The sequence below is a fragment of the Tripterygium wilfordii genome, chromosome 22 (assembly GCF_013401445.1).
Source record: "Tripterygium wilfordii isolate XIE 37 chromosome 22, ASM1340144v1, whole genome shotgun sequence".
NCBI classification, from domain to species: domain Eukaryota; kingdom Viridiplantae; phylum Streptophyta; class Magnoliopsida; order Celastrales; family Celastraceae; genus Tripterygium; species Tripterygium wilfordii.
In genome coordinates, this window is record NC_052253.1 from 8910235 (window position 1) to 9046135 (window position 135901).

Below are 135901 nucleotides of genomic sequence, written 5' to 3' on the forward strand. Positions count from 1 at the left end.
TTGCAACAAGACTGGCAAGATCTTTATGATCGGTTAGAACTTCTATCTAGACTGTAGATTTCTGTAGATCCTGTTTAGTTTTGGTATCGGAGCCAGTAGCTCTTTTCTGTTGGGGAGGAGAGTGGTATCAATAGAGAGTCGTAACTGAGTAATCCCTAGTTTTGGTAGTGGAAGCCAAATTGCTTTTCCCTGTTGGGAAGGAGAGCAGTGTCAATAGAGAGTCGTAACTGAGTAATCCCTAGTCGCGTGGCCCATTGAAGCCATGGATAGGCGTTGTTGTGGCATAAATCATTGACAGAAAGGTTATTGACATACCTGGAGATATCATGAACCTTCTTAGTAGGAATAGGGAGTCTAGCTCGAGTACTAATGCTAATAAGAATAAAGAAATAATTAGATATGATAATATAGAAGAAAAACTGCAAAATTGGAGTTTACCTCCAGTCTCTGCACAAAAAATATATAAGTCTGTTGGGTCTTTTATATTTAAGTGTGATTACATAGTAAAAACTGTAGAAGAAACCATCTCTTTGAACGAAGGAGATGATACTTTCCAACTATTATCAGAAACTCTGATAAATGAGCATAAAGAGGCTTATAAATATGTCCATTTGGGGATGGTGCAAATTGCACTAAAACCTTTAACCCGACTAGGGTTAAATATTTCTGCACTAATATGTGTAAGGGATAAAAGACCTAATAAATTTCAAGATTCCTTACTGGGATGTGTAGAAACTACACTATGTGATGGCCCGACATACTTTGCATGTTTTCCAAATTTCAGTGTATCATTAACTAATACAAATATACTGAAATCCTTGGAACTGAATATCCAGCTAAATGGACTGGATATGCAAGCAGGATCTGAGCCCATGGCTCTGATCTATAGGGTGTATTACAAAGCTATGAGCACTATAGCACCTCAGGTGAGGCCATTAACAAACACTCTCTCTAATAGAAAGGGTGAAACCACTTTGTTCATAACTGATGTAGCAAAATCCAATAAGGTTGTTCCAAAAACAATTTCATGGGGCGAAGTAAAACTTCCTGACACTTGGAAATTAGAATCTGCAGTGGCACCTCCTAAAAAGGACAACAAAATTCTAGAAAAAATAAAAGAAAATGATGATGGAAGCGTGGAGATAAAATTATCTAAAAATCGGTCTGTTAAGTTAAATCTGGGAAATCTTAAAAAAGAATTCTTAGATTCATGACCATCAACATCATCTATGGTAAGAACTCCTAAAATAGAGGGAGTGGTGACATCTGAAGAAAACATTAGTCACCCTACATATAAGCGGGTTTCTTCTCCAACTCCATCTGACATGGGGTATATTGATGAAAATAGCTTAAATGTGATTGAAAAGGGAGAATCCTCAAAAGAAGTTCTTGAAGAAATTCCAATATTTGATCCTCCGCTAACGCATGAGGAAAAGGTCCAAATTGGACAAAACCTTATTGGGTTTACAAATACTGAAATTGTGATATTACAGTATTCTTTTAAAAAGAATATATATACCCAACGCTGGTTTTTTCGTCGTACGCCTGAAAGGATACGAGGGGAATGGTTAAGTATGTATATTGCCCTGATATATAGGCACAAATTAAGAGGATTAAATCCTCCGACCTTTTTGATGTTTTATCGGGAAGTTCATAAGAAGGTAGGTTTTCGTGAAAGAGAAGAAATCATACCACAGTGGCGCGAAGACTCCTAAGCCATTCTCAACGTCACCTTTGGATGAAGAAAATTTTCGAGAAGTAATGATCATAGAGACAAAATTTGTCACTACCCAAGGTAGAGAAATGGTGGCGGTACATCCACCCCCAATAAATTTAGTAATAAAAAAGGATACTCAGGATATTCCTGCAACTCCGTTTAAATTACAAGGAGATATAAAAAGTGTTTTGAATCAAAACAATTATACAAATTATTTTCTATAAACTGTAGGAAAACAATTGACTAGAATAGAAAGATCTATACAAAGAGATAAAGATCAAGTAATACTTGAATCAACCTCTAAAGGAACTCAAGTACCTCAGCTAAGATATGACTACCAGATAAAACTGGAACCATATAAGGATCTGATTGAGGAAATAATGAGTAATATTAAGAGCGGGGATGAAGGCAACTCTTCATCTAAAAATCCTGAGATAGCGGTGTTGAGTTCGATTATATCCGAAACTTCCAGAACGAATGAAGCAATAAAAGATGTTGAAAACATGATCCAAAATTTGGAAATCAATAAGATCGAAAAGGGATCAAGTTCAAAACCATATTACCCTCGTCCCTCGCCGATGGACCTGCTACATGAAGAACCAGTAAAGGATTAGGTAACCTTTGATTACTAAGTCTTTTACTGATAGGGGAGATTACTAAGTCTTCTGAAATGAAAAGAAAAATAGGGGAGATTACTAAGTCTTTTACTGATAAAGTATGCTCATAAATCCTGAATGCTTTCTGGGATAGAAAGAGTTATGTAGTAAAACTACCCTATGAAAAGGATTTCGATGAAAGGAAAATTCCTACTAAGGCAAGGCCAATTGCTATGAACGAGAGGCATATGGAGCTCTGTAAAACAGAGATTGCTGAATTGGAAGAGAAAAAATTAATTAGGAAAAGTTCTAGTCCTTGGAGTTGTCCAGCATTTTATGTTGAAAATGTTTCTGAATTAGAAAGAGGAGTACCAAGATTAGTAATAAACTATAAGCCCTTAAATAAGGCGCTTCAATGGATTAGGTACCCGATTCCTAATAAAAGAGATGTTAAACAGACTTTATGACACCATTATATTTTCAAAATTTGATATGAAGTCAGGATATTGACAAATCCAGATTGACGAAAAGGATTGTTATAAGACTGCATTCACAGTACCTTTTGGGCACTATGAGTGGAATGTAATGCCATTTGGATTAAAAAATGCTCCTTCAGAATTTCGAAGGATTATGAATGAGATATTTAATCCTTATTCAACTTTCACAATTGTGTATATTGACGATGTTTTAGTATTTTTTAAATCTTTAGACCAGCATGTAAAACATCTGGCAAATTTCCTCAAAATTATTAAGAAAGCTAGACTGGTAATTTCAGCCAGAAAAATGAAGTTATTCCAAACCAGAATTTGGTTTTTAGGACATAATATAACTTATGGCTTAATTAAACCTATCGAGAGAGCTATAAGTTTTTCAGAAAAATTTCCAGATGAAATAAAAGACAAGAAACAACTTCAAAGGTTTCTTGGAAGTCTTAACTATCTTTCAGATTTTTACAAAGACTTAGCAAGTGATGCTAAGATATTATTCGAGAGATTAAGGAAGAAAAATCGTCCGGATTGGACAGAAGCTCATACTAGAGTAGTGCAAAAAATAAGAGTAAAACTAAGGAAATTCCTTGTCTTGCATTACCAGATCCGAATGCCTACAAAATTGTAGAGACAAATGCCCCTGATAAAGGCTATGGAGGAATCTTAAAGCAAAAATGCGGAAGCAAAGAAAATCTTGTTAGGTTTACTTCAGGAATTTGGTCAGGAGGTAGAATAAATTATTCTACTATTAAAAAGGAAGTATTAGCAATAGTTTTATGTATTCAAAAATTTGAGTCAGATTTAATAAATCAAAAGTTTCTATTAAGAATAGATTGCAGCGCAGCTAAGGATATCTTAACTAAAGACGTTAAAAATCTAGCTTCTAAACAGATATTCGCTAGATGGCAGGGAATTCTGTCTGTGTTTGATTTTGATATTGAATACATAAAGGGAGAGTTAAACTCTTTGTCTGATTTTCTAACCAGAGAATTTTTGCAGGGATAGGAAACCCAAAGGAGTAATGAAATCACCTAATTTAAAGAAAATGAGAAATTCTCCCCTGAGAGAGGCAACTTCGTCATCTGCAAGTCTAACAGACTGGTTGAAGAAGCCTACAAATTCACTGCTCCAGCGGCTTCCAATAAAGAGTTTATCTACCCGTTTATCCAAATTACTTCCAAACAAATAGTTTCTGTGGAGGTAAATCATATGAATCTTAACCCTCTTGAAATAGCCAAGCTTTATCTCTTTTGGGATATCCATCCTGCAAATCATCCCAAAGATGTGTTTTTCTACCAACAGGTTCTAATAGAATCTGGTTCTGTTATCTTTGAACCTACTGTTAAAGGTGCGGAATGGGCTTATTAAAAATTAATTATCAAGAAAATCTTGACTCTTGAAGATTGGGGTTTAGCAAGCCCTTTATCTTTCAGGCAACTACGCCACTTTGGTTACTTACCAAAGCAATACAATTACTTCGATTATATCGAGGCCTGGAACAATGCTTTATATTACAATAATAAAGCTAGAAAATTTAGCTGGTGGATACAATTCCAGTTGGAAAAGGATCTGGCTCATTATAAATTCCCAAATTGGTTTTATCGCTGGTTTTGGGATTAGGGTTTAATTCCTTTATGTCTGCCCCAGAACGTTTCTCAAGTGCAAGAAAAATTCTGTAAGTTTAATCAAGGTATAAATAACCTTAACCTCCTTTTTGTGGCCTGCTACCAGACCCCTTGGATTGTGAAATGGGATTACGATGTGTATCCCTACTCTCTCAAAAAATTTCATCAAGAAGAATCTTTTACTTATCTTAACCGTAGAATTTATGTAAAATGGTGGGATAAGTATCAGTTTTTTGATCAAAAGGGTATCTATGAAGCTAGGGGTGTAATAACCCTACCGGAAGTACTACTTCTGTTAACCATGAAAAGAATAGTAATCTAATAGATTTGTTCAAAGATATCCTAAAAGGAAATTTTCGTGAAGAGCTTAAAAGGAAATTGTTTGAAGTTTTAGACTCTTATGGCTCATCAACATCATCTCCTATCAAGATTCTATCAGACGATCCAGAACATGCCGACAATATTGACTCCGACAACGATGTGGACACTTTACTAGGACGTGAAGGGTAATCATTGCAAAACAAACAATCTGTGTACAGTTCTTTTTGTCTGCTGACAAAACTCTCCTAAAAGTGAAGATGCTGGAACAGTCACTTTTGTCTGCCGACAGAAATTTCGTTAAAGTTTAGTACTTCAGATAAACTTGGAGGATTTTGTGGTAATTTGGCGATGGGGCCTGAAGCGTACCCGTAATTACCCTTTTATCCTTGTATTTTCTTTATAAGGCGCATCTCTGGGTGTTGAAACATTATTGTAAAAATTCTGTAAGAAAATTACTCTATGTGTATCTCTCCCCCTCCTTGTATACAATTCTCATCTGGAACTGGTTTTCCAACTTCAACTGTATCACTCACTCATGTAAGATACTTTCTTATTAATGATAGATGTTTGTTTGTGCTTATCTTCTTTCATGATTTATTGCTTGAATGTCTATACCATTAGCTAGAGAATTAAGGTGTCATCAAAATATATTAGAAAGACAAATTAGGAGATATGAAAGAGTGTTTGAAAGATTAGAAGATTTAATCGCTCTTAGTACACCAGTAACTTATCTAGGTTTAAGAGCACGACTTAATGCAGTAGATGATAGAATAGATGCTCTTTGGTCTGAATGGAAAGATCTAGCAGATCATATGGAAGTACTATCACGCGGTTAAGTTAATCCCTTCCTATTTAAGTCCTGTTTACTTAATTTCTGTATCCTGGTTAGTTTTGGAATCGGAGCCAAGTTGCCTTTTCCTGTTGGGAAGGAGAGTGGTGTCAATAGAGAGTCGTAACTGAGTAATCCCTAGTCGCGTGGCCCGTTGAAGCCGTTGAAAAGCACGTCTATGGAGAGAGTTGAGCAATTCCAAAGCATCTGAGTGGACTGTTGTACTCTATTTAGTGCATTTAGAATTATAACTCACTAGTTTTTCTGCCGTACAACATTTCGTAATGAAATGATGCCAATAGACCAAGTTATGTTTGAAATTGTACAAAAACGTGAAAAGCTCGTCTATGGAGAGAGTTGAGCAATTTCAAAGCATCAAAGTGGACCGTTGTACTCTATTTAATATTCCAAAAATCAGAGTGGATTGTTGTACTCTATTTAGTGTTTTTAGAATTATAACTCACTAGTTTTTCTGTCGTACAACATTTCGTAATGAAAAGATGCCAATAGACCAAGTTAAGTTTGAAATTGCACCAAAACGTGAAAAGCTCGTCTATGGAGAGAGTTGAGCAATTTCTGTACAATTTTTCGCAAGGTAAAGATGTCAATAGACCAAGTTATGTTCCAAATTGCACGAAAACGTGATAACTCATCTATTGAGAGAGTTGAGCAATTCCAAAGCATAAAATTAGATCGTGTTACTCTATTTAGTGTTCTTATATGTCTAACTTACTAGTTTAGCTTTCGCACAACATTTCGTAACCAAAAGATGCCAATAGACCATGTGATGTTTGAAATTACACAAAACATGAAAATTTTGTCTATGGAGAGAGTTGAGCAATTCCAAAGCATCAAAGTGGATCGTTGTACTCTATTTAGTGTTCTTTGAAGTCTAACTTGCTAGTTTCACTTTCGTGCAACATTTCGTAAGGTAAAGATGTCTATAGACCAAGTTATGTTCAAAATTGCACAAAAATGTGAAAAACTCGTCTGTGGAGAGAGTTGAGCAATTCTAGAGTATCAAAGTGGACCGTTGTATTCTATTTAATGTTCTAAGCAGTCTAACTTGCTATTTTAGCTTTCGTAGAATGTTTCATATGGTAAAGATGCGAATAGACCAATTTATGCTTCAAATTACACAAAAACATGAAAAGCTCTTCTATAAGAGAGTTTGATCAATCTCAGAGTATCAAAGTGGACCATTGTACTCTATTTATTATTCTAAGAAGTCGAACTTGCTAGTTTAGCTTTCATACAATGTTTCGTAAGATAAAGATGCAAATAGACCAACTTACGTTTCACATTCCATAAACACATGAAAAGCTTGTGTATGGAGAAAGTTGAGCAATTCTAAAGCATCAAAGTGGACCGTTGAATGCTATTTAGTGTTGTCAGAAGTCTAACTAGCTATTTTAGCTTTCGTACAACCTTTCGTAAGGTAAAGATACGAATAGACCAACTTATGTTTTAAATTGCACAAAAACGTGAAAAACTCATCTATAGAGAGCGTTGAGCAATTCCAAAGCATCAAAGTGGACTGTTGTACTCTATTTAGTGTTCTTAGAACTCTAACTTGCTAGTTTAGCTTTCGTATAACATTTTATAACCTAAAGATGCCTATTGACCAAGTTTATCTTCAAAATTGCACAAAAAGGTGAAAAACTCACCTATGGAGAGAGTTGAGCAATTACGAAACATCAAAGTGGACCGTTGTACTCTATTTAGTTTTCCTAGAAGTCAAACTCACTAGTTTGGCTTTCATACAACATTTCCTAAGGCGAAGATTCCAATAGACCAAGTTATATTTGAAACTGCACAAAATAATGAAAAGCTCATCTTTAGAGAGACTTAGGCAATTCCAAAGCATTAAAATTGACCGTTGTACTTTATTTAGTGTTCTTAGAAGTCTAACTTGCCAGTTTAACTTTCTTTCAATGGTTCGTATGGTAAAGATACAAATGGACAAAGTCATGTTTGAAATTACACAAAAAAACACGAAAGGCTCGTCTTTGGAAAGAGTTTAGCAATTCTAAAGTATCAAAGTGGACCATTGTTGTAACAGCCCGACCCACTAAAGCCCAATTACCCCACCAACCATCGAACTTGGCCCATACCAAGCCCAACCTGGCAGTTCCCAATCACCACCAGCCCATACTGGCAGCAATTGGACAATAGTTTAAGGTCCGCAACTTGTTATATTCTGCACCCAAGATCCATCCCTGGCCGATGTGGTATTTTCATCCAGAACAGTAACCCCCACACCTCGCCTCATATGACGCAGAGCAGGGCATTACAGTCCACCCCCCTTAGGAGCCCACGTCCCCGTGGGTCACGCCAGACACGGGCACCGCGCCCCGGCTAGACGTGAGGGCGAAAGCCACATACCCACCAGGTCGGCTCCGATACCAACTGTAACAGCCCGACCCACTAAAGCCCAATTACCCCACCAACCATCTAACTTGGCCCATACCAAGCCCAACCTGGCAGTTCCCAATCACCACCAGCCCATACTGGCAGCAATTGGACAATAGTTTAAGGTCCGCAACTTGTTATATTCTGCACCCAAGATCCATCCCTGGCCGATGTGGTATTTTCATCCAGAACAGTAACCCCCACACCTCGCCTCATATGACGCAGAGCAGGGCATTACAATTGTATTCTTTTTAGTGTTCTTAGAAGTCTAACTTGCTAGTTTAGCTTTCGTACAACATTTCATAACCAAAAGATGCCAATAGACCAATTTATGTTTGAAATTGCACAAAAGCGTTAAAAGCTCGTCTATGGAGAATGTTGAGCAATTCCAAAGCAACAAAGTCGACCGTTGTACTCTATTTAGTATTTTTAGAAGTCTAACTTGTTAGTTTAGCATTCGTACAATGTTTCATAAGGTAACAATACGAATAGACCAAGTTATAATTGAAATTGTACAAAAACGTGAAAAGCTCATCCATGGAAAGCATTGAGCAATTCCAAAGCATCAAAGTGCACTGTTGTACTCTATTTAGTGTTCTTAGAATTCTATCTTGCTACTTTAGCTTTCGTAAAAAATTTCGTAAGGTAAAGATGCCAATAAACCAAGTTATGTTCAAAATTGCACAAAAACGTGATAACTCATCTATGGAGAGAGTTGAGCAATTTCAAAGCATAAAAGTGGACTGTTGTACTCTATTTAGTGTTTTTAGAAGTCTAATTGCTAGTTTAGCTTTCATACAACATTTCGTAGCCAAAAGATGCAGATAGACCAAGTTATGCTTGAAATTGCATAGAAACATGAAACGCTCGTCTAAGGAGAGAGTTGAGCAATTCCAAAGCATAAAAGTGGACTTTTATACTCTATTTAGTGTTCTTTTAAGTCTAACTTGCTAGTTTAGCTTTCGTGCAATATTTTGTCAGTAAAGATGCTAATAGAACAAGTTATGATCAAATTTGCACAAAAACGAGTAAAGCTCATCAATGGAGAGAGCTAATCAATTCTTTTGTTTCAAAGTGGACCGTTGTACTCTATTTAATGTTCTAAGAAATTTAACTTGCTAGTTTAGATTTCGTACAATTTTTAGTAACATAAAGATCCAAATAGACCACGTTATGTTTGAAATTGCACAAAAACATAAAAAGCTTGTCTATGACAGAGTTGAGCAATTCCAAAGTATCAAAGTGGACCATTGTACACTACTTAATATTCTAAGAAGTCTAACTTGCTAGTTTAGCTTTCGTAAAACGTTTCATAAGGTAAAGATGGGAATAGACCAGGTTATGTTTGAAATTGCACAAAAACATGAAAAGCTCATCTATGAAGAAAGTTGAGCAATTCCAAAGCATCAAAGTGGTCCATGTACTTTATTTAGTGTTCTCAAAAGCTTAACTAGCTATTTTAGCTTTCGTGCGGTGTTTGAAATTACGCATTACACAAAAACATGAACGATTCATCAATGGAGAGCGTTGAGATGCAAAGCATCAAAGTGGACTGTTGTACTCTATTTAGTGTTCTTAAAATTCTAACTTGCTAGTTTAGCTTTCGTACAACGTTTAGTAAGGTAAAGATGCGGATAGACCAAATTGTGTTTGAAATTACACAAAAATGTGAAAAGCTCGTCTATGGAAAGAGTTGAGCAATTCCAAAGCATCAAAGTGGACCGTTGTACTCTATTTAGTGCTCTTTGAAGTCTAACTTGCTAGTTTTACTTTCGTGCAATATTTCGTAAAGTAAATATGCCTACATACCAAGTTTTGTTCAAAATTGCACAAAAACATGAACAGCTCATGCATGGAGAAAGTTGAGCAATTCCAAAGCATCAAACTGAAATGTTGTATTCTACTTAGTGTTCTTAGAAGTCTAACTTGCTAGTTTAGCTTTCGTACAAGATTTCGTAACCAAAAGATGTCAATAAACCAAGTTATGTTTGAAATTGCACAAAAAAGTGAAAAGATAGTCTATGGAGAGAGTTGAGCAATTTCAAAGTATCAAAGTGGACCGTTGTACTCTATTTAGTATTCTTAGAAGTCTAACTTGGTAGTTTAGCCTTTGTACAACGTTTCAAAAGGTAAAGATACGAATAGTCCAAGTTATGTTTGAAATTTCACAAAAACATGAAAAGCACGTCTATGAGAGAGTTGAGCAAATCCAGAGTATCAAAGTGGACCGTTATACTCTATTTAGTGTTCTTAGAAGTCTAACTTGATAGTTTAGCCTTTGTACAATGTTCCATAAGGTAATGATGCGGATAGACCAAGTTGTGTTTGAAATTGCACAAAAACGTGAAAAACTCATCTATGGAAAGTGTTGAGCAATTTCAAAGCATCAAAGTGGACCGTTGTACTCTATTTAGTGTTCTTTGAAGTCTAACTTGCTAGTTTTGCTTTCATGCAATATCTCTGAAGGTAAAGATGCCTACAGACCAAGTTTTGTTCAAAATTGCATAAAAACTTGAACAACTCATGTATGGAGAAAGTTGAGTAGTTCCAAAGCATCAAAGTGGAATGTTGTACTCTACTTAGTGTTCTTAGAAGTATAACTTGCTATTTTAGCTTTCGTACAAGATTTCATAACCAAAAGATGTCGATAGACCAATTTATGTTTGAAATTGCACAAAAAAGTGAAAAGCTCGTCAATGGAGAGAGTTGAACAATTCCAAAGCATCAAAGTGGACTATTGTATGCCATTTAGTGTTCTTAAAAGTCTAACTTGCGTTTAGCTTAGGTACAACATTTCGTAAGCAAAAGACGCCATTAGACCAAGCATAAAAATGTAAAAAACTCATCTATGGAGAGAGTTATGCAATTCAAAAGCATCAAAGTGGACCGTTGGTACTCTATTTAGTGTTCTTAAAAGTCTAACATGCTAGTTTAGCTTTTACAATATTTTGCAACCGAAAGATGCCAATAGACCAAGTTATGCTCAAAATTACACAAAAATGTGAAAACCTTGTCTATGGAGAGAGTTGAGCAGTTCCAAAGCGTCAAAGTTGACCGTTGTGCTCTATTTAGTGTTCTTAGAAGTCTAACTCGTTAGTTTAGTTTTCGTATAATGTTTCCTAAGGTGAAGGTGTCAATAGACCAAGTTATGTTTGAAATAGCAGAAAATCGTGAAAAGCTCATCTATATAGAGAGTTAGGCAATTCCAAAGCATCAAAGTTGACTATTGTACTCTATTTAGTGTTCTTAAAAGTCTAACTAGTCGATTTAGCTTTCGTACAACATTTCATATGATAAAGATACAAATGGAAAAATTTATGTCTAAAATCGTAAAAAAATGTGAAAAGCTTGTCTATGGAGAGAGTTAGCAATTCCAAAGGGTCAAAGTGCCCGGTTGTACTCTAGTTAGTGTTCTTAGAGGTCTAATTTTCTAGTTTAGCTTTCGTACAACATTTCGTAAACAAAAGAAGTCAATAGACCAAGTTATGTTTGAAATTGCATAGAAACTTGAAAAGCTCATTTATGGAGAGCGTTGAGCAATTCCAAAGCATCAAAGTGGACTTTTTTGCTCTATTTAGTGTTCTTAAAAGTCTAACTTGCTTGTTTAGCTTTCGTGCAACATTACGCAAGGTAAAGATGCCAATAAATCAAGTTATGTTCAAAATTACACAAAACCGTGATAACTCATCTATGGAGAGAGTTGAGCTATTCCAAACCATAAAGGTGAACCGTTGTACTCTATTTAGTGTTCTTAGAACTCTAACTTGCTAGTTTAGCTTTTGTACAATGTTTCATAAGGTAAAGATGTCAATAGACCAAGTTATGTTTGAAATTACACAAAAACATCAAATGCTCGTCTATAGAGAGAGTTGAGCAATTCCAGAGTATAAAACTCTACGGTTGTACTCTATTTAATATTCTAAGAACTCTAACTTGCTAGTTTTGCTTTCGTAAAATGTTTCGTAAGGTAAAGATGCGAATAGACCAAGTTATGTTCGAAAGTGCACAAAAACGTCAAATGCTCGTCTATGGAGAGAGTTGAGCAATTCCAAAGCATCAGAGTGAACCGTTGTACTCTATTTAGTGTTCTTAGAATTAGAACTCACTAGTTTTGCTTTCGTACAACATTTTGTAACCAAAAAATGCCAATAGATCAAGTTATTTTCAAAATTGTACAAAAATGTGAAAAGCTCTCCATGGAGATTGTTGAGCAATTCTAAATCATCAAAATTGACCGTTGTACTCTATTTAGTGTTCTTAGAAGTCTAACTTCCTATTTTAGCATTCGTACAACGTTTTGTAAGGTAAAGATGCGAATACACCAAGTTATGTTTGAAATTACACAAAACGTGAAAAGCTCGTATATGGTGAGAGTTGAGCAATTCCAAAGTATCAAAGTGGACCATTGTACTCTATTTCATGTTCTTAGAATTCTAACTTGCTAGTTTAGCTTTCGCACAACATTTGACAAGGTAAAGATGTCAATAGACGAAGTTATGTTTGAAATTGCACGCAATAATGAAAAGCTATTGAATGGAGAGAGTTGCGCAATTGCAAAGCATCAAAGTGAACTATTTTACTCTATTTAGTGTTCTTAGAAGTCTAACTTGCTAGTTCAGCTTTCGTACAATATTTCGTAACCAAAAGATGACAATAGACCAAGTTATGTTTAAAATTACACAAAAAGGTGAAAACCTCGTAAATGGAGAGAGTTGAGCAATTCCAAAGCATCAAATTGGACCGTTGTACTCTATTGAGTATTCTTAGAAGTCTAACTTGCTAGATTAGTTTTCGTACATTGTTTCCTAAGGTGAAGATGCCAATAGACCAAGTGATGTTTGCAAAGCAGAAAGTCGTGAAAAGGTCATCTATATAGAGAGTTAGACAATTCCAAAGCATCAAAGTTGACTGTTGTACTCTATTTAGTGTTCCTAGAAGTCTAACTAGTCAGTTTAGCTTTCGTACAACGTTTCGTTATGGTAAAGATACCAATGGAAAAAGTTATGTCTGAATTGTAAAAAAACGTGAAAAGCTTGTTTATGGAGAGAGTTGAGCAATTCCAAAGCATCAAAGTGCACCGTTGTACTCTATTTAGTGTTTTTAGAAGTCTAACTTACTAGTTTAGCTTTCGTACAATATTTCGTAAACAAAAGATGCCAATAGACCAAGTTATGTTTGAAATTGCACAAAAACTTGAAAAGCTCGTTTATGGAGAGCGTTGAGCAATTCCAAACCATAAAAGTGAACCATTGTACTCTATTTAGTGTTCTTAAAACTCTAACTTGCTAGTTTAGCTTTCATACAATGTTTCGTAAGGTAAAGATGTCAAGAGACCAAGTTATGTTTGAAATTACACAAAAACTCACACGCTCGTGTATAGAGAGAGTTGGACAATTCCAGAGTTTCAAAGTGGACCATTGAGCTCTATTTAATATTCTAATAAGTCTAGCTTGCTAGTTTTTCTTTCGTAAAATGTTTTGTAAGGTAAAGATGCGAATAGACCAAGTTATGTTCGAAATTGCACAAAAACATGAAAAGGTTGTTTATGGAAAGAGTTAAGCAATTCCAAAGCATCAGAGGGGACCAATGTACTCTATTTAGTGTTCTTGGAATTATAACTCACTACTTTTGCTTTCATAAACATTTCATAACCAAAAGATGCCAATAGATCAAGTTATTTTCAAAATTGCACAAAAACGTGAAAAGCTCTCTATGAAGATTGTTGAGCAATTCCAAATCATCGAAATTGACCGTTGTACTCTATTTAGTGTTCTTAGAAGTCTAACCTCCTATTTTAGCATTCGTACAACATTTCGTAAGATAAAGATGCGAATACACCAAGTTATGTTTGAAACTACACAAAATGTGAAAAGCTCGTTTATGGAGAGAGTTGAGCAATTCCAAAGTATCAAAGTGGACCATTGTACTCTATTTCATGTTCTTAGAATTCTAACTCGCTAGTTTAGATTTTGTACAACATTTCACAATGGAAAGATGCCAATAGACGAAGTTATGTTTGAAATTGCACATAATAATGAAAAGCTATTCAATGGAGAGAGTTGAGCAATTGCAAAGCATCAAAGTGAACTATTGTACTCTATTTAGTGTTCTTAGAAGTCTAACTTGCTAGTTTAGCTTTCGTACAAAATTTCGTGACCAAAAGATGCCAATGGACCAAGTTATGTTCAATATTACACAAAAACTAAAAACCTCGTATATGGAGAGAGTTGAGCATTTCCAAACCATCAAAGTGGACCGTTGTACTGTATTTAGTATTCTTAGAAGTCTAACTCGTTAGTTTAGTTAGTTTAGTTTTCGTACATTGTTTCCTAAGGTGAAGATGCCAATAGACCAAGTGATGTTTGAAATAGCATAAAATCGTGAAAAGGTCATCTATATAAAGAGTTAGGAAATTCCAAAGTATCAAAGTTGATTGTTGTACTCTATTTAGTGTTCCTAGAAGTCTAACTAGTCAATTTAGCTCTTGTACAACGTTTCGTGTGGTAAAGATATGAATGGAAAAACTTATGTTTGCATTGTAAAAACACTTGAAAAGCTTGTCTATGGAGAGAGTTGAGCAATTCTAAAGCGTCAAAGTACACCGTTGTACTCTATTTAGTGCTTTTAGAAGTCTAACTTACTAGTTTCGCTTTCGTACAACATTTCGTAAACAAAAGATGCTAGTAGACCAAGTTATGTTTGAAATTGCATAAAAGCTTGAAAAGCTCGTTTATGGAGAGCGTTGAGCAATTTGAAAGCATCAAAGTGGACTGTGTGCTCTATTTAGTGTTCTTAAAAGTCTAACTTGCTAGTTTAGCTTTCGTACAACATTACGCAAAGTAAAGATGCCAATAAATCAAGTTATGTTCAAAATTGCGTAAAATCGTGATAACTCATCTATGGAGAGAGTTGAGCTATTCCAAACCATAGAAGTGAACCATTGCACTCTATTTAGTATTCTTAGAAATCTAACTTCCTAGTTTAGCTTTCGTACAATGTTTCATAAGGTAAAGATGCCAAGAGACCAAGTTATGTTTGAAATTACACAAAAACTCACACGCTAGTGTATGGAAAGAGTTGAGCAATTCTAGAGTATCAAAGTGAACCGTTGTACTCTATTTAATATTCTAAGATGTGTAACTTGCTAGTTTTGCTTTTGTCAAATGTTTCGTTAGGTAAAGATGTGAATAGACCATGTTATGTTCGAAATTACACAAAAACATGAAAAGCTCGTCTATGGAGAGAGTGAAGCAATTCCAAAGCATTAGAGTGGACCATTGTACTCTATTTAGTGTTCTTAGAATTGTAACTCTCTAGTTTTGCTTTCTTACAACATTTCATAGCGAAAAGATGTCAATAGATCAAGTTATGTTCAAAATTACACAAAAACGTGAAAAGCTCTCTATGGAGATTGTTGAGCAATTAGAAATCGTCAAAGTTGACTGTTGTACTCTATTTAGTGTTCTTAGAAGTCTAACTTCCTATTTTAGCATTTGTACAATGTTTCGTAAGGTAAAGATGCGAATACACCAAGTTATGTTTGAAATTACACAAAACGTGAAAAGCTTGTATAGAGAGAGAGTTGAGCAATTCCAAAGTATCAAAGTGGACCATTGTACCCAATTTCGTGTTCTTAGAATTCTAACTTACTAGTTTAGCTTTCGTATAACATTTCTTAAGGTAAAGATGTCAATAGACAAAGTTATATTTGAAATTGCATGTTATAATGAAAAGCTCTTCAATGGAGAGAGTTGAGCAATTGCAAAGCATCAAAGTGGACTATTGTACTCTATTTAGTGTTCTTAGAAGTCTAACTTGCTAGTTTAGCTTTCGTACAATATTTCATAACCAAAAGATGCTAATAGACTAAGTTATGTTCATAATTGCACAAAAACGTGAATAGCTCGTCAATAGAGAGAGTTATGCAATTCCAAAGCATCAAAGTGGACCGTTGTACTCGATTTAGTATTCTCAGAAGTCTAACTTGGTAGTTTTGCTTTCGTACAACATTTTGTAGGGTAAAGAGTCGAATAGACCATGTTATGTTTGAAATTGCACAAAATCATGAAAAGTTCATCTAGAGAGAGAATTGGGCAATTCCAAAGCAACAAAGTTTACTATTGTACTCTATTTCATGTTCTTAGAAGTCTAACTTGCTGGATTAGCTTTCGTACAACGTTTCGAAGGGTAAAGATATGAATGGACAAAGTTATGTTTGAAATTGCGCAAAAATGTGAAAAGCTCATCCATGGAGAGAGTTGAGTAATTCCAAAGCATCAAAACTGATCGTTGTACACTATTTAGTGTTCTTAGAAGTCTAACTTTCCAGTTTAGCTTTAGTGCAATATTTCATAAGGTAAAGATGCAAATAGACCAAGTTATATTTGAAATTGTATAGAAATGTGAAAAGCTCGTCTATGGAGAGAGTTGAGCAATTCCAAAGCGTCAAAGTGGACTATTGTACTCTATTTAGTGTTCTTTGAAGTCTAACTTCCAAGTATAACTTTCGTACAACATTTTAGAACCAAAAGATGTCAATACACCAAGTTATGTTTGAAATTGCACAAAAACTTGAAAAGCTCGTCCATGGAGAGAGTTGAGCAATTTCAAATAATCGAAGTGGACTATTATACTCTATTTAGTGTTCTTAGAAGTCTAACTAGCTAAATCAGCTTTTGTAGAACATTCATAACCAAAAGATTCCAAGAGACCAAGTCATTTTTGAAATTACATTAAAACGTGAAAAGCTTATCTACGGAGTGAATTGTTGTACTCTATTTAGTGTTCTTTGATGTCTAACTTGCTACCTTAGCTTTTGTACAACATTTCTTAAGGTAAAGATGCGAATAGACCAAGTTATGTTTGAACTGCACAAAAAAGTGAAAAGGTCATCTATGGAGAGCATTGAACAATTCCAAAACATCAAAGTGGATTGTTGTACTCTATTTAGTGTTGTTAAAAGTTTAACTTGTTAGTTTAGCTTTCGTACAACATTTCGTAAGGTAAAGTTGTCAATAGACCAAGTTATGTTCCAAATTGCACGAAAATGTAATGACTCATCTTTAGAGAGAGCTGAGCAGTTCCAAAGCATAAAATTACACCGTGTTACCCTATTTAGTGTTCTTAGAAGTCTAACTTACTAGTTTAGTTTTCGTACAACATTTGGTAACCAAAAGATGCCAATAGACCAAGTGAAGTTTGAAATTACACAAAAACGTGAGAAGTTCATCTATGGAGAGAGTTGTGCAATTCCAAACATCAAAGTGGCTTGTTGTACTCTATTTACTGTTCCTAGAAGTCTAACTTGCTAGTTTAGCCTTCGTACAATGTTTCATACGGTAAAGATACGAATAGACCAAGTTATAATTAAAATTGTACAAAAACGTGCAAAGCTCGTCCATGGAAAGCATTGAGCAATTCCAAAGCATCAAAGTGCACTGTTGTACTCTATTTAGTGTTTTTAGAAGTCAAACTTGCTAGTTTAGCTTTCGTAAAAACTTTTGTAAGGTGAAGATGCCAATAAACCAAGTTATGTTCAAAATTGCACAAAAACGTGATAACTCATCTATGGAGAGAGTTGAGCAATTCCAAAGCATAAAAGTGGACCGTTATACTCTATTTAGTGTTCCTAGAAGCCTAACTTGCTAGTTTAGCTTTCGTACAATATTTCATAAACAAAAGATGCCAATAGACCAAGTTATGTTTGAAATTTCACAAAAACATGAAATGCTCGTCTATGGAGAGAGTTGAGCGATTCCAAAGCATCAAAGTGGACTTTTGTACTCTATTTAGTGTTGTTTAAAGTCTAACTTGCTAGTTTAGCTTTTGTGCAACATTTCGTATGGTAAAGATGCCTATAGACCAAGTTATGTTCAAAATTGCACAAAAATGAGAAAAGTTCATCGATGGAGAGAGTTGAGCAATTCTTGAGTATCAAAGTGGACCGTTGTACTCTATTTAATATTCTAAGTAGTCTAATTTGCTAGTTTAGATTACTTACAATGTTTAGTAACGTAAAGATGCAATAGACCATGTTAGTTTGAAATTGCACAAAAATATGAAAAGCTCGTCTATAATGGAGTTGAGCAATTCCAGAGTATCAAAGTGGACCATTGTACTCTATTTAATATTCTAAAAAGTCTAACTTGCTAGTTTAGCTTTCTAAAATGTTTCGTAGGGTAAAGATGCGAATAGACCAGGTTATGTTTGAAATTACACAAAAACATGAACAGCTCGTATATGGAGAAAGTTGAGCAATTTCAAAGCATCAAAGTGGACCATTGTACTTTATTTAGTGTTCTCAAAAGTCTAACTAGCTATTTTAGCTTTCATACAACCTTTCTTACAGTAAAGATGTAAATAGACCAACTTATGTTTGAAATTACATAAAAATGTGAAAAAGTCGTCTATGGAGAGCGTTGAGCAATTTCAAAGCAGCAAAGTGGATTGTTTTACTCTCTTTAGTGTTTTTAAAATTCTAACTCACTAGCTTATCTTTTGTACAATATATCTTAAGGTAAAGATGCCAATACACCGACTGCTATTCAAAATTGCATAAAAACGTGATAACTCATCTATGGTGAGAGTTGAGCAATTGCAAAGCATCAAAGTGGACCATTGTACTCTATTTAGTGTTCTTGGAAGTCTAACTTGGTAGTTTAGCTTTCGTACAATGTTTCGTACCATAAAGATGTGGATAGACCAAGTTGTGTTTGAAATTGCACAAAAATGTGAAAAGCTCATCTATGGAAAGAGTTGAGCAATTGCAAAGCATCAAAGTGGACCGTTGTACTCTATTTAGTATTGTTTGAAGTCTAACTTGCTAGTTTTTCTTTCGTGCAATATTTTGTAAGGTAAATATGCCTACAGTCCAAGTTTTGTTCAAAATTGCACAAAAACATGAATAGCTCATGTATGGAGAAAATTGAGCAATTCCAAAACATCAAAGTGAAATGTTGTACTCTACTTAGTGTTCTTAGAAGTCTAACTTTCTAGTTTAGCTTTCGTACAAGATTTCGTAATCAAAAGATGTCAATAGATCAAGTTATGTTTGAAATCGCACAAAAAAGTGAAAAACTAGTCTATGGAGAGAGTTGAGCAATTCCAAAGCAGCAAAGTGGACCGTTGTACTCTATTTAGTGTTCTTAGAAGTCTAGCTTGATAGTTTAACCTTCGTACAATGTTTCATAAGGTAAAGATACGAATAGTTCAAGTTATGTTTGAAATTATACAAAAACTTGAAGAGCTCGTCTATGAGAGAGTTAAGCAATTCCAGAGCATCAAAGTAGACCGTTGTACTCTATTTAGTGTTCTTAAAAGTATAACGTGCTAGTTTACCTGTCATACAATATTTCGTAAGGTAAAGATGCCAATAGACCGAGTGATGTTCAAAATTGCACAAAAAGGCGAAAACTCATCTATGGAGAGAGTTGAGCAATTCCAAAGAATTAAAGTGGACCATTATACTCTATTTAGTGTTTTTAGAAGTCTAACTTGGTAGTTTAACTTTCATACAACGTTCCATAAGGTAATGATACGGATAGACCAAGTTGTGTTTGAAATTGCATGAAAACGTGAAAAGCTCGTCTATGGAAGGAGTTGAGCAATTCAAAGCATCAAAGTGGACCGTTGTACTCTATCTAGTGTTCTTTGAAGTCTAACTTGCTAGTTTTGCTTTCATGCAATATTTCGTAAGGTAAAGATGCCTACATACCAAGTTTTGTTCAAAATTGCATAAGAACATGAACAACTCATGTATGGAGAAAGTTGAGCAATTCCAAAGCATCAAAGTGGATTGTTGTCCTCTACTTAGTGTTCTTAGAAGTCTAACATGTTATTTTAGCTTTCCTTCAAGATTTTGTAACCAAAAGATATCGATAGACCAAGTTATGTTTGAAATTGCACAAAAAGTGAAAAGCTCGTCAATGGAGAGAGTTGAACAATTCCAAAGTATCAAAGTGGACTATTGTACGCTATTTAGTGTTCTTAGAAGTCTAACTTGCGTTTTGCTTACGTACAACATTTCGTAAAGAAAAAATTTCAGTAGACCAAGTTATGTTCAAAATTGCATAAAAACGTAAAAAGCTCGTCTATGGAGAGAGTTGTGCAATGTAAAAGCATCAAAGTGGACCGTTATATTCTATTTGGTGCTCTCAAAAGTCTAACTTGCTAGTTTAGCTTTCGTACAACATTTTACAACCAAAAGATGCCAATAGACCAAGTTATGTTGAAAATTACACAAAAACGTGAAAATCTCGCCGATGGAGAGAGTTGACCAATTCTAAAGCATCAAAGTGGACTGTTGTACTCTATTTAGTGTTCTTAGAAGTCTAACTCGCTAGTTTAGTTTTCATACAATGTTTCCTGAGATGAATATGTCAATAGACCAAGTTATGCTTGAAATAGTACAAAATCATGAAAAGCTCATCTGTAGAGAGAATTAGACAATTCAAAACCATCAAAGTTGATCGTTGTATGCTATTTACTGTTCTTAGAAATTTAACTTGTCAGTCTAGCTTTCATACAACGTTTCGTATGGTAAAGATACGAATGGAAAAAGTTATGTCTGAAATTGCAAAAAAAATGAAAAGCTCATCTATGGAGAGAGTTGAGCAATTCCAAAGCGTCAAAGTGCATCATTGTACTCTATCTAGTGTTCTAAGTAGTCTGACTTACTAGTTTAGCTATTGTACAACATTTCGTAATAAAAGATGCCAATAAACCAAGCTACGTTAAAAAATAAACAAAAATGTGAAAAGCTCGACTATGGAGAGAGTTGAGTAATTCCAACGCATAAAAGTGGACCCTTGTACTCTATTTAGTGTTCTTACAAATCTAACTTGCTAGTTTAGCTTTCGTACAACATTTCTTATCCAAAACATGCCAATAGACCCAGTTATGTTCGAAATTGCATAAAAACGTGAAACGGTCGTCTATGGAGAGAGTTGAGCATTTCCAAAGCATCAATGTGGACTTTTGTCCTCTATTTAGTGTTCTTTGAAATTGTACAAAAAACGTGAAAAGCTCATCTATAGAGAGCATTGAGAAATTCCAAAGAACCAAAGTGGACTCTTGTACTCTATTTAGTGTTGTTAAAAGTGTAACTTGCTAGTTTAGCATTCATACAACATTTCGTAAGGTAATGATGCCCATAGACCAAGTTAAGTTCAAAATTGCACAAAAACGTGATAACTCATCTATGGAGAGAGTTGAGCAATTCCAAAGCATAAAATTGGACCGTGTTACTCTATTTAGTGTTCTTAGAAGTTTAACTTACTTGTTTAGCTTTCGTACAATATTTCGTAACCAAAAAGATGTCAATAGACTAAGTTATGTTTGAAATTGCATAAAGACATGAAAAGTTCATCTTTGGAGAGCTTTGAGCATTTCCAAAGGATCAAAGTGGATTGTTTTACTCTATTTAGTGTTCTTTGAAGTCAAACTTGCTAGTTTAGCTTTCGTGCAACATTTCGTAAGGTAAAGACGCCTATAAACCAAGTTATGTTCAAAATTGCACAAAAATGTGAATTGCTCGTCAATGGAGAGAGTTGAGCAAGTCGAGAATATTAAAGTAGACCGTTGTATTTTATTGAATGTTCTAAGAAGTCTAACTTGCTAGTTTAGCTTTCGTATAATGTTTCATATGGTAAAGATGCGAATAGATCAACTTATGTTTGAAATTACACAAAAATGTGAAAAGCTTATCTATGGAGAGAAGTAAGCAATTCCAAAGCATCAAAGTGGACCGTTGTACTCTATTTAGTGTTCTTAAAAGTCTAACTTGCTAGCTTAGCTTTCATACAATATTTTATAACCAAAAGATGCCAATAGACCAACTTATGTTTGAAATTGCACAAAAACGTGAAAAGCTCATCTATGGAGAAGGTTGAGCAACTCCAAAGTATCAAAGTGACAGTTGTACTGTATTTAATATTCTAGCAAGTCTAACTTGCTAGTTTAGCTTTCGTACATTGTTTTGTAAGGTAAAGACACGAATACTTCAAGTTATATTTAAAATTGCACAAAAACGCGAAAAGCTCGTCTATGGAGAGAGTTGAGCAATTCCAAAGTATTAAAGTGGTCGTTGTACTCTATTTAGTGTTCTTAGAAGTCTAAGTTGCCAGTGTAGCTTTCATACAACATTTCGTAACCAAAAGATGTCAATAGACCAAGTTATGTTCAAAATTACAAAAAAATGTGAAAAGCTCATCTATGAAGAGAGTTGAGCAATTTCAAAGCATCAAAGTGGACCGTTGTACTCTATTTATTGTTCTTAGAAGTCAAACTTGGTAGTTTAGCCTCTGTACAATGTTTCATGAGGTAAAGATGCGAATATACCAAGTTATATTAGAAATTGTAGAAAAAATGTGTAAAGCTCGTCTATGGAGAGCATTGAGCAATTCCAAAGAATCAAAGTGGACTCTTGTACTCTATTTAGTGTTGTTAAACGTGTAACTTGCTAGTTTAGCTTTCGTACAACATTTCGTAAGGTAATCATAGACCAAATTATATTCAAAATTGCATAAAAACGTGATAACTCATCTATGGAGAGAGTTGAGCAATTCCAAAGCATAAAATTGGACCGTGTTACTCTATTTACTGTTCTTAGAAGTTTAACTTACTTGTTTAGCTTTCGTACAACATTTCGTAACCAAAAAGATGCCAATAGACCAAGTTATGTCTGAAATTGTACAAAGACATGAAAAGTTCGTCTTTGGAGAGATTTGAGCATTTCCAAAGGATCAAATTGGACTGTTTTACTCTATTTAATGTTCTTTGAAGTCAAACTCGCTAGTTTAGCTTTCGTGCAATATTTCATAGGGTAAAGACGCCTATAGACCAAGTTATGTTTGAAATTACACAAAAACATGAATAGCTCGTCAATGGAGAGAGTTGAGCAAGTTGAGAGTATTAAAGTAGACCATTGTATTCTATTGAATGTTCGAAGAAGTCTAACTTACTAGTTTAGCTTTCGTAGAATGTTTCATATGGTAAAGATACGAATAGACCAACTTATGTTTGAAATTACAAAAAAACGTGAAAAGCTCGTCTATGAAGAGAGTTAAGCAATTCCAAAGCATCAAAGTGGATCGTTGTGCTCTATTTAGTGTTCTTAAAAGTCTAACTTGCTAGTTTAGCTTTCGTACAACATTTTATAACCAAAAGATACAAATAGACCAACTTATGTTTGAAATTACACAAAAACGTGAAAAGCTCGTCTATGAAGAGAGTTGAGCAATTTCAAAACATCAAAGTGGACCATTGTACTCTATTTAATGTTCTTAAAAGTCTAAGTTGCTAGTTTAGCTTTCGTACAATGTTTCGTAAGGTAAAGATGTGAATAGACCAAGTTATGTTTGAAATTGCACAAAAATGTGAAAAGCTGGTCTATGGAGAGAGTTGAGCAATTTCAAAGCATCAAAGTGGACTTTTGTACTCTATTTAGTGTTATGAGAAGTCTAGCTTGCTATTTTAGCTTTCATACAACGTTTCGTAACCAATAGATGCTGATAGACCAAGTTATGTTTGAAATGGTACAAAGATGTTAAAAGCTCGTCTATAGAGAGAGTTGAGCAATTCCAAAGCATCAAAGTCGACTGTTGTACTCTATTTAGTGTTCTTAGAAGTCTAACTTGCGAGTTTAGCTTTCGTACAACATTTCATAACCAAAAGATTCAAATAGATCAAGTTATGTTTGAAATTGCACAAAAACGTGAAAAGCTCGTCTATTTTGTACAAAAATGATTCTAACATACCAAGTTCTTTCGAAAATACAAAGAAACATGAAATGTTCGTTTATGGAGAGAGTTGAGCAATTCAAAAATATCAAATGGGACCGTTGTACTCTTTTATTTTTCTTAGATATCTAACTTGTTATTTTAGCTTCCATAGAACGTTTTCGAACAAAAACGATTTCAAAAGACCAAGTTTTGATCGAAATTGAACAAAAAAAAAAGAAAAGTTCATCAATGGAGCGATTTGAGCAATTCCAATCCATCGATGGGGACCCTTGTACTCTATTTATTATTCTTAGGTGTCTAAATTACTAGTTTAGGCTCCATAGAATAATTCGTATGAAAACAATTCCAAAAAACCATGTTTTGTCCGAAATTGAACAAAAATGTGAAAAGTCTATCCATGGAGAGAGTTGAGCAATTCCAAACCATCGCAAGGGACCATTGTACTCTATTTATTATTCTTAGACATCCAACTTTCTATTTTAGCTTCCATAGAATATTTCGTACAAAAATAATGTCAAAAGACCAAGTTGAGTTTGAAATTGGACAAAAACGTGAAAATTTCATCCATGGAGAGAATTAAGCAATTCAAATCCATCAAAATGGACCATTATTTATTGTTCTTAAATGTCTAAGTTTCTAGTTTTTGCTTCAATGAACGTTTCATATGAAAATGATTCCAAAAGATAGAGTTTTGTTCGAAACTACACAAAAATGTAAAGTTCAACCATGGAGAGAGTTTAGCAATTAAAAATCATCAATTGTGACCGTTGTACGCTATTTATTATTCTTAAATGTCTAACTTGCTCGCTTAGGCTCCGTAAAATATTTTGTACAAAAATGATTGCAAAAGATCAAGTTTGGTTTGAAGTTGGACAAAAATTTGAAAAGTTCGCTCATGGAGAGAGTTGACCAAATCCAAACCATCAAAGTTGACATTTATACTAGTACTATTTATTATTTTTAGATGTTTAAATTCATAGTTTAGGCTCTGGAGAACATCTTGTACAAAAATGATTCCAAAAGACCAAGTTTTGTTTGAAATTATAGAAAAACATGAAAAGTTAGTCCATGGAGAGAGTTGAGCAATTCAAAATCATCAAATGGGACCATTGTAATGTATTTGTTATTCTTAAATATCTAACTTGCTATTTTAGCTTTCAGAGAAAGTTTCGTACTGTCAAAAGATCAAGTTTTGTTCAAAATTGGATAAAAATATGAAAAGTTCATCCATAGGGAGAGTTGAACAATTTCAAACCATCAAAGTAGACCGTTGTACTCTATTTACTGTTCTTAGATATCAAACTTACTAGTAGGCTCCATAGAAAGTTTCGTACGAAAAAGTCTCCAAAAGACCAAGTTTTGTTCGAAATTGAACAAAAATGTGAAAAGTTCGTCCATAGAAAGAGTTGAGAAATTCCAAATCTTCAAAGTTTACCTTAATACTCTATTTATTGTTCTTAGATGTCTAACTTTCTAAAGACCAAGTTTGGAATGAAAATGATTCCAAAAGACCAAGTTTTGTTCGAAATTGGACAAAAACGTATAAAGTTCGTCCATGGAGAGAAATGAGCAATTTCAAACACCAAAATGAATCATTTTACTCTATTCTATTTATTGTTCTTAAATTTTTAACTTTATAGTTTAGGATTTGTAGAACGTTTCTTACAAAAATGATGTCAATAGACTAAGTTTTATTCGAAATTGGACAAAAATGTGAAAAGTTCGTCCATGGAGAGAGTTGAACAATTCAAAACCATCAAAGTGGACTGTTGTACTATATTTATTATTCTTAGATGTCTAAATTTCTATTTTAGGCTCCATAGAATGCTTGTTATGAAAATGATGTCATAAGACCAAGTTTTGCTTGAAATTGGATAAAAACGTGAGAAATTTATTAATGGAGAAAGTTGTGCAATTCCAAACTACCAAAGTGGACCATTGTTCTCTTTATTTTTCTCAGATGTCTAACTTACTAATTTAAAATCCATAGAACATTTCGTACGAAAATGAATCCAAAAGATCAAATTTTGTTCGAAATTGGACAAAAACGTGAAAAATTCATTCATGGAGAGAGTTGAGCAATTCTAAACCATCAAAGGGGATCATTGTTTTCTTTATTGTTCTTAGATGTCTAACGTACTATTTTAGCTTTTGTAGAACATTTCGCACAAAAATAATATCAAAAGATCAAGTAGTGTTTGAAATTGTTCAAAAATGTGAAAAGTTCGTACATGGGAAGAATTGGGCAATTCCAAACCACCAAAGTGGATGTTGCGCTCTATTTATTGTTCTTAAATATATAAATTTTTAGTTCGGGCTCCGTTGAATATTTTGTAAGAAATTTATTCCAGAAACTAAGTTTTGTTCGAAATTGAACAAGAACATGAAAAGTTCATCCATAGAGAGAGTTGAGCAATTCCAAACCATCAAATGGAACCGTTGTACTCTATTTATTGTTCTTAGATTTCTAACTTGCTATTTTTGCTTCCATATATAGAATGTTTCGTACAAAAATGATGTCAAAAGACCAAGCATTGTTTGTAAATTGGACAAAAACATAAAAAGTTCATCCATTGAGAGAGTTGAGCAATTTCAAACCATCAAAGTGGATCATTTTTCTCTATTTATTTTTCTTAGATGTCTAACTTACTAGTTTAGGCTCCGCAGATTTTCCATACGAAAATAATTCTGAAAGACCAAGTTTTGTTCGAAATTGCACAAAAAAAATGAAAATTTCGTCCATGGAGAGAGTTGAGCAATTAAAACCCATCAAATGGGATAATTGTACGCTATTTATTTTTCCTAGATGTCTAACTTGCTAGTTTAGCTTATGTAAAACGTTTTGTGTAAAATGATGCCAAAAGACCAATTTTGATTTGAAATTGGATAAAAACATAAAAAGTTCATCCATGGAGAGATATGAGCATTTCAAAACTATCAAAGGGTACCGTTGTAACAAATTTATTGTTCTTATATGTCTAACATACTAGTTTAGGTTTCATCGAATGTTTCGTATGAAAATGATTGAAAAAGACCAAGCTTTGTTCGAAATTGCACAAAAATGTGAAAAGTTCATCAATGGAGAGAGTTGAGTATTCCAAACCATCAAAGGGACTGTTGTACCCTATTTATTGTATTTAGATGTCTAACTTAATAGTTTAGGCTCCATAGAATGGTTCATATAAAAATGATTCCAAAAGACCAAGTTTTGTTCGAATTTAGACAAAAATGTGAAAAGTTTGTCCATGAAGAATGTTGAGTAATTCCAAACCATCAAAGTAGACTGTTATATTCTATTTATTGTTTTTAGATGTCTAACTTACTAATTTAGGTTCTGTAGAATATTTTGTACGAAAATGGCTCTAACAGACCAAGTTTTGTTTGAAATTACACAAAAACATGAAAAATTTGTTCATGGAGAGAGTTGAGCAATTCAAAAATCAAATGGCTGACGGTGGTGTGCGAGCATCTTGGAACCTTGAAGTGGGCAAGCATCTTGACATTGTGCACCTCAGGTGACAGTGGTGTTAGCTGGTTGTCTCAAACTGCATCTAGCATTGCTCGCCCTTGTATGGCTACAATCCTTTGGTTCATCATCTCCTATATCTACCTTCCTACGTCATCAGCGAAGGTCCGTTGTGGTGGAGGTTCTCTAGTGCTCCTAACAGAACACCTACCTCGATAGTTGTGTCTTAGTTTACCCGAGCTAGAACGTTTGTCCTCCTTATTCTAGAGAGGAACTAAGTTTTTCTACTAAGTGTATTGAGATGCGTTAATCTTTTTAGTTAAGGCTTCCACCGGTTGCAAAAGCTGAGTGAATTGCTCTTAATGACCGAAACATTCGGTTGCTCGGGGTTGTTACCCTGAGGAGCACTCGCCCGCAAGTTGATGCCAGTTTGTTGTTGACCTTTAGTCCTGACCATTGTAATTTACTTCAAGAAGTTTCTTTTTCCCACAGACGCCACCGATCTAATGACATTTAAAAATCTCATTGGCATTCCTTTTGTAATTAGATTCGAACTCCTTTAGAACTCTCAATTCCCCTTGGTGTTTGGTCACCAAGTTTTCAGACGTTATGCTACTCGAATTGGTATCAAGATGTCTTCTCGGCTCATCCACATATCTCGGGTGTCGTTTGCTCGACTTATCTCCTCGACTCTTCGTGCCACGTGTCCTACCCTTGTGCAACATATCATTATTCCAATGAAGGGTAATTTTATCATCATCATTCTCCAAAACCTTATATTTGTCATTGGACTACTTACTTTTCCACGTTAACTCGCACAGGACAAGTTAGGTAGCACAAGGCAGGAACACTATAGACATTTCTTGTGAGAAAACTAATAAAGTAATATGTAGAAAAGAAAACTTTGTTCTCTTTGCTCTCAAAATTTGGGAATAATATTTTAGCAAAACTATATCTAGAAAAGAAACCTTTGCTATCAAAAATTGGGGGATAATATTTTTGCTAAAAGTATAGCAGGAATGACATTATTCAGCAAACAGAAGTTTTTTTTCCCAACCAACACTTTTACACATTTTAAATACTAAAATAACAGTCTTTATTTATCAATATGACATAATGCGCTACTGTAGCCAGTAGCATTTAGTATAACAACATGAAATTCTCTACTGGCATTAGCATATTTAAATTGAAGTTTAAAGTGTGCTACTGTCAGTAGCGCATGTGTCAATCTATAAATGTAATTGATTTTTAAATTTGTTTCCTCTTGGCTAATTTTTTATTTTCCTTAAAATTTTATCATAGGATAAGTGTTAAAATTAGTATTATCTTTATGATAAAATTGGTTATTTTACTAAATAATCCTTGAAATTATCAATATTAAATATCAATAATGCAATTTAACTAGTTTTTTTAAAAAAAAATTTGGCCGAATTTTTATTTTTCTTAACATTTTATCATATGATAAATGTTAAAATTAGTATTATCTTTATGATCAAATTGATTATTTTACTAAATAAATAAATAATTATGTAATTATCAATATTAATATTTAGCCAGGGTTTTGTATTTTGGTTGTTAAAATTAGTATTATCATTATGATAAGATTTTTTATTTTACTAAATAATTATTCTAATTATCAATATTAAATATCAATATTGATATTTAATTAGTGGTTTTTTATTGACTTATTTTTTCATTTTTCCTAAAATTTTATCATTGGATAAATGTTAAAATTAGTAATATTTTTATGATAAGATTTGCTATTTTATTAAACAACACTTATAGTTATCAATCTATGAAATTTGCATAAGATAAATAATATTTTTTTTTTGAAATTTAATCCAAATTAAATAAAAATAAAGGTTCAGATAATTTTTAATTTATTAAAAATAAAGAATTTTAAAAAAAAATAACTAAAAAAAAATAGAAAAGGAATAAGGAATTTAATTGATTTAAATTAAACTAAAATATTTTAATCTTATCTAATTAGTAGTTATTAGCTAATATAAATTTAAGAAATTAAAAGAATTGAATGGAAAAATAAAAAAAAGAAATAAGATTTAATTGATCAAAAAATTTTAATCTTATTTATAGAGTCTTTTTGAAATGTATTTCGCATAATGCACTATTGTGTCATATTGTAAAAAAAATAAAACTATTATTTTGGGATTTAAAATTTTCCAAAGTCTTAGTTTGGGATAAAAAAAAAAAACTCAGCAAACACTTAGGGCAAATGCAATGGTTGATAGGTAATGGGGATAGTAAACTGTATTGGGAATGGTGTTTTGCTGATGTGAATAAGAATGAAAATGTATTGTCTCTTGTCATTGTACAATGGTGTTAAATAGATATTGGTGTGAGTTAGTTAATTTTGGTGATAAATGTTTGAATAACATACAACAATATATATACTCTTCAAAATGATTTTCTATAACATTACATTAACCATAAATAATTATTTTAATTAATAAAATTTTACAGCAAATAAATACAATATTTAAATGAAAACATAAACTTTAATCAAAACAGTATCACATACAAAACAGTATCTCATACAAAACAGTATCACATACAAAACAATATCTCATACAAAACAATATCGCAGGGGAGAGAGTAGGCTTGCAGTTGATGTTTAAGCAGGCCCACACCAGTCCAGCAATTTGAAGCCCCAATAGAAGTCTTTGTTCACAAAATTGGTCCAACAACTTTGATTGCCAAAAACCCCATCATTGTATGGATTCAACCTCTCCATTTCCCATTAAAGATCCATTTAACCCATCCATTCTTGCCCTACAGCCCACCATTGCATTTGCCCTAAGAACCACGTAGTTTATTGGTTTGAACATTGCAGCTGCTGATGTAGAGATGACGTGGAGGAAATGAGGACATTGAAAAGCAAAGAAAGGGGGTGGTGGGAGTAGCTTAAGGTTGGTGGTGGGGCTTTTGTTGGAGGGGGTAGGTGCACCACAGTCCACTGTGCGTGGGATGGTGTCCATGTCCTTTTCCATGGTAGTAGGTAAGCGTTTGAACTGGTCTTTCAACCCATTTCTTTATCTGTCTAACTTCTAATGGGCCGGGGTTGGTTCTGATACCTACTTCGATATAATAAAATAAAAGAAAAAAAAAAGCAATAATAATTACTCTTCTTTCATTGCTTATCTGCGATAGTTATTCTACGTCTAACATTATAACGATTGATTTCTATAGGATGCGGATCAAGATAATGATTGGAAGATATGACTAAGGAAAGAGCGTAAGGTGAAATAGGAAAATTTTCTAGGTTAGATGGCATGTGGGGAGTTTATAAATATTATAATAATATATCAACCTCAACCTCAATTGTATTTTTGTATTTCTCGCATAAACGGCGTTAAATTTGACGCCATGTTTTGCCGCTTAAAGGTTGACCATTTCCCAACCTTATTATTATATTTTTTAATAATAATATTTCTCTTTTCTTTTTTTAAAAAAATCGGATAAGTAGTACACCATGATCCATGAGTGATGATGACTAAAGTTTTGGTAAGAATTTTGGACCAAGTACATGATAACCCCATTCTTTTTTTAATTAAAAATGATACCATACAAATTTTTTCTTTGAACATATGATATGAACCTAAACTTTAAGAATATAAATTTTTCATTTGATGACAGGGTAAGTTCGGTCAAAACCAAATGCGTGGCTAAAAAAATATTGTTTCTAGTAAGAATTGAACTGAGAATCTTTCGAGTTCATAAGATTTGACCCCAAAGAGATTCAATATTAATATCAGCCAAATGGTTATGATAACCTTCCTATGATGACTTTTCATATGTACCTTTATCGTTCTAAAATTACGAGTGATCAATCTCCATTTATTCTTGTATAGCATATTTTGAGCCCTGGACTTTTAGATTGCATGGCTTAAAAGTTGTTCAATCTCTAAAAATGCGTGTGATAAGTTTTAATAGTATTTTATCAATTAAAGAATCTATATAATTTTTTTTTGTCTGGCAATTTATTTTATTTATATTAATAAGGCAAAAGATACAATAGTGTAACAATAGCAACCCATACAATAAAATACCCCAAATAAACAAATACATAGATAAGTCTACCCCAGAAAGTGAAAAAAACATAGTAACCAGAGGGAATGCAACTCAGAGTTACGGCCCTTTTGACTCACTGAGTCACCTGAAAACAGGTTTGATCGCATCGATCGAAAGAAATTCAAACGAATGGTAGCGAAATAGATACAAAGCAAATATATCATGGAATAAGACTTAAAAAATAATCTCTTTGTATTGTAGGGAGAGATGAAACAACAAGGTTGCAGCTATAGATCCATAGATAGAACAAACTTAAGATAACATGAAAATCAATTGATCTGCAACAATCTTCCAAACAGATCTACAAGTAGAACTAGATCTAGAGGTAGATCGAAGTATAGATCTATCATCTTCATGCCCACAATCACTTATCTTCAAGCCGAAATTGCCAATCGGGTAAAGGAACTAGTCCACTACAAGCAATCGCCTAGAAATAGCTAGACAAAGAAAGAAAACTAAAATATATATTGAAATGATGAAAGAGGAGGAGGAGGTGGTGCTAAGGTGAAGACACACATCCTCCTCCTCAAACTATGAAGAGGACTATGGTGTTACCGAGAGAAATGGGTTCTTTAGAGAGAGAAACTTTTTTATTATGTTATTGTTTGAAATAGTAACATGAACATGTCTGAATGATTTTGTAGAACTTGGCAGATTATTTCAGAACCAATACTCATAACTCTAAATTACGAAAAAATATATCTATAGAGAGAGAGACAAGAAGAAAGATAAAATGAAGAAAGAAAGTGATGAAGAAGAAAGGAAGAAAAGAAAGAAGTTTTGGGTAGAAAAGTAAATGATCATTCCATAGGTACTTTTATGTCCATGTACTTTTTTATTGAACCTACATATCCAAAAGTACACTAATGGGTACTGACTTGACATTGTCCCATACTAATATTATTTTTTGAAAGTGTATCATGATCCTTAATTCCATTGAAATAGTATACATCAACAATACATAATTGGGTAAGTGATATAAAGCCTATCACATCCAAACCAACCAATTCTCCAAAGAAAAGACCACATCCAAAAAACACTGCACCCTTACATGAATATTATTGCACATCCAGAAAAAAAAAACATATAACCAAAACAAAGACTATGAAACATCCAAAGCCAACCACACTTGGAGGAAAGAAGGAAGAGAACCACGCCATTGTTCTGAAATGTCACATAAAACATGCCTCACAAGAGAGTGTGCACATTGATTCAAAGAACGACTCATATGACTAACGTACTACCCTTCCACAGAAAGTAGTAAAGAGATGGCCTCCTCAATCACATTGCGCCAGCTCTATTAAAAACCTTCCCCTTCTTGAACTGCCCAAACTATAATCACAGAGTCTCCTTTAAACTCAACATAATGGTATCCCAAAGAAACCACAAACTTGACTGTCTCCAAAAAAGTTACAGTATCTGCATCCGTCGGATATAAATCAATGGAACGACAATTTGTTGTTGCACCAAGAAAAACTCCATGCTTATCTCAGACCACAACACCTAAACCAGCAATTGAAAGTGAATAACAGATGGACGCATCCCAATTCACCTTAACATACCCAGAACGTGGAGGTATCCACCTAGAAGGAGAGGAAACATTCATAGGCAACAACTAAGGATTATGAACTGCATTCAGGAGAGTGGTTTCAGTATAGGAATGCCTCAGCCGACCCCATAGCCAATGTAGCAACCTGAATAGGATGAGAAAATTCACCATTATAAACCAACATATTACACTAGCGCTAGATAGCTCTTAGCATACAAGCAAGCACACATAAATCCTTAGCAAATAAAACTTAGTCATGGTCTCCCAAAAAGAAGAAAAATTATGAAATATAGCATTCAGCTTCTGTAAGACTCTAGGCCCATAACAAAACACATCACCAGTCGCCGAACATTCCTATAAGACATGCAAAACTATTTCTTGCAATAGACCAAACACATATCATCCTTCAAAATGCCACTTCTCTTCAAATTATACTTATTAGGAAGACCATCATGAAGAGAACGCCATAGGAAAATCTTTATAGCCTCATGAATCTTCAGATCCCACAAATGGGCCCACACAGAAGAACTAGGTCATCCAGAAGAAAAAGATGGGTTATGGCGAGAGAGTATTTCCATTGATCTGTGATATTCGCTACAAACAATGTAGTGAACATCATGAGTTCCATTCCAATATATTCTGTCAAGTAAAGGCTCAAGAGGAATCTGTTGTCTCAGGATCTCTGTTGCAACAAGAGGAGGAAATAAGGAATGCATCAATGAGGAATTTCACCAAGACGATAGAGGATCAACCAATTCAATGACTTGTCTCCACGCATACAAACCAAAATCATGTGCCTCTGAACAGTAAAAAATGGGGGACTGTAGCCACTTATCTTCCTATATACGAACCGTAAGACCATTTCCTAATCTCCACCGTAGTCCATCAACCAGTAGTCCCTTAACTGAGTTCAAACTCTACCAAACAAATGAAGTTCAAACACCCGGAGGAGCATGCATATGGTCAATGTGTGTCAATAGTATTTAGCCTTCATTACCCGATTCACAATGACATTGGCTCAACAATTAAACGCCAAACCTGTTTGGCCAATAATGCTTCATTAAAAGAAGCAAAATTTATGAAACCCAAGATCACCTTGCGCTTTGGGCTAGCACATTAAATCCCAAGAAATCCAAGCTGTTATCCTTGAGCACACAGTTGAAGCCCACCAAAAATCCCAGATAATTGTATCTATCTCATTGCATAAGGAAACAGGACATTTGAAAACTTACATACTGTAAGATGGAATGGCCTCTAGTACTGATTTTATTAGCACCAATTTACCCGCTTGAGATAAATATTGGTTGTGCCAATTCGATGCCCTTGCTCGAACTCTATCAACAACATAACGAAGCGCTGTGGTCCGAGATCTCCCTATAAGAGAAGGCAGCCCCAAATATCTCTCAAAGTTTAGGATCCCATATTCTCCTATAATTTTCAACAAATCAAGCTTGAGTTGGGCACATTAATCATCTGGCGCGAAACTTGTTCAAAGATATCGAGGATATTTTTAACAGCATACCATTCAGTCACATCCGCCTTGCAAAAGACCATTCAATCATCTATAAAAAATAAATGAGAGTGGGTAACATGTCCATGACCAAAGGAGAACCCCGTAAAACAATTATGATGCTCAGTCATAGTGTAATTATTGCTCAAGGCACATAGTACAAAAAGGAGAGGGGATAGAGGATCCCTTTCGGGAATAATGAAATCCCCGTGAACCCCATTAAGCACAATGGAATATGTGACCAAAAAAACATAGCACATAATATATTAATGAGGGACTCATTGGGCTATAACATTTAAGTATGTCTTTAATGGACTACAAAGATGGTTTTGAGAGATTTATCAAGCATTAATCCCAATATTTATAGGGAGCCGTTATTTGCACACAAACTTGAATTCACTGCACACACTCACTTAATACACTAATTTTTTGTTTTTAAGACACATTGAACTTACCAAACTAACCTTACACATTAATTAAATAATATTTAATATCCTAAATACCTTCTTCCCCACCCTATAAAAATACACAGTAAATTAGGGTGAAAAAACAAACATTGAATTGTAATGAAAATATATACTTTTTTGTTGCTAAATTACCAGTACTTCTTTTTCAGTATACCAGTCAAAAAGGAGAAGAAGCAACCATGAAACCATGAAAACCACCTCTCCTTCTCTGCCTCTCTCTATATTTCTCTTAAAAGTATGCCCAATTTTGCTTATATTATATAGCAAGAGAGGGAAAATGAAGCAATATGGAGAAAGAGAATGATTTTTTTATTTAAAATCTCAATCTATTTGAAGAGTAAATAAGGAAGCTTATGCAGATACCAAAACCTTTTAAGAAGAAAAAATAGATAAAGCTGGGAGCGATAGAGTAGTAGTTAAATTGGAAGGTGATTTAATTGATCTTTAAGTAAGTTTTAAGTTAAGAAGACTTCTTGTTTCTTAAAACACTTAATTAAAAATTTTTAATTAAAAGATTTAGGGTTATAATTTAATTTAATTGTATTGAGAAAAAATTGTGTGCAAAAAGTAAAATGGTTTTTAAGTAATTTCATATTAACATAATTTTGTTAGCTTAAATCATTTATAAAAATTTTTGTGCAACCAGTCTGAATTTATGTGTAAATATCGACTCCCATATTTATATCTGTTAATTGATTTAATGACCCAAGTTGACAGTTTTTAAAATAAATGGAGGCCGAAAATCCCGTGCGTGGACAACCACCCCCTGAGTCCCGACCTCATATCATCCGGGCCCAGGTGAGGGGTTATGATTATGAAATGGATTTGTTTTGACGTGTCCAAAATAAGACGGTTGATAATTAACATTAAAACATTTCTTCTTCTGAATTTTTTTTTCTTAAAACATTAATTCTTGACACATCGTCAGCTACCCGCCCGCTTTACCTACCCCCTTGAAACATCTCCTTTTCTCCTACCCCAACCCAGCCGTCAGTTTATAACGCCGTGAGAGTTGAGACTACGTCTACACTCATATCTCCCTTTAGGCATGGCCACACGTCCCACCTAACTTCACCGCCAACCCAACCTAGCTCCTTCCTCTATTCTTATAAATTCAACCCAAACCCACACCCACCACAGCATTATAAACACTCATTCGATTACAGTATTCCGGTGACTGACTTTGTAATCTCACAAAAATGGATCTCCTCCTCGTAGAAAAGTCCCTTTTGGCTCTATTCGTAGCCATCATTGCCGCCATCACCGTCTCCAAACTCCGCGGAAAACGTCTCAGGCTCCCTCCGGGGCCCTTACCCGTACCCATATTCGGGAACTGGCTCCAAGTGGGCGATGACTTGAACCACCGCAATCTCACCGACCTAGCCAAGAAATTCGGCAACATATTACTTCTCCGCATGGGGCAACGCAATCTGGTGGTGGTTTCCTCACCGGAGCCGGCGAAAGAAGTTCTCCACACTCAGGGAGTGGAGTTCGGATCCAGGACCCGAAACGTGGTGTTCGACATATTCACGGGCAAAGGACAGGACATGGTGTTCACAGTGTACGGTGAGCACTGGAGGAAGATGCGGAGAATCATGACGGTCCCATTCTTCACGAATAAAGTAGTCCAGCAGTATCGGTACGGATGGGAGGACGAGGCGGCACGTGTGGTTGAGGACGTGAGGAAGATTCCAGAGGCGGCGAGCACGGGAATCGTGTTGAGAAAGAGGTTACAGCTGATGATGTACAATAACATGTACAGGATCATGTTCGATACTCGGTTCGAGAGCGAGGAAGATCCTCTGTTTTTGAAGCTAAAGGCCCTCAACGGAGAGAGGAGTCGGTTGGCACAGAGCTTCGATTACAACTATGGCGATTTCATCCCCATCTTGAGACCCTTCTTGAGAGGATACCTCAAGATCTGCAAGGAAGTTAAGGAAAGGAGGTTGCAGCTCTTCAAAGACTATTTTGTTGAAGAGAGGAAGTAAGTCTCTGTTTATGCGGAATTCGGAATGTTCGATTTAACTACTGTTTACTTTTTGGGGCACAACACACCTCTATTTCTTTTGGGTGTTTGCTGAATCTGATGTTTATTATTATTATTATTATGTTGTTGCTTCAGATGTCTGGTCCTAATTGTCTTTTCTTGAAAGGATTGATTTAAATATAATTAAAATAATACTGGAGTTGATTATGAGGTTTAATTTAAATTTGATTGCAGGAAACTGGCAAGCACCAAGAGCATGAGCAACGAAGGGTTGAAATGCGCCATAGATCACATACTAGACGCACAGCGGAAGGGGGAGATAAATGAGGATAACGTTCTTTACATTGTTGAGAACATCAATGTTGCAGGTAACTTAATTCATTACTTTGCAATTGTCTTTTCCTTTTTTTTTTTAATTTTTTTATTTAGTTTTGTTCTAAATCAATACGGTCAGTCTACTTGTCTATCTTTTGTGGGATGGAGGATGAGGTTCCAATCATGTCGGTAGACAATTGCATAGTTATTTAATTTTATAATCAAAGTGACCATTTCAAGCTTTTGTTACGATTGGTAACTTAATTAATCACTTATGTCATCTTTGCCCAACCTCACCTAACACCTCCTCTCAATTTGTAAAATAATTCTTATAGATATTTTATCCCGGCCGTGTGGTTCAAGATAAATTGACGTTGTCCTCATTCCTCACCTAACACAGGTTTTGGTTAATTTCAACTCAAGAGTGCAAATATTTCATGTTTGGTATTGACATAATAATACTATGAATATCAGCGTGCACTCCATCATCTCAATTAACTATACTATATTTTACAAATACTATTCTTAATTTTTCTCCACCTAATCTACCTACTAAAAATAATTTTTGCAACGCCCTTACTCTTAGACTCTGGATAAAGGTCACCAAATTCATTTCTATCTAGGATTTATATTATTCATTACTATTTCAAGTCATGTAAAGCTTTTTAGGTAGTCAATTTTGCCTCCTACTCACCTATATAATTTCTTTTGATTAATTGATCTTGAATTATGCAAAACTAATGTGCATATGAAACTACAGCTATTGAGACAACACTCTGGTCAATTGAATGGGGAATTGCGGAGCTAGTTAACCATCCTGAAATCCAGAAGAAGCTGCGGGATGAGCTGGACGCAAAACTTGGGCCTGGCGTCCAGGTAACTGAGCCTGACACCCAGAAACTCCCCTACCTTCAGGCAGTGATCAAGGAGACTCTGAGGCTGCGAATGGCAATTCCCTTGCTTGTCCCACACATGAACCTCAACGAAGCCAAGTTGGGCGGGTATGACATTCCAGCGGAGAGCAAAATCCTGGTGAATGCTTGGTGGCTAGCCAACAATCCTGAGAATTGGAAGAATCCGGAAGAGTTCAGGCCAGAGAGGTTCCTAGAAGAGGAGTCAAAGGTGGAGGCCAATGGCAATGACTTCAAATACCTCCCGTTCGGCGTTGGAAGGAGGAGCTGCCCCGGAATTATTCTTGCATTGCCAATTCTAGGAATCACAATTGGGCGTTTGGTGCAGAATTTCGAGCTTTTGCCTCCTCCAGGGCAGTCCAAGATCGACACCACCGAGAAAGGAGGCCAGTTCAGTTTGCATATATTGAAGCACTCCACAATTGTTGCAAAGCCAAGGGCATTTTAGCTTCCTTAAATTTCGGGTGTAATTTTTCTATTGTGAATGTTTATGTTGTTGTTGAACAAGTCAAAAAGATTTTGGTTGATTTAAGGTGGATAGAAATGGATTCCCATTTATATCCATGAAATTGAACTTAATTATGCTCAAGTAATATAAATAAGTTTGTCGCATCAATATTGGTTCATTTCGAGACTTTCGCGTACTACAAGGTGATCGAAACATCTTAAATGAATCCTTTAAAAGAGAGATGAAAATTTGGATAAACAAAGTCATGAAAACTACACCTAACCACCTACTCTTTTGTTGAAAGTAAAAGGACAAAACATCCCACAAAGGCAGAGAAACAGAGGAGTAACAATCTATTTATTAAAAAACGGCATTTTGTGACTCAGTGGCGGATGTACATGTTGCAATAGGGTGATGAAAACCTTGATCTTAATAGAATTAAGAACATGGTTAGTATAGGAGCAATTTTCTACCATCGTTGAAGAGTCAACTTTGATTACGTGGAGGCTCGTCTGCACCTTTGAATCCTTCAAACGTCACAACAAATGCAACCATGAAAGCTCTCAGACCGGACTAGGGGTGCCGATCGTAGAGGCTCTGACAATCAAGTCAGTGGTGATCGGAGGTGGAAGACCGACGATGGCTGGAGTGTTTATGGCTAAATATTAAGTGAGGGGTCAGAGAGTTTCGATGTCTGGTTCTTAATGTTCGGATCCCTTTCTCCAAGGTAGAGGAAGGATATTTATATGAAAGTAAGGACAGGCCTCGGGAGTTGTGTCACTAACTTGTGTCCTTTTTGACAAATCCCAAGGTATATACATACAAAAGTCAAGTATATCAGACGTGCTAGGGTTGGTAGGCGAAAAGCAGGATGAGATGTCCAGACGTATGATAAGATGGGAGTTTGACACTTGTTGGGCATAGAATGGAGAGTAGTAGTGGGCTACTGTAAGTGAATTGATATTATGTGATAAGAGATCATACCTGGGGATACGTATTTGTTAGGTACAAGGATATTGGTGTGAACTGGATTGGATTATACTCCCTAAGAGGGAATAAACGTGGGCCAGATTGACGTTTGAGCATCAAGGCCCCTTTATTGTGGTCGTGCCTGTAATACCTCGAACTTCTTTTTCTTTTAGAAATTAGGTAGGACCAACCTGTGTTGAGTATATACATATATTTAAAATCATTAGACATTAATACTGAGTGATTTGGGGGTGTACGAGTGGCTTTAAAACTGAAATTTGTGACTAAAGGTGTAATTGTCCGGATAGCTTTAAAAAGTCATCCGGACAGCCATAGAAGAAATTGAAACAGAGATGGTTTCAAGCAGAGATGTCTGGACGGCCATCCAGGGTGTCCGGACGCCTCCCTAAAATCTGCATGTGTGACTTGTTTAAAAACACTCATTTCGTGGTTTCTCTTCAAATACCCGACCTAAACAAACCCTAAACCCCATTTTCTCTCAAATTTTCAACCAAGGTAAGATTGTCCTCTTTCAAGTTGTTTCAAGTTGGATTCATGACTTCTCTCTCTAGCTTAGATATTCTTAAATTCCTCTCTTTGTTATAATCTTTCAAGGTTTGAACCCAAACTCAAATCCATGAGTTCCTACATCATTTGAGGCTTAAAGGAAGCTTGAATCCCTTCATTCTACTTGTCTCTACAACCTTGGTAAGTTTCCTTAGACCTAAAAGCTAGTATCTAGAGATTGGGTGATTTGGGATTCTAGGGTTTTTATGGGTTTTGTAGATTTGGGGGAAAATATTTAAGTTAGATGAAATTAGTGATTTAATAAGTTGATTTAGACTTGTTTATGGTTGTATTTATAGATTCTATTGTTTATTGGAGTAGCAAGCTTGAGTAGGTGAAGTTCAAGAACTTGGAAAGTTTTAGGTAAGAGAAGGTAATTGTTTCTTGATTTATTGGGTTAATTGTGTTAGATATGTGAAATTGAAGTTGTTTGTATATTGATTGGAGGATGGGCTTACCGAATAATAGGTTGATTGAGACTGGAGAATTCAAGGTTGAGGATTGGTTTACATAGCTAACTTTTGGAGTGCGAGGTAGAGAAATTTCACTCCTTTGCTATTTCCTTGAATATGTCCTCCTATTAAGAAAGTTTATCTTTTCTCATTGTTAGTTATGATTTTCGTTCTCGCCTTAATTGTCCCTAAGGGAGAAAAACCCCATTGTGATTACTTTGTTGTATGACTTGAGTTATATTGCATACCCTACATGTTCAGTCTTTTATTAAGCATGGATTATTTTTGAACATGCATCATGTAATAGTATATATATGTAGGTTGTATGTATATTTCATTGCTTAACCATGTTGGACATGCATTGTAGTTGCACGGTGGATGTCGGGTATGGACCCGTACATCTCCTAGGTTTGATTGATGTGAAATATGGAATGCCAGTGGGCTGTTCAGGGTTTCCATGAATATGGGAATGCCGATGGGCCGAGTTAGGATTTCATTTGTACTTGAGGCACCATGCAGTGATGCCGTTGGGCTGTTCAATGTCCTAATAAGTATAAGGATGCTGGTGGGCCAAGTTAGGATCCAGTATGGTGTTGCTATCTACTTGTGGTTTGGGTGTACATGATGTTAGTTATCATGTTGTTGCATTTATGCTTTTCCTTAATATTTCAGCCTTATATTATTCATTCATTTTTTATTATTCCCTACTGGGCCTTTCGCTCACCCTTTTCTTTTCTTTTCCTTATTCCTTCCTCACAGGTGAGTCTAGTTCTGGTACCAGGATTACGGATCAGGAGGAGCGTGCGTGACATGGATAGACCCCTGGAAAGGAATAGGACTAGATGGTTTGAAAATTGAACTATGTCATTAGTATTTTGTCGTACTTGTTTCCTTGGTTGAGGCATGTTGTGTGACACCTCAATTCGATGGTTGGATGGACAGTTGGGAGGGTGCTCCATGTGATCGGGACTCCTAAACCTGGTTTGTGGACTTCGTGTCCTGATGATTGATTTTGCATGCAAGATTGCTCTTTGCATGGGTTGTTTGATTATATATGTTATTGTGTGTGGAGAATTTATATGTGATTGTTGGGTGGCCTGAGGCCCTGCCTAGATTTGAGAATTTATTGATGATATGATTTGTTAGGTGGTCTGAGGCCCTGCTTATATTTGAGAATGCATTTGTGATATGAATTGCTAGATGGCCTGAGGCCCTGCCTAGGTTTGAGGATGTAATTGTGATATTTGCTGCGTATTGACTCATTGACTCCAGGTTGGCATTCTCCGTAATGGGGGAGGTGCTGTCAAAATTTTCAGTGATTTAATGATTGAATTAATTAGTAGATTGATTAAGATAATACCAAAAGTAACGCATTCCTGGTCGGGGCGTTACATTTTGGTATCGAGGCCAGGTTGCGAAATATAGGATCTGTGTATGGGTCCGGGGAAGTGTGTATAGTATGTTAGTGAATCTCCAGGCCATGTCACGACTTCCACTGATTCGGTATGTATTCTTTCTCCATAAACTCTTATTTGAGTTGGTTGTTGAATTGGATTATCTGTGGTGATGCAGATGGATACTTATAGGACGACTCGATCTTCTCGTGTTGCGGAGGCCCCTAGTGTCGAGGGCAGGCGAGGGAAATCGAGAGGCCGAGTTAAGGGTGGGGTAGTAGGACGACACATACTACTAGGCGTACTTCCAGTGCACAGGAGTCGGTACCTGATTTTGATACAAGGACAAGGGAGGAGGGGACTGTGCAGGATGAGCCACATCCAGGGAGTGGTTAGTAAGTGAGGACCACGGTTGTTCGATCAGGGCAGGTACTGGAGACCCCAGGAGTGCAGGTGGCCCTTCCTACTATTGAGGAGCCACCAATATCTATGAGGGACATTGTGGAGATAGTGAGGTCACTAGCTCATATGGTACAGACTCAAATGGTTAGGGCACCAGTGGACCACAGTGAGTGGTAGATTCCAGGAGCTAATGTTGAGGATAGAGTTGTGCCGAGATAGGGACGAGAGTTATATGAGATGGAGCAGCTGCGTAAGACAAATCCCCCGGAGTTTTCTTGTGAGGGGGAGGGTTTTGAGGCTGGGGTGTGGTTGCGTCAGATGAGAAGGCAATTGGATACCTTGGCTATACCGGACAATAGGAGGATGATGCTGATCTCATATTATTTGAGGGGGACAACTTTCGAGTGGTGGGATTTCTTAGATCAAAGGAAGAATGATTTGACTTGGGTGTCCTTTGAGTTACTATTCATACAGCGGTTCGTGCCGTGGTCTTTCTAGGAGGATAAGGCCAAACAGTATCTTGTTTGGTACAGACACCTGAGATGATAGTGTCACAGTATACCAAGAAGTATGAGGAGTTGCACAAGTATGGGAAGAAGTATGCTCCAGATGATGAGAGCAAGACTGAGAAATACCGAGACGGTCTACTTCCGAGCATCTGTAGGAAGGTGATTGCTTCTAGGGTGCGGACTTATGATAAGACGGTGGATATGACACTGGAGTTAGAGTGAGGGGAGCGCAACTCTCGCCAGTACTAGGATGTGTAGAAGGGTCGTAAAGCTTCAACAGCTAGTGGCAGTGGAGGAGGTAGCCAGAAGAAACAGAGGACTGAGTTCTAGGTCTTGAGGGGCTAGAAGGTTGATCAAAGTAAGGGTTCAGGGCCACAGGGCCACAAGAAGAATCAGTGCACTACCAAGGGAGTCACGTGTTATGGGTGTGGTATGATCAGTCATAGGAAGCATGAGAGTCCACAGGGTGGCAGAGCTTCCGAGCAGTTACAAGCACTAGGTTTACCACCACTAGCCCCTACTCCAGCCCTACCTTCTACTGTTCCGCCAAGAGGGAGGGGGCATGGTGGAGCTAAGCAGTAGACAGCATTGACTCATAGGAGAGCATTTGCATTAGGACACCGAGAGGCACCTAAGCATTCTAACTTCATTGGAGGTACCTTTCTCATTTCAAATTGTTGGGCAAAGGTGTTGTTTGATTCAGAAGCTATGACATCATTCATTTTTGAATCTCTTGCACGTGCATTGAGTTTGAAAATATCTCCAATGAGGCGAATGTTTATGACAAAACACCCTTTTTGGGCATTTCACCTCATTGGAGGGTATAGTTCTTGATTGTGTGTGTCGATTTGGTAGTATAGCCTTAAAGGCTGATTTGTATGTCTTGGACTTCAAGGATTTTGGTTTAAACCTTGGAGTGGATTGGTTAACAAAAGCATCATGCATTGTTGGACTTTTGGGAGAGGAAGGTTACTCTTAATGTATCGGAAGGAGGGGAAATACAGTTACACAGATCGAAGGGGGTCCTATGTCCTCACTTCATGGAAAACCCTTCATATCAAAATTGTAGGGTCACGAGTTTGATTACATCGGCACCTAGGGATGATATAGCTACTCCGACACATGTGGTAGAAGAGTACTTAGATGTATTTTCGGATGAATTACCCGCATTACCACCGAAGAGGGAGATTGACTTTTATCATTGACTTGCATCCCAATGTTAAGCCAATTTTGATTCCACCATATCGGATGGCTCCCACAGAATTAAAGGAGTTGATGACTCAGTTGGAAGAGTTGCAAGAGCTGGGGTTTATGAGACCAAGTGTGTCCCCGTGGTGAGCACCAATATTGTTCGTAAAGAAAAAAGATGGCTTGTTGAGGATGTGTATAGATTATCAACAATTAAACAAGGTTCCAATAAAGAACAAGTATCCGTTGCCACGGATAAATGATTTGTTTGATCAGTTGAGAGGTGCTAGACATTTCTCTAAGATTGACTTACGTTCGGGGTACCACCAATTGAGGATTAGAAATGAGGATATTTCGAAGACGACATTTAGGACACGATATGGCATTATGAGTTTTTAGTGATGCCATTTGGGTTGACTAATGCTCCGGCAGTGTTTATGGATTTGAAGCAAAGGGTTCTTAATCCATTTTTGGATAGATTCGTGGTTGTGTTCATTGATGATATTTTGATTTACTCTCCAACGGTAGAGGAGCATAGGGAACACTTGAGGTTAGTGTTGCAAACGTTGAGGGAGAATCAATTATATGCTAAGTTGAGCAAATGTGAGTTTTGGGCTATGAAAGTGAAATTCCTAGGTCATGTGATTAAGCAAGAGGGTATTGCGGTAGATAACTCTAAGGTCGAATCCGTGTTGAATTGGGAGAGACCTAAGAATGTTTCGGAGATTAGGAGTTTCTTGGGATTAGCGGGGTATTATAGGAGGTTTATCCAAGACTTTTCACGTATTGCCGCACCTATGATGCAACTCAGGCGGAAAGGTACACCATTTGTGTGGTTGGATGAGTGTGAGAAAGCTTTTGAGGAGTTGAAGGGTAGGTTGGCATCTCCATCGGTATTAGTGGTTCCGGAGAGGAGTGTAGGATACCAAGTGTATTGTGATGCTTCCGAAGTGGGATTGGGTTGTGTGTTGATGTAAAGAGATATAGTAGTGGAGTATGGTTCTAGATTGTTGAAAATACATGAGAAAGAATGTCCAGTTCATGATTTGGAGTTAGCGGCAATTGTATTTGCTTTGAAGTAATGGAGGTATTATCTTTATGGAGAGAAATTTGAGATCTTTTGGAATCATGAAAGTCTTAAGTATTTATTCACCAAAAGAGAGTTGAATTTGCTACAAAGGAGATGGATGGAGTATTTAGAGGACTATGACTTTAGTTTACAATATCACCCGGGTAAGACAAATGTGGTTGCGGATGCATTTGAGTAGAAAGCATAGAGTTGCTAGTTTGTTTATACATGAGTGGGGAATTATGGAGACAATAAGTCAATTTGGTTTGGAGTTACAAAGTGTAGAGGAAAAAGGTGTATTTGGGTAGTATGACTTCTAGACTGATATTGATTCAAAAGGTGATGGATGCACAAAATAAGGACCCGAGTTTTGATACATTTGAGGAGGACACTGGATGGGTTCGGGCTGATGATGGAGGTGTGAGGTTTGCGGGAAGATTGATAGTACCTGATGATAAGGAGCTACAAGAGGAGATCTTGAAAGAAGCACACCATTCTCGATTTGCTATGCATCCGGGGGGCACGAAAATGTACCAAAGACTTGAGAAGAAACTTTTGGTGGAGAGGCATGAAGGCCGATGTAGCTAGATTTGTGGCAAGATGCTTGACATGTCAACAAGTGAAGGCGGAACACCAAAGGTCGATGGGTTTGCTACAACCCTTGCCGGTGGCACGATGGAAATGGGAGATGATCTTGTGACAGCGTTGCCGATAACATCTAAGCAAAATGATATCGTTTGGGTGATAGTCGATAGATTGACCAAATCAGCTCACTTCCTATCGGTGAACAAGAGGAACACTGTCGCAACCGGGGTCACGACGCGGACCGGCGATGAAAGGATGAAAAATGTTTTAGAGTCGCCACCAATTGATTTGAGTGCAATTGGACACTAAAAAATGGTTTACGAACCAGAAAATGGGTAAGGGGGTCTATTGAGTGTGGGGAAGGTGTTAGACACCCCACAACTCCCTAAAAGGTTACCTAGATTGATCTATGTGCTTTTTCTTGAAAAGTTATTTGTCCAATATAGATGATATTTTGATTTGAAAAGATAACATAATTAAAGCATAGGCAGGAGCTGAATGTCATCAAGTCCTCCTCCTAATTAACTTCAATTTAGTTACCATTATGTTTTCGAGTACAAATGATACATTAATTTGAAGAGATAACATAATTAAAGCCTAGGCAGGAGCTAAATGTCATCAAGTCCTCCTCCTAATGAACTTTAATCTAGGTATCTAGTAAATTAATTTATCATTGTGTTTAGAAATACAAATGACACTTTAATTTGAAAAGATAACGTAATTAAAGCCTAGGCAGAAGTTGAATGTCATCAAGTCCTCCTCCTAATGAACTTTAATTTAGGTATCTAGTAAATTAAATTACCATTTACATTTTGTTTAAATAAGGATAGCACAACTAAAGTCTAGGCAGGAGCTGAATGTCATCAAGTCCTCCTCCTAATTGACTTTAATGTAGTATCATTAATTTGTTTTTGTGAAAAGTTGGTAAAGACATGATTGTTGAATTGATAGATTGGCAAAACTAAACCTCTAAACATGCATACTAATCATGTTAAGAACATGCATAAATATAAATTACACTACTCTACACTACGTTTCCATTATTTTCACTACCCTATTACATATTTGCCTTTACAAAGATATATAAAAATAAGATAAAAATATATACAAGTAACAAATATTAAAAATACAAAATGTGGCCCACGGAGCCCGTGTGTGGCTCAAACCCAGTCCAATCTTCAAATGAACTCTCCGGTCCCAAACGAAAGTCCAGCGCGGTCCTCATCCAACCAAACAAACACAAACACAATTTTATCAAACCAAAACCATATTAAAAGATTAGCACACACAAACACAATTTTTGAGCTGTACATAGCATGGTATTTCAAACAAGTTTGGATCGAAAATTCATAGATTAAATTATCAATCAACATGCTAGCAACTTGACATATACAAACATAACCAGCATGTTAAGAATTAACCATCACATAGCAAATAAAACCATGAAATCCTCACAACAAATTTAGCACAAAAATCGACTCAAACACAATCATAAATCATCACCAGCCAGCAGCAAGCAAAACAATGGAATTCCCATACTTAATTCGATCCAAAGAATGATTCAAATGGAAGAGGACACCTGTAAAGGTATTATTTCTTTGTATGGCATTAGGTGCCGTGCCTGGCATTAAGCAGGTGATTGCCTAAGTAAGGATGTGAGACACCGGTTTCTTAATAGATTCATTGATCAATGAATCAGTGTTACAAACTAGTGAGAATCCTTTGTCGAATTGGAATTACATTGTAACTCTTTATTCATACCGGATAGAAACCTTTGAAATATCACTTTTGTTCCACTTGAATTTCATATTCATGTATCCTTTTAAGTGTTGAAGAGAACTATAAATTCGGGAATTTCTTGTGTAGATAGACGTGAGCAAAGTGAGATATCCCTCCTATGGATAATTAAACATGCAGTGCATCATGAAGCCACCACACCTTAGGGTCTCGGCTTTGAATACCTCAGCTTGCCTCACCTAAGCACACAGCCTATGGAATCAGCTCAAAACCAATTCAAACACAAGTATAATCTACAGCCAGCAACCAGCAACCAACAACCAGCAAACAATATATGATTGACAGATCGTGAACCAGCTCAACATACATCTTCTTATACCATACAGTCCACATAGATTACTCTGCTCACACAAACACAAACAACACGCACCACACAGTCAACGCAAACCACACAAAGCAAAGCATAAACCAACAGACGAATCCGATTTAAACAGCAGCCTTACATGTGCCGATTATTGCCCTATAGGAAACCCAATAATTGCACAATCAGCATTAAAACACCAACAAGAAATAGGATCAGATTGCATTGATACATGAGTGAAGTACTACTCTGTAATTTCATCAAAATTGACTCTCTAGCTCAAATGCCATAAATCAGATATCAAAACTCAACATCGGCAAGCAAACCAATCATACCCCCAGACCATATACAACCCATATATTGAAAGCAGAGAATAAGACTATATCGATTCAAATACAAACAGAAATTCATGTATCAAAAGTCTGGCGAAATCCGCAGCAGTAAACCGCAATACAAAAATACAAACTAGAAATTACCTCCTTCCTCTCTTCTCAACTTCGTCTCTCCTCCCTTCTGATTTTTTGTGTAACGACTGAGTTCGTCCGTCTCTCTATGCGGCTTTGCTATCTGTTTTCGACTGAGTTCAATCCGTGAGCCATCTTCTCTCTGATTCTGTGCTTAGTGAAGTCTTTCTCTCCCGATCTCCCTGTCGATTTCACCTCCCCTCTATCTCTTGGTTCCTCTCTGGTTTTTTCCTTCTTTATCTCTCACGGTTTCCTTCTCTGTTTTCTCTCTTCTCCTTCTTTTTCTTTCTCCCTTTCTCCCTTTTTTTCTCGAAAAAATCCTGCACGATTTTTTCTTTCTTTTTTTTTTCCTCTCACACGATTTTCTCCCTAAAGAAACCAAATCCCCCCCTTTTCGTGCGGCTGCCCCTCTCTTTTTAACATATCTTCTATTTCATAAAAATCCCAAAATGCCCCCCAAAACCCTATTTTTCTCTCTTTCTCTAAAACCCTCAAGACTTACATTTTTGTCTTTTCCTTATTTTTGTGAAACCCTAATAAAGGAACCACCTTTCTCTCTTAAGGATTTTCTTTTGTTTATTATTTATTTAATTGTCCTATTTTTTAGATATTTTATAGGGTTTAGATCTTTTGGGTTTAGGTTTGAATTTTTATGGGCTTACGGTCCAAGAGGTGGGCCTTAGGACTTTTGTATGCTTATGGGTCCAAGAAACAAGTTTTGAATTTTTTGTAAGCATGTGGGCCTATGAAACGGGCTCTTGAATTTTGAATTTCTGCATTATTATTCTTCTCTTTTCTTCTTTTTTTTTGTTTTGTTTGGCCGGACGAAAATCGGGTACTACAAACACCTTAGAGTCATTTAGCACATTGTACATGCAAGAGATAGTGTGACTCCACGGAGTGCCACTATCCATTGTGTCGGATCGAGACCCAAGATTCATGGGTAGATTTTGGGGCAGTTTGCAGGAAGCCTTAGGGACACAGCTAGATTTCACTACGTCGTATCACCCATAGAGTGATGGGTAGAGTGAGAGGACTATCTAGATTTTAGAGGATATGTTACGTGCTTGTGTGGAAGATTTTGGTGGTAATTGAGAGAAATACCTACGTTTGGCAGAGTTTGTGTACAACAACTCATACTATAGTAGTATTGGGATGCCACCATTTAAAGCACTTTATGGGAGGCCTTGTAGGTCACCATTGTGTTGGGTGGAGGTTGGAGAAAAAGTGGTATCGGGACCCGAAATGGTGAAGGAGGCGAGAGATAGAATTGAGAAGATTAGAAAAAGGTTGATCACGACTCAAAGTAGGCAAAAGTCCTATGCGGATAAAAGGAGGAGGCCATTGGAATTTGTGGTTGGGGATAAGGTATTTTTGAAGGTTAGTCCACAACGTGGCATTCAAAGGTATAGCAAGCAAGGAAAGTTGGCACTGCAGTTTGTGGGTCCTTTTGAAATCCTTTAGCTAGTTGGATCGATAGCCTATCGTTTGGCACTTCCGCCAAAATTGGCTAAAGTTCATAATGTGTTTCATGTTTCTATGCTATGAAAATATGAGCCGGATCCATCACATGTTATAGATTGGACCACATTGGAAGTGGAGGAAGATGGAAGCTACACTCTTCAACCGATGAGGATTTTGGATCAAAAGGACAAGGTCACATGATCAAGTGCGATACCATTGGTTAAAGTCTTATGGATGTATCACGACACGGAAGAGGTGACTTGGGAGCTTGAGTCAAAGATGAAGGAGAAATATCCGCACTTATTCGCACATTTAGGTACGTTTTCAAATTTCGAGGATGAAATTTCTTAAAGGAGGAAAGGATGTGCTACCCCGAACTTCTTTTTCTTTTAGAAATTAGGTAGGATCAACCTGTGTTGAGTATATACATATATTTAAAATCATTAGAAATTAATACCGAGTGATTTGGGGGTGTATGAGTGGCTTTAAAACTAAAATTTGTGACTACAGGTGTAACTGTTCGGACAACTTTAAAAAGCCATCCAGATAGCCATAGAAGAAATTGAAACAGAGATGGTTTCAGGAAGAGGTGTCCGGACGGCCATCCAGGGTGTCCGGACACCTCCCTAAAATCTGCACGCTTGACTTGTTTTAAAAACACTCATTTCGTAATTTCTCTTCAAATACCTGACCTAAACAAACCCTAAACCCCGTTTTCTCTCAAATTTCCTCCCTTCCATCAATCTAAGATCATTAACCAAGGTAAGATTGTCCTCTTTCAAGTTGTTTCAAGTTGGATTCATGACTTCTCTCTCTAGCTTACATATTCTTAAATTCCTCTCTTTGTTATAATCTTTCAAGGTTTGAACCCAAACTCAAATCCATGAGTTCCTACATCATTTGAGGCCTGAAGGAAGCTTGAATCCCTTCCTTCTACTTGTCTCTACAACTTTGGTAAGTTTCCTTAAACCTAAAAGCTAGTATCTAGAGATTGGGTGATTTGGGATTCTAAGGTTTTTATGGGTTTTGTAGATTTGGGGGAAAATCTTTAAATTAGATGAAATTAGTGATTTAATAGGTTGATTTAGACTTGTTTATGGTTGTATTTCTAGATTCTATTGTTGATTAGAGTAGCAAGCTTGAGTAGGTGAAGTGCAAGAACTTGGAAAGTTTTGGGTAAGAGAAGGTAATGGTTTCTTGATTTATTGGGTTAATTTGTGTTAGTTATGTGAAATTGAAGTTGTTTGTATATTGATTGGAGGATCGACTTACCGAATAATAGGTTGATTAAGGCCGGAGAATTCAAGATTGAGTATTGGTTTACATAGCTAATTTTTAGAGTGCGAAGTTCGGAAATTTCACCTCTTTGCTATTTCCTTGAATATGTCTTCCTATTAAGAATGTTTATCTTTTCTCATTGTTCGTTATCATTTTCGTTCTCACCTTAACTGTCCCTAAGGGAGAGCAACCACATTGTCATTACTTTGTTGTATGACTTGAGTTACATTGCATACCCTACATGTTCAGTCTTTTATTAAGCATGGATTATTCTTGAACATGCATCATGTAGTAGTATATATATGTAGGTTGTATGTATATTTCGTTGCTTAACCATGTTGGACATGGATTGTAGTTGCACGGTGGATGTCGGGTATGGACCCGTACATCTCCTAGGTTTGATTGATGTGAAATGTGGAATACTGTTGGGCTATTCAGGGTTTCCATGAATATGGGAACTCCGATGGGCCGAGTCAGGATTTCAAATGTACTTGAGGCACCATGTGATGATGCCGTTGGGCTGTTCAGGGTCCCAATGAGTATTGGGATGCCCGTGGGCCAAGTTACGATCCCGCATGGTGTTGCTATCTACTTGTGGTTTGGGTGCACATTGTCATGCCCCGATCCGCGGAGCGTGAAGAAAATGACAAATACACAAAAACCAACACACCAAACACAACCACATGCATCCCACGCGTTACATCCCAAATCAACATAAAATTTTCCAAAAATTTCGGCAGCATCTCCCTATAAATTGGGGAAACCAACCTGTAAACAGATCACATACCAAGAAAACACTTCTAATATCATCAAAATCAATCAACCCGTAGGTCCACCATCAAGCACATACCCCATCATCATCATCCAACACACAGTAGTCACGGCCACCACCCTGCCAACAAAAACAACACCATACATCAATCCAGCCATAACCATAGTACATCAACGTACTTAAACAACTAAAACATAGCAACATCACACCATACATATATATAAATCCACACACACATGTCAAATAAACACAAAAGTCCAGGCCACCTCCGTCACGCGTCCTCCTGCTGATCCGCGGCCTGTGCATTAGATATTGTCTCACCTGTGGGGAGGGAAAGTAGATAGGGTGAGCAGAAGGCTCAGTAGGGATAAATACTAGAAGACAAGTAAAGAATAATAAGGTTGGAGAAGAAACAACGTTTAATCAATGCAACAAAATGCAACGCAAACTAATGCACCTGATCAACCCAACCGAACCTTCATATCCACCTCCAATGACACCCAAGCCGGCGGACCAGATTCCCGCCCTGTGGCGATAAGCCGACGAGAATCCACCCGCACTACCTCTCTCTCTAGCATCCAACCAAAATCAGTCATCCAACATCGTAAATCACAAACCACTAGAGAGAAGGTTGGCACACATGTGGCCGCAACCACTCACTATTGGCCCCACAGTGATATCTCAGCCTGCCACGCCTGGCCTAGCATCAAATAACTAGCCAATGTGCAGTAATAAATACCGCTACGGGAATCCTATGGACTAGGATCATCACAAGGCTCTTATCCATCATCCACGCACGTGCCCACATAACATCCAATACCTAACGTGAGCTCGGGACCACCCTCGGAACCCACCATGCATCTAATATAAATTCTTATACTTCATGTCATTTGTGCAACACATATATATCAAAACATTCATTTGTCGTGATGCATGAAGATTTACATAATGCCCGATTTATGACCAAGCATTCCAAGGTTATATATTCATCAAAATAAATCACCAATAAATTGAAAATAATGCAAAGGAACAATGGTAAGCATGCAAGAGCTTGTTTCCCCTCGGGAAGGATCGAGACGGAAACCAAAACTTACCATTCAAGCAATTCGGTGGCTTGAAAATATTTTGAAATAAAAAGAGTAAGAAATCCCTACCCCAAAGTAAACACGCAATCCTCACCAAGGAAGCAAAGTACACTTCACGCCAATTCGCTAACCTATTCATTAAGATAAGCTCCATTAATTTTTCATATTCACCAATCCTTTCAAATCTCACATACCATACTACACAATATCCCCATTTTCACTAAATTCATCTTCTACCTTATTTCTCTAAGGTTAAACAATTAAATTCATATCACAATATTATTTTTCATCTTAACCCAACCTTAATTAAAGCAATTTGAGTCGCTAACCCTTACCTTGAACCTTGTTAGTTCCACCAACTCAAGAATTTCAAGCTTTCTCTTGAATTGATTCAAGAACCACACTTGTACCTAATAATATAAGAAGATTAGAGCCTAATTTCGAGTTAGTGAACAAAGAAAACTCCCTTTGAATCAAAATCCCCAAAACCCATTTAAACCCACAACCCTAGGTTCAAAATTACCTTAATCCTTCTCTTTCTTGTAGAAAATCAAAGCAAGTGTGTGTGTCCACCTAAGAATGACCCTTGCCGCCCGGAGCTTCGCCGGAGAATCGCCGAAAATGGCTGCTGTGGGTGGGTGGTTGGAGCAAACAAAGAAAAGTGTTTAACTTTTCTTGTTTTTAAAACACATGGGTGAGGGGTGTGATGCGCCCTCACCCATCACCCATTTATGTTTTATTATTTTTTTTTAAAAAAAAAAACTCAATTATTTATTTTTTCTCTCTTTTAACTTTTTGTCCCAAAAATAATTTCCTATATTCTTTAAATCCTCCCAATAATTCTTTTTACCCTACAGTTTTATTCTTTTATAACTAAAGCCAATTTATTCATTTTATTTTTATTATTCTATATTTTATTTATTTTTATTTTGAGATGGGGTATTATATCCTCCCCTCCTTATAAAAAGTTCACCCTCGAAATTCACCTACGTACCTGTGGATATGAACAAATCGGGATACTTTTCCCGCATCTTGGACTCCAACTCCCACGTCGCTTCCTCCGTCCCGTGATGCAACCATAACACTTTTACTAATGGAATTACACTCGATCTCGTAACCTTTTCCCGTCTATCCAAAATTCGCAACGGTTGTAAAATATACGTCCCATCTTTTTCCACCTCTAAAGCGGACCAATTCAACACATGTGATGGATCCGGTTCATATTTCCTCAACACTGACACATGAAACACGTTAAGAGCCAACCGATATGCCACCGGTCCAATCCGCTCTAAAATCTCAAACGGTCCAATATACCGCGGAGCTAACTTCCCTTGCTTGCTAAATCTCTGAATTCCCCTACGTGGACTCACCTTTAAGAACACTTTATCACCCACCACAAACTCCAATGGTCTTCTTCTTCGGTAGGCGTAGGACTTTTGCCTACTTTGAGCCGTAAGTAAACGCTTTCGTATTCCCTCCACCTTCTCTTGCGTTTCTTTCACCAAATCTGGACCTGATAATGCTGTTTCTCTAACCTCCACCCAACACAATGGTGATCTACAAGGTCTCCCATACAAAGCTTCATATGGTGCCATTTCAATGCTACTTTGGTAGGAGTTGTTGTATACAAACTTCACCAAAGGCATATTATGCTCACAACTACCCCCGAAATCCATAACGCATGCCCGAAGCATGTCCTCCAATATCTGAATAGTCCGCTCACTCTGACCATCACTCTCCGGATGAAACACAGTTGAGAAACACAGTTTTGTTCCCAATGCCTCCTGCAAGCTCTCCCAAAACCTAGTAGTAAATCGCGGATCTCTATCTGATACTATAGAAAGTGGGACTCCATGCAACCTCACAATCTCATGAATGTATAATCGGCTCAAAGACTCCAACGTGTCCGTCTTGCTAATCGGAAGAAAATGTGTCGATTTTGTCAATCTATCCACAATCACCCATATTGCATCATGCCACGAGGAGATCTCAGCAATGCTGTCAAAAAATCCATCGTGATATGTTCCCATTTCCACTCTGCTACCGGAAGTGGCTGTAACAACCCCGCCAGTCTCTGGTGCTCCGCCTTCACCTGCTGACAAGTAAGACACTTCGCAATATACCTTGCCACATCTGCCTTCATACCTCTCCACCAAAACTGTCTATGCAAATCCCTATACATCTTGGTACCCCCTGGATGCATAGCAAATCTTGAATAATACGCCTCTCTCAAAATCTCCTCACGTAACTCCTCATCCTCGGGTACTATCAATCTACTTGCACATCGTACTCCTCCATCCGTGCCTCTAATCCAACCACTCTCCTCTTCGAAAGTATCAAATGTAGCATCTCCAATTTGAGCATCTATTACTCTCTGGATCAATACAGGATGAGTAACAATGCTCCCCAAGTACATTTGGCTACCCTGCTCTTGTAGCTCCAACCCAAAACTATCAACCGTCCCCAACATCTCCCACTCTCGCATCACCAACCTCGTAACTCGGTTCTTCCTACTTATGGCATTCGCAACTACATTTGCCTTCCCTGGATGGTAATTCAATGAGAAATCATAATTCTCTAAGTACTCCATCAACCTTCGTTGCCTCTGATTCAACTCCTTTTGCGTGAAGAGATACTTGAGGCTCTTGTGATCTGAGAACACCTCAAATCTCTCTCTATACAAGTAATATCTCCACTGCTTCAATGCAAATACTACCGCTGCCAACTCTAGGTCATGCACTGGGTGATTATGTTCGTATGTCTTCAACAATCGCGAACCATACTCTACAACTCTTCCATGCTGTATCAATACACATCCTAGTCCAAATTTAGACGCATCACAATACACCTGATACCCCACATCTCTCTTCGGAACAATCAACACCGGTGAAGATGTGAGTTTTTGTTTCAACTCCTGAAAAGCCAACTCACACTCCTCCGACCACACAAACGGAACTCCCTTTCACGTAAGACGAGTCAATGATAAAGCAACACGGGAGAAATCCTGAATAAATCTCCTATAATAACCAGCTAGCCCCAAGAAACTCCGTATCTCCATAACATTCTTAGGTCGCTCCCTCTTTACTACCGCCTCCACTTTCGATGTATCAACTGCCACTCCCTTCTGAGTAATCACATGGCCCAAGAACTTCACCTTTGTCACCCAGAATTCACACTTGCTTAGTTTTGCATACAACCGATGTTCTCTCAAAGTCTGCAATACTATTCTTAAATGTTGTTCATGCTCCTCTACTGTAGGTGAATAAATTAGAATGTCATCTATGAATACAATCACAAAACGATCCAGAAATGGGTGAAGAACCCGCTGCATCAAGTCCATGAACGCTGTCGGGGCATTTGTAAGCCCAAATGGCATCACCAAGAACTCATAGTGTCCACATCGAGTTCTAAATGCTGTTTTTGAAACATCCTCCTCCCGAATCCTCAACTGATGATAGCCCGATCGCAAATCAATCTTTGAAAAGTGTCATGCTCCTCTCAACTAATCAAACAAGTCGTTGATTCTCGACAACGGATACTTATTCTTCACAGTCACCCGATTCAACTGTCGATAATCAATGCACATACGTAACGTGCCATCTTTCTTCTTCACAAATAACACCGGTGCTCCCCACTGTGAAACACTCGGTCTAAAAAATTTCTTTTTCTCCAAATCCTCCAACTATACCTTCAACTCCCTCAACTCTACTGGAGTCATCCGATACGGAGCAATTGAAATTGGCTTCGTATTCGGAAGCAAATCTATGACAAACTCTATCTCCTTCCGTGGAGGCAGACCTGGCAAATCCTTAGGAAAAACATCTATGAACTCCTCCACTACAAGTGTCGGGGCAATCACCTCGCCACTAGGTGTAGAAGTAGTCAAACTCACCACTGAACAATCAGCGTAGGAGGGGTTGTCCAAAAAATGTGGACAAGGAACACCCCTCGATCCCCTCAATTGAATCACCACCCCACCAGGCGCATTTAAAGTAATCCTCCTCTCCCAAAAGTCTAAAACTGCTTTTTGCTCCATCAACCAATCTACTCCCAAGATTACATCAAAATCTTGGAAGTCAAGAACATACAAATTAGCGGTCAACTTGATATCACCAAACCGACACATGCATATGCAATAGCCTTGGATACGGGTGAAATGTCCGAACGACGAGTCTACCACTATTGTTCGCCTCATCGGTCTCACCTCTAACCCAAAGCCAATGCAAATGAAGATGTAATAAAGGAACTAGTAGCACCCAAATCAAATAACACTCTAGCCCAACAATTTGAAACAAGGAACATACCCCCAACAAAGTTCGGATGCTCTGGTGCTGTCTGGTGAGTAAGAGCAAATGCTCGTCCATGAGTCAAAGTATGCGGCTGCGGCTGCCTAGCCGGTGGTCGTCCCCTCCCTGATGGTGTAGATGTAGTAGGGGGTGCAGGGAGGGCTGGACGAGCTGGTGGTACTGGTAAGTACTGATCATGCTGTCCTCCTCGCTCAAGCTAAGGACAATCTACCATCCGGTGTCCAACCCTACTACATCGAAAACATTCCACTCCCTGAATTGTACACTGTGCTCTCAAATGTCCAGAACGTCCACATCAATAACAAATCCTCTGCCCCTGATGTGTACCTCTGCCACCTCGTGGCCTCTGATCTCTACCTCGACCTCCATTCTGTCCCTAATGTCTCTGCCCATTGGTCCTTTGTCTCTTCTGACCTCCTCTAGAAGAAGTACCTGCCACAGATGTTGTTCGGCCTCTATGCGTATCCCAGTACCTCTGAGACTCCCTGAAACTCATCTCATACTGTAAGGCCGTCTCCACCATATCAGCATAAGTCTGCAACCTCAATCCCACTAAATGTGTAGCTATAGCAGGAAGCAACCCCTGTCTGAATTGCTCTGCCTTGCTTGCCTCATCTGGCTCATACCTCCTACCAAATTTGTATAGCTCCTCAAACTTCCTCTCATAATGACTCACAGTCACATCCGGAGTCTGCTGACATGTCAAGAACTCACGGGCTCTATCCATACGATAAGACTGTGGCACAAAATACTGCATGAATAACTCATCAAATGATAGCCACATCAACGTCTCTCTCCTGTGCTCTAATGAATCCCACAAGTCATAAGCTGCCCCCCTTAGATAATATGAAGCCAGCAATGCACGTCTTTCATCCGGAATCCCCAAAGTCTCAAACCGACGTGACATCTGCCGAATCCACTCATATGCACGTGCCACATCCGTATCACCTGTAAAAGTGGGTGGATCAGTCTTGCGTAGCTCATCCAACTCTGTCAACTCTCGTCTAGGTCTCTACATACCTTGCTCATCTCCCTGTACCCCTGAAGTCTGTCCCTCACTGTGGACCTTTGGTGCTCGTGCAGTCTGAGTCTGCACTAGTCGAGTAACAACCCCTATCATCTCTGACATTCTCCTTATGGGCTGTTCCTGCGCTGCCAAAAGTAGAGCAAGCTGCGTTGCTATTGCAGGCTGGGTAGGGGCTGGTACCTCCTCACCTATCTCATGCACGAGTGTCGGCTCATCTCCAAGCTCCTTACCTAAATCCTCCTTCTCCACTGGAGGATCCATCACACTCAACTCTGGAAATAAATGTGTGTCCAGCCTAATCGACTCGGCTGTTCCGATCCTCAATAATCCCCTGACTATTACGTCCTCGGAAGACACGTGTCCCTGCTTTCCCCCACGTCCCCCATCGCGGGAACGAATAATCCTACGTGTGTCCATCTGTAGCACAGAAGACACAACTTTCCGTCAATACAAAGGCGATTCGAGGATTTACGGGATTAAAGAAAACATACCGGATCAGCAGAGGTCGTGACGTGGCCTGGAGAATCATATATAACCACAACACAACAAACACACTCACACATGCATACTGACCCACTCCCTAGGACCCAAATAGAGCCAACCTGGCTTCGATACCAAATTCTCACTCCCCGATCCGCGGAGCGTGAAGAAAATGACAAATACACAAAAACCAACACACCAAACACAACCACATGCATCCCACGCGTTACATCCCAAATCAACATAAAATTTTCCAAACATTTCGGCAGCATCTCCCCATAAATTGGGGAAACCAACCTGTAAACAGATCATATACCAAGAAAACACTTCTAATATCATCAAAATCAACCAACTCGTAGGTCCACCATCAAACTTATACCCCATCATCATCATCCAACACACAGTAGTCACGGCTACCACTCCCGGCCAACAAAAACAACACCATACATCAATCCAATGATAACCATAGTACATCAATGTACTTAAACAACTAAAACATACCAACATCAAATAAACACAAAAGTCCAGGCCACCTCCGTCAAGCGTCCTCCTACTGATCCGCGGCCTGTGCACTAGATCCTGTCTCACCTGTGGGGAGGGAAAGTAGATAGGGTGAGCAAAAGGCTTAGTAGGGATAAATATTAGAAGACAAGTAAAGAACAATAAGGTTGGAGAAGAAACAACGTTTAATCAATGCAACAAAATGCAACGCAAACTAATGTACCCGATCAACCCAACTGAACCTCCATATCCACCTCCAATGACACCCAAGCTGGCGGATCAGATTCCCGTCTTGTGACGATAAGCCGACGAGAATCCACCCGCACTACCTCTCTCTCTAGCATCCAACCAAAACTAGTCATCCAATATCGTAAATCACAAACCACTAGAGAGAAGGTTGACACACATGTGGTCACAACCACTCACTGCTAGCCCCACAATGATATCTCAGCCTGCCACGCCTGGCCTAGCGTCAAATAACTAGCCAGCGTGCTGTAATAAATACCGCTACGGGAATCCTATGGACTAGGATCATCACAAGCCTCCTATCCATCATCCATGCACGTGCCCACTTAACATCCAACACCTAACGTGAGCCCGGGACCACCCTTGGAACCCACCATGCGTCTAATGTAAATTCTTATAATTCATGTCATTCGTGCAACACATATATATAAAAAAATTCATTCGTCGTGATGCATGAAGATTTACATAATGCCCGATTTATGACCAAGCATTCCAAGGTTATATATTCATCAAATTAAATCACCAATAAATTGACAATAATGCAAAGGAACAATGGTAAGCATGCAAGAGCATGTTTCCCCTCGGGAAGGATCGAGACGGAAACCAAACTTACCATTCAAGCAATTCGGTGGCTTGAAAATGTTTTGAAATAAAAAGAGTAAGAAATCCCTACCTCGAAGTAAACACGCAATCCTCACCAAGGAAGCAAAGTACACTTCATGCCAATTCGCTAACCTATTCATTAAGATAAGCTCCATTAATTTTCCATGTTCACCAATCCTTTCAAATCTCACATTCCATACTACACAATATCCCCATTTTCACTAAATTCATCTTCTACCTTATTTCTCTAAGGTTAAACAATTAAATTCATATCACAATATTATTTTTCATCTTAACCCAACCTTAATTAAAGCAATTAGAGTCACTAACCCTTACCTTGATTTTTGTTAGTTCCACCAACTTAAGAATTTCATGCTTTCTCTTGAATTGATTCAAGAACCACACTTGTACCTAATAATATAAGAAGATTAGAGCCTAATTTTGAGTTAGTGAACAAAGAATCAAAATCCCCAAAACCCATTTAAACCCACAACCCTAGGTTCAAAATTACCTTAATCCTTCTCTTTCTTGTAGAAAATCAAAGCAAGTGTGTGTGTCCACCTAAGAATGGCTGCCATGGGTGGGTGGTTGGAGCAAACAAAGAAAAGTGTTTAACTTTTCTTGTTTTTAAAACACACGGGTGAGGGCCGTGATGCGCCCTCACCCATTTATGTTTTATTATTTTTTTAAAAAAAAATCTAAATTATTTATTTTTTCTCTCTTTTAACTTTTTGTCCCAAAAATAATTTCCTATATTCTTTAAATCCTCCCAATAATTATTTTTACCCTATAATTTTATTCTTTTTATAATTAAAGCCAATTTATTGATTTTATTTTTATTATTCTATATTTTATTTATTTTTATTTTGAGACGGGGTATTACATACATGATGTTAGTTATCATATTATTGCATTTATGCGTTTCTTTAATATTTCAGCCTTATATTATTCATTCATTGTTTATTATTCCCTATTGGGCCTTTCACTCACCCTTTTATTTTCTTTTCCTTATTCCCTCCTCGTAGGTGAGTCTAGTTTCAGTACCAGGGTTGCGGATCAGGAGGAGCGTGCGTGACATAGATAGGCTCCTGGAAAGTAATAGGACTAGATGGTTTGAAAATTTAACTATGTTTTTAGTATTTTGTCGTACTTGTTTCCTTGGTTGAGACATGTTGTGTGACAGCTCAATTTGATGGTTGGATGGACGGTTGGGAGGGTGCTCCATGTGATCGGGACTCCTGAACCGAGTTTGTGGACTTCGTGTTCTGATGATTGATTTTGCATGCACGATTGCTCTTTGTACGGGTTGTTTGATTATATATGTTATTATGTGTGGAGAATTTATATGTGATTGTTGTGTGGCCTGAGGCCCTGCCTAGATTTGAGAATTTATTGATGATATGATTTATTAGGTGGTCTGAGGCCCTGCTTAGATTTGAGAATGCATTTGTGATATGAATTGCAAGATTGCCTGAGGCCCTGCCTAGGTTTGAGGATGTAATTGTGATATTTGTTGCGCATTGACTCCAGATTGGTATTCTCCATAATGGAAGAGGTGCTGTCGAAATTTTTGATGATTTAATTAATTAGTAGATTGATTAAAATGATACCAAAAGTAACTCATTTCAGGTCGGGGCGTTACAGCGCCATTGCTTGGTAAAAGGAAGTTCCTGTCAAGAAATGACGTCATGAATACAGTAAAACAAGTATAAGAGGGGACGTTAGCTGCTATTGTCAGACATGGTGTTAGGGTCACTGTTTGCTATCACGTGATCATGTTTGTCAACGGGCAGAGCCTTGAACGTTTCGACAATGATATTTCATTAAATGAAACTATGTAGAAATTGAGGTTCTTTGCAGCAGACATTGGACTTTGCTACATGGTAGGTTTGGGGTCCCACTTACATGATTGAGCGTGTGTTTTTAGTAAAAGCAAGTACAAAGAGTTTTTTAATGCCACATGTTAAAATGAAACGGCGGGCATTAAATGGTCTGATATGTTTTTTGAAAATACGTCCTCCGTTTCTTGGGGGAAAACGTTTCGTGAACCGTGAAACATGATGATTAAGGTTGTCTTTGGATGAGTCACGTCACTACATTAGCGTCACTTCGTGCATCTTTTAAACTGGGGTCTGAAGTTTAGCCAGTACTTTTGCCATTTGAGTAAGAGTTTTCTTGCCGTCACACAGAGTTCAAGAGGAAGCGATTTCTGAGACCGTTTGTTCAAAGGTAATCCTTGTTCTCTTTGCTTTGGATTATAATTTCAGAATGGCTCGATCAAGCGAAGGTGACTCTGAGAATGAGGAAAGGTTCGGAATCGATAGGGCTTTCATTGGTGACTTGGAGGGTGAGAAAGAACCTAGTGTGAACTTCTCATGGTCTGGGTTAGAGGCACAAAGGGTGGTGATGATGGAATAGAGACTGGTGGTAACGAAACAAAGGCTGGTGGTAATGAAGCAGAGGCTAGTGTTTCATCGAGGGAAACTATGGAAGAGGCAGAGTTAAGGACTAACGCTATCAGTGAAGTAGAGGGGAATGTGTATATGGAAGGGCCTCTGTTGTCAAAGGAGTTGAATCCCAAATCGACTATAGCGTTGAGTGATATGGCCTATTTGAGGGAGATGTACAAGATCCACAAGTCCATTGAAATCAAGCCTGGGGCTGATATAGAAGGTGTCGACCATGAAGTCCTAGGAATATGTGGAGTTTCTTTCACAAGCTTATCGGGGATGACCATATCAATATGATCCACTTGGAGGCATTGTTAAGAAATCTTTGCATGCCTCCTAGTTCCAAATACTTTAAAAGTGATTTGGTTACCTCCCGCACCTCTCAAAGTAAGCTTCCCTTTTTCTACATCAATCAAGGCTCTCTCGGTGCTAAAGAATGGCCTTCCCAAGATTATGGGAGTAGTAGGGTTGGCCTCAATATCTAACATGAGAAAGTCAACCGCGAACATGAGCTCACCCACCTTCACTAAAATATCCTCCACTATGCCAAGAGGGTACTTGATTGATCTATCCTCCATTTGCAAAGATACCGTGGTTCCCAATTTGTTTGGCAACTGACAATGGCATCAAATTTATGCTAGCTCTAAGATCACAGAAAGATCTTTCAATCAAGGTACTTCCAATGGTGCATGGGATTGTGAAACTTCCCGGATCATCTTGCTTGATTAAGAGCTTTCTTTGCACAATGGCATTGCATTCTTCGGTCAATTGTATCTTTTCATGCTCCTTCAACCTCTGCTTCTTAGATAGGATCTCCTTCATGAATTTGGCATAGCTAGCAATTTGCTCTAAGGCCTCAGCAAAGGGAAGATCACTTGAAGCTTTTTGAATACCTCCAAGAACTTGGAGAATTGATCATCCTTTTTCTTGGTGCTCTTTAACCTTTGACGAAATGAAATTGGAGGCACATAAGCTTTAACTAGAGGAGCTGGAAGTGAGCTATCTGGCCAATCTAATTCCATAACATAGCGGGTAGGCACATCTTTCTCATTGCTGGACAGTTTTCAGCTTTCGTCTCCCCTAGTTTCCTGCACTTCTCCTCATCCTGCAAAATTGTCATCTTTTTTGGCATCTAGACCAGCAGCATTTTTACTACAGTTCCACTCCTAAGAGTAATGGCAAAAGATTGCTCCTTCCATTTAGGATTTACTTTCTGTTGACTAGGCAAACCACCATTCTCCCTAGATGAGAGAGCATTAGCAAGTTGCCCCATTTGCACTTCAAGATTCCTTATAGAAGCTCCTTGGTTCTGGGAAATAGTGGTTTGAGTTGTAAGAGCTTCAAGAGCACTGGCTAGTTTACCAAGAATTTCATCAAGATCTCGCTTCTTCTCTTGGGGTTGCACTTGATGTTAAGGATTTTACACATTTTGAGTATTGCTCCAAGAGAAGTTGGGATGATTCCTAAATCCTGAAGTGTAGAATTGGAATAAGGATCATTGCAGGGTCAATTAGAGTTGCCTCCACCAATGACATTCACTTGCTCACTAGAGTTAGATGAATAAGTAATAAGACACTCCCCCATAGGATGGCGTCCACAACAATAATCGTAAGAAATGTAGGAAGGTGTGCTTTGCATAGCATGTATCCCTTGAGATTGATTTACAGTTAATGTATCAATTTTCTTAGCCATAATAGCTAAGGTAGACATAACTTCATTATCTCTATAACTTCCTTCTTGCTTTAGGTTCCCCCTCACCAAGGACGAAGAGTTAGTGGTCTTGGCCACTTTATCAAGTAATTCCCTAGCCTCATCTTGATTTTTAGTCATAAATGAACCTCCAGCAGCTGCATCAATAGTTTTCTTGGTATGCATACTCAACCTATTGTAGAAGGCTTGATAAACCACCCATTCTGGAAGTCCGTGCTTTGGGAAACTTCGAATAATGCCTTTAAAGCGCTCCCAAGCCTTATAAAAGGATTCAATATCTTTTTGAGCAAAGGATATGATATCCGTCCTAATTTACATCGCCTTGGTCGGAGGAAAGAACTTTGCCAAGAATTGCTCCGCCGTCTCATCCCAAGTGGTGATAGAATTGGGAGGCAAGGACATCAACCACCCCTTAGCCTTGTCCCTCAAAGAGAATGGGAATAACCTCAAAAAGATAGCATCCTTCGAAGCTCCATTAATCCGAAAAGTAGTGCACACATACAAGAAAGAGCGAAGATGAACATTGGGCTTTTCACTAGGAAGACCATAGAAAACTACAGAATTAGAGATAATGTTGATGATAGCCGGCTTAATCTCAAAATTAGTGGCATTGATGGGAGGATATCGGATGCTTGAAGGAGATGTATCCCAAGTAGGCCTAGCACAATCCTCAAGAGAGCGAGAATCAAATTGCCTAGGAGGGTTTTCCACCTCTTCGCCACCGTTTCTTCCATTAGCACCTCCACCATTACCATTGCCTTCATTCACATTTAAGCCCCCGTCGAGCTCACCAACATTCCTCCTTGCTAAATTGTCACCCATGCCTTCCACTAGATTATTAGTACGATCTCGCCTAAGATTGCGAAGTGTCCTCTCAATTTCCAAATCTAAATTAATCAATTCTGAATTAAGAGTCCGTCTCCCTAAGCTCATGCAAGAGAAATAATTTTTGCAAGAATTAAAAACTAATTAACACAATTGAAAACCTAATTTGACACAAACCAATTGTCTCAATCCCCGACAAATGCGAAAAACTTTACGTGATACGCCAAAAACTTGATGTGATATATTTACAAGCGCACAAATCGCACAAGTAATAAAGTGATGAGAGAGTATATTTCCACTAGGGATGTGTTGGCAATCAAAATCAATATCAAATTAAACAACAACTATGTAAATTGGGTAAAAAGGATTTGTGGTTGGTTTTGTGTTTAACTACTCTAAATCCAATAGCAAAAGAGCATTTGAGAAGGCAATTAAGAAAACACAATTCAACACAATTGTAAACCAAGGAAGGAGAATACTAGGGTAATTAATTTCACCTCACCTTATCCAATTCAACTCATTTGGTCCCTTAATCCCTAATTACTATTTCTCAATTGGTAATCGGTTTCCCTAACCTCTCCAAATATCAGGGTGTCTAAGGATGGAGGGTTTATCATGCCTAATCCTAAAGAGGTCATAGAGACTGAAGATCGTGGGTAGTTTGACCCCAGTGAGGCTCATCTCATCGAGGAGACCATGGAAATCGGTGCTGCTAAAGATAGTATCGCGATTAGCGGGTCAGGAGTTGGAATGCCTGAGGGGGAAGTGGACGTCCGACCTCAGGTCAGACTAGATGTAACAAGGAAATAGATGGAAGAGATTTCATTATGGGTTCCCAAATCGCTTTCAGCGACTTCTGCTCGCATTTTGCCTCCAGTGGGCGTTAGGAAGTTTGTCTTCCCAGAGCATGCCAAGAAGTTAGATGCCATGCCTTTGCCTAGCAAGTTCAATTATTCAGTGACGCATTATTTCACTGTGAGTTCCTTTATGTAATTTCTTAGTATATTACGGAAGATCTCTTCGCCTGTTTATTGCTTGTACTTATACTTTTTATGGAAATGCAAGCTTTACAAGGTGTGCTGAGGTCTGGGGAGAATGTCATTGACGAGTTAGCTAGAGAGAGGGCTGAAAAAGAAAAGCTTGAAGGCTTGGTGAAGTCTCTGGAAGAAAAACTATCCAAAGCTGATATTGTCACTAGGGGGTTGAGGACGGAGCTGGAGAATTAGAAGAAGAAAAGCTCAAAGGCGTCTGCTCAAGTGGCAAGTAGTGCGCTCTATTGAAAGGCAGAGCGTTTTGGAGAAAAGGTTGTATGATAACACTAGGAAGGCCAACTAGTATGAGTTGAGGATTTCATAATTTGATAGCGATGCCAAGTTTTATCAGAACTACTGGCAGGGCGCTACCAACCGGTTGGAGGAGCTGGAAGGAAAATTACAAGGTATAGAGGAGGATATCAAGAAATGATCCTCCGAATTGGCGTCTATTGCAAGATAAAGGGATCAGCTGAAAATGTCCTTAGCTTCTCAGCGCTAAAAGACGGCTGAAAATGTGGCGCTGGCCATGAAAATCCAAGATGATTATATAGTCAAGCTTGGGGCCATAGGTGGTGTCGGTAAGGTCATGGAGAGGTTCAAACTGCTGACCTAGTATAAGGAGAACAAACACCACCAGTGGGATGTGGTCTTCATGCTTAAACAGGCTGCTATGGTGTTGAACCACTATCAACCAAATGAAAATTAGGTCATTGATGATGTAGAACCCGAGAGTGGAGAAGGCATAACGCCGCCACAGGAGAGCATTGAGACTCCTCATAATGAGCAATTGAAGGTTGGTGTTGCTAGGCCGCCAGTGCCATAAATCGAGATCCCAACTGTTGCTAAAGTTGGAGGAGATGAAGCTCGCGTTGAGCTGCAAATTCTTATTGGTTAGCATGTCGTTGAAAGTGAGATTCCAACTGATCAACAAGCGGTAGGGGGCAACGTTCCTCCTGTCAACCCTGAAACATTGGTGACTGAAACTACAAACCTATCAGCTGGAGAAAAGGAGAATCTCCCCATGGTCGCCAATGAGCAAGAGAAAGGTGGTGCAGAAAGCAGGGTTGATTTCGCACCTATTACTTAGTTCATCCTGAATCGTTCTTTTTTGAATGTCAGTTACAGTTTATTAATCTCATGTTTGAACTATAATTGACGTTAGTTTCTGTGAAGTTTGGACTGAAGTTTTTGGAATTTAAAATTCCTGACAATTTTGCTTATAGTGTAAATTTCTATCTACAAATTGTGATTTCCTATAAATTATGATTTCCTATTATTTATCTTGTCCCCCAGTTTAAGTTAGAATGCTACTATAGACGTAGGATTCAGATTTAAACTGTTAATTAGTTGTGTTGTGGAGTGTGCAGATTGTTTTTACCACATGTTTTTGGGTATCTCCAAGAAATTATTCAAGGATGACTTATTTTTGGGTATTAAGCATTTAATGCAGATCTAAGACTTTTCTAAACGATATTAATTGTATTTTAGGGAAATTTGTGGTAAGAGTTAATTGTGGCTCTTTGGTAACTGAATTTTTTCTAAACGGCTCTTGGGATAAAGAGGTTACATTAACTAGGGGAGATTGTCATGAATTCCCATTAACTAATTTAATTTAAGCTCTTTGGTAACTAGAGGGAATTTAATTTAGTTATTTAAATATGTTAGATTACCTAGGAGGAGTTAATGTGACATTCCACTATATTAAGCATGAAACGAGAGTAAAAGGAGGACAAAGAAAAAGAAAAGGATCATTTCTTTTTCACAGAGAAGAGTAAGGAAAACTTTTCAAACCATGAGTTCTTCACGTATGCCTGGCAGGGGAGAGAAAAAGGACAACGGTCCCCTATATACCATGGCCGAGTATAAATGGGACCCTAACAAGCATATAGCTGACCTAACGAAGGATCTGAAAGATATGAATGAGGACCTTGAAAGCGTTGAAGAGCGCATTGCAGAGCTCACTAGAGCTTTGGAGACAGTTGGGAGCGCACTATCCCAACTTCAAAGCATGGCTGAGAAAAATGCTATGGAAAAGGATCCTCAGAAGCTACAAGATTCCCTCCTGGATCTCTTTGTCTTGATCAAGGATATCCTAGACAAGATGAGCGATAGCCTAAGCTTTCGGTCTTAGGAAATTCCTAAAATATTTCTTTGGTCCAGCAGGCATTCCCTTCATTAATAAAATTTTTGGATTTTAATTTATTTCTATTGACTTTAAAATTACTTTATGTTATTTCTTCTTGCTATCTAAATGATAGAACCCTGAGTGATTATGGCCATCACCAAGCTAAAGAACGAAATATTAATGTGGCATAAGCCAGGGGATATCATAACCTCATTATAGTAGGCAAGAAAAAATAATAACAACAAGAAAAGTTACCTTAATTGGAAAGACTTATTTGAGTTGGCACCTAGACGATCAGATTTTTGTGTGTTTCCACGTTTTGTCATTCCTGGCACCTAAACTGTTAAGTCCCGCGTTCAAAGCAACAATAAGGGGTCTAGACACTTTGTCATGATATGCAGCAGTTCTTGTGAGTGTCTGGTCTTTGAGTTCATCAACTATATCTAATTGATCATTCAACTCTTGCCATTTCAACTACTCGTTTGCCCACTGGAACCTTACAGAAGGGAGATCAGCTTCGACTGGTATCACCGCTTTAGACCTATATGCAAGAGAGAAAGGAGTTTCTCCAGTTGGAGTTCGAGCAGTAGTCCTGTAAGACCATAGCACCTCTGGTAACTTGTCAGCCCAGGCCCCCTTTGGCTTTTTCCAAGCGCTTCTCTGGGGTTTTAATTAACGTCTTGTTCGATGCCTCGGCTTGCCCATTACACTGTGGGTGTCTTGGCGTCACGAAGTTTACTTTTATTCCCCAATTGGCATAGAACTCTTGAAATTTATGGCTAGTAAACTACAGCTCGTTGTCCATCACAATCTCCTTGGGTACACCAAACCTGCAGATAATGTTCTTCCAAAAAAACTTATTAACATTAGAGTCTTTGATCTACGAGTAAGCCTCAGCTTCTATCCATTTAGTGATGTCGTTGTCCTGAAGCCTTAGGTAAGGGACCAACTATATCCATTCCCCATTTCATGAGAGGCTAGGGGCGCTACGATTGGAGTGAGCTTTTCTGGAGGTTGATGACGGATTTGAGCAAATCTTTGGCATTTGTCACACTGCTTGACATACTCAATCGAGTCCGATCTCATAGTGGGCTAGTAGTAACCAGTTGTCGAAGCACGATGTGTCAAGTTTCTGCCTTTTGAATGGTTGTCACATTCCCCCTCATATAACTCCGTAAGGACATATTGGGCTTGCTCTGGACTAACGCAGCACAATAGATGACCCACAAAAGACTTTTTGTATAGCTATCCATCATACATGGTGTATCATACTGCTTTGGCTACCAGATGCCTTGCCTCATTTTTGTCTGATGGTAGGGTCCTTTTAGTAATATACTGGATGAATGGGGTCATCCACGTAAGGTCTGGCTGATTGGAAGGACTTCGATAGTATTCTGCTCTTCTGGATCTTCCTCCCTTTTGATCGATGGCCATTTTAGATAGACCAAGGGGATTGACTGGCCTTGAGTGGTCTGGATTGGCGACCCAAGATTGACGAGTGCATCAGCCTATGATTTTTTTGCACGCAGAATCTGAGTTATAGTAAACTCTCCGAACCCAATTGCAGTTCCTTTACTAACTCAAAATAACATGTCATTGTGGGGGTCTTTATCTTGGTAAGAGCCTAGTGACTAGTTCATTATCAACTGTGAATCCGAATGAACCTTCAAGTTTGTCACCCCAAGTTCTATGGCAAGCGTCAAACTGATGACCAAAGCTTCATGCTCTGCCTCATTATTAGTTGTATAGAAACCACATTTGATTGCTCTATGAATGATACTTCCTTCTGGAGAAATCAAGACAACTCCCAAACCACTGTCCTAAAATGTTGCTGGAGCTGTCCACATATAGACTCCAAGCACTGGGCGCTCGTTCTGCATGCAAAGTAATTCTTTATCTGCCTCAGACTACGCCATCAGAGCAAAATCAGCTATAAAATTTGCAAACACCTGTGACTTCATGGCTGTTCTGGGCTGATACGAGATATCATGCTCACTAAACTCTACTGTCCACTTGATTATTCTTTTGATAAGCTTAGGCTTGTGCAAGATGTTCCTAAGAGGAAAATTCATTACAACCCAACTGAATGACATTGAAAGTATGGTCTAAGCTTCCTGGCCGCCACCACCAAAGCTAATGCCAATTTCTCAAGTAAGTTGTAGTGGGTCTTGGCATCTAACAAACTCTAGCTTACATAATATATCGACGACTATTTTTCTCTTCCTCCCTGACTAAGACTACACTGACCGCCACTTCAAAAACGACAAGATAGATAAACAATTGTTCTCTAGTCTTCGGCTTTGACAACAAAGGAGGGGAAGTAAGATATGCCTTCAACTGCTGCAGAGCATCCTCGCACACTGGTGTCCACTCATAACTAGCTGACTTTTTCAAGATTAAGAAAAAGTGACGACACTTGTCCAATGATTTGGAAATAAAACGACTGAGTGTTGCTACCATCCCATTACGTATCTGAATATCTTTGATGCATGTTGGGGAGGGGATGTTCAGAATAGACTAGATCTGATCTGGGCTCGCTTCTATACCTTACTGCGTTATCATGTAGCCCAAGAACTTCCCAAACGCCACCCCGAAGGAACACTTGGTGGGGTTCAGCTTCATGTTGTAAGATGTCGTTCTGCTACCAAGGAATTTACCAGCATGTCGTCGATACAGACCTCCATGGTGTCCCCCAAGTACTTGTAGAACATTTTGTTGACTAATCTCAGATAGGTGGCTAGGACGTTTTTCAAGCGAAACGACATCACCTTATAGCATTAAACACCTCTTTCCGTAATGAATGTCATCTTATCCTGATCTTTTGGATGCATGAGGATTTGGTTGTACCCAGAAAAGGCATCCATAAAACTCAAAAGCTCGTGTCTGGCTGTCGCGTCTACCATCATGTCTATGTGCGGCAACGGAAATGGATCCTTAGGGCATGCTTTATTAAGATCAGTGAAGTCAATGCACACTCTCTAATTTCCGTTCTTCTTCACAACAACGACGTTGGTCAACCACTCGGGGTATTGCACTTCTTTTACGAAGCTGTTATCTATCAACTTTTGAACTTCCTCATTGATTATTCTATTATGCTCGGGGGCAAACTTCCTTCTCTTTTGCCTGATCGGTGGATCTTCAAGGTCGACTCTAAGTTGGTGCATAATGACATCCGGGTCTATTCCTGATATCATGCAAAGCAATCATAATGTTGGGCCAAGAATTGACTTATTTTCTCTTGCATTATCCCTATCCTGTCTCGAATGATTGAGCACTCACTGAGCCTCGTCTTCCACCGCATCCCTCACAATGGGACTAATCTTAGCAAAAACCTTTACGTGTATACATTTATATCACACAAATACACAAACACAAAAACTTATCAACATAAGTTATACGAGGATTTACGGGAATAAAGAAACATATCAGATTAATGGAGATCGTGACATGGCTTGGAGTCTCACTGCCCATAACCTTAGGTCCCTAAGACACGGAACCTAGCTCTGATACCAAAATGTAACGCCCCGACTCGGAATGCGTTACTTTTGGTATCATTTTAATCAATCTCCTAATTAATTCAATCATTAAGTCACCGAAAATTTCGGCAGCACCTCCCCTATTATGGAGGATGCCAACTTGGAGTCAATACGCATCAAATATCACAATTACATTCTCAATCCTAGGCATGGCCTCAGGCCATCTAACAATTCATATCACAAATAAAATCTCAAATCTAAGCAGGGCCTCAGGCCACCTAACAAATCATATCATCAATAAATTCTCAAATCTAAGCAGGGCCTCATGCCACCTAACAATCACACATAAATTTCCACACACAATAACATGTATAATCAAACAACCAATGTAAAGAGCAATCCTGCATGCATAATCAATTATCAGGACACGAAGTCTACAAACCCAATTCGGGAGTCTCGATCAAAAGAGCACCCTCCCAACCGTCCATCCAACCATCGAATTGAGGTATCACACAACATGTCTCAAACAAGAAAAACAAGTATGACAAAATACTAGTAACATAATCAAATTCTAGAACCATCTAGTCCTATTACTTTTCAAGGGCCTATCCATGTCACGCACGCTCCTCCTGATCCGCAACCCTGGTACTGGAACTAGACTCACCTGTGAGGAGGGAATAAGGAAAAGGAAAAGGGTGAGCGAAAGGCCCAGTAGGGAATACTAAATAGTAAGTGAATAATATAAGGCTGAAATAATAAAGAAATGCACAAATGAAACAATATGATAGCTAACATCATATACACCAACACAAGTGGATAACCACACCATACGAGATCCTAACTTGGCCCACCGGCATCCCTATACATATCGAGATCCTGAACAGCCCAACGACATCATCGCATGGTGCTTCGAGCACATATGGAATCCTGACTCGGCCCACCGGCATTCTCGTACTCATAGGAACCCTGAACGGCCCACCGACATTCCACATTTCACATCAGTCAAACCTAGGAGATATAAGGGTCCATACCCGACATCTACCATGCAACTACAATGCGTGTCCAACATGGCGATGCAATAGGATATACATACAACCTACATATATATATATACTACATGATGCATGTTCAAGAATAATTCATGCTCAATGGAAGATTGAACAAGTAGGGTATGCAATATAACTCAAATCATACAACGAAGAAATCACGAAGTGGTGCTCTCCCTTAGGTGCAATCAAGGCGAGAAAGAATCATAATGAATAATGAGAAAAGATAACGTTCTCAATAGAAGACATATTCAAAGAGAATAGCAAAGGGTGGAATTTCCCTACCTCAAAGCGAATTGCAAATTCTTACCACAAATGCAACGTATACTCCACGTAAATTCACTAACATATTCAATAAAATAAACTTCATTAAATTTCCATATTCACCAATAGGGCTGTTACTGGTATGGTAAATTATCCATTGGTATACCATTACCGACGTATTGGTTACCGAAAATAGCAAAAGATTGGTATACCGTTACCAATTGTTCGGTACGGTAAATTTACCGATGACTTTGGTAACGGTAACGGTAAGCAAAGTTCAAAACCGGTAAATTTCCCGATTACCGACATATATATTAATATTATTTTTAGTTTTAGTTTTATTTTATTTAATTATGATTATTAGATTAATCTAATTTAATCTAGACCATTGATTATTTTTAGTGTTATCATTTATATATCACTCGTAGCAATTTCATTAACTTTAAAGCAGTGTTTGTTACATAACAAAATGCTTTGTTGGTATTGATTACAGGCTTTTCTTCTCTCTTTCCATTATGGTCTTTTATCTTTTATTTATCTTGTTTCTTCTAGCTTTCCTACTGTGGAGTTTAAAACACTTCGGATACTAAAAATATTAGAAATTAATGAAATGAAAGATTTTCTGTTATAGATTATTGGAATAATGTTATGTGAATTCTCCTTTCTTTTTTTCTCCGATTGATAGGTCTTTTCTCTGATTCACATGTAGCACAATGATCCTTCTCATTAATCTATCAATTTTATTATTGGTATTGTATACAAGATCAAAGTGTTATAGTCTCATACAATGACTCTTAAGCATAAATGCTTTTTTTTCTTCTCTTTTTTAAATAGGTTTTAAGAATTGGTAAATTTACCAATTACCGACTTACCATTACCGATCGATCGGTATACCGACCATCGGTATACCGACTCTTCCGGTAACGGTAACGGTAACATTTTTTGAGTTACCAAAAGAATTGGTATGGTAACGGTATTCCGTAATTGGTAACGGTAACCGTACCAATAACAGCCCTATTCACCAATCACTCAAGTCTCACATTGCATACTTTAAAATTCAACCCATTTCTTAGAAATCCACATTCTACCTTAAATTCAAAGGTTAAACAATCTAATCCCACCATATATTATTTCTCATGTCAACCCAACCTTAAATAGAACAATTAAAATTAATAACACTTACCTTGAAACTTGTTAGTGTCTTCAATTCAAGAAATCAAACTCTTCTCTAGAATTGATTCAAAACCCACACTTGAATCTAGTAATACAACATGATTAGAGTCTAATTTGAGCTATTGAATAAAGAAAACTCCCAAAGAATCAAAATCCCCAAAACCCACTTATACTCACAACCCTAAGTTCAAAAATTACCTTAATCTTCTATTTTCTTGTAAGAAATTGAAACATGTGTGTGGTCTTAGAGAGGAGAGTACCTTACCGGCCGAAAGACTCGTAGGAATGTCGCCGAAAGCAGCTGGCCGGAGGTGGTGGAGAGAAAAGGAAAAGACAACCCTTTTGTCTTTTTGTAAAATTGAGAATCGGGTGGAGTAGCACCTTTTCTCTTCTATTATTTTTTTATTCTTTTATTTATTTATTTTTTGTGAGAATCGGGTGCTACTGCACCCTTTTCTCTTTATTTATTTATTTATTTATTTAAAACTCAATATTTTCCCCCTTTCTACTTTTGACCCTAAATTGATTTTTTTTAAATATCCTTTAAACCCTTTTGAAATTCTTTGTACCCTCATTTTTATTTATTTTATAACTAAGTCCCTATTTATTTTTATTTTACTTTTATCTTTTTTATAGAGACGGGGTATTACATGTTCGGTAACAGCTTCTGGAAGAATGTTGATCACCCAGAATCTCTTTAACACCACTCTTTGTCGGGTTGCATAACACTTGGTGATAAGTGGAGGGCACGACACTTACAAAATGTAACCAGGGGCGACCCAAAATAACATTGTAGGCTGATGGCGAGTCCAAGAACGAAAATTTGGTCTATTTGTTTATTCCATCAGCATAAACTGACAAAGTCATTTCCCCCAATGTGTGGCTAACCTCACCTTTGAATCCGACGAGTGCCGTAGACCTACGCACGATCAGGGTTTCATCTAAATCCATTCCCTTGTAGGCTTCTAGAAACATAACGTTAGCCGAACTACCATTATCGTTTAGGATCCGCTTAATGTTGTAATTTGCAATCTGGAGCGTAACTACTAATGCATCGTGATGCGGGTGTAAAAGTTTGGAGGCTTCGTCGTCTGTGAAAACTAGTACTCGATTGGTTAAGGTTCCGAGTGTTCATGCCATTTTGATCGCTGGGTTCGCAGCCTCTTTCTCATGTCGCTTTGCTGCGGTGTGGGAGAGTCCACTTATTTCTAACCCTCTAGAGATCACATTTAGAGTTGCTATTGGTTCCGGTGGAGACGTTTATTTACTCTCTACTTTCTTGTTCCAGATAGCTTTGGCCTTCTTGGATAGCAGATTTCTGAAGTGACCCTTCTTGAGTAAATCAGCTACCTCGTATCTCAGACTCTTGCAAGCCACCCTCTCACTTTATAGGCCATTTAACGTTGCTCCCCATTTTCTTCAATACTGATACAACCTTAACTTCGGCTATCCGGAGGGGGTACTCTGGGCAATTCTTGTCGTACTCAGACCTATCGGACTTGCGAGGGCACCATTTACCATTTGAATCACTGGCGTTTATCTTCACATCTATCTTCGTTGGCAGGCATTAAAGACATTCTTTTTGCGTCTTCTTCCCACCTTACATAGACCGTTGGGAGGCTATGATCCATGCGAGTTTTCTACAGTCTGAAGCAGACTTAATATTGAGTTTGCCACGACCAAATAGAAGGTGTATGGATCGGATCTGCTGGCACTTTGATAAAAGGGGAAGATATTCAATCAAGAGTGCCTATCATCTGGTCGTGGAGATAGAGAATTATGAACCTTCAACATCAATGGATTGGAAGAAGGAATGGTGGAACTGGTTGTGGTCAAGACAACTTCCACCGAAGGTCAAAATTTTCATATGGCGGGCTTGTCATGACATTATCCCAACGAGAGGTAATCTTGCTTTACAACATGTTCCATGTTTTCAATGATGCACAGTGGTTTTGCGGAGGACAGTACAAGCCATGCATTATTTGAGTGTGCTCTTATCAAACCGGCTTGGAAAACTTATAATTTATGGGAGTCTATACGGAGTAATTTGCATGGGAGTTTTATAGATTGTCTTATCCGATTGAAGAAGACAATGTCCAGTGATGCTATTAATTTTTTTATGATGTCGGCTTGGGAGGTTTGGAATTATCGTAATCGCATGATACACAAGATAAAAGGGAGGCAATTGGAAGGGCTGCTTGACTAGATTCCCAGCTTCTTGGAGGATTATACACTTTGTAGACAGCTTCGAGTGGAGAGCTCTTCATCACGGGGGGAGACTTGCTGGTTGCCTCCTCCCCCTGGAAGGTTTTATGTGAATGTGGATGCTGCCTGTGCCAGAGATATAAAGGAGTGTGCTATTGGCAACATCATACGTGATCATCAAGGTAACTTGGTGTCAGCATCAGCAGTCCCGGTAGGACTCTTACAAACTGTAGAGATAGCATAACTGTATGCAATCCGAGAGGGAGTATAGCTGGCTATGGAGTATGGTCTAGAGGAGGTCACAGTGATAAGTGATGATAAGGGCGTTGTAGAAAGAATCCAGTCGACCCGTATTGATCTCAATGAAGAGGGGAGTATCGTACAGGATATCCTACATATTGCTGGGTCTCTCTCTTCTTTAGTGTTTATGTTCTGAAGCAACTGGCATGAAAAACAATGAAGTCGCCATCAATTGATTTTTAGGATGCTATTGCACACCCGTTCTGGTCTACGAGAAAAATGGGCAAGGGGGTCTATTGAGCATGGGGAAGGTGTTAGGCACCCCACAACTCCCGAAAACGGTTACCTTTGAATGTTTTCCTATTTGGCTGTAATTGTGAAAATCTCATTGTGAATGTGATGAAAAATCCACTTGGAGTGGTTTAAAGAAAAAAGGTGCACGGGATCACTGTGGCCATTCCCGGCTTGGCCAAAGATTAATAAAAATTCAACTTGGAGTGGATTTGGATGATCTGAAAAGAGGGTGCACGGGATCATTGAGGTCATTCCCAGCTTGGCCAAAGATGAATAAAAATTCCACTTGGAGTGGATTTGGATGATTTGAAAAACAGGTGTGCACGGGATCATTGGGGCCATTCCCGGCATGGCCAAGGATGAATAAAAATTCCACTTGGAGTGGATTTGGATGATTTGAAAAAAGGTGTGCACGGGATCATTGGGGTCATTCCCGGCTTGGCCAAAGAGGTTTGTTTTGCTTAGTCTGGATGAAAAATTCCACTTTGAGTGGGTTTCGATATTTTTGGAAAAGAGACTTTTTGGGGACTTGGTTGATGTACCAAAAGGGCCCACAATCAAGGAGAAATGTTCAATTTAAGTCTTACTCACAATGATGTTCTTCATGAGAAAAGAAAGAATCCATTTAAAGCCTATTGGACGGGCCAAATATCTTTAAACCCCCCTTTGGGTCCTTAAATAAGTTCTCCTAATCCTTAAAAACATATTCGCTTTCCGGGTCCACGAAATCCAAATGTTTTGGATGAATGCCAATGGAACCCCAATATCTTGAAGGCTCCTTGGTATTTAAACAAAACATAAAGGTTCCGTAAATTAATCTTGGTGTGTTTATTAAAGTGAGACGGCTTGGATTAATTCTAATGACTAACGCGTTGCATTTATTTTCATGGCATTCAAACAATCCTAGCATACGTCTAAGCATCATGGCATAGTGTGAAAAATCAAAGTCCTAAGCATGCATTCTAATGCAATCATCATTCACAAAATCAATCCCTAGTATCTATATGCTTCTAGCACCCTATAATATCATGTATGCATTTTTCACTATTTTTCACTACACTATTATAAAGGTTACACTTTACAATTATGTACAAAAGACAAATATAAAATGAGAAATACAAATATTATACAACAATTGAAATATTGCCCATGGGGCCCGTTGCTCAAATCCGGTCCAATCTTCTAAGTATGTCCTCCGACCCAAATGGTCCCAAGCCCAACAAACAAACACAAAATGGGTCAAAGTTGTACATTTAAACATTAACAAAAATTCAAATCAATATCCAATTTATATATAACGCCATTTATATACACTATTGTTTACTTAAATTATCGACAATCGAATTGTGGAGAATGAATGGGCAAATACAAGACAAAACAGAGAAATTTTACGTGGTTCGGCTTTTAGCCTAGGTCCACGGTGCAGAATGATATGGTATTTTTTATTTATCACTTGTGAATACAGTGCGAGTAAGAAAATCCCCTCCGAATCCCAATCTCCTTTCCACCCTCCTAATGAACTCCTTTTATGCTTTTCTTGAGCAGCTACCAGCAGTTGTGGCAGTTAGAGAAGTTCATAGCAGTTTGGAGGAGTTTACGGTAGTTTGGAGTAGTTTGCAGCAGTTTGCAGTAGTTTAGGCTGTCACCATTTAACGAGGAACTGCCTTATCTTCGGCTTTGTCCCTTAGTTATTGGTTCGGCCTTATTTGCATCGGCTTTGTACTGCCTTGGTAAGACAAGTCCTTTTTGGACTGTAAGTTCTGGGCTGTTTTATGTTATTGGTCTTCTGGGCCCTAGCCTCTGTTGGGCTTTTATTATTGTTGGGCTTCGGGGCCCTAGCCTCTGTTGGGCTTTTATTATTGTTGTTGGGTTGAACATGACCCATATAATTTGTTGAGGTTGACTTTGACCCCTACACTTTGCCCCCTATTTTTAAGTTTGATTTAAACTTAAAAATGTTTTGCTTGGGGTTGCGTCTTCTTCAAAGCTCTTCGTCTCATCATCTTTGTTTGCAGTTTTTGCATTTTTTGACTGTTGAAGTATTTCTGTAATTGCAATTTCAGAGCAATGAGATTAACAATGAGAATATCTTTGTCAAAATAAAACATAAATACTTCATACATGGGAACAAATATGCAATGGTATAACTCTTAACGAGCCCAGGTACGAATAACATCGTTTATGATATTCATTACATTCCTAACATGGGCTGCAAGATCTAAAAGAGATTCTTGTAATCGATAAACGTTTTGATTTCGTAAATGACCCCAAGCATTATCGCGAACTCTGTTCAGCGCATCTCTGGCCGCTCGAAGCATATCCGTATAAGATTGGTTTCGTTGGTACTCGTTTTGCAGATTTCTTTCGGCTTCTTCAAGAAGTCCTTTTAATCCTTTGATGGAGTTTTGAGGATTTTCTTCGTATAGTTCTTCAGATACTACAAATATTTCAACGACTGAATCGTCTAGTTCGTCGTTGTTTCGAGATGTGGAACCTTCTCCTTTGGCCTCTGCCTTTTCTGAAGATGAAGGGTCTTCGTTTCTTGCCCGTTTTGAAGGAATGAGATTCTCTTTCTCATCCAATGCTCTTTTTACAGGGGTGGGGTCAGAAGAACTCATCTTGTTGAGTGTTTGAGAGATTTTTTGGAAAGAAACAGGAATGTCTTCTCCTTCTTATCGTCGTGTATTTAAGGATGAAAGGTTCACGTTCAAAGAAGCAGTTATTCCTGAAAAAGTGGGGAAGCTAAACGGTTGCACCGTTTTTTAGAGACCATGGTGTCTTTTCATATTTCGAAATAAACAATTCAAATATCCCGCCTTGGAAATAACATGGAATTTCATAGAAATTTTCCTGAAATAAAATTTGGAAAAAAGGAAAATGGATAGGAATTTTATTCTAGGGTGTAAAGAACACTGTCTATTCCATCTACAACAGAACCAAGTTGTACTGTGATCTCAGTGATTGCTTCGTGCAATTTATCTGGATCATGACTACTTGCTTGTCGGCCCCATGACATATATTGAACACCTTGTATGGCGTATTTTGAGACCATAAGTTGTCTTCTGTAGTCTTGAACTTTGTCAGTTGCTTTCTTAAGTCTCCTTTTGGTTTCCATTAGAGCTCTTTGCAGAGATTCGATGGTTTTCTGGTGATTATCCTCGTATATATCTTCTCTTATAGGGGAGAGGTTGAATCTAGGATCATTTCCATCTTCATCTTCTTTAGAAGTAGAACCTTCATCGGTTCTAGATCTTTTCACAGGTGGAGAGTTAGGAGTATCCATCCTTGAAGATTTCTTGAGGAAAATATTGGTTTCTGCTGATTCTTTCTTTTGAATATTTATGCGAATGGAATATGAAGGAAGTTACCTTTTCCTTGGAAGTTGTGATAGATAATGGGGAGATGGACGGTTGCGACATTACTCCACGTCTTTTCTTGAGGAGTTGGAATGCCTTTTGGTTTGCTCGAGGGTTAATTGATCAGAATTGATATTTATTGGATTTGAATTATTTTTGGAATTTTTGGGAAGCTTCGTCTTCCTCTAATAAAGCTTCGTCTTCCTCTAGTAAAGCTTCATCTTTTACCGGTGAGATTTTTGCTACGCCTAAAGGTTTCATCTTTGACAGAAATTGAATATTTGGAATGCAAGGAGGAGATTCTGGGTTTGTCTAAGAACTTTATCTTTGGCAGAGATAAACATGGAATAGTATTTATAAATAGTTAAAATTGCTCAAGCTTTTAAGGTCTTGGCCATAAGGCATGATGCATTCTAACTAGATTATTCTTCATAAAAAGATTAATGTTTTGTAAAGCTTGTCATAGCTTTTCAGGATCATCTTCCATAGCAGCACTTTCTGACATGTCTTGAAGCCGATAAAGTGACCTTCCAGCCAATTTGTAGGCCCGGGTAAGCTCTATTATCCTTCTTTCTGCTACATGGAGATATTTATCCAAACATATCAGCAGATCTTACAGATCGGAGACATGTGGATAAGGATCATACCCGTCGGGGTATAGCTTCAACTGTTGAAATTCTTCTGCCACTTCGGATGGTCCTTCATCTGACTTGGTTGGTTTGGACATTACTTTTCGGCACTCAGGCTCGATAGGAAGCTTGGAAGAACTCATGACTGTAGAAGTTTTTTGTTTTGGAAGTGGTGTTTCTTTGGGTTTTCTCCAGTATATTTATAGGAAAAAGAGCGCAACTTTAGAAGTTGAATCGTATTTCGATTCTAACTGGCCTTTTAGTGATATGATGTAGCGCCGCCATTTTCGCCACTTATCGAGAAGTTACTTTTGATCGAACGGCTTTGATTAATTCGTGGAAGAACGATTTCCGAGGAGTTTTAACTTTTGAATTTTGAATTTACTATTTAGTCCTTGGGGGTTTTTTAATGGGTTTACTGTAACCACCCACTATCTTAAAAACTTTCAAGACACGGTTCGACTTTTGGTACGTTTCTTAACTTCTTCTTTTTCGAGTTTTCGATTATGGCTTGGCTTGGCTCCTTTGAAGAATTCCTCGATAGGTTTGAGCGAGAGAATGAAAGGGACGAATCTAATTTCGGTCCCTCAATCATTCCGAATGAATGTCCGGCTATTATAGATACTCAAGATGAATTTCCTGAAGGTGATATACCAGAAAAAGAATTAGGAGATCAATCCACTAATATTAGGGTTTCGTCTTACTATGAATCTGAAGGGGTATCGGGTCAAAGGATGATTAGTTCATCTATGGTTAGCTTTTTACCAACTACTCGTTCAAAAAGTAAGACTCAAAAAGTTTTGGAGGATGAGGTTATAGTAGACAAGGATCCTGCTTCTGTATTAACGGAAGAGGATTTAGATAATATTAGGGTTGAATTCAGAATTCCACAGGAAATAGAAATGCGAATCTCTGGTTCTAGCGAATCAGCTTCTTATGAATTTCCTGGATGGACTGTAGTATATGCTATATCATTAAGGTGTGGATTAAGGTTTCCTTTAGGACCTTTAGTTAAGTCTGTGTTAAAATTTTTTGGAGTTGCCCCCTGTCAACTTATGCCTAATTCTTGGCGTATTTTGCTATCTCTAAAAGCTTTAAGTACAAAATACAGTCTTAATTTTGGTCTTCACGAATTTCTTGTTGCTTACTCTTGGCAAGAAAACAAAAAGGATGTAGGTAGATATATGTTGTCGAAAAAGGATAAGGAAAATTTGATTGTTGGGACGACGTCCAGTGATCATAACTGGCAAAAGAGATATTTCTTGGTGAAAAAGGAAACTCTTTTGGAGGATGACGATGCTATTCCTAGTTCTTGGACAATTCAAGGTATAATTAATTAAGTTTTCCTTTACTTTTATTTAATTTCTTTATGAACATTTATTTTTTAATGGCAGGCAAATCTCCTAAGATAACTATTACTAAGGAGGCTCAGAGGAATTGCCAGTTATTTTTAAAGTCAGTTCCTCATTTTGAAAGAGATTGGAAATTCGTTTCCGCAAAGTATCTTTTTGAAAGAAAGTTGATGAAATATTTACGATTTTGATTTTGTTTCTTATTTCTTCTAATTTCTTTTCAATTTTTCACAGGACCCCATATGGCTCCAAGAGTAATCGTTCCTTTGAGTCTTAAAGAGATTGCTGAAAAGAAGAAAGTCCAGAAAAGTTCTAAGGAGAAGAGGACGAAGAGAAAACATGAATCTATCTTGGGACTTCACAGTGAGTTAGGAACAATTGCTGAAGTAACTGAGACTTCTGAAATTCCTGAGGGTGACATAGATGGTGATTCCACACTTATAAGGAAAAAGAAAATCAGGGTATCGTCTCCTTCTCCAGTAGGTGAAAGTGCGGGATTGAGCAAGGAGGCCGATGACATCATTCAGGTTCCTGATGATGAAGTAAGAGAGGAAATCGGGAGAAGAGAAGGAAAAGATCCAGTTCATCCAGTTTCACCTCTGAGAGCTTTGCTTGAAAAAGAGTTGAGACTATCGGGTGATGATCTTCCGTCTAGTCTTTCGGCAAGGAGTTTTGAGATGTCGATCCCTAACATCCCTCTTTATTCGAGGCCTGCTGAGTTATTTCCTGATTTGCATAAATTGGCTTATCCCCTCGGTTTCACCCCTCCTAAATTGACTCTTGAAGACGCTTCTATTTACAGCATTTCTCATGTTTTTCAGGTATTTTCAAAAATTAATTTATTTATATTTCTATGTTAAATTAAAAGTAACCTTCATCTTCTTCTTTCAGGCTTTGTCGGTTCAGCTTTACATTGATAAAGAAGTAGAAAAGTTGAGTGAGGAAGTAAAGCTAAGGATGGAGGCCGAAGCTCAATTGGAAAAAACGAAGAATGCTGCTTCTGAAGCTTTAAAGAAGGCTGAAGATAAGTTCGATGAATTGGACAGAAGGCATATTGCTTTGAAGACTGATTTCACAGATCAGGGCAGACAATTGTCCAACATAATACAGCAACAGAAAGTTACGGAAGAGGAACTTTCAGCTTTCAAGATCAAATTTCAAGAAAATGAGATATTATTGAAGGATCTGCAAGAAGTTGGTTCTAACCTGAAAGATTGTGAAATTGAGCTAAGTGCTTCTATCGAGAAAGCGAATCAGCTATTGGATGAGCTGACAGAATCAAAGGAAGATGTTGATTTCTACAAGGGAGAATGTGCTCTTGCTGCTGGAAAGGAAAGAATCAAAGCTTTGGGAGAAGTAATGATGCACTACAAGGCTGGAACTTTAAAGGAGGAAGAAGTTCATCGAATGATCAAAGAATATGAAGAATTCAAAGTCATCGATGCAACGCAAACTTCTGCCTCTGAAGCCGAAGACGACGTTTAAGCTTATATTTTAACTTTTGTAATCCTATATCTTCCCTGTTAGTCTTAAATACGATCTTAACTCTTTTATATTTCTTATTAATTGAGATTTACGATTTTAACTATCTGCTTAAAATTTTAACTATGATGCAAACAAAATGCAAATAAAATTGTGCTCAAATAAAGAGTTAAATGTACATGACCTCTTGGGAGATTAGAGGGCATCAATCTTCTTCTCTTTGACCTTCGCCCAAACTCTGACATTCTATCCAATATGCTGATAGATCCTACAATAATTAAGTATGGAACGATGGGGGTGATGTAATGCGGCCTGTCAGGCACTTATATATGCTGAGCATATATATGTATATATTCAACTCGATTGAGAAAATATATACATTTCAGTGGCTCATCATCCAGACCCCTATATACATATTATATATATATATATATATATATATATATATATATATATATATATATATATATTTAAGGAAAGATATAACCTGAGATGTTTTGCATTCCAACTGTTGTTAAGTATCTTTCCTTTTCTGGTTTGCAATTTGTAAGCACCATTGCCAACGACCTCTATGACTCTGTACGGTCCTTCCCATGTGGCCCCCAATTTTCCAGAATTCAATTGTTGTGTGTTCTGGAAAACTTTGCGTAAAACCTTGCGTAAAACCTAGTCACCAATATCAAAAGCTCTTAAGTTGACTGTTTTGTTGTAATATTTTGCGAGCCGATGCTTGTAAGCTGTTGTTCTAATAGATGAAAGATTTCGTCGTTCCTCAAGCATATCTAATTCTTCGGTGAGAACGATGTTATTTTCTTCATCTTTCTTCCATTCAAATCGTGCTGTGGGAATGCCAACTTCAACTAGTAGCACTGCTTCAGTTCCATAAGTTAAAGAAAATAGAGTTTCACCTGTTGAAGTTCTCACTGTCGTTCGATATGACCACAGAACTCCTGGGAGTTCGTCTACCCATGCTCCCTTTGTGTTTTCCAGTCTCTTCTTCAAAGTGTTGACTATCGTTTTGTTTGTAGCTTCCGCTTGGCCATTCAATTGTGGATGCCTTGGTGATGAGAAGCAAAGCTTTATCTTCCACGTGTTACAGAAATCTTGAAGTTTATGGCTTATGAACTGAGATCCATTGTCACAAACGATTTCATAAGGAATTCCAAATCTGCAAATGATGTTTCTCCAGATGAAGCTTTTAACTTCTTTATCCCTAACTTGTTTATAAGCTTCTGCATCCACCCATTTTGTGAAGTAGTCCGTTAAAATTAATAAGAACACTCTTTGTCCCGATGCTGGAGGAAGCTTTCCAGCGATATCCATTCCCCATCTCATGAATGGCCATGCTGATGAAATTGGGACTAGCTCCATTGGTGGTTGATGCGAAATTTGTGAAAATCTCTGACATTTATCACATTTCGCCACATATTTGGCTGCATCGCCACGGAGCATATGCCAATAATAACCTGTTTGCATGACTTTACTAGCTAAGCTTCGGCTACCTAAATGGTTTTCGCAGACACCTTCATGTAATTCTGCTAAGGCATATTGTGCTTCTTCCTGAGATAGACATCGTAGCAATACTCCTTGGTATGATCTTTTGTAAAGAATGCCATTAACTATCGTGTACCGTGATGCTTTTCATCGTAGGGCTCTGGCCTCATTCTTGTCTTGTGGTAACACATCATCCTGTAGATATTGTATGAATGGTGCCCTCCAGTCATCATTGCCTTCAGTAATAGCAAATGATTGCTCCACCGTGGAAGTTTTTCTTATTGTCGATGATTCCAAATAAATCAATGGGACATTCTGAGTTATTTACGCTTGACTTGCTGATCCCAGATTTGCCAATGCATATGCTTGTTGGTTTTCTTCTCTGGGAATTTGATGAATCTGGAATTCTTTGAATTCAAGTTGCAACTTCCCCACTATTTCCAGATAATCGTTCATTCTTTCATCTTTTGCTTGATATTCTCCATTTAATTGATTGACGATCAACTGGGAATCTGAAGTCACGTGAACACGTTGAACTTTTAATTCTTTTGCTAGTTTCAGTCCCTCAATCAGAGCTTCATATTCTGCTTCGTTGTTTGTAGCATGAAATCCATAATGTAAAGCTTGAGGGAATTGATCTCCTTGTGGTGAGATTAAGATGATACCTAGGCCGTTTCCCTTTGCATTACTTGAACCATCAACAAATAATTGCCAAATAGCGTCATCGTCTTTTTTGTTTTGATGCAATTCTTTGTGAACACCATCCATCATTCCCGGACTAAATTCAGCAATGAAGTCTGCTAGAATTTGGGCTTTGATTGCTGTTCGAGGTTGATATTCGTTATCATGCTCGGTCAATTCAATTGCCCACTTGGTTAAACCTCCGGATAATTTTGGTTTATGGAGTATCGTTTTGATCGGGAAGCTCGTCACCACCGTGATATGATGACTTTGAAAATAAGGACGAAGCTTTCTTACTGTAGTGATAAGTGCTAAAACAAGATTTTCCATTAAAGGATACCTTGTTTCAGCATCTATCAAACTTTGACTAACATAATATACTGGATGCTAGCGGCTGTTCTCTTCTCTCAGCAGTACTGCACTAATCTCAAATTCAGAAGCTGCTAAATAAAGATAGAGTATCTCACCGGTTTTTGACTTCGTAAGAATTGGAGGATTGGTCAGATATTCCTTCAATTTCTTTAATGCCGTCTCACATTCACCTGTCCACTCGAAGCTAGATGATTTTTTCAAAGCCGTGAACAGATGATGACATCTTTCAGATGATTTGGTGATGAATCTGTTTAACGCTGCAATCTTTCCCGCCAGCCGCTGTACGTCTCGTATTTTTGTGGGAGAAGGAATATCAAGTATCGCCTGGATTTGATCAGGATTTGCTTCAATACCTCTTTGTGTAACAATGAATCCCAAAAGTTTTCCTGCTTTGACTCCGAAAACGCACTTGAGAGGATTTAACTTCATCTGATGAACATCAAGAATTTCAAATGCTTGTTTGAGGTGTTCAACATGATCTTCGGCCTTCAGAGTCTTTACTAACATATCATTGATGTATACCTCCATCGTTCTTCCAAGTAGACTTGCGAACATACAATTGACCAGCCGTTGATATGTCGCTCCTGCGTTTTTCAATCCAAATGGCATCACTTTATAACAATACATACCACGTTTGGTTATGAATGCAATTTTCTCTTAATCTCCTGGATGCATCAAGATTTGATTATATCCAGAGAATGCATCCATAAAGCTGAGTAGTTCATGCCCTGCTGTCGCATCCACAAGTACATCGATATGAGGAAATGGAAAAGAATCTTTCGGACAAGCTTTATTCAGATCTATGAAGTCAATACAGACTCTCCACTTTCCATTCTTCTTTTTTACCACAACCACATTTGCTAGCCAGTCTGGGTATTGAACTTCGCGGACGAATCCAATATCTAGCAGCTTCTGAATTTCCTCATTGATGACTTTATTTCTTTCTGGAGTGAATCTTCGTCTTTTCTGCCTTATTGGAAGGAAATTATCATCGACCTGCAATTGATGAGTGATGATATTTGGATTGATTCCAATCATATCTGCATGCGTCCAAGCGAAAGTATGTTTATGATTTTGCAGGAATCGGATCAAATTTTCTCGCAGTTGATAATCCAAGTTGGCTCCAATCTGAATCTTTTGATCTGGATAATCCAGATGAATGATGACTTCTTCTATCTCCTTATGAGCCGGCTCTTCTTGATTACTTAGAATCGGCCCTCGCTGTAATTGCTATAAAGCTTTGGTTTTTCCCTTCAATGCTTGTTCATAGCAACTTCTTGCTTGACGTTGATCCCCATATATTTCTTGTATTCCATCTCTTGTTGGAAATCGTATTACTTGATGATAAGTTGATGGCACAGTCCTCATTGCATGAATCCAAGGTCGTCCAAGTATCGCATTATATGGAGATTGACAATCTAATATATTAAATCGAACCTGGAGATTTATTCCCTTGGCATATACTTGCAATGGAATAGAGCCGATGGTGTATTGTTGTTCCCCGCTGAAGCCGATGAGTGGTATAGGACCTCTGATTATATCTGCTTCTGAAAGTCCCATTGCTTGGAGTGTGGACATGAATAGTAAATTTGCTGAACTGCCATCATCAATCATGATTCTTTTAACTTCGCAATTGGCAATTTACAAAGTTACTACCAGGGCATCATCATGTGGATTGAGGAGCTTCGTCATCTCATCGTCTGTGAAGCTGATAACTTGTCTCGTGAATTGTACCATCGGCTTATCATTCCATATCTCAGAGTTTTTTGTCTTCTTGACATGTTTCTTTACCGATGAACGTGTAATTCAGCTAATCTCCTATCCACCAAATATTACGTTAATATTCTTCTCTGGTGGTAGTGGCTTCTGTTCCTCTTCTCGTCTTTCAACTTGGGACATCGCCGCTTTTCCTCTTTCAGATAGTAAATCCCGAAGATAACCTTTCCTTAGCAATTGAATTACTTCTTTTTTGAGGGTGAAACAGTCGTCTGTTGAATGTCTGTAATCGTTATGAAATTCACACCATTTAGAAGTATCCCATTGATCTAGCGGTTTGTGTAATTTGTCGGGCCATCTAACAGCATCTCCCATTTTCTTCAGCACTGATAAGATTTCATTTGGTGGAATTACCAAATTGTATTCAGGAGATCGAGGTTTCTTCTTAAAATCAATCGGTTTAGGATCTTTGCGAGGATATCGCGGAGCTTCTGAACTTGTTTGCTTTTGCTCAGATTTCTTCGACTGCTCTGTTAGTCGCTCTGGAAGCCTTCCTTCATCTTCCTCCCATTTAATTTGGACGCTTGCTCTTGCCTGAACTTCTTGAAAAGACTTACATGGATAACGGGTAAGCTTTCCGTATAATTTGCTTCCAGGAAGAAGAGCCATGCGAAATGCATTGATCGCAATTTCATCTAAGCATCCTGGAATTTCTAGTTTTTCTTTATTGAATCTCGTCAAGAATAACAGTAGAGATTCTCCTTGCTTTTGTCGCAGTCGATATAGGTCATCCGATGTTGGAATTATTTTCCTACTGCTTGCAAATTGCTCAACAAATGCATCGGCCAATTGTGCAAATGAAGCGATTTGCCCTTCTAGAAGATTAAGATACCACTTCAAAAGAGGTCCCACCAAGGTTGAACTGAATCCTCGACACATGCATGCTTCATGCTTGTTGAATGGGTATGATACCAGAGTCAATCGTTGACTATACTGATCCACATGATCTTCTGGATCAGTGGTACCATCATAAGGTTTAATATGTGGTATGATGAATTTCTTTGGGAGCTCTTCCATTGCAATGGTATGAACAAATGGAGATTTGAGGAAAGTATGATTTTTCTTTACAGGTGGTGGCATGCCTGGTATCCTGAAGAAGGCTGACTCCATTTCTTCCAATCTTTTATCAACACTTCGCTGTGTTGCAATTTCTGGCAATGTTGTAGTTATGTTTGACCAAGCACCAATTGTTGGAATAGCCGAAGATGACGTTGGTATAGGAAATAGTGGTGCCATGGATTGTGTCGTTGGCCTCAGAAACTGAGTTGATGTTGATGCCAATGATGATTATGTCTGATGCACAAATCCTGGCAAGGGAACACTTGTGTTGGGAATTTGCGTTGTTTGTCCATCATTGAGTCGAACAGAAGTACTTGGGACAGTACCTGCAGGGACGGTTCTAGTTACATGTGGACTTGAAGGTTGATTCATAAGATCAAGTAGCTTTTGATTTTCTCTTCGAACAGTCAAGTTTTCTTGCTCCAATTGTTGGACCCTTCTTTCATGTTCGTTGAAGCGTTGAATCAAAGCTTTCATCTTCTCGCTTACAGCATCATCTCGTGAATCTTCTGCATTTGTCATTGTGATAATACTATCTGGCGCGCCAAATTGTTGATGTAAATTATCGACAATCGAATTGTGGAGAATGAATGGGCAAATACAAGACAAAACAGAGAAATTTTACGTGGTTCGGCTTTTAGCCTAGGTCCACGGTGCAGAATGATATGATATTTTTTATTTATCACTTGTGAATATAGTGCGAGTAAGAAAATCCCTTCCGAATCCCAATCTCCTTTCCACCCTCCTAATGAACTCCTTTTATGCTTTTCTTGAGCAGTTGTGGCAGTTAGAGAAGTTCATAGCAGTTTGGAAGAGTTTACGGTAGTTTGGAGTAGTTTGTAGCAGTTTGCAGTAGTTTCGGCTGTCACCATTTAACGAGGAACTGCCTTATCTTCGGCTTCGTCCCTTAGTTATTGATTCGGCCTTATTTGCATCGGCTTTGTACTACCTTGATAAGACCAAGTCCTTTTTAGACTGTAAGTTCTGGTCTGTTTTATGTTGTTGGGCTTCTGGGCCCTAGCCTCTGTTGGGCTTTAATTATTGTTGTTGGGCTGAACATGACCCATATAATTTGTTGAGGTTGACTTTGACCCCTACAACTATATAAACACCATTTTTATAAACACTATATGTACACCATGTACAAACACTATATACGAACACCATTTACAAACCATTTTACAAATCATTTTTATCACCATATTTACTAGGAGTTTCACATATACACAAATTTTCATTTCTGCATATAAACATAACTTTCAATCCAAATCAGATCTGAACTATATATATGTATAAAATTCATATTCCAAGTTGATACGTCCGATCAATCGAACCACAAACCCGAACAGAATCTCAATAGCTTTATCGTCAAATACGAGCAAATACATGGAAATCTGGTACACATTCTAGCAAAAGAGATCAAAACAAACTCAAACAACATCTCAGTAGTTCATCATTAGTATAAACAGAATATAGGCATATAAACATCTCTAAAAACCTGAACAATATACACACATATACATAAACAGGAGCGATCAATATAAACAAATTGATATAAACAAGAGCCAATATAAACAGATCCAAAAGAACCAATATAATCATACAAACATATTGACAATATAAACAGAGGCAATCTAAACAAGCACTCGAGCCAGCAACTTGGACATATAGAACAAGTAATACATGACACCTGAGAAATCATAGAAACCAGGGAAACCAAATCGGAGAGATGCAAAGTATGAATCAAAGATAGAATCAGAGAAAAATAGAGAGATATAGAGATGTGTGCCGAATATTACCTTCAAGAGTCAAAGGAGGAGACACTCGTTTCTCTTCTTCTCCTCTTGTTCCTGTCTTTCTTTTTCCTCTCCCTTTCACACCTGATCTCTCTCCCTTTTTGTTTCCTTTCTTCTACCGGCTGCCCCACTCCCTTCTCTCTCAAAGAATGCTACCTTTCCTTTTATATTAAGAGAGAATGAGACCCTATCTCCTAAAACCCTAGTTCTTTCAATTTGTCCTTTTTGCCCATACCTTTTCTTTCCTTTTAACCAAGGTGGCTATTCTTTTTGGTCTTTTCCACCTTTTAATTTTCCATTTCATTTATTTATTTTTATTCTCTAGATATTTTCTAGGGTTTTGTTTTTGATAATTAGGCCAAAACTTAAGAATTGGGCTTTAAATTTTGAGTTTATGAATCCACGGGCTTTTAAGTAAAGAAACAAGTTTGGAGTTCGTTTTTCTTCCTTTAATTTTTATTTTGGATTTCATATTCTTTATTTTTTCTTTTATTAATATTTTTGGCTGAAATCTGTGCTCGGGATCACTGTAGCCATTCCCGGCTTAACTGAAATCTGTGCTCGGGATCACTGTAGCCATTCCCAGCTTGGCTGAAATCTGTGCTCGGGATCACTGTAGCCATTCCCAGCTTAGCTGAAATCTGTGCTCGGGATCATTTGGAGCCATTCCTGGCTTGGCTAAAAAGATTTTTTTGTTTTGAGAAAAGGTGCTCGGGATCACTGTAGTCATTCCCGGCTTGGTTGAAAATGATTTTTTTGTTTTGAGAAAAGGTGCTCGGGATCACTGTAGCCATTCCCGGCTTGGTTGAAAATGATTTTTTTGTTTTGAGAAAAGGTGCTCGGGATCACTGGAGCCATTCCCAGCTTGGCTAAAAATGATGATTTTTTTGTTTTGATAAAAGGTGCTCGGGATCACTGTAGTCATTCCCGGCTTGGCTGAAAATGATTTTTTTTCAAGACGTGTATTCAGGCGTTTTTGTAATCTCACCCTTAACAGAAAGATGTTTCGAGCGAGTGATATGTTTTGATTTGAGGAAAATGACTATGTCCAAGCTGTACCTTCTGCATAAACCTGCCATAATACAAAAAATACAAACCATATGCAACAATGATGCATGTAATGATCGATTTTGTTCAAATATGAATGTCTCATTAATGAGTGAATGCATGCTCTCTCAAGGCTTTGCCATCCTTAATCACGCGTACAGTTACGAATTGCTAGAACAAATCTGCTTCTTTCTAGGGTTTGACTTTCTGACTCTGGATTTTCAATGCATCTTCTCTATTCTGATTAGTAAAGGCTCTCACTCATTCCAAAACCCAACTCTTGAGCTATCTCTCTTCCTTTTCTTTGCTTATTTGCATGTGTGCCCACTTTTGAGTTCAATGCTGCCATTTCATCTGGATTTGCTTTATTCATTTTATTGTGCGCATCTTATGAATGCAATCCTCTCTTTCCTGCTAATGCTTACCTTGGCTACAAGTTTTTCATTCAAATCCTTTCCAGCTTAGGATGCCAAAATCTAATCAAATTCCTGTCAAAAGTAATGTCCTAATGCACTCCTCATATTTTCTGTCAAAACTTTGTCAGTGATAAATTCAATAGTATAGCCATGCACGTCAATTACTGAATACAAATGATAAACTTTTTGGAATATGGAACGAGAATTGAATTGGGATATGGAAAAAGATGTCACAAGTGACAAAACTGCATAAATGAATTTCTTTACCATTTTTATTGAAAAGGATGGGTGACAATCGAAAAAACTTTAGACAAAGATATGTGCAAGAATGTAAAGAAGTCAAAGGAAGAAAGGACAAACCAAGCTTCTCCAAGACGAAATATGTGATAATTCAAAGATTCCACCAAAATTGTCCTAGTTTTGATGTGCACCCACTTAACAATGATCAAATCTGACTCGTCTGAGGCTGTCTCTGAGTCCTCCATTTTTGCCAACAAACTTCTCATTTTGTTTAACGGACTAACACCTTCGCATGGTGGAATATATGATAGCATAAGGAGCGCACCAAAAACTGCCCCAGTTTTGGGTGCATGTCCAATTGACTGTCCTCCAACCCAACAACTACGAAGTCGATTCTGTACTCCGCACCAATGTCAATGCAAGACAAGTTAACAACCAACAGACTCATGTCTCAATTTCCTTTCTTCAAACAATCTACAACCGAAACTTGCAGCCATAATTAAAGTGCCCGTGAGGGTTTTCACTCCAACAAAATTTCTTTTTGTCCCTAATTTTTGCCTAGAGCGCCCTTTCGGGTTTTCACTCTAGCGGGATTTTTCTTTTCTTTTCTTTTCTTTTCTTTTTTGTCCCTAACTTTTGCCTAGAGCGCCCTTTCGGGTTTTCACTCTAGCAGAATTTTTTTTTGGTCCCTAATTTTTGCCTAGAGCACCCTTTCGGGTTTTCACTCTAGCGTGATTTTTTTTTTGGTTACGCATAATACCATCTGAGAACATCAGCATTTACTGGGTGAGACAAATCATCTCCATCCATCTTTGTCAAAATTACTACTCCACCGGAGAATGCTTTCTTCACAACATATGGTCCCTCACAGGTAGGAGTCCATTTTCCACGATGATCTTTTTGAGGTGGCTGAATCATCTTTAACACTAAATCCCCCACTCTGAAACAACGAGGATGCACTTTCTTGTGATGTGCTCTTATCATTCGTCTTTGATAGAGTTGCCCTCTACAAAGTGCCCCCAATCTTCTCTCCTCAATAAAATTCAGATGTTCGTACCGGGTTCGGACCCACTCAGTTTCCTATAAATTGGCCTCCACCACTACTGTTAACAAGGGAATTTCTACTTCAATGGGAAGAACCGCCTCTGTCCCGTATACTAAAGCAAAAGGACTTTCACCCATGGATGTACGCACAGAAGTCTGATACCCATATAAAGCAAAAGGAAGCTTTTCATGCCAATCTTTGTAATTCTCCGTCATCTTCTGAATAATCTTCTTGATATTTTTGTTAGCCGCCTCAACAGCCCCGTTCATCTTGGGACGATAAGGGGATGAATTATGATGCTTGATCTTGAACTACTCACATAAATCATTCACTATCTTGCTGTTGAAATTTGTGCCATTGTCTGTAATGATCCTTTCGGGAACCCCATAACGACATACAATATCTTTTCTCAAGAATCGGACGATAACGCTACTTGTCACTTTAGCGTAAGAATTTGCTTCCACCCACTTTGTAAAATAATCAATTGTAACCAGAATGAAGCAATGTCCGTTGGAAGCTTTGGGCTCAATAGGGCCAATAACATCAATACCCCACATCGAAAATGGCCAAGGTGCTGCTAATACCCGCAGAGGGTTTACTAGAACATGAGTCTTATCAGCATAAATCTGGCACTTATGGCATCTGATCGCATAGCTAATACAATCTCTTTCCATGGTAAGCCAATAATAGCCGGCCCGCAATATCTTTCTTGCCATTGAATATCCACTCGAATGCGTACCACATATTCCTTCATGAATCTCTTCCATAATCTGTTTGGCTCCATCTATATCGACGCATCGAAGGAGTACAAATCCCGAGCTTCTCTTATACAACACATTTTTATCCAAGAAAAAGGAGCTTGAGAGCCTTCGGATGGTGCGTTTGTCATTATCTGAGGCCTCTGGAGGATATTCTCCTTTCTCCAAATACTGTTTCACATCATAATACCAGGGTTTACCATCAGGTTCTGCTACTACATTCAAACAATGTGCCTTAATTTCACGCTTCTCAATCTTGATAACCTCTACTTCTCCTCGAGGGTCTAGATCAAACATGGCTGCCAGAGTGGCCAAGGCATTTGCCATCTGGTTTTCTTCTCTTGGAATATGATCAAATTCCACACAATCGAGAAACTTGGTCAACTATTTGATATGTCCATAGTAAGGGACTAACTTGGCATCCCTGGTTTCCCATTCGTCACACAATTGCCTAATCACCAACTGAGAGTCACCATAAACCTGAAGCTTCTTAATCCCGACATCAATAGTAGCTTGAATTCCCATGGCACAGGCCTCATACTCGGACACATTGTTGGTACATTCGAAATAAAGCTTAGCAGTAAATGGAGTAACTTTGCCTTCTGGGGAAATAAGCACAGCCCCAATCCCATTACCGACAACATTAGAGGTGCCATCAAACAACATAACCCATTTACCCGGATCTTTCCGACTCTCCATTTCTAAGGACAAGATTTCTCCATCTAGGAACCCTGGATTCATAGGCTGAGAGTCATCAATTGCCTGCTTTGCTAAGTAATCCGCTATTGCACTTCCTTTCACCGCCTTCTGGGTAACATACAAAATGTCATATTCTGACAACAACATCTGCCATTTTGCAATCCTCCCTGAAAGAGATGGTTTTTCAAAAATATACTTGATCGGGTCCATCCTCGAGATCAATCAAGTAGTATGATACAACATATATTGCCTGAGCCTATGTGCAGCCCATGCCAATGAACAACAAGTTTTCTCCAACATGGAGTAATTGGTCTCACAACTAGTGAATTTCTTGCTCAAGTAGTAGATCACATGCTTTATCCTCCTAGATGAATCATGTTGCCCTAACATACACCCCATCGAATTGTCCGATACAGTCAGGTAGAGAATAAGCGGCTTCCCAGCAACCGGAGGCATCAAGACCGACGGATTTTGTAAATACTGTTTAATTCTCTCAAAAGCACTTTGACACTCATCATTCCATTCTGACGTGTTATTCTTCCGAAGTAACTTGAAAATTGGCTCACACGTAGTTGTCAACTGTGAAATGAACCTTGCAATATAATTGAGTCTCCCTAAGAAACCTTTGACTTCTTTCTCAGTGCGAGGAGGCGACATCTTCATGATCGCCTTCACCTTGTCTGGATCTACTTCAATACCTCTTCTGCTGACAATGAAAGCCAACAACTTCCCTGAGGTTGCCCCAAATATGCATTTCGAGGGGTTCAACTTCAGTTGGTGCCTTCTCAACCTCTTGAACAACTTCTCCAGATTAATCATGTGATCTTCATCTTCCTTTGATATAGCAATCATGTCATCCACATACACCTCAATCTCTTTATGCATCATATCGTGAAACAGAGTGACCATGGCTCGCTGATAAGTAGCTCTCGTATTTTTTAGACCAAATGGCATGACTTTGTAACAAAAGGTACCCCATAAAGTGATGAAAGTAGTTTTCTCTTGATCTTCCGGCGTCATCTTAATCTGATTATATCCTGAGAGTCCATCCATGAAGGAGAACGCGAAATGTTTAGCGGTGTTGTCTACCAGTATGTCAATTTGGGGTAAAGGAAAGTCATCCTTCGGGCTTGCTCGATTAAGATCCCTGTAATCCACGCACATCCGAACCTTACCATCCTTCTTTGGGACTGGTACAATATTTACAACCCATTCGGGGTATTTTGCCACAGCAAGGAATCCTGCATCAAACTGCTTTTTTACTTCATCTCTAATCTTCAAAAGTATCTCCGGCTTCAATCTCCTTAACTTTTGCTTCACTGGCAGACAATCTGGTTTTAATGGCAATCTATGGACCACTATGTTCGTATCAAGTCCTGGCATATCCTGATATGACCATGCAAAAACATCCTGATATTCATGCAGCAAATCTATCAATCTTTCTCTATCTCCTCCTTCAAAAGCTGCACCAATCCTAACCTCCTTTTTCTGATCTTCAGTTCCCAAGTTAACAACCTCAGTAAGTTCTTTGTGCGGCTAAATTATCTTTTCTTCTTGATTAACTTGTCTCAACATTTCTGGCGATATCTCAAATTCATCCTCAATGTCGGAGTCAGATTCAACATTGTTAATGGGTGCCCCAAATCTGGTTCATTTGGTTCATCTTTTTCATTATCATCAATTTCAGTCCTGTTAAAATGGAATGTGTGAGATTTGGAATTTTGGAAGTGATGGATGAAATAAGGTGAAAAGATGTGAGAATTTTGAACAAAGATTTTTATTTATGATAAGCATAGCAGAATCATCAGACACATGGGAACATGGAAATATTGAACATACAAAAGTCGTACTACGAAATTTATCAAAGTAAAGTAAAGACATGCTCATTACTAAAACCCAATCAGTGGCCTTGAGCTGGACCATAGATGGTAGTGCATATAGAGATTACTCTTGAAGGCTATTGACAGAAACTGGTAATTCCAAACTGGTCCAGTTGTTGAGCTCACAACCTGGAGGCCGAGGCAAGGCTATAGCAGCAAAGTTTTGATCATCTTCGACAACAACAATCTTTATTAGTTGAAACTCTTTGAACTGATTTCATAAATTTGTAAAAATTCCCCCAGTTACATTAGTCGAGCTTTCAAATGGCAGATTTTAAAAATCTGCCCCAATATCAGTAAATTTCACTTTGTTCTGCATCCCTCTGTAAACGAAACTATCATAACTCTCATTTATTTTTTCCTTTTTTTTTTGATTTATTTTTTTTAAAAATGTGTATGATTTTTGTATATTAATGTGTATGCATGTGGTTATTATTTGTGCAAATCCTGTTTCAATTAAAAGATGTCTTGAAAATATTACCAAACCAAATTCCAATGACTGTGCTTATGTGAATCATGAGGGTATGAAAAGAATGAATATAAGATGTGTATGGACATGTATGGGTGATTAACAAATGTGCAAGTATATATCAATATGTATGGATAATTAGCAAGTGTACAAGTATGTATGAACGTGCATGGATGATTAACAGATGTACAAGTATATATGGATATGTATGAATAATTAACAGATATACAAGTATATATGAACATGCATGGATGATTAACAAGTGTACAAGTATATATGAACATGGATGGATGATTAACAAGTGTGCAAGATCATAACCTTAGGCTAACATATACATGGCAAGTGTATAAAAGATGTACATGTGTGATTTGATGAATGTATATACATGTAAATGAAGAATAAAGATACAGGAAATAAATAGAGTTAAGGATAGGAGAGTTCCCCATTGTTCCTAAAAAAAGGTCAAACTCCTACAAACTTTTGAAGGTCTCGAACCAGATCTAGAGGTTATCTAATGTGCATATGGTGGCATATATAACTATAATGCGGCTACCCGAGAGGCCACTAGATCAGGTTAGCTCACACCCCATATCTGGAAGTGGAGCCCATCCCCCAATATCTTGAAGGGACGTCAATCCAGGAGGATGTCTTTCCTTGCTTACGTGAGGGCAAAATCCATCAAAAGCAAAGATCAACCCTCACTAATCACTAGTAGGACCCGGTTTTTATGGGCCATTTGTGTGCATGTGAATGGTCATGTGTGTGCGGGGAAATCATACCATATCCTCAACAAACACTCAAATTTTATGAAACCAAAAACCTGTTATTTTATCTACAATCATGAACAAACACATTAGATTCCTCAAAATGTTGAAATAAAAATGTACGACAAAATAAACAAATCAACCGAATAGGAAAACACTAACACAAAAAGGCCCGACCCCTTTGGTATAACCCAGTGAAGTCGCCAGCTGAAGCAACCGGCATGAAAAGCAATGAAGTCGCCACCAATTGATTTTTAGGATACAATTGGACATCCGTTCTGGTCTACGAGAAAAATGGGCAAGGGGGTCTATTGAGCATGGGGAAGGTGTTAGGCACTCCACAACTCCCGAAAACGGTTACCTTTGAATGTTCTCCTATTTGGCTCTAATTTGTTTTTGAAAATCTCATTGTGAATGTGATGAAAAATCCACTTGGAGTGGTTTAAAGAAAAAAGGAGCACGGGATCACTTTGGCCATTCCCGGCTTGGTCAAAGATTAATAAAAATTCCACTTGGAGTGGATTTGAATGATTTGAAAAGAGGGTACATGGGATCATTGGGGTCATTCCCGGCTTGGCCAAGGATGAATAAAAATTCCACTTGGAGTGGATTTGGATGATTTGAAAAAAAGGTGTGCACGGGATCATTGGGGCCATTCCCGACTTGGCCAAGGATGAATAAAAATTCCACTTGGAGTGGATTTGGATGATTTGAAAAAAGGTGTGCACGGGATCATTGGGGTCATTCCCGGCTTAGCCAAAGATGTTTGTTTTGCTTAGTCTGGATGAAAAATTCCACTTTGAGTGGGTTTCGATATTTTTGGAAAAGGGACTTTTTGGGGACTTGGTTGATGTACCAAAAGGGTCCACAATCAAGGAGAAATGTTCAATTTAAGCCTTACTCACAATTATGTTCTTCATGAGAAAAGAAAGAATTCATTTAAGGCCCATCGGACGGACCAAATATCTTTAAACCCCCCTTTGGGTCCTTAAATAAGTTCTCCTAATCCCTAAAAACATATTCGCTTTCCGGGTCGACGAAATCCAAATGTTTTGGATAAATGTCAATGGAACCCCAATATCTTGAAGGCTCCTTGGTATTTAAACAAAACATAAAGGTTCCATAAATTAATCTTGGTGTGTTTATTAAAGTGAGACGGCTTGGATTAATTCTAATGACTAACGCGTTGCATTTATTTTCATGGCATTCAAACAATCCTAGCATACGTCTAAGCATCATGGCATAGTGTGAAAAATCAAAGTCCTAAGCATGCATTCTAATGCAATCATCATTCACAAAATCAATCCCTAGTGTCTATATGCTTCTAGCACCCTATAATATCATGTATGCATTTTTCACTATTTTTCACAACACTATTACAAAGGTTACACTTTACAATTATGTACAAAAGACAAATATAAAATGAGAAATACAAATATTATACAACAATTGAAATATTGCCCATGGGACCCGTTGCTCAAATCCGGTCCAATCTTCTAAGTATGTCCTCTGACCCAAATGGTCCCAAGCCCGGTCCCAAGCCCGGTCCAAGCCCAACAAACAAGCACAAAATGGGTCAAAGTTGTACATTTAAACATTAACAAAAATTCAAATCAATATCCAATTTATATATAACGCCATTTATATACACTATATAAACACCATTTTTATAAACACTATATGTACATCATGTACAAACACTATATACGAACACCATTTACAAACCATTTTACAAATCATTTTTATCACCATATTTACTAGGAGTTTCACATATACACAAATTTTCATTTCTGCATATAAACATAACTTTCAATCCAAATAAAATCTGAACTATATATATGTATAAAATTCATATTCCAAGTTGATCCATCCGATCAATCGAACCACAAACCCGAACAGAATCTCAATAGCTTTATCGTCAAATACAAGCAAATACATGGAAATCTAGTACACATTCTAGCAAAAGAGATCAAAACAAACTCAAACAACATCTCAGTAGTTCATCATTAGTATAAACAGAATATAGGCATATAAACATCTCTAAAAACCTGAACAATATACACACATATACATAAACAGGAGCGATCAATATAAACAAATTGATATAAACAGGAGCCAATATAAACAGATCCAAAAGAACCAATATAATCATACAAACATATTGACAATATAAACAGAGGCAATCTAAACAAGCACTCGAGCCAGCAACTTGGACATATAGAACAAGTAATACATGAAACCTGAGAAATCATAGAAACCAGGGAAACCAAATCGGAGAGATGCAAAGTATGAATCAAAGATAGAATTAGAGAAAAATAGAGAGATATAGAGATGTGTGCCGAATATTACCTTCAATAGTTAAAGGAGGAGACACTCGTTTCCCTTCTTCTCCTCTTGTTCCTCTCTTTCTTTTTCCTCTCCCTTTCACACCTGATCTCTCTCCCTTTTTGTTTCCTTTCTTCTGTCGGCTGCCCCACTCCCTTCTCTCTCAAAGAATGCTACCTTTCCTTTTATATTAAGAGATAATGAGACTCCATCTCCTAAAACCCTATTTCTTTCAATTTGTCTTTTTTGTCCGTACTTTTTCTTTCCTTTTAACCAATGTGGTTATTCTTTTTGGTTTTTTTCACTTTTTAATTTTCCATTTAATTTATTTATTTTTATTCTCTAGATATTTTTCAGGGTTTTGTTTTTGATAATTGGACCAAAACTTAATAATTGGGCTTTAAATTTTGAGTTTATAAATCCACGGGCTTTTAAGTAAAGAAACGAGTTTGGAGTTCGTTTTTCTTCCTTTAATTTTTATTTTGGATTTCACATTCTTTATTTTTTCTTTTATTAATATTTTTGGCCGGACGAAAACCGGTTACTACATGTTCCGACCAAGGGGTTCTAACAAAGCTGCTCATTGTCTTGCTCAATTCGCTTTAAGGTCTACTGTATCTTTCGAATGGAGAGCTTCAGGTGAGCCTAATTGGATCAAGGAGGTTGTATTGACAGATTGTCTGTCTTTTTCTAGTTAATAAAATATATTCTTCCCCTTTAAAAAAAAAATAGTTTCATCAGAATCATTAATAATGCGTGAACATGAAATTACAAAAGGTCTCCATGGTCAATGATCATCACTCCAAGGAAACACATGTAGTGTTGTTAAAACAATTAAACAACACATTACAACAACAACAAGAACAAAAAAGAAAAAAAAAGAAGAAGGGGGAAAATCCGATATTAATAGTTGTAATATAAAGTATTAATTAACTTACAGAACATATTATAATTAAAATGGGAGGTGATGGTGAGTAGGAGTCGGAGGTGTAGTATAAGGAGAATAAGGAGAGGACGGTGAGACAAAAGACGGAGGGTTACTGGTTCCACGATGTGGCCTCATTGGGGTCATCGGGCTTCTTGATCTGGACATCATAACACCGCTGCGGCCGTACCCTCTTTCACCGCTTCTCCTTGGCCCTTTCTCCGCCCATTTGAGCTCTGCTTGCTTAACCATTGCTGGGTACCTTGACCAACACCCAACCTTCCCTGCTTTATTTATGTATCTATAGTATATACAAGAAGATGCATGGGGAAGGTCATATATATATTGAGATTATGGCATTTGAAGGGATTTAATGATGAAATTAAGTTAGTTAATTACCGTTGGCTGAATCTTCTGCCCAGACAGTCGAGGCATTTTCTTCCTTCCGTCATGTCTCCCATGCCTAAGGCTACACAGTTCCTGCAGTAGACTCTTCCACAAACCTGACCCACCAAAACAACCAATTATGTATCAAAATAGTTTCTGTTTGATTTTGAGTTTGAGTTATATATAGTGTTAGAGTTACTTACCAGGCACCGATGCCTGAAAATACAAATGTAAGTTGTGCAAATGGTGCATATATTGGAGTGAGCAATTCCAGGCCGACGCCGTCCGCCCCTATCTGGGAAGTTGGAAGCCATGCTCACGCCACTTACGTCGTCAATTGCTCCGATGCTACTCTCAACCACATGGTTACGATGATGATGATGATGGTGATCGTGATGGTCATAGTGGCGACGATGATGATCAGCTCCATCTTCATATCCATCGTGGAGATTGTGAGGTTTGGATGGTTGTAAGGCGCGATTGAAATCAAGGCTGGGTAGTTTTTTAATTGGTGAAGAGACGTGTTTGGGGGTTTGAACTTCTTCAATGGCTTCCATGATGGTCATAGTGGAGGTGGTCTTCTTCATCCCGGGCTTTTGTTTGACGTCTGCAAGGTCTTGGAAGGTGAGATTGACGGAGTCGTCGGGGACTCCCAGATAGAGTTCTTCAAGCTCTAATCTCGCCTTCGCCAATGTCTCGACGTCGCCCATTAGTCGTTCGATCAAATTCCCCAAACAGAACAAGGACGCAAAGGAAGATACAAGGAGATTAATTAGTAGAGGACGAGAGAGGTGGTTTATTTATTTATTATAGGTTTCATAATCATAGGAAATGGAGACGGGCGGGCACAAGTGTCCAATGTGTCCGGCCGGACTTGGACGATGTTATCAAAGACGATGATGTTTTCTTTTCTTTATTTTTTGGATCATATAGATGTGTATATATATATATATATATATATATATATATATATATATATATATATATATATATAATATTATTGATGTTTTCTAAAAATCAAATAAAGTTTCTTAGTCGAGGTGGATAGAATCGATGCTTCGAACTCTTACTCCTCCATTCCTATCGGATTGTTTGTACCTTCTCAGTACAAAAGAACAAGTTTCTCAAGACATTGCGCTCTCAAAACCAAACAATAAACAAATGATTTCCAGTGCAGTGCGGTCCTTATTTTCTACTTATTCTTAATCCTCCTCTATTTCGTTCTTCCTAATCTTCCTTAAAAAATAGGGGATTAAGGAATTACAACTTAAGGGGAGGGAAAAAAAGACAGAAGAAAATGCCAAATCTGTGCGACTGTAGAAAGACCCTTTTGAAACTAAGAGGACCACCATGCTCTTGAAGATAATAAGCAATCTAGTCAAAGCTCTTTTGAGTCCATATTGGGCTCACCACTCGCTTTATCAACTTTATTCTCCCTGTCGAATGCTACTGATGCCAGATCAAGTCCATTTTCATTGCTCAACTTCTCCATAGGAAGACTTGCTGCTTCTACAAGGCTCATCATGCCCATTAGTTCTGATGACTCAATTTGCATCTCTTCACGATTTGGATGGCAATTCAGGTCTATTTGACCAGCGCTGCTCTCACCCTCCTCACTTAGCTTTCTGTTCTCATTCTCGTTCTCTTCACTTTCTGTGTCATCTGAATGCACCAGCTCATTTCTTGGTGTGCCATCAAAGTTCAATTCATCCTTCAACTCCTTCTGGGAAGTTTCTGATTCCATTTCTGATTGGCGTTTCTTCTTGCGCAGCGCTAGGGTTTTAAAGCGGCGTTTTACTGTCATGCACACATTGCATGTGCACGTAGGCTTGTGCTTGCCCTTCCCACTGGGGGGTTGAATGCATACAATGCAGGTACAACCAGGGCGGTGTCGGGGATGTTTGGTGGTAACCCCAGCTGATGGGTCACTAGAATCAATGTCGTCTCCAAGAATGGCAAGACTGGCTAGAGCATCTAAGCCAGAAGGCTCACGTTCTTCGCTTGGATTATTAGAGCTTTTTTCTGAAATTCTTTGCCTTTTGAGGTCTGGGAAAAATACCAAACACGGAGAACAAATGCAAAGTAAGTTCAAATTCACAGCAGATTACACACGTATATAAGCATTATATCATCTTATGCTACTTCATATTCAATCAATCCAGATATACAATATCAAGAAAAGGTTCAGTCCTACCTTTGCTCATCCTAGTAAGATCTCCCAAATCATTAGGACTGGTTTCTTCCGGTGCCAAACAAGAACACCTAAGAGCAGATTGGATACCATAATATCATAATTTACATCTTAATATCACATAAGCTATTTTCCAGATATTTTTAAAGCAAAAAAAGAAAAGAAAGAAAAGTTCTCACCTGCTTGAATCCCAAACATTGTCCTGACAAGTCCACTTCAGAGGAAGAAGAGCATCCATAGGTAATCTTCGCCATTTCGAGCAATCATCACAGTGAGCCCATTGCTCCTGTCCCCTGGATAATTATCAGCCAACTCAATACTAAAATCAGTGTACTTAACTCTAAACTCAAGTCAATCATGCAAGCAGTGATGCAAAAGCAAAATAAAATCCTTCAATCAATGTATTTTCAATTGAACAAAGAAACAAGATAAACAGAAGAGGTTCAAAGGTACAAGCTCCCCCCTTATTTTTGCTCATTTTTTTTAAGTTTGAAATGGAGCCAGAAGGACAGTTTTCCACAATGCTCCACCATTCTTTTGCCATTCAACTTCATTATACTTTTCCAAGCAAATCAAACCCCAAATTTTAGCTATGATGTGGTATCCAGATTAGAATGGCATGTCAAACTAACATGGAAATGACAGTGATACAGTTTTATATATTGACCCTTACCCTGATGGTCGCGCAATGAATATGGTCCTGTTTCCAAAAACCGGAGGCTCCTGAAAAACATTAAGGGAAAAAGTTAGCATAGTAGACCCGAAAGCATGCCCAAAATAGACTCCAATTTATATAACTTCATTATAAAAAAACAACCAAACAAATCCATGGCATACATCATACTCTTCAAATTCATGGTCCTCGATAGTGACAACACTTGGCTTTACTCCTGGGGGTGGCCGAAGCAAGTCTTGTGCTTCTTCCCATGTAAGTCTCAGTTCTAGGGCATCCTCGCTATTCATAAGTAACCTCTTATTCTTAGATCCAATATTTCGAGTCCTTTTCTTCTCTGAAATTGGTGCTGCTCGCTGCACTGAACCCCCGTTCGTTCCTCCTCCGGGATTCTCATATTTATTCCACCCATTATCCCCTTCAGCTAAGCTCAAATGTTCAGGCAGAACATATAGGTGAGGACCTACGTTTCCTTTAGGCATTTTGTATATATCAGAGTACCCATTTACTGTAGAAAGATTCTCAACAGTACCAGAGGTAGAAGTTGCCCTGGAAAGAGCTGCAGCAGGGAGACCAGATGTTTGAGCTTCCTGTTAAGTATTACAATTGTTTACAGATTACATGTCAGTTTCCAACACGCGTTAGAAGTAAAACAAATGCAGCGAATGAAATAGTAAATGACTATGAAGATTGACCTGTGTATCCACTGAGTTCGTCTCCTTTCTGAACCCCATGACAAGTTTACCTCCAGGATCTAAACGACTGAATATCACTGGATCAAAGATGTATAAATTAGAGAGAAAAAGGAACCAGCAATATGCAAAAAATGTCAACATAGACTTCTAACTTGTAACTATTCATCGAGATGGCTTTTCTGGACAAGTCTGAGTTTATATAGAATACAAAACGTATAAGTGTGCGACCAGTTCATCATCGCGACTACAAGACGCGCAAGTACAGAGTAGCCTACACCACATAAAAGAAAGCAGAATTGTTGTGCACTAATTCTACGGGATATTAACTATGAAACTCTGAATTTGCAAAAATTTTTTAAAAAAATCCTGGAATGGAAAAAAAAGAGAAGCACAAACGTGTTTAATGAAAAAAAGGGTCTAGTTAGAAACCAATAACCAAACAGAAGCAAACATAATCCAATTAAACCTCAATTGAACATGTGATGATTGATGAACCAATAAAAATGAAAAAAAAAGAAAAAGAAAAAGAAATCTAATTCCTGAAATGCACAGTAACAGCAGATTTGGAGTGTAGACATCTAGGGACAGGTAGCGAGCTTCACTAGACTTTCTACCTTTCTCATTATCAAATAAACTCAATTCAAGTAAATAACTAAGACAGGAAATTCCATCGTCACAATGACAAGGATGGATTAGCTTGTCTACTGTTTGTGCTGCAAAAATACCATGGTTTTTCCACTTTAGGTCTCCACCACATTCATCTAATATATCATTATGATGCAGGTGTTATGTAGCACTAGCCAAGCAAGAATGAGATCAAGCATACCAGTATCACCAGCTCGTAATTGCATGGACTGTATACAAGGGGTTACACCCTCCAAGACATACATCCTGCTGTTGTTGTTGGGCCAGAATCTGAACTGAAATGTCCATTCTTTTCCCTTCACATCTTGAATATGTAAAGGTAGACCCTCAGATTGATTGATAGGAGGGAAATATGCCTGCATTAGCATTCGATTCATATAGATGCAGAGAGAGAGATAACTTCTCAGCAGGGAAGAAAAACACTCTTTTAAAGTTACCTCTGCACACGCTTTTGGAAGAACTAAACGGCCAATTCGACCTGCATCACTGGCGCTCAGAACCTTTTCAAACAGCGGCACAATTGTGGAATTTAAGCTAGTAAGTGAAAAAAATATGTAAGGCAAACACTTTGCAGAATGAAAGTACAAAGAAGGGAAGGGAGGGGAGAATGTCTTATGGAAGTAGAAAATCGGAAATAAACCAATTTGACGATCAAGGATACTCTCCAGATATTTGCTGCAGTTCCTGATCAGTAATCCTTGGCCAGTATCTTGGAAGTAACTGAGTCTTCCCCCGCCCCTCACCAGGAGGCCTCGCAATTCGCAGCTCATGAACGACACCTTTCTTGTTTTCTGAACTCATAGCAAGGCCCTTTTTCAAGGGTTTAGGCAGTATGGGTCGGGACCTTTGTCCTTGTTGGAATATAGAAGGTGCTCGGATCTGTTCTGTTTCTCCAAGAAGCACACCAGGAAAAGGTAGATCTAAACTAGAAGCAGTTGATGGAGCTGCTAAAGTCCTACTAAGAGATGTCTGAGCAAGTGATCCATCCGTCTTCACATTTTCTAATAACGGCCTTCTGGTATTCAGTTTCGAAACTTTTTTAGATGATCCAACCCATGGCTGAGTTGCATTTGAAAAGCCCATGCCAACTTCACTCTTTGGACGTATGATATTCTTTCTTTTCAATTGTCCAAGTGATGCAGCTGTATCATCTCTATGAATTTGATGCAAGAAGTTTGGTTTATTAGCTTCTGTGATCCTGCATAATTGTGTGACCCTGCCATCGAGATTATCACCAACTGCTCTATTTTCTGCAGGGTTGGGCCGCAGGTCGTTAGCACTATTTAATGCCAAAGAGCCAAATCCTTTAGGAGCTGCATTATTTCGAGTCTGCATCAGAAAAAACAAAAAATAACTATGATAATAAAAATGCGAAAAACCTCACATATCCACAGCCAGAAGATACATCAATCGGAGAACTCTCAAACTTTCTCGTACGAATTAGAAAACATAAACAGTAGACAAATGGCAATGTTGCACCATCTCCAGAAAATATAATCACCGCGAGCATAAAAGAAAATGCAAAACTAATTATATAAATTAAAATCGACCAACAAATTTGTATATGGGCAATGGATAGCATTTCAGAACACAGTTTTGAGGTACAAAGTGTAGCTCATAAGACACCATTGATTACCGCAACAACTTTAGATGCACAAGCCAAAATCGATTATATGGGGTGCATGGCTTTGGCATGAGCGTCAAAGGGAAATTTTATAATCAATGCCATTATAGTCACTGATAATATGGAGTCCTAATTCTTATTTTTTATTCTTCTCCCTTTTTTGGACGGTTGAGCCAAGTGAGCAAACCCTATTGTATTCCAAAAGTTATGGTGTCCATATCACTTGATAGACTGATAGCCATACAGAACTCACCAGCTCAGCAAGTATGGCATATTTAGCCAACTTTTTTTCACATCATATCAAGTTATTTGTGCAGCTTTGGATCCTTACAGCACAATTACCCATCCTTTAAATTATAATAGCCATACAGAACTCACCAGCTCTGCGAGTATGGCGTATTTAGCCAAATTTTTTCATATCATATCAAGTTACTTGTGCATCTTCAGATCTACAGCACAATTACCCATCCTTCAAATTATGTCATATCTTAACCCATGAGACTTTTATAACCAAGAAAACAATAACCCTATTAATCACAATGTCTTAGATTAATCTTACTGAAGGAGGGACAAAACTGATTGCACAACCAGTGCACCCAACACCCCCAAAATCCAAGAGCTCGAGCAAAGAATGGGAGGCTATGCATCCGCAGTGAAGACGCTGCAATACCAAAAATCGTCATCATCATCAAAAGCAACAGCAAGAAGAAGAAGAAGAAGAAGAAGAAGAAACAGAAGACGAGGACTTGAACAGTGTAACATAAATCAAAGTATCAGCTTACCTTTGTGCATATATAGCATTCCCTCCAACCATCTTCCTCTAAATGAAAAGTATCGCAGTAAGTTGAATTCTCGTATGCAAATCTGAAGGGCGTTTAAAGAAGTCACATCGAGAGAAGTGAATGAGGATATATCAAAGGCGAAATTTACGAGTAGAGGATAAAGGGTGGGGGCAGGGGGGGTAGTTTGAAGTAGCGATAATCTCATTCTGCAAGCAAGATTCATCAAGTAAAAAATTTATAGCTCACTTTCATCACAAGCTAGTATAATACTTGATACCTTGCCCGTAGTGATCGAATGTACAATTTGAAGGCTTAATTATTAAAAGATGCATTCAATTATGTGTCTTGCCTATATCAAGGATCTCCCAGATCAGAAATTGACGTAAGCATGTTCTCTGTAGTTCAGAACTTATGATAGGTGACAGATGAATCTTATCATTTAAAAGGAATGTGAAAATGATAAGCATATTTTCAATGCTATTTGCATAAATCAGCAAACAATTTGTATCTAAATCTGTTTGCCTGAAAATTTTAAACGCTTTCAATGGGAAAATGAAAAGCTTAACAGCAATAATTAGAATTATGCTATTTGCTTCTCCAATCTTTTCACTGGCTACTTGTTCATTGTTTAATGAGTATAATTACAAGTCACTACTTGAAATTGAAATACATGCAGTCACCCTTGTCAAAAAGTAATTTGAATGCTCTAGATATGCTGGCTCATAATTGTTCGAGGTCCAAACTAATCCTGTTGATGTCCTAATCAAAAATCCAATATACCTTATTATGTGTATAAACCACAGAGAAAGTAGGCAAATTATAGGAACGGATAATCATTCGGTAGAGTTCCTATGACTAATCAATTATCCTAGTGCATACAGGCCATAAACAGAGCGTTAAAATTTTCTTTAAAGCCCAATTTATCGCCTTAGCAAAATTTCAAACACATCAGGACAAAGGGGCAAAAAGCGGAAACACAAAAATTACCCGCAAGTGTAGCAGAGATCAGCGTATACACCGGATCTCAAAGGCCACCCTTTCTTCCACTCGCGGCTTGTGGCCGTCCCGCACGACGCATTCATACAAATCTTTGACCCCATTTGTCCCCGCAGATCAAACCCTTTTCTTCGTAAGCGAAAATCCAATAAATAACAAATCAATCCATCAATCCAAAAAATCGAAAGCCCTAACCCCCTTTTGCCCACATCGACATTCAATCAAACCCATTCATACCATGCGAAATCGAAATTGCCTATGCACAGAACATTTTCAAATCCAATCAATGACAATTATTAAACAAATATCACCAACTTAAATCTTAACTGCAACGCATTCTCAATAGACACAATCACACTGAAAATTACCTTCATGTAAGTCAAGTGGCGAGTCAACTCGCTGGTGGTAGCAACTGGATTGCAAACCGCAGCGGAAGGTGGGCAGAGAAAGCGTGTCTGCAGCTTACTGTGCGTGAAGGTATATAGATACAGATGTGTGTGTATATATATATATATATAGAGAGAGAGAGAGAGAGGCGAGGAGAGAGAGAGAATGCATGCAAGGCAACAGATGCATAAAATGCATGCACGACAATTGAAGACACAGCACCGCTTAAGGAGTCCTCTTTTTTTCTTATTGAGTTCTTGTATTTTTCTTCTTATGGTCTGATTTTCGACAAGTGATACGATGACACGCCTGTACCATGTAATTCCCACTGTCCAGATCGAGGATTGTCATGTGACTGCCGGTTCCATTGATTTTTGGTGCTGCGGTCCCCAGATAAAGACACGTGTGAATTTGAAGAAAGGGAATGGTGATTTGTTAGAACAACCATAATGGTGATTTTTTTATAAGGAATGGGTAATGAATGGAAATGGTGATCCACGGACTACTAGTGATTTGTTAGAACAACCATAATGGTGATTTTTTTATAAGGAATGGGTAATGAATGGAAATGGTGATCCACGGACTACTAGTTGGGACAATAAAATACCTCCATGGGCCACTAAAAGCCACTGTTACAGTTGCTCTTAGATAATGATGATCCAACTGTCTATTGTCACGTTTTATTTGTTAGGTAAAACATTAATCACAACTTTTATATGTTTTTATTCTATAATAAATATACACCTCGTGATGGTAACTGGTGATCGTGCCCGAGCATTTTAGCCAAATTCGACCTTGTCAGTAGCTCCGTTTTATTTTTCTTAATAATTATGTATTTTTCCTCTTTCTTTTCATTTCTTATATCTTACTCAAGATTATTTAATATATGAAAATAATTATATTTTTTTCCGTTTTTCATTTAATTTCTTATATCTTACCATTCATTATCCACTATACTGAACAAGAGATATCCAAATTTCGATTGCTGAGGATATAAGTGTTTTGAATTATGGATAATGTGTGTCATGACTTACTATCAATCCAAAAGGTTTTTTGATAAGCGGTTGCACACAATCTAACCTCTTCATCAATCGAACTGTGTACAGATTGAGAACACAAAGCTGCTAGCTTGAGGTTTCTTTTCAGGAAATGGACTTAAATTCATTCCATGCCAAATTGAAAAAACAAGAGACAAAAGACATCACAAAAATGAAAAAACTTCTATTGAAATGGAATGAAAAACAACAATTTGCGGGAATGCACAAGGAATTTCATTGAAAGGAAATACATCATATTGGGTGTGTGCTTTACGAGCAAAATTAGAAGCATAGATGCGGAGGCTTAAAAAGTAAAGGAAAAATCTAAAACTAGTTGGTCGGAACCATGCTAATTGAAAAGATAAGTGACCGGAGTTATTGCCTAAGTAAGTAGTAAAGGTTTGAAGACGTGGAGTACGTGTTTTGACGCAGTGTGTCTATAAACTTCTCTTCTTACTCCTTTTATACTCTTCATAGTAACCATGGAGATCTTCAACTCCTGTTCCTTTGACAAGTTTTGAACATGTGTAAACATGGAGAGTCGTGACGAAATGTCTTCTTGCTTATTACTAGGATTATTGGGTCACCCTTCCTAACTGCAACATTCCCCTAGTAATGGGTGCCATGATGGACACTTTGGATCGTCCTCCTTCCTTATGGTAGGAGTGGAAAAATTACAAGCATGGATGTTACTCCAACTTCCTAAACTATAGGCCTGATGCTCATGATTGAGAGAAAATGGCAAACTGTTGCCATTTCGATAATGCTATGTATGATAGATCGTGGAAAAGTGTCTTCTTCTTCTAGGTGTGGGACGATCATGACTTTCCACTCTAGTTGACGTGAAGTCATTGGACATATGTTTGAGAAAACTTAGGAACGTGCAGGCTACCACTTTCAATTTCTTCTAAGCTATTTTGCACTTATCCAATTTTCGGCAATTGCATCCTGGATTTCAGGCCAACTATCACTAGATTCACCTGCAAAATGAACAAACATTATTCAAAATTCCCCTGCCCTCGCCATGTGTCAACTGGAGATTGGTTGATCCTTACCAAGTGTAGGTCCCATGCTATCACGTGTCAACAGAAAGTAATATAAACAATGCCACTTTCAAACCTTCCTCTTATTTAAAGAGAATGATTTGAATTTTGACTTTCGAATCATCCCTTAATTGTGCGCCTCTTCAAATTTCAAATCGTCCCTTAGGCCAATAAGTGAAAAGACGTGGTGCTAGCTGTTTTTACTGCAGACAGTTTCCTTCACAAAAATTATGACTAAGTTAAACCCTTCATTATTTCCTCCAACCTCTTCGTCTCCACTCTCTGTCAAATCCTTATTTTCCTCCAAATTTCTCCTTTGCACTTTGTTTTTCTTCTGCAATAGCAAACCCTAGCTCCAGTCATCATGCATCCAACCCTAGAAATCAAGTCTAAGAGATCATTGTGAAAGAAGGGATACTCATCAATGCTCACCCTTTTCTTCAAGTACCAACTCTTACCTTCAACCCTGAGTGTTTTGGCCTAACCTTTCATGGCTCTTTTCCTAAGTATCTTCAACCATTTTACCCTCTCTGTGATCAAAGATCCCTCTCACTCACCCTCATGCATGGAATACCTACTTCAAGACTTCCCCCATCCGTCTCTGGCCCACTGAGGATCCACGGTTGGGGTATGGTTAGGTCACCTATATCACTAGTTATTAGTTATATGTCATACTCATATTATATTTATATATTTTTTATATAAAAAATATTTTTTCAAAAAACTTATGCCTCAGTGCATTAATACTTACGTCTCGCCTTGAAAAGACGATAACATATCGCCTTACGTTTTCGCATTTGAAAACACTGGAAAAAGCATTCATTTGCATTGCTGCTCAGTTTTGGGAAGTGCGACCAATTCGTTTCACTTCCAAGCTAGATTTATGAACCCCACCCTTCAGGATCTTGCCTTTATTCTTAGAATACGCTTCAATGATCCAGAGGCCAATGATGCCATGGAAACCCTTGATAAAGTCTATCTATCTTACCCCAAAAAGACTGTTTCTAAAGAATATCATTGATAAAGCCTTGGCTAAAGGCACCCAGACAAAAAAAAAATTAGTTGAAGGCAAATGTAGAGAACAAAGAGACTGTTTCAACATACCCAATTCTTGATCTTCTGGCTCAACAAATTCGTCTTCTGTGTAAGTTCCTCCAAGATTGCTCATGATTTTACTAGGTTTGCCATGTGCTAGGCTCATGGTATTGTGTACTTCTTTACTCCCATGGTTTTGGCTCTCGTCTATAAAGCTATGAGGTCTTTTATTGAGTCAGACTTTGAAAGTTGCACCGGTTCTCTCTGGATCATGCAACTATGGTTGTGGTCTTACTTCAAGCCTTTCCGTCCTTAGCGCAATCCCAATTCTTATGACCTTGACTGTTTTGGCCTTCAACACAAAGACGTAACTCCCCTAGATCATGAGTTTAGAGATAGTTTTTTTTCCCAAGATTTCATTACCATGGATTACTTCTCATGGTTCCCTTTCAATCATAGTCAAACTCCTTACTGGCTAAGTGTCAATGAAGGAGGCCTTGAATTTGATGAGGATGTTGAGAATATCATCCCTCTGTAGATAAATTTTCTGTCCTCCAGGGAATTGTCTTATTACTTCAATGAATCCCTTCACAACAAGTGTGGGTGAAATAGTACAATGTGGTCTAGCTGGCTCAGCAACTGCGGGCCTTTCATGAAGACACGTGTGAATTTGAAGCAAAGGAACACTGATTTGCCACACAGTCCACACCAATATAAAAGGTAATGTTGGTCCAACTATGTATTTTTATGATTTATTTGTTAGGTAAAACGTTAATCACAACTTTTATTTGTTAGTAGTCATCTTTTGTATTTTGTTTCAAAAATGTACTTTCTGTTCTTCTCATTTTCCTAAACCCTTGAGCTTTTATAAAATCTAGGTAAAACATAAATCAGATAGTGAATATGACTATATGAGTTTTCTCTTCTTTTATTTGGTATTGCTTAATGCATTAACTCAGAGCTAACGACTATGTCCTTGTTAGATATGGGTGTTACAATGGGCCTACTTTTAGTACAAATAAATGTGAGATATATCCAATTTTTGGGATAGGTTTGGGGTTAAGTACGTACATCTCTGAGCATAGATGAAAGTAGTACATGCTCCTAGGTTGAAACGTTGGCACTTATCACAAAGTTGGATAAAGTTTGTCGAGTTGGCCCTCATTGTTGGCTAGAAGTCTCTAATTAACAAGGCCCAATTTGCAAGACTTCTTCTAGAATATTGGTTCCCACGCTCACCCTCATGAAGTTCTGTAAGTATGTAGCCAGCTTCGCCAGTTATGATGCATAGAAGTAGGAGGCCTGAATAATATCTTCTATAGGGTTTCCCTTCGTGATGTGTGAATCTTGCAACTTTGGTGAGCAGTTGATGAGGTTCATTCTTATTGGTCAATAGCGTATCATCTCGAATATGGTCAACAATTAGAGTCATGCAATTATCCTCGATTGAAATGATTGTCACTTGACTACTATTTGAGGTGGACCATTAGGATCATCTTTGACTCGATCGACTCTATGAATGATCCAAGGTTGGCCAGTGCATCAACATAGGTGTTTTCAAGTTGAGGGTGCTGAGAAGTTAGTTTACGATGATCTTAGAGTCTAAATATACAACTATCCGTTGAGTTTTCATTTACTGTGCAAGGGTAAGTCTAACAATGAGATCCCCTTACCCAACTTCATTTTTTACATGTTAAACTCACATATGACCGAATGTTATACTAGATTTCCCCTGAGAGAAGTGAGGACTATGCCGAGTCCACTATTATTGATAATACTTGACCTGTCGACAGACAATGTAAACATTTCATCTGGCTTTTTTAATCGGCACAGCAACTTATATTTGTTGGACTTGCGAGTTAAGAGTAAATCGACAATGAAGTCGGGCAACACCTGCGACTTCAAGGTGGTCTAAGGCTGGTAAGCTATGACATATTCACTAAGTTCTACAAGCCACTTTGTTAGTTGACTGGACAAATCAGGCATGTGCTATATACTCAGGAGCGAAAAGCTTGAGATGACTATGATTGAGTGACTTTTGAAGTAAGTTTGCAATTTTTGAGTCTTCATCACCAAGGCCAAAACGAGTTTCTCAAGCTGACTATAGCACCTTTCTGCGTTAAGCATACACCGGCATCTGCACCTCATTTAGTGCAGCGGAGCCGCAAGGCAGGGACCAAACAGGGTGTATATGTCCATGTGCACGAGAAAACTTAAGTTTCTTGGAAAGATGATATAGAAATGATATTGCAAAAAATGTCTCTTTTATTCAAAGCTAGTTTCAAGCGGATGGATTTTCCCAAGCCTTATTGATGTCCTCTTTCTTTGTTCGTAGGATTTTCTGTCGCATTAAGTCCACTTGCCCTAATGACTCACTCAACCCTTCTGGTTAAATTCATTCAATCAAAGATATCACTCCTGGTTTCATTTAGTAGAGTTTTTTTTTTTTTTCTTTTTGTTGAAACGGGGGAGGGGGAATTCGAACCCTTGTTAACAGGATGATACACACCATTTTTACTACTTCAACTAGAGCCGTAGGTGTCAGTAGAGTTTTTGCTATGCAAATAAAAAGCTAGTTTATAAATTACCAAAACAGACAGGTGTTTGATAACTATCGGATGTTTTGTGAGACTTTTTAAAGTTGACAAAGCTTATATTTGGGGAAAAAAATGAGAAAATTTGAGGGTAAAAATAAGCTAAGCTTTACTTGGGAGCTTTACTTGGGAGTGTACGTGTTTAGCGTGCTTACGATTGACTTTTTAAGACAAGTGATTATACTAGCAATTAATTAAGCAAATTGCTAGTATAATCACTCCACCAAATAGAGGCACAATTTAAATTGAAAACAACAACAATGATCCCCCAGCGTCCATCTGCCGTGCCAAATTCTTTGAGCCTTCCATAGTGGGTTAGGTGCCCATAAATACTGTTGTGGGGTTGGGGGATTTAATAAATCTTCCAATACAAACTTTGAATATGCAAAGGAGATCTTGGACCGGTACTGATGCAAGTTACACGAAGTGTAAACCCAATGCAATTATACTCATGTAGGACAAAAACAGTTACTTGGATTTCCCTCTTTCTTCATATTGTCTAAGAAATTCCTCTCTACATGATTACAACCTTATAAGCTCTAGTCTCTAAACATCAGCTAGTTAACCAGCGAAAGGTACAAGGTCCATTGGAGGATCTCTACTGCTATTTTCAATGGATACAGATTGCTTACGAAGGAGTGGCCTAGAAAGCTAACATCCCTAAGTTTCATATTTCAGTAAGTTTTGCCTGAGAAAATAGACGATATAGGACACAAAAGGTGTACACTAGTTATAAGAAAGTGATGTACAAAAGGTGTCCAAATTATGAAACTGTTGGAAACGTGCAACTCGCGGAAGCGTATAAGGACCTCATAGACATAAACGCTAGCTAGACAGGTTTCAAAATTTCTTATCAAATACTAATCACCATAGCACAAACCATATATCAATTAATTACAAGAAGATTATATACCTTGAGATCTCTCTGATTTGATCTCTAATAATCAGGAATGAAGGATGGAGTCAGCGAGTTTGATACTAAGCTCAAACCTGCGGATCTTCCACCGTATGCACCAATTCTCAAACTTGGATTGAGAGGGTGGTCTCTTTTCTCCAAGAACCTGAAGAACACAAACCAAAACTAGTGGAAACGATTAGAGAGTAGAGAGGCCAACTGGTGTCTCAAAAAATTTGTGTTAACAAAACACACACTATGTGTGTATTTATAGGGTTTGGCCACACCTAGGGTTTTCTCCCTAGGTGGGCCGGCCCCTAAGCCTCTCCCTCTCCCAATTCCGGTCCGTTTTGGTTTTCCTGTATCTTCTAGTATTGGGCTTCTGGGCTACAGTGGGGACCAACTAGGAAAAATAAAACATGGGCTTCCTATGAATTTAATTATCAGCCCAAACCCATGGACATAATTATAATTCATAAATTATAATATATTCCACTAAAATATTATAATTGCACTCCCCTTTTTATCTCAAATTAAATCTGAGCCTTTTGTTATACTTGTTCATAAATTCCTCACGTTAAGTTACAGATACCCGTCAATTAAATATGCCACTGACATATAATATTTAATTGACATCTTTAAATATTTCCTTGATCTCACCGCTTAACTTATTTGAATGTGTCGGATTAATTAAAATCCACATGTAGGGTTTTGACACAATCTCAAATCCTATAAGCATTCTCAAGAGGGTATCATCAATCCATAACTGGACGTGAATTTTATTAACAGATTATTTTCCATCGTACAATTAATGCGGTGGCCCAACTCACTTGGTGTTTGTTGGCCTGTACAAAAAGACCTCACCCTTTAGTAAATCAAAGTATCGTACATTAAATGCACATGTACTAATAATCTTTAATAAATTAAGAATATGAACAATTCTATAACTTTTGTGTGAGTGTACAATTTTCCATATAGTCAGACTGGGAAAATTGACTCACACGTAGTCCTGATCAATACACTCCAAGTGTACTGGTATAGTAAGTTCAAGCTTTGCCGCTCTCCGTAACCAAGATAGGTATACTTAAATACTATACCACAGCCAAGCTGACGGTTTGTCCAATTCCGTCTTAGCTGTGATCGCTTACTTATATTCGATAGGAACTTATGAATTGATCTTCCATGTTTAAGCTTAGACTCTACACACCAATTCATATACCATATAAAATAAAAGACACTGATGCCAATATGTCTTTTCTCATTTTAAATGCTAAATATATTTTATTCAAATAAATAAATCGAGTTTGAATATTACATAAAATAATGGCCTTTAACATACTATTCCTATCAATCTCCCACTTCTGCTCAAGGCCATGACGACATCACCTATCCGTACGATCTCTCGTATCAAGTGATACTTGCGTTCAATATGTTTTCCTTTTGAATGAGCCCTTGGTTCCCTTGAATTTGCAATTGCTCTGCTATTATCACAGTAAAGTGTAATAGGCGATAGAGCTGTAGGCACCACATTCAAGTCTATAAGAAAGTTCCGGAGCCACACTGATTCTTTAGCTGCCTCAGAGGCTGCTACATATTCAGCTTCCATAGTGGAGTCAGCAATACAAGATTGCTTGACACTTCTCCAACTAATGGCTCCACCTCCCAATGTGAAAACATACCCTGAAGTTGATTTCCTGGAATCTTTGTCTGACTGAAAATCTAAATCTGTATACCCAGTGGGTATAAGCTCATCAGACTTGTAAACTAGCACATAATCTCTCGATCTCCTTAGGTACTTGAGTATGTGCTTTACAGCAATCCAATGTTCCATACCTGGATTAGACTGATATCTGCTAACTAGACCAACCATATAACATATGTCCGGTCTAGTACACATCATGACACACATGAGGCTTCCCACTGTCGGAGCATATGGTACTTGACTCATTTTCTTTATCTCATCAACATCCTTAGGACACTGATCTCGAGATAAAGTGGCTCCATATCTATAAGGAAGAAATCCTTTCTTGGAATCTTTCATGCCGAATCTTGCCAGGATGGTGACAATGTAGACTCCTTGAGATAAGCCCAACATTCTTTGTTTCCGATTTCTTAGTAATTTGATCCCAAGAATGTGGCCGGCTTCTCCCAAATCTTTCATTTCGAATTGACTACTCAACCAGACTTTAACAGTAGATAATATAGCTACATCGTTTCCGATGAGTAATGTATCATCTACATAAAGTACTAAGAATACCACCACACTTCCATCGCTCCTCCGATAGACACAAGGTTCATCAGGACATTGTTCAAATCCATAGGATTTTATGGCCTGGTCGAATCTTATATTCCAAGACCTAGATGCTTGCTTGAGTCCATAAATGGATCTCTTAAGCTTGCATAACAGGTGCTCTTGGTTTCTCGCTACAAATCCATCTGGTTGTACCATATAGATGCTTTCATCAAGACTTCCATTTAGGAAAGCTGTCTTGACATCCATTTGCCATATTTCATAATCATAATATGCTGCAATGGATAAAAGTATCCGGATAGATTTAAGCATTGCTACCGATGAAAAGGTTTCCTCATAATCGATCCCTTCTTTCTGAGTGTACCCTTTCGCAACAAGCCTAGCTTTGAAAGTTTCAACCTTCCCATCCACCCCCTTCTTTCTCTTGTAGATCCACTTGCAACCAATGGGTTTTACACCATTTGGTGGTTTTACAAGTTCCCAGACTTGATTTGAGTACATGGACTCCATCTCAGATTTCATAGCTTCCTTCCAAGATATTGCATCTTTATCTTGGAGAGCTTCATTGTAGTTACTGGGATCAGTATCTTGTTCAGTTGGGATCATTTCATACACTTCACCCAATAGAGCATACCGACTAGGTAATCTAGTTACCCTCCCACTACGACGAGGCTCTATTTGTTCGTTTGGAGTATTTTGGTGTGATGATTCTGTTCAATTTGTATCAGGATCTTCACACTGATCTGGTTGATTCCCCAGCATGTCCTGATCATCCCTCTGAATAGAATCAATTTGGGATTCCACAATCCTCCCACTGTTATGTGGTACTGGATCGTTATCCTCAACTGGTGTTTCTTAAGTTATTTGGTTTCCTTGTGTTTCCCCTCTTAATTCTTCAAGAACAATCTTACTTTTGGGTTTGTGATTCATCATATAGTCTTCTTCTAAGAATCGGGCATTGGTGCTGACAATGACCTTCTGATCCTTAGGACTATAAAACAAACCACCTTTGGTACCTCGAGGGTATCCAACGAAAAAAATTCTTCTGTTCTTGATTCCAACTTCCAATGTTCCCTACCAACACATGGGCCGGACTACCCCACATCCGTATATGGGCCAAGCTGGGCTTTTGCCCTATCCATAATTCAGTAGGAGTAGTTGGTACTGACTTAGAAGGAACTAAGTTTAGAATGTAGGCAGCTGTTTCCAGGGCATAGCCCCAGAAGAAATTGGGCAACTCAGAAAAACTCATCATCGATCTTACCATTTCCATAAGAGTCCTATTCCTCCTTTCTGCCACACCATTTTGTTGTGGTGTGTCTGGCGCAGTCAACTGGGATGAAATCCCCTCTGCGTTTAAGTATTCCATAAACTCTCCCGAGAGGTATTCGCCACCACGATTAGATCGTAGTGTTTTGATACTTTTTCCTAAACGCTTCTCCGTAACTGCCTTATAGCTTTTGAACATCTCAAAAGTTTCAGACTTACGGTGCATTAGAAAAATGTATCCATACCTTGAGTAATCGTCTATGAAAGTGACAAAATACTCATAACCTCCTCTCGCTTGGATAGTCACTGGACCACACACATCAGAATGTACCAAATCCAAACATTCTTTGGCTCTATACCCCTTGGCCGAACATGGCCTCTTAGTCATCCAAACATGATTCACAGACTAGAAGTTCCTCAACTTCTAATGAACTCAAAGGTCCATCTCGTACCAGTCTAGTAATCCTGTTTAGATTTATATGACCTAAGCGTAGATGCCAAAGATAAGTTTGATTTGGTTTCGAAGGTTCCTTTCTCTTAGATGGCAAAATTGTTGAGTTATGCAATTCATTACATATAGCAGAATTTGGACTTATAATGTAAAGATTATCTACCAAAGTACCAGAACAGATAAAACGTTTATTGTACCTGATAACAATAGAGTTATCAAACTCAAAACAATATCAATTCAAAGCTAAAGATGGAACTGAAAGTAAATTTCGTCTCATAGCTGTTACGTAAAGACAATCGTTCAAAATTAAAGTCCTATCACTACTAAAACTCAAATGAAAAACGCCTACTGCTTCTACTCTTAGTTTTGTCGCATCTCCCAAAAGCACGTAACTCTCTTCCTTATTTGGTCGCCTGGTTTCTTGGAACCTCTGCAACGAATTGCAAACATGATTAGTGGCTCCAGTGTCTACACACCAAGATCCAGTAGACACAACCGCTAATTGTGTTTCGACAACAAATAAAAGATAGTTACCTTGAGTATTCTTGCTTAGCCATGTTTGACATTGCTTTTTCCAATGTCCCTTCTGGCCATAGTGAAAACACTTGTCTTTCAGCTTTTTCACTCCACCTTGAATACCCTTGGAATCGACTGACTTATTCTTCTTTTGATTCTTTTTCTTCTTCTTACCTTTCGGTATGGTAGAAGATCCTTTCTCATTCAGATTGACCTTAGCTTGCTTAGGTTGAAGTTTTTCTGCTCCTTTAAGCTCATTGAGAAGTTCCGGCAAGGTATAAATCCTTTTGTTCATGTTATAGTTCAGCCGAAAATTCTCATAGCTATCAGGAAGAGATTGAAGTACGATATCAATCTGGCTTTCACCATCAATATCAGCACCAAGTATTTCGAGCTCATTCAAAAGACTCATCATCTTAAGAGTGTGCTCACTTACATTGGCTCCTTCCTTCATCTGGGTGTTTAGGAGTGTTTTCATGGCAGTCTGCCTTGCGACTCTGCCTTGATCACCAAACATCTCATTTAGGCTATAAATGATGTCATAGGCACTTGTCATATTCTGGTGTTGTGTTTGCAACACGTTTGACATTGATGCTAACATGTAGCATCTAGCCATTTCATCAGCCTTCTTCCACTTCTTGTGAGCACTAATTTGCTCATCAGTGGCACCCTCCTCAGGCAATTCAGGGCATACTTCAGTTAACACAAATTTGTACTCTTCAGAGGTGAGCACAATATCCAAATTTCTTTTCCAGTTGACATAGTTTGTTCCATCCAACTTATGGTCTTTCAATATAACAGATAATGGGTTGAATGAAGGCATTTTGAAAAACTAAAAAAAGGACATTTTCAAAAATTAATTTATGGCATACATGATTCGAATTATCTAAGATTGCACCCATAATCAATCATATAATTCGTTAACAATCAAAACACTTTAGCATGAAATTTCCTATCTCGATGGGAGAATAAATTCCATGCAATTTAGTTCACATTAAATTTCATTGTCTAGACAACACGCCGTGTCAAATGTAAATTTAATTAGTTAACTTGCTTTGGTCCTATAAATAATGGTATTGATTTCGATGGGAAATATTTCCATAATTTATAGTTAAGTGTATAACCATCACTTGATCATAATCTCACCATCTTCATAAAATTTATTCCGATGGGGAAATAATTTTATAATAAATGACTACTCATTATGACTATCAAGAAAACTAATAATCTGAGATATTTGTAATCGAAAATTTCCGATAGGGAGGAAGGGCTAAGCCAACAAGTATTTTCAATTACATCTCTATTATATTTTCTTACCAATAATCCAAACGTAAAAAATTATTTCCGTAATTCCAAAACTCCTGGAATTGAGATATCTTAAAAAATGCATTGACCGGAATTTACGCATTTTGGTATCACCGTCCAAAACCGAGATTCGTTACGGATTTTCTCCATGAAGTGAAACCGTTATCGCAGCACCATAGGTTTTCAATTTAACGATTAACAAATCTAGCAACCAGGTCGTTCCCAGGTAAGAGGGGGCTTTCCGAAAAACGGCGCGCAATTAAGTAACCTCAATCCTTGACAGAACTTTCTAGACATTACATTGTTAATCTTAAATTAGAATACTTAAATGCATGGGTCGGAATTACACACTTTGGTACCGAAAAAAATCTTAAGTTAAAAACGGATTTTCCCAAAATAATACCGTAGTCACATTTAATATCTCAACTTTCCGAATTTTATTATTACATATTTTTCTTTGAACCAATGATGGAGACCGTGGGGTGATGTGTAACCCTTCTCCCACTTAATATTTTATTTTCCATGTTTAGATAACATCCATAAATAAATAGGAATCCTAATCTAGTATGGCATTTAATTACAATCACACATGCAATTAAAATAAGAGACATAGTTAAAATAGGAAACCAAATCAATCAAGAGTCCTAGCTATCATGGTCTTCAATCAAGCCGAATCTCAACTTGATTAGGAATCCCTGTTTGGAAACTGCTCGAAATACTACTGCCCGTACTGCCCCGCACCAGTTGTCCGATCTGCCCCCTGCCGCCCACATCTGTCCGACAGCTTCCGGTGGTGACCGCCGGCTACCGGACGCGCTACAGCAGCTGCTGGCTGCAACCAAAGCTGCTGCCAGCATTTGCTGCCTGCACTGGCAGCAGTTTGCTGCTGCTGGCAGCAGTAGCCGGCAGCTGCAACAAGGCTGCCGGTACCCTTTGTCTCTTCGTTTCTTCATCTATTTTTACAAAAAAAAATCCTAGCCTCCTTCAAACCGGAGTTCACAATCTAAAATTCGATTTACAATAATTCCTACTCCTTTATTCGGAGGGAACAATTCTAAAATCAGAATTAAAAAAAAACTTAGACCATGATAGCCAGAATTTCAGCCTGCAAAAACAAGTAAGCAATAACACCGAAAAACATAGATTATGCTAACAAATTGAATTTGACAAATTTTTTATTTTGTTTAGCATCGATTACGTATCTATGACCGGCTCCGATACCAATTGTTGGAAACGTGCAACGCAGCGGAAGCGTATAAGGACCTCATAGACATAAACGATAGCTAGACAGGTTTCAAAATTTCTTATCAAATACTAATCACCATAGCACAAACCATATATCAATTAATTACAAGAAGATTATATACCTTGAGATCTCTCTAATTTGATCTCTAATAATCAGGAACGAAGGATGGAGTCAGCGAGTTTGATACTAAGCTCAAACTTGCGGATCTTCCACCGTATGCACCAATTCCCAAACTTGGATTGAGAGGGTGGTCTCTTTCCTCCAAGAACCTGAAGAACACAAACCAAAACTAGTGGAAACGATTAGAGAGTAGAGAGGTCAACTGGTGTCTAAAAAAATTTGTGTTAACAAAACACACACTATGTGTGTATTTATAGGGTTTGGCCACACCTAGGGTTTTCTCCCTAGGTGGGCCGGCCCCGAAGCCTCTCCCTCTCCTAATTCCGATCCGTTTTGGTTTTCCTGTATCTTCTAGTATTGGGCTTCTGGGCTACAGTGGGGACCAACTAGGAAAATAAAACATGGGCTTCCTATGAATTTAATTATCAGCCCAAACCTATGGACATAATTATAATTCATAAATTATAATATATTCCATTAAAATATTATAATTGCACTCCCCGTTTTATCTCAAATTAAATCTGAGCCTTTCGTTATACTTGTTCATAAATTCCTCACGTTAAGTTACAGATACCCGTCAATTAAATATGCCACTGACATATAATATTTAATTGACATCTTTAAATATTTCCTTGATCTCACCGCTTAACTTATTTGAATGTGTCGGATTAATTAAAATCCACCTGTAGGGTTTTGACACAATCTCAAATCCTATAAGCATTCTCAAGAAGGTATCATCAATCCATAATTGGACGTGAATTTTATTAACAGATTATTTTCCATCGTACAATTAATGCGGTGGCCCAACTCACTTGGTGTTTGTTGGCCTGTACAAAAAGACCTCACCCTTTAGTAAACCAAAGTCTCGTACATTAAATGCACGTGTACTAATAATCTTTAATAAATTAAGAATATGAACAATTCTATAACGTTTGTGTGAGTGTACAATTTTCCATATAGTCAGACTGGGAAAATTGACTCACACGTAGTCCTGATCAATACACTCCAAGTGTACTGGTATAGTAAGTTCAAGCTTTGCCGCTCTCCGTAACCAAGATAGGTATACTTAAATACTATATCACAGCCAAGCTGACGGTTTGTCCAATTCCGTCTTAGCTGTGATCGCTTACTTATATTCGATAGGAACTTATGAATTGATCTTCCATGTGTAAGCTTAGACTCTACACACCAATTCATATACCATATAGAATAAAAGATACTGATGTCAATATGTCTTTTCTCATTTTAAATGTTAAATATATTTTATTCAAATAAATAAATCGAGCTTGAATATTATATAAAATAATGGCCTTTAGCATACTATTCCTATCAGAAACATGGCTAGCTAGATCTTCTCCATACCCAATTACACATAACCACGGTGATGCTTTTGCATGTTTCGCCACTTATCCTTGAGATCACCCTGCATACATAAATAAATAAACATAAACATAAACTATTTTAACTTAGGAAAAAGTGATAGAATGCAAATAGGTAAATATATCACAAATGAAATTTGGGATGCTTACTGTGGACCGTATTGCAAGTACATCATGCTTGGCGTTCCAAATGTGTTTTCAATTTCCCACACCATACCTTAATTGAAAGGATGGAGACAAAAAATGAACAATAATCAAGAGAGAGTAACCTTCCCTTTGTCATAAAGACGTACAAGTAGAAACTGAGCTTTAAAATATTGTCCACAAAACCTTATACTACTTCAGAATCCCAAGGCCATATTGATTTGGGTTTCCTTTCCTATTTTTTTCTAGGTAAAGAAAGTACCTAAATTTTCCTTCCACCAACATTTAAACATTAAATTAAATAATTCAGCCAGCCTCATCTCTTCATATTGCTAAATATTTGGAGGGCCCATATAATTGTACACCTGTGTGTATAAAGTATAAACAAGGCAGCAACCCTCATTTAAATAGGAAACGAGGGAATGTAGAACAAATGAATAAATAAGTAAACCAACTAGAACTCCTTGACTTCCATTATTAAACTTGCATGTATAAGGACAATTACTGAATCACATACTCTCGAACACCCTGCAATAAAGCTTCTTCTTTTGCTCTAGTCCAGTTTCCTTTCCGTCGCCTATTTAGATGAGATATACCCGTTCTTTTTGGGTCATCCAAGCGAATTCTCTGAGGCTATCCATCCACCGAATCATCCCACTACCAAGACGAGATAAAATCACAAAATGGGAAGCAAAAGGTAATTAGAATACATACCCACACCAACACACACTTTGGAGCACATGCAAGCTTCAAAGTATTCAGTTAAATAACAACCAAATTTGAAATGATTTTCAAGGCCATAAAATTCAATTTTTTTTTAATGCAAAAGGGCACTAGCATAGAAACAGTCTCTACTTCTATATTTACAATGTAAGGAGCAAGGATTGAAAGTTTAAAATGCATTAGAATCTCTTAGAGCATCTCCACAGCCAGGAAAATGGGATTTCCTTTTGAGGCACCATCAATATTCAGTTTATACTTTATACCAATCATTAGGAATTTAGGAGGGAGGACCTTTTAACACGAAATGACCTTTTAACTCTTACTGAGAACAAAAATGTACCAATACTCATTTTATAATTTTTATGGCATTTGCCTAAGCATATAGGTGCCCAAATACACAGCAAAGCCTGCAGATGAAAACCAAAAACAAGGTAAGGAACGCAACACCCCAAAGTCCAAAACTAGGTGCCCTCTTTCCAAATAAAAAAGAAAATTCGAAAATATAACAACAGAATCTGTAGGTCATGGACATGGGCCAAATAAATCTGTAATACCCGGTCCCAAAATAAAAATAAATAAAATATAGAATATCAGAAATAAAATGAATGAGTGGGACTCAGAGATGAAAAGAATAAAAGTTGTGGAGTGAAATTAAAATGTCATAAGGGCTTAAAAAGAAAACTTAAAATAATTTTGGGGTCAAATGAGTGAAAGAACAAAAAGTAATGATTTAAAAAAAATATATATATATATATATATATAACGAAGTCAAGGATTTGTTTAAACAAAAAAAAGGGTGAAGGCGTAGATGCCTTCACCCGAACAACATAAGCAAATAAAAAAAAGCCCTTGGGCGCGGATGGATTCTCGTCGGCTTATCGTCGTAGGGCAAGAATCTGATCCACCAGCTTGGGTGTCATTGGAGGTGGATATGGAGATTCGGTTGGGTTGATCGGGTACATTTGTTATATTGCATTGCATATTACTGCATTGACTTTCTTTAAATTTCAGTCTTATTATTCTTTTCTTGTGCTCTACTATGTTGTCCCTACTGAGCCTTCTGCTCACCCTATCTATTTTCCCTCCTCACAGGTGAGACAGGATCTAGTGCATAGGCTATGGATTAGCAGGACGACGCGTGACAGTGGTGGCCTAGACTTTTGTTTATTCTTTTGTGTTTATTTGGAATATGTGTGTGGTTATATATGTATGACTTGTTGTTTACATGCCATAGTTGTGTGAGTAGGTTGTTGTACTTGGAGCTCGAAGGTGAGCCGACACTCAAGCAGGAGATAGGGGAGGAGATCACAGCACCCACTCAGTCTGCATTAGTGGCACAGTTTGCTCAGTTGTTGGGAGTGCAGGAGCAGTCGATGAGGATGATGGACATTGGGCTCTTCATTAGGAAGACCATAGAAATTCACCGAGTTAGAGATAATGTTGATGATAGCCGGCTTGATCTCAAAATTAGTAACATTGATAGGAGGATAGCGGATGCTTGAAAATTTTGTATTCCAAGTAGGCCTAGCACAATCCTCAAGAGAGCGATGATCAAATTGCCTAGGAGGGTTTTCAACCTCATCACCTCCATTTCTTCCATTAGCACCTCCACCATTACCATTGCCAATATTAGCATTTAAACCTCCACCGAGATCACCAACATTCCTCCTTGCTTGATTGTCTCCCATGCCTTCCATGATATTATTAGTATGCTCCCGCTTAAGATTACGAAGTGTCCTCTCAATTTTCAAATCAATATCAATCAATTTCGAATTCAGAGTACGTCTTCTCAAGCTCATACAAGAGAAAAAAAATTCTGCAGAAAATTAAAAACCAATTAACACAATTGAAAACCTAATTTGACAAAAATCAATTGCCTCAATCCCTGACAACAACGCCAAAAACTTGATATGGATTTAATTGCAAGGGCACAAATTGGCCAAGTAATAAAATGATGAGTACATTATCGTTCACACGAGGATGTATTGACAATCAAATTTAATGTCAAACAAGCAATAACTCTGTAAATTGGGTGAAAAGGATGAGTGGTTGGTTTGTTTTTAACTAAACTAAAACAAATAACAAAAAAGCACTAGGGTACTTAATTTCACCTTACCTATCCAACTCAACTCCTTTGGTCCCTTAATCCCTAATTCCTCTCTCATTAATGACAATTGGTCTCCCTAACCTATCCAATGCTCTATGTCTAGTCACACCGGAAGTATTTCTATCTCTAATCCCTGTTATGTCTAACAATTAGATTCAAAAGACAAAGACCCATTAAGATTTGTGGATTAACCATTTAGAGATTGCATAGGTCACGCCCTTATATTTCTATGGTTCATGCACCCTATGTCATCTATGGCTTGAGGCAAACCTTAGAAATCTCCTTCCAGTTTCAATCTAAGCAACAAATCATCTAGATGGTGATCAAGCATCCAAAAGCATTAAGCACACCTATAGACAATCAATAAGAGAGAGAAATCAAGAAATAAGGAAACCAAGTTTATTGAATCTTTAAGGTTTGGTTACATTAAGACCCTAGCAAATAAATCTAGCCACTCATAGATTCAAGATACATCATCAAGCAATGGAAATCAACCATAAAAACTAAGATAAAAGAGGAGAGAGAAAACCCCCTTGTGAACCCTCTTCTTCTCCAAGCTCCAATGGTGGCCTCCAAGGTAGAGGATGAATCTCAGCTCCAAGAACACCCCAAAAACCCTATTTTAAGCCCTTTTATACTTCCCTAAACTCTTATATCGTTTCCCAAACAAGTTGAGATCGTTTTGGCTCAAAAACACGTGAATTTGGAACTTTTTCAGGAAACTGCGCGTGTTGTGAATAATAACTCCGATCGATCGAACACTATTCCTATCGATCGGGATTGCAATCTATCTCCATGAGATTTTGGGTACTTTGGCAGCTCCGATCGATCAGGAATGACCTCCGATCAATTTGAAATTGCTTCTGGAGTTCAAATCTTCATTTTGCACTCTTTTCCTCCATTTCTTGTCTTGGCACCTATAATATGCAAATATAGCTTTCTTAGGCAATATCAACTCCTAATCAACTCAAAATAAGATGAACTTATGTGTAAAGGATGCACAAACATATGTATATATTTGGCACATCAAACACCCTCACACTTAACCTTTGCTCGTCCTCGAGCAAATTGAGAATGAATAAAAGAGGGAAATAGTATTTTTCGTTAAGCTCAAATGAAAAATAAAACAACTAAGACCAACTCTAAATAAGAAACTAATCTATGCCACTTTCGTAGAGCTTACGATGACACTTAGCATGTGTCACACGCCTTGAAACCCCTAGATGTCCCTAGTAGGAGGAGTTGTGTCTCCTAAGGGTTTACCAAAATGATACCCACAAACATTAAACAACGTCAATGCCAAAATTCATGTCATCAACAAGAGAATAAAATGGATTCTCAATTGCAACCTTATCCACACTAATAGACCATGCATTAGCGCATTCAAACCGATAAAAGCATTCCTTCAAGAATCTTATTTCATCCACTTTGCTTATAAATTCAAGAATTGAAGCACATAATGGATTTCACTTGATATTTGGCTTCAAAGTGACATAAACAATGGCCATGTAGTCTTCAAAGAACAATAAGAATCAAAGAGCAAATACAATGAGCATTTATTCAAACTTCATTCTTATTCACATTTTTTTTCTTTCTTTTTCTACTCAAAGGTGACTTGTGCAATGCTCAACCTCCTTAAGCTTTCTAAATGACCCATGTAATGAGCTTTCGACCAATGACTCCCAATCCAGTTGGCTTAGGGCACTAGGTGTTAAGACACCCTAACGAATCTAATTACCCGAGTCAAAAAGGCTACGAGGTTAAACTAGTCACCAAGGTACTCTAACATTCATTTCATACCTTTTTACATGAAACTCATTGCTTGCTAGACAAGAGGCCTGATTACTCAGCAGAAAACTTATGAAGGAAACCATTTATTTATAAACACAAATTTTTTTCTATATATTTTTTTCTTCTTTTTTTCATTGCTCAAGTAATGCTACTTAGAATCAAATTGACCTCAAACAACCACAAATGCCAAAGTCAAGTCATATTTCATACCCCACAATCAAGTGTTCCATATCACAAAAACACAATGGACAAAACAATTTTCAAGATAGGAACAACTCAATTGGAAAGAATGTTCGTAGCAAGATCCATCAATGCTTCAAAGATCATAAAATTCATCCAAATACACTCAATAATGACATGGCATAAGGCATTTGAAGTCAAAATTTTTTATTTCAAAGAAAAACTAGAAAAACCTAAATTCCCACCCCCGTAGTTAAAATATGCAATGTCCTCAATGCATGGAATAGGTGGAAATAGAAATAAAGAGATAGAGATAGCACAACAAAACCTGGGTTGCCTCCCAAAAGCGTTTGGTTTAAAGTCTTCAGCCCGACTTCTCTTTGTGAATTCAACCGGGATCCTTGAGGGTTGTAGTGTATACTCCCCTTGATGGCTTCTTGAGATTGACATTTGATTGCTTAGGTGTCATGCAAGGAGCACAAGCCTTTATCACCACTGTTTCCTTAGGAAAGACATTTTTCTTCATTTTCTTCATTTTCTTGGTCTTCCTCTTCTTCTCCTTGGGATCTTCAACTTGAGACTTTTGAACTTCAATTTCAGCTTGGGAGGCTGCCTTAGGAACTTCATGCTCAACCTTAGAATTTTGGCATAGGAAAACTTCGACTGGAATATATTGAGCTTCCTTCGAAAGAGTATCAGGGATGACCATGTCAATATGCTCCACTTGGAGGCATTGTTGAGAAACCTCCTCTTGCCTTCTATTGCCAAATACTTTAAAAGTGATTTGGTCACCTCCTGCACCTGTCAAAGTAAGCTTCCCTTTTTCAACATCAATCAAAGCTCTCCCGGTGCACAAGAATGGCCTTCCCAAGATTATGGGAGTAGTAGGGTTGGCCTCCATAACCAAGATAAGAAAATCCATCGGGAACATGAGCTCACTCACCTTTACTAAAACATCTTCCACTATACCAATATGGTACTTGATTGATCTATCCGCCATTTGCAAAGACACCATGGTTGGACTAATCTCCTTCATCCCAATTTGCTTTGCAACTGACAATGGCATCAAATTTATGCTAGCTCCAAGATCACACAAAGATCTCTCAATCAAGGTGTTACCTATAGTGTACAGGATTGTGAAACTTCCCAGATCATCTTGCTTAATTAGGAGCTTCATTTGCACAATGGCACTACACTCTTCGGTTAATTGAATCTTTTCATACTCCTTCAATCTCCGCTTCTTGGATAAGATCTCCTTCATGAATTTGGCATCGCAAGGAATTTGCTCTAAGGCCTTAGCAAATGGAAGGTTCACTTGAAGCTTCTTGAATACCTTCAAGAACTTAGAGAATTGATCATCCTTTTTCTTGTTGCTCTTTAACCTTTGAGGAAATGGAATTGGAGGCACATAAGCCTTGACTGGAGGTGCAGGAAGAGAACTATTGGGCCAATCCAACTCCACAGCATACTGAGTCTGCACATTTTTCTCATTTTTGAACTTTTCATCATTTACTGCACCTAGCCGATCGATCAGGATGGGGTCCGATTGATCGAAAATAGCCTCTATTGAAGTTTCACAAAAACTGTCCGATTGATCAGGAACCCCCTTCGATCGATCAAAAATGGTCCTTGGAGAGGTTTCAGCTTGATTCTCCAGTGTTTTGCGGCACCCCTTCTCCTCCTCCTGCAAAATTTTTGCCTTTTCGACATCTAGATCAGAAGCATTTTTAACCAACTTATCAGTCCGGAGAGTGATTGCCATACATTGCTCCTTTTCCTTCCCTTTGGAATTACCTTCGATTGGCTTGACAATGTACATCTTTCTCAATATGACAAAATGTTAGTTATTTGCCCCATTTATACCTCAAGATTTCGAATGGAAGCTCCATAGTTTTGCATCAAATTTGCTTAAGCTTGTAGAATGGCATTAGTTTTGCTCATGTATTTCTCCGTCCTTGTCATAAATTGGGAGGTATGAGTTGTAAGTGTATCTAGGCCTCCGGCTAGCTTTGAGAACATTTCATCAATATCCCTTTTCTTCTCTTGGAGATGCACTAGATATTGAGGATTTTGCACATTTTGAGTATTACTCCAAGAGAAATTGGGGTGATTCTTAAATCCCGGATTGTGGAAGTTGGAATAAGGATCATTTCGGGGTTGATTGAAATTACCTCCACCAATGGCATTCACTTGCTCACTAGAGTTAGAAGAAGAAGCAATAAGACACTCCCCCGTAGGATGGCGTCCATAACAATAATCACAAGAAATATAGGAAGGTGTGCTTTGCGTAGCATGTACCCCTTGAGCTTGATTTAGTGTCAATGCATCAATCTTCTTTGTCATAATAGCCAAGGTAGACATAACTTCATAATCTCTACAACTTCCCCTTTACTTAGGATTCCCCCTCACCGAGGACCAAGAGTTAGTGGTTTTGGCCACTTTATCAAGTAATTCTCAAACCTCCTTTTGATTCTTTGTCATAAATGAACCTCCCGCAGTCGCATCAATAATCTCTTTAGTATGCATTCTTTACCCATTATAGAAAGCTTGGTACACCACCCATTCCGAAAGGCCATGATTTGGGCAACTTCGAATAATGCCTTTAAAGTGCTCCCAAGACTTATAAAATGATTCAAGATCCTTTTGAGCAAAAGACATGATATCCGCCCTAATTTGCACCGCCTTCCCAAGCTCATACAAGAGAAAAAATTTCTGCAGAAAAATTAAAAACCAATTAGCGCAATTGAAAACCTAATTTGACACCCAAAAAAAAAATTGCCTCAATCCCCGGTAACGGCGCCAAAAACTTGATATGGATTTAATCGCACAAGTAATAAAATAATGAGTAAATTATCGTTCCCACGAGGATATATTGGCAATCAAAATTACTGTCAAACAAGCAATAACTCTGTAAATTGGGGAAAAAGATTTACGATTGGTTTTGTTTTTATCTAAACTAAATCAAGTAGTAAAAGAGCAATTAAGAAATTAAGAAAGCACAAGTCAAAACACAAATGTAATCAAGAATGGAAAACACTAGGATACTTAATTTCACCTCACCTATCCAATTCAACTCCCTTGGTCCCTTAATCCCTAATTTCTCTCTCAATAATGAGAATCGGTCTCCCTAACCTATCAATGAACTATGTCTAGTCACACCGGAAGTATCTCTATCTCTAATCCCTATTATGTCTAACAATCGAATTTAAAAGACAAAGACCCATTAAGATTTATGGATTAACCATTTAGCGATTGCATAGGTCACACCCCTATATTTCTATGGTTCATGCACCCTATGTCATCTATGGCTTGAGGCAAACCTTAGAAATCTCCTTTCGGTTTCAATCTAAGCAACAAATCATCTAGATGGTGATCAAGCATCCAAAAGCATTAAGCACACCTATAGACAATCAATAAGAGAGAGAAATCAAGAAATAAGGAAACCAAGTTTATTGAATCTTCAAGGTTTGGTTACATTAAGACCCTAGTAAAGAAATCAATCCACTCATAGAGTCAAGATACATCATCAAGAAATGAAAATCAATCATAAAAACCAAGATAAAAGAGGAGAGAGAAAACCCCATTATAAACCCTCTTCTTCTCCAAGCTCCAATGGTGGCCTCCAAGGTAGAGAATGAATCTCAGCTCCAAGAACACCCCCAAAACCCTATTTTAAGCCCTTTTATACTTCCCCATGACAACTACAATATGCAAATATAGCTTTCTTAGGCAATATCAACTCCTAATCAACTTAAAATGGGATGAACTTATGTGTAAAGGATGCACAAATGTATGTATATATTTGGCACATCACATTTCCACCACTGCCAGCCCCTAACGCTTCCATTTGATTCTTCTTTCCATCACGTCGCTTCCTCAGTTCATCGTTTTTAGCTTCAACTCCTTCATTAGCATGATAACTCAGCTCTTCTGCTCCTGTGAGATCAGACCCTCTAGAATCCATTTGTGTTTGCACAACCACTTTAAGAAATGGAGGACCCATAAATCTTTTTACTTTATACATATTTTATACCTCGGTGCAAATTTAGCATCGACAATCATGATATATCAGGCTCCATCGATGAAAGCTTGCTCTTGCTCCGCGTCGCTGATGATTTTGCTATAAAAGACGAAATATGTTTTCCAAGTTTGAACATATATGGATTAGGGTTGGGGCTTACTTTTCAATTTGGGAATGAGGAATAAATATAATAGATGGAGACTTGGGAAAACCATTATTGTGGATTGTGGTCGAAAATTTCCCTCTAAATTGTAAATGCCCTAAAGAAAAAAACCTAACAAAACTGCCACATCAGCTTGCTTTTGGGATGAAACTTTGTTCTAAATCTATTTTTTCTCGATCTTCAAATTATTCAAACAAATGTACAGCTACTTCGAGGGTGCCCAGATATGCTGTTCGGGCAGCTTTATTGGGCTATTTATAGGAAATCATAGTTGAAAATGTTCGTTTTGAAAGTACAATTGATATATGGGATCTACGGGTAAATGGGATTCATGAGAGCGAAGAGGTGAAAGAGAGTAAAAAAGAAATTATTTATATATTTATATAATTATTCAATTTAAAGGTTTTTCAAGTGACCGATTAATGAAGAGAAAAAATGATTCGTTGGGGCTTTCACGAGTATGACGAAATGCGAAGTTGGAAGTCGACTATGGATTTTTGAGGAGAAATCACGAGTTGTCGTCAAGTTGTCAAGTTTGGACAGGAATCATGAGTGATGAGTCAAGAAACCAGGTGAGAGAGTAAAGTAAAAGAACAATTTTTATTTATTAAAAAAATTGTATAAGTATTGACATATGGGTATTGTAGTGAACAAAATCCGATCACCACGTTCAACGGATGCTCCTTCGTGATATGGTCACCTGAATCCTGAAAACAAAGATTGTCAGTGAGCCCGACGGTCGTTGTTTGACCGTAGGCACTCCGACGCTCAAGTTAGCTTCCAAGATATCCCGCTAGCGTAATCACAATTAGAGCCTGAAAAAACAATACGCAACAATTTACCTCCTTTTATAGTGGAAGAGATTTACTTCATGTATAACTCTGCCAGAGTAATTGTAGGAGTTTCCTTCAATCAGTAAGTTGTTTAATTTGATTGGGAAACAACTCCTGATATCTTAAACCTGTTAATAATAACATGATTTAATATAGAGAATAATAATTAATAATATTATGCCACGTCTCTCGTCGGAATATTCCTCACATTTGCCCCCCAAAGGCCTGTTCCGAGATATCTGAACCGGGCTTTGCTGAGAGATTCTCAATTGACTAGGAGTAGATGTTACTCATACTTGTGAGTTTGATTTATTTGTTGGGTATTAACCATACCCTTTTTGACTATAAATCTCTTTCACTAGTATGTCCTACTTTTTTACAGCTCTCTTAAGTTAAAAGAGAGAATAGTTAGAGAGAAACTCGACATCAAGATCGGCCAAGAACCTAAGTTTGATTGGACACCCGAACCGGCCAAATCGGGCCGGCTGAGCATTCAAATCTACCCCACTCCAGCCAGACCCAATACTCCGGTTTGTAGGCCTCCTAACCGGCCAACAAGGCCAAACCGAGTGCCCAGTCCGGCAAGCAGCCAGATCGGACAGAATCTAGATCGGCCAACACAGCCATTCCCAGCTCAGCCGGATCGGCTAGTTAGCATCTCCAGCTCGGCCTCCCTCTAGTTCGGCCAGACCTGCCAGCTTGCTTCTCCATCTCGGCCTCCTCCAGTCCGGCCTCCTCCAGTTCGGCCGGCACCCCAACACCCAGCTCGGCCTTCCAGTTCGGCCAGATTGGCGCAGCTCGCAGACCAGCCAGATCGGCCGAGCTTCTTCTCTGCCAGATCCGTCGAGCTCCAGCCCGGCCAGTCGGGCCGAGCACTGTTGGCCAGGTTCGCCAAATCAGCCGTGCAGACCTGCTGCACTCCCACGCAGCTCCAATCTGTCCAGCGCAACTCCCTGTGGGTTCAACCATGCGCGGACAATTACTCAAGCCGAACTTCATCTGGACTTTCGTTCATTCCGATTGTTACGCGAGGTCTCTTTAAATTTCAAGGTTAGACTCCATCTTTATGGATTTCATCTGG

General features: G+C 38.0%; 4 protein-coding genes and 3 long non-coding RNA genes across 8 annotated transcripts; 2 read left to right on the forward strand and 5 right to left on the reverse strand.

The window, feature by feature from the left end:
• The first annotated feature begins 35910 nt into the window (after nt 1–35910).
• Nucleotides 35911–38638, forward strand: LOC119991267 (trans-cinnamate 4-monooxygenase). The gene is made up of 3 exons (XM_038837577.1): nt 35911–36793; nt 37031–37164; nt 37872–38638. Exons 1-3 carry the CDS (start codon nt 36009–36011, stop codon nt 38468–38470), a joined length of 1518 nt encoding a protein of 505 aa, XP_038693505.1. The 5' UTR covers nt 35911–36008; the 3' UTR covers nt 38471–38638.
• A 7994-nt stretch (nt 38639–46632) lies between these two features.
• On the reverse strand, nt 46633–48521 carry LOC119991758. Its single transcript, XR_005466258.1, has 2 exons — nt 48180–48521; nt 46633–47581 (listed from the first exon to the last, which is right to left on the reverse strand). It is a non-coding gene; the product is annotated as an uncharacterized LOC119991758 (long non-coding RNA).
• Nucleotides 48522–52758: 4237 nt separating this feature from the next.
• Nucleotides 52759–53405, reverse strand: LOC119990647. Its single transcript, XR_005466076.1, has 3 exons — nt 53290–53405; nt 53102–53176; nt 52759–52897 (listed from the first exon to the last, which is right to left on the reverse strand). It is a non-coding gene; the product is annotated as an uncharacterized LOC119990647 (long non-coding RNA).
• Nucleotides 53406–72468: 19063 nt separating this feature from the next.
• On the reverse strand, nt 72469–74429 carry LOC119992319. The gene is made up of 3 exons (XR_005466334.1): nt 74294–74429; nt 74044–74118; nt 72469–72516 (listed from the first exon to the last, which is right to left on the reverse strand). It is a non-coding gene; the product is annotated as an uncharacterized LOC119992319 (long non-coding RNA).
• Nucleotides 74430–81263: 6834 nt separating this feature from the next.
• LOC119991489 lies at nt 81264–83594 on the forward strand. The gene is made up of 5 exons (XM_038837835.1): nt 81264–81748; nt 81869–82083; nt 82344–82651; nt 82733–82930; nt 83016–83594. Exons 1-5 carry the CDS (start codon nt 81264–81266, stop codon nt 83592–83594), a joined length of 1785 nt encoding a protein of 594 aa, XP_038693763.1.
• A 17703-nt stretch (nt 83595–101297) lies between these two features.
• Nucleotides 101298–102656, reverse strand: LOC119992199. The gene is made up of 3 exons (XM_038838866.1): nt 101928–102656; nt 101737–101840; nt 101298–101638 (listed from the first exon to the last, which is right to left on the reverse strand). The coding sequence occupies exons 1-3, from the start codon at nt 102432–102434 to the stop codon at nt 101365–101367; spliced, it is 885 nt and encodes a 294-aa protein (XP_038694794.1). The 5' UTR covers nt 102435–102656; the 3' UTR covers nt 101298–101364.
• A 122-nt stretch (nt 102657–102778) lies between these two features.
• Nucleotides 102779–109996, reverse strand: LOC119992131 (B3 domain-containing transcription repressor VAL1-like). 2 transcript variants are annotated; one of them, XM_038838779.1, is made up of 13 exons: nt 109699–109996; nt 109322–109454; nt 108335–108416; nt 108112–108213; nt 106590–107257; nt 106366–106462; nt 106110–106284; nt 105284–105360; nt 104753–105178; nt 104589–104638; nt 104095–104208; nt 103919–103986; nt 102779–103770 (listed from the first exon to the last, which is right to left on the reverse strand). In XM_038838779.1, exons 2-13 carry the CDS (start codon nt 109432–109434, stop codon nt 103103–103105), a joined length of 2640 nt encoding a protein of 879 aa, XP_038694707.1. In that variant the 5' UTR covers nt 109435–109454; nt 109699–109996; the 3' UTR covers nt 102779–103102. The 2 variants fall into 2 exon arrangements, with proteins under 2 accessions (XP_038694707.1, XP_038694706.1); XM_038838778.1 differs by having other exon boundaries at nt 109322–109459; nt 109699–109995.
• Between the last annotated feature and the right edge of the window lie 25905 nt (nt 109997–135901).

Bases quoted from the DNA above. Each gene is read 5' to 3' on its own strand.
- LOC119991489 (XM_038837835.1), top strand. From the start codon at position 81,264: ATGGCTTGGCTTGGCTCCTTTGAAGAATTCCTCGATAGGTTTGAGCGA. The intron at 81,749-81,868 runs GTTTCCTTTAGG...TACAAAATACAG, and splicing joins TCATTAAGGTGTGGATTAAG to TCTTAATTTTGGTCTTCACG. The intron at 82,084-82,343 runs GTATAATTAATT...AATTTTTCACAG, and splicing joins TAGTTCTTGGACAATTCAAG to GACCCCATATGGCTCCAAGA.
- LOC119991267 (XM_038837577.1), top strand. From the start codon at position 36,009: ATGGATCTCCTCCTCGTAGAAAAGTCCCTTTTGGCTCTATTCGTAGCC. The intron at 36,794-37,030 runs GTAAGTCTCTGT...ATTTGATTGCAG, and splicing joins TATTTTGTTGAAGAGAGGAA to GAAACTGGCAAGCACCAAGA. The intron at 37,165-37,871 runs GTAACTTAATTC...ATGAAACTACAG, and splicing joins TGAGAACATCAATGTTGCAG to CTATTGAGACAACACTCTGG.
- LOC119992199 (XM_038838866.1), bottom strand. From the start codon at position 102,434: ATGGGCGACGTCGAGACATTGGCGAAGGCGAGATTAGAGCTTGAAGAA. The intron at 101,841-101,927 runs GTAAGTAACTCT...TTGGTGGGTCAG, and splicing joins TTTTCAGGCATCGGTGCCTG to GTTTGTGGAAGAGTCTACTG. The intron at 101,639-101,736 runs GTAATTAACTAA...TATATACTATAG, and splicing joins GGCAGAAGATTCAGCCAACG to ATACATAAATAAAGCAGGGA.
- LOC119992131 (XM_038838779.1), bottom strand. From the start codon at position 109,434: ATGGGGTCAAAGATTTGTATGAATGCGTCGTGCGGGACGGCCACAAGC. The intron at 105,361-106,109 runs GTATGCTTGATC...TCTTTGATCCAG, and splicing joins ATTACGAGCTGGTGATACTG to TGATATTCAGTCGTTTAGAT. The intron at 104,639-104,752 runs GTATGCCATGGA...AATGTTTTTCAG, and splicing joins ATGAATTTGAAGAGTATGAT to GAGCCTCCGGTTTTTGGAAA.